The sequence below is a fragment of the Vulpes lagopus genome, chromosome X (genome assembly GCF_018345385.1).
Source record: "Vulpes lagopus strain Blue_001 chromosome X, ASM1834538v1, whole genome shotgun sequence".
Classification (NCBI taxonomy): domain Eukaryota; kingdom Metazoa; phylum Chordata; class Mammalia; order Carnivora; family Canidae; genus Vulpes; species Vulpes lagopus.
Window position 1 is genome coordinate 56,975,539 of NC_054848.1, and position 144,179 is coordinate 57,119,717.

General features: G+C 37.6%; 1 protein-coding gene across 1 annotated transcript; it reads left to right on the forward strand.

The window, feature by feature from the left end:
- Positions 1-30,561: 30,561 nt before the first annotated feature.
- On the forward strand, positions 30,562-95,259 carry CHIC1 (cysteine rich hydrophobic domain 1). The gene is made up of 6 exons (XM_041741386.1): positions 30,562-31,244; positions 46,920-46,974; positions 62,057-62,212; positions 87,057-87,113; positions 87,368-87,427; positions 88,951-95,259. The coding sequence occupies exons 1-6, from the start codon at positions 30,970-30,972 to the stop codon at positions 88,999-89,001; spliced, it is 654 nt and encodes a 217-aa protein (XP_041597320.1). The 5' UTR covers positions 30,562-30,969; the 3' UTR covers positions 89,002-95,259.
- Positions 95,260-144,179: the final 48,920 nt, after the last annotated feature.

Sequence of the window (144,179 nt, forward strand, 5' to 3'; positions counted from 1 at the left end):
TCAAAATATATTAAACAGCATAGAAAAAATACTCCATATTAAAATTCATGACACAAAGTTAAAGCAGTGATGAGGGAAATTCAAGAGCACTAAATGTTACATTATATGAGAAAAATAACAAATCAATAATCTAAGTTTCCACCTCCAGAACCAAGAAAAAGAAAACCAACATAAATCAAAAGCATACAGAAAAAATTAAATAATAATAAAAACAGAAATCAATGAGACTGAAATCACAAAGCAAACAAAGAGTTCACTCTGAAAAATGTCAACAAAATTGACAAACCTCTAAAAACACTGACAAAGAAAAGAGAGAACACACAACTTACTGATACTAGAATGAAACAAGGGACTATCATTGCAGACTCTACAGATATCAAAATAATAAAGATATAATGCAAACAACACTGCACATAGGAATCTAAAAACGTAGATGAAATAGATCAATTCCTCAAAAAATACAAACCATAATTCACCCCAAATGAAACATTATTTGAATAGCTCTATAGGTTTCAACATAAATGAATTCATACTTTGAAATGCTCCCCAAAGGTCTCCAAGCTCAGATAGTTTCACTGGAGAATAATAGCAAGGGTTTAAAGAATTAAAACTAATTCTGCATGATCCCTCCTAGAAAACAGAAAAGGAGATAACACTTTTTAATTTATTTTACAAAGCTAGAATCCTGACAGTCAGACCAAACAGATGACAGAAAAAGAAAAGTATAAAACAATATCCCTATAAATATAAATATAAAAAATCCTTAACAAAATATTAGCAAATAGAATTCAGTAATATATATAAAAAAATCATATATCATGACCAAGTTGGGTTAATTCCAAGGATGCAAGGCTGGTTAAATAAAAATCAATCAGGATGTCACGAACATGACCCAGTCTCCATTCCCCCAACAAAGATCAACAATTAGATAGCTATCCACAAACAAAAATAACTCTGAAGTGGCTCAAGAGTCCACGTAAGAAGCTTCAGCAACCCAGTGAAACAAAAACCTGAACATAACTACATAAAAAGTGTGGAACAAAACCTTTGCATTACCTGCATCATCCCCTTTGCCATGCCAGTGGTGCTCAGCTCCAAGAGGAAACTCTCCCATTTGAAAGAGTACCCCTCGTTGGGAAAGGGAGAGTGGGGTGAGCAACCAGATTTCCCAGCCTTTCAGAGCACTACACAAAGAATCCATTTCATTTTCCCCCCACCCAGAGATTGGCAAAGCTGAGATGTATAGAGATGACCAGGAACAAAGAATGGCTCCAATATCAGTCACACAGCAGGAGTGACTGGTTACCAATGACCTACTTACTCTGCAGACAACCACAACAGTTTTTGCCACTAAAGAAAGCAACAGCCAGCACAGCAAATGTGACACCTTATAGATTTCACTTGTTTTTCTCCCACTGGTATTCAAGTTGATTGCTTTTTCTGGGACTGGATTTTGTCTTATATACTGTCACTGGCCTGCACTATTGGGCTGATCTGAGACCTGCATGCCCCTGGTTCAACCTCCATCACTGGCCTCCTTTGCCATGCACATACCCATGGGGAGAGAGTTTAGCCCAAGTATTGCATACCAACAGCCAGAACTCACCTGAGCCAGAACTCAGCCAGAATGCACCTGGTTTGGGGCCCAGATCTAGCCCTGTCTTCTGCTACTGGCTTGCACCAATGGGCTCATCTAAAGCTAGCCCTTCCAGCTGTGTACCTGTATGCCACCAGCCTGATCCCCATGACCAGCATCCACTGCCATGTACATGCCTGCAGAATGACCATGCATCCACAGGAAAGCATGTTGATGGCCAGGGCCCATGCAACTTCTTGTAGGCCCAGATTTGGACTTATCTCCTGTCACTGGCCAGCACTATTGTGTTCACTTGCAACTATGCCTTCTAATTGTGCACCTGCATGCCCCTGATCTGACTCCCAATTGTCATTGTCAAAAATGTAGACCCCAATGGCCTGAACTAATGAGTCACACCCAGATCTGGAGCTACAAAACTCTCCTGCACTTAGTAATCTGCATCACTAGACCCATGACCACAGCACACATCAGTATGCCATCACCCACAGGTAAAGGTTTGTTCTTACTGAAATTAGTCCATAAAGCCTGGAAGAAGTAACTGCTTCTTCAAATTTGCAGACAACTATACAAGACTACAGGGATCAAGAAAAATCACAGAAACATGACAACACCAAAGAAACAAGGCAAGCTTTCAGGAACTAATCCCAAAGGAGTAGAGATATGTGAAGTGTCAGACAGATAATTCAAAACAATTGTTCTAAAGACTTGCAGAGAATTACAAGAGAATACATATAAAAGAATTTTTAAAAGATTTCATTTATTTATTCATGAGAGACACACAGAGGCAGAGACATAGGCAGAAGGAGAAGCAGGCTCCCACGGGGAGCCTGATGTGGGACCTGATCCCAGGACCTTAACCCAAGTCAGATGCTCAAACACTGAGCTACCCAGGTGTCCCAGAGATAGGAAACATTTAAAAAGCAAAAATTTTATAGCTGAATAATACAATGACTAAAGAATCCAATAGAGAGCTTTAACTGCAGACTAGACCAAGCAGAAGAAAAATCAATGAGCTCAAAGACAGATAATTTGAAACTACTCAGAGGAGCAAAAAGAAAAATAAATAAAAAAAAATGAATGGGAGGAAAGGAAGATAGTAGTGGAATAGGAGGACCTTAGGCTCATCTCCTACGAACACAACTAGATAACTACCAAATCATTCTAAATACCCTAGAAATAAACTGGAAGACTAACAGAACAAACTCCACAACTAAAGGCAAAAAATAGGCCATATCAAAGAAAGTAAGAAGTGCAGACACATGGTTTAGGGGAGAAATGAATCACAGGTATGGTAGAGGGAAGAGAGCCATTGTTGGTGAGAAGAGCAAGAAAGAGAAGGGCACACAGGGAAATGAAAAAGTAGAATGTTTCCCCAAACACACTGGCTTGGAAAATGACAGGGAAACATTAGTTTGTACAACCAGTGAAACTTCAAGCCTGGAGTGAACAGGCTTGGCAGGGTAGAACTAGGATGGCACTGTGCTGCTCCTGGGAAGAAGGCAGGCAAACAACCCAGGGGAAGACAGTGTGAGGAAACAGTGATCTGAAGAACACCTGGTGCACACAGCAAGATTATTCCCTGCTCTTGGACTGAATCCCTGAGAGGCAGTATTCAAGGAGATGTATCTCCAGGAACAAAGGGGCTGGCTTGCATCCTTTTCTCTCCCCAACACTCAACACAAACACAGAGCCACTTGTGGGAAGCAATATAGCACCAACACTGACTGCCTAACTTGCTTACACTAAGCCAAAAACCCCCTATGCTCTGATGGGACTACCCTTTTCAGTCAACCATGCCCCAGTCCCAGTGCAGTTGGCGCCTCTCCCAGCATACCAGGACAAACCATTACTCAAGTCACATCTCCCAACCAGAGAGTTCTACAGGGCCTCATTCTGGTGGAAGTAATGTAGGTCTCATTTAACAAGCAGACCAGAGCACACCTAATTAAAACTAGCCACATTCAGGACAGGGACCAAATACTACCCACAGCAAACAAGGAGTCTCTGCAGACCTGAAGGACAGAGAAGCAAAAACACAACAACAGAATGAATACAACACCAACTAGAGACACTCACTGAAGTGCCAAGCTGTGGGCACTTTCTGACCTCTTCTTTATAGGGCCATTACTTCCAGGAGTGGGAGATATAACTCACTTTTCTAACACAGAGAAGAAGGCAGAGACTTAGACAAAATGCCAAGACAGAGGAATTTCCCCCAAATAAAACAACAAAATAAGGCCACATATAGAGATCTAAGCAAAACAGATATAAATAACATGCCTGATGGAGAATCTAAAGCAAAACTCATAAGGGTAGCCACTGGGCTTGAGAAAAAAATAAAGACATCAGTGAGACCCTTACCACAGACATAGAAGAGTTAAAAAAGAATCAATCAGAGAAGAAGAATGCAATAAATAAGATTGGAAATGGCTTGGTGCAATGCACAGCACACTGGAAGAAGCAGAGAAATGAATTAGTCATGCAGAAGGCAAAATAATGGAATATAATGAAGCTCAACAAAAGAGAGAAAGAATTATGCAACACAAGAATAGACTTAGGGAACTTAGTGACTCAATCAAATGTAATGACATTTGTATTATAGGAGTCACAGAAGAAAAGGAGAGAAAAGGGGTCAGAAAATTTACTTGAAGAAATAATAGCTGAAAACTTCCCTAATCACGGAAAGAAAAAGACAACCAGATCCAGGAAGGACAGTCAATGCCCATCTAAATCAACAAAATCAGGAGCCCCTGGGTGGCTCCATTGTTTAAGCATCAGCTTCCAGCTCAGGTCATGATCCCGGAGTCCTGGGATGGAGCCCCACATCAGGCTCCCTCCCTGCTCAGCAGGGAGCCTGTGTCTTCCTCTTCCTCCCTCTGCTTGTGTTCTCTCTCTCCCTCACACTCTCTCTCAAATAAATATTTAAATAATTAATTAATTAATTAATTAATTAAATAAAAACAGGCCAAAACCAAGACATATTATAATTAAATTTGCAAAATATAATGATAAAGAAAAAGTTGTACAAGCAGTAAGACAAAAGAATTCCTTAACATACAAGGGAAGACCCATAAAGCTAGTTGGGGTTTCTTAACAGAAACTTGGGAAGCCAGAAGTAAATGACATAACATATTCATAGTGCTGAATGGGAAGAATCAGCAACCAAAAATATGCTCTCCAGCAAGGTTATCATTCAGAATAGGAGATAAAGTTTCCCAGACAAACAAAAACTAAAGGAGTTAGTGGCCACTAAACCAGCTCTACAATAAGCATTAAAAGTGACTCTCCCCTACGACCCAGCAATTGCACTATTGGGGATTTACCCCAAAGATTCAGATGCAATGAAACGTCGGGACACCTGTACCCCGATGTTTCTAGCAGCAATGGCCACAATAACCAAACTGTGGAAGGAGCCTCGGTGTCCATCGAAAGATGAATGAATAAAGAAGATGTGGTTTATGTATACAATGGAATATTACTCAGCCATTAGAAACGACAAATACCCACCATTTGCTTCAACGTGGATGGAACTGGAGGGTATTATGCTGAGTGAAGTAAGTCAATCGGAGAAGGACAAACAGTGTATGTTCTCATTCATTTGGGGAATATAAATAATAGTGAAAGGGAATATAAAGGAAGGGAAAAGAAATGTTGGGAAATATCAGGAAGGGAGACAGAACATAAAGACTCCTAACTCTGGGAAATGAACTAGGGGTGGTGGAAGGGGAGGAGGGCGGGTGTTGGAGGGGAATGGATGATGGGCACTGAGGCGGACACTTGACGGGATGAGCACTGGGTGTTTTTCTGTATGTTGGTAAATTGAACACCAATAAAAATTAATTTAAAAAAAAAGTGACTCTCAGTAAAAAGGAGAGACCAAAACCCACAAAGACAAAGGATCAGAGAAATCTCCAGAAACAATGATAAAACAATAAAATGGCACTACATACATATTTATCAATAATTACATTGAATGTAAATAGACTAAATGCTCAAATCAAAAGATATAGGGTGTCAGAAAGGATGAAAAAAATCCCATCTATATGCAGGGTATAAGAGAGTCATTTTAGACTTAAAGACACCTGCAGGTTGAAAGTGAAGGGATAGGGCAGCCCAGGTGGCTCAGTGGTTTAGCGCTGCCTTCAGCCCAGGGCCTGATCCTGGAGACCCGGGATCGAGTCCAACATTGGACTCCCTGCATGGAGCCTGCTTCTCCCTCTGCCTGTGTCTCTGCCTCTCTCTCTCTCTCTCTCTCTCTCTCTCTCTCTGTGTGTCTCTCATGAATAAATAAAATCTTTAAAAAAATTCTGAAAGTGAGGGGATAGAAAAACATTTATCATGCAAATGAATATCCAAAGAAAGCCAGAGTAGCAATATTGATATTGGACAAGCTAGACTTTAAAACAAAGACTATAATAAGAGACAAAGAATGGCACTATACCATAATAAAGGGAGTGATCAAAAGAGAAGATGTAACAATTGTAAAACATTTATTCATCCAACATGGACAATCAAGTATATAAAACAATTAGTAACAAACATGAAGGAATTCATTGAAAATAACACAATAATAGAAGGGGGCATTAACATCCACTTACATGAATAAAAAGATCATCTAAGCAGAAAATCAACCAGGAAACCATGCCTTTGAAGGACACACTGGGCCAGATGGATATAACAGATATATTCAGACCATTTAGTCCTAAAATAGCAGAATACACATTCCTTTCAAGTGTACGTGGGACATTCTAGTGGTTTTTAGCGGAAAGTACATAGCAACACAGGCCTAACTCAAGAGCAAGAAAAATCACAAATAAACAAACAAAGAAAACAATACATGACATCAATGAAAGCAGGACCTAGTTATTTGAAAATATCAACAAAATTGATAAATCTCTACATAGATTCCTTGTAAAAAAATGAGAGACAGAGGACACAAATAAACAATATCACAAATAAGAGGCAAGAAATAACCAACACCCCAGAAATACAAACTCTTATAAGAGGATACTATGAAAAATTATATGCCAACAAATTAGACAAACCTAGAATAAATGGATAAATTCCTAGAAACATATAACCTACCAAAACTGAAGTGGAAATATATAGAAAATAGGAGCAGACTATTTACCAGCAGTGAAATTGAATCAGTAATCAAAAATTTCCCAACAAACAAAAGTCCAGGACCAGATGGTTTCCCAGGGAAATTCTACCAAATATTTAAAGAATAGTTAATACCTATTTTTCCCAAACTACTCCAAGAAATTAAAGAGGAAGGACACTTCCAAATTCATTCTATGCGGTCAGTATCACCCTGGTACCAAAACCAAATAAAGATGCCACAAAATAAATTAAAGAGAGAGAGAGAGCGCTGCAGGCCATATCTCTGATGAACATAGATGCAAAAAATCCTCAAAAGATGACTAGCAAACCAAATCCAAAAATACATTTTAAAAACACAGCAAAATCAAATAGACTTTATTCCAGGGATGCAAAGGTGGTTCAATATGAACATGATACAGCACATTAATAATGAAAAATAAAAACTATGTGATCCTTTCAGTGGCTGCAGAAAGGCATCTGACAGAGTACAATAGCCATTCATAATAAAAATCCCTCAACAAAAGTCTAGAGGGAACATACCTCAATATAATAAAAGTCTTATATGGAAAACCCACAGCCAACATCATATTCAATGGGGAAAACTAAGAGCCTTCCCCCTAAGGTCAGGAACCACACAGGACATCCATTCTCACCATTGTCATTCAACATAGTACTGGAAGTCCTGGCCACAGCTATTAGACAACAAAAAGGAAAAAAAAAGGTGTTAAAATTGGTAAGAAAGAAGTAAAATTCCTGCTATCTGCAAATGATATGATACTCTATATAGAAAACTTGAAAGACTCCACCAAAAACACTACTAAAATTGATAAATGAATTAAGTAAAGTTGCAGCATACAAACTCAATGTACAGAAATCTGTTCCATTCCAATATACTATTAATGAAGAAGCATAAAGTGAAATTAATAAAACAATTCCATTTACAATTGCACCAAAAACAATGAAATACCTAGGAATAAGTTTAACCAAAGAGGTGAAAGATCTGTACTCTGAAAATCATAAGACATTGATGGAATAAATTCAAGATGATGTAGAGAAATAGAAAGTTATTCCATGCTCATGGGTTGGAAGAACAAATATTGTTAAAAAGTCTACACTACCCAAAGCAATATACAGATTTAATGCAATGTGTACCAAAATACCACTAGCATTTTTCATAGAGTTAGAACAATCCTAAAATATGTATGGAACCACAAAAGACCCCAAATACACAAAACAATCTTGAAAAAGACAACAAAAACTGGAGGTATCACAATTCCAGACTTCAGGTGTTATTAAAAAGTTATAGTGAAAAAGACAGTATGGTACTGGTATAAAAATAGACACAGAAATCAATGGAACAGAATAGAAAAGGTAGAAATGAACCCACAACTATATGGTCAACTAATCTTCAACAGAACAGGAAAGAATATCCAATGGGAAAAAGACATTCTCTTTAACAAACAGTGTTGGGAGAACCAGACAGTAACATGCAAAACAATGAAACTGGAACACTTTCTTTCACCATACACAAAAATAAACTCAAAATGTATTAAAGAACTAAATAGTGAAGCCTCAAACAATAAAAATCTTAGAATAGAGCACAGGCAGTAAATTCTCAGGTATCAGTCACAGCAACACCTTTCTAGATATGTCTTCTGATCCAAGGGAAATAAAAGCAGAAATAAACTATTGGGACTACATCAAAATAAAAGGCTTCCACACAGAAAAGGAGACAATTAGCAAAACTAAATGGCAACCTACCGAATGGGAGAAGAAATCGGCAAATGACACATCCAAGAAATGGTTAGTATCCAAAATATATAAAGAACTGATACAACTAAATACCAAAAAAAACCCCACAAATAATCCAATTAAGAAATAGGCAGAAAACATGAGGAGAGATTTCTCCAAAGGAGACATACAGATGGCCAACAGACACAGGAAAAGATGCTCAATATCACTCATTATCAGGAAAATGCAAATCAAAACCACAGTGAGATATTGCCACACATCTGTCAGAATGGCAAAAACCAAAAACACAAGAAACAACAAATGTTAGCAAGGATGTGGGGGGAAAAAAGGAACCCTCTTGCACTGGTGGTGGGAATGCCAAATTGGTGCAGCCACTCTGGAAAACAGTATGGAGGTTCCACAAAAAGTTAAAAACAGAACTACCCTCGGATCCAGTAATCACACTACTGTGTATTTACCCCCCAAAATACAAAAAGCCAACTCAAACGGATACATGCATCCTTATGTGTATAGCAGCATTATTTGCAATAGCCAAAATATGGAAGCAGCCCAAGTGTCCTTTGATTGATTAATGGATAAAGAAGATGAGGTACATGTATTCAATGGAATATTATTCAGCCATGAAATGAATGAAATCTTGTCATTTGCAACAACATGTATGGAGCTAGAGAATATAACAATAAGGAAAATAAGTCAGAGAAAGACAAATACTGTATGACTTCACTCATATGTGGGATTTAAAAAACAAAACAAATGCACAAAAGAAAAAAAAAGAAAACGAGAAGACAAACCAAGAAACAGACTTCTACCTATAGAGAACAAACTGATGTTTACCAGAGGAAAGATGTGTGGGAGGAGGGTTAAATAGGTGATGGAACTAAAGACTGCAGCTGTTGTGATGAGCACCTAGTGATGTATGGAATTGTTGTACACTTGAAACTAATACTTGTATGTTAATAATATTAGAATTAAAATTTTAAAAATAAAAACTATGAGAAAAATTCAATAATAAATAATTTCAGTAAAGTGGCAGGATACAAAATCAATGTATAAAAATCAGCAATTTTTCTATATATACTGACAATAAACTATCTGAAAAAGAAGTGAAGGAATAACATTTACTATAACATCTGAAAGTATAAAACACTGATGAAAGAAATTAAAGACACAAGTAAATGGAAATATATCCTATGTTCATGGATTAAGAAAATTAATATTGTTAATATTTCCACAATACACAAAGTGATAAACAGATTTACTGCAATTCCTATCAAAATCTCAATGACATTTTTAACAAAAATGGAAAAAATCCTAAAATTTATATGGAACCACAATATATCCTGAATAGCCAGAGTAATCTTGAACAAGAGAAAGAAAGTTTCAGCCATTACACTGCTGATTTCAAAATATACTAGATAACTATAGTAATCAAAACAGTATAGTACTGGCAAAAAAAACCCCAGACATATCAATTAATAAAACAGAATAGAGAGCCCAAATATGAATTCATGGATTTCTGGTCATCTGATCTTTAACACAGTTGTTAATGAAATGGGGAAAAGACATGAACAGAAATTTCACCAAAGAAGACATACACATGGCCAACAAGCACATGAGAAAATGCTCTGCATCACTTGCCATCTGGGAAATACAAATCAAAACCACAATGAGATACCACCTCACATCAGTGAGAATGGTGAAAATTAACAAGACAGGAAACCACAAATGTTGGAGAGGATGTGGAGAAAGGGGAACCCTCTTGCACTGTTGGTGGGAATGTGAACTGGTAATAGCCACTCTGTAAAACTGTGTGGAGGTTCCTCAAAGAGTTAAAAATAGATCTGCCCTACAACCCAGCAATTGCACTGCTGGGGATTTACCCCAAAGATGCAGATGCAGTGAAAAGCTGAGACACCTGCACCCCAATGTTTATAGCAGCAATGTCCACAATAGCCAAACTGTGGAAGGAGCCTTGGTGTCCATTGAAAGATGAATGGATAAAGAAGATGTGGTATATATATACAATGGAATATTACTCAGCCATTAGAAATGACAAATACTCACCATTTGCTTCCATGTGGATAGAACTGGAGGGTATTATGCTGAGTCAATCGGAGAAGGACAAACATTATATGGTTTCATTCATTTGGGGAATATAAAAATACTAAAAGGGATTAAACGGGAAAGGAGAGAAAATGAGTGGGAAATATCAGAGAGAGTGACAGAACATGAGAGACTCCTAACTCTGGGAAATGAACAAGGGGTAGTGGAAGGGGAGGTGGGCAGGGGGATGGGGTGACTGGGTGACGGGCACTGAGGGGGGCACTTGATGGGACAAGCACTGGGTGTTATACTACATGTTGGTAAATAGAACTCCAACCAAAAAAATATACAAAAACAATAACACAGTTGTCAAGAACATGGAAACAGCATATTCTCTTTAATAAATGGCATGAAACTGGATAACCACATGACAAAGAATAAAATTATCCCCTTTTCTTATGTCATATACAAAAATTTACTGAAAATGGATTAAGGCTTAAATGTAAGATCCAAAACTATAAAACTCCTAGAAGAAAACATAGGGAAAAAAAAACTTGACATTGATCTGAGCAATGATTTTTTGGATTTGGCCCTATAAGCACAGTAAAAAAAAAAAAAAAGACAAGCCAGGTTGCATCACACTAAAAACCTCTGCACAACCCTGGAAATAATTAACAAAATAGGAATAGCATTTGGAATGGGAGAAATATTTGCAAATCATACATGTGATAAGGGGTTAATATCTAAAATATATAAGAAACTTAAACAATTCCATAGCAAAAAAAACCTCACAGTAACTCAATTAAAAATGGGTAAAGGGTTCATACTACCCAAAGCAATCTACAGTTTCAATGGAATCCCTACCAAAATGCCAATAGCATTTTCTTCACAGCACTATAACAACTAATTTAAAATTTGCCTATAACTGCAAAAGGCCTCAAATAGCCAAAGAAACCTTGAGAAAGGACAAAACTGAATATATCATAATCCCAGATTTCAAGATATACTACAAAGTTATAGTAATCAAAACAGAATGGTATTGGCACAAAAATTAACATAGGAATCAAAAGAACAGGATAAAAAAAAACAGAAATAAACACCTATATGGTGAATTAATATACGACAAAGGAGGCAAGAATACACAATGAGAAAAAACAGTCTCTTTAATAAATGGTGTTGTAAAAACTGGAGAGCTACATGCAAAAGAATGAAACTGGACCACTTTCTTACACCATACACAAAAATAAACTCACAATTTTTTTAAACTCACAATTGATTAAGACCTAAATGTGAGACCTGAAACCATAAAACTCCTAAAAGAAAATATAGGCAGTAATTTCTTGGACATCAGCCTTAGCAACATATTTATGGATATGTTTCCACAGGCAAGGGAAATGAAAGTAAAATTAAACTACTGAAACAAAACAAAAACCCTTCATACAACAAGAAAAGCTATCCACCAAAAAAGGGTAACCTACGGAAAGGGAAAAGATACTTGCAAATGATATATATATATCGTATAAAGGGTTAATATTCAAAACATACACAGAACTTACATAATTCAATACACACAAAAAAACCCAATTTGATTTAAAAATGTGCAGAGTACCTGAATAGACATTTAAAAAAAAAAAAAGACATACAGATGGCCAACAGACACATTAAAAGATATTCAACATCACTTATCACCAGAGAAATGCAAATCAAAACCATAATGACACATCACTTCACACCTTTTAGGATGGCTATTATTAAAAGAACAATGATAAGGTGGTGAGGATGTGGAGAAAGGGGAACCTTCATACACTGTTGGTGGGAATGTAAATTCGTGCAACTATTGTGGAAAGCAGTAAAGAGGTTCCTCAAAAAATTACAAAACAGAAATACCATATGATCCAGCAATTCCACTTCTGGGTATTTTTCCAAAGAAAACAAAAACACCAATCTGAAGAGATATATCCACCCCTTTGTTCATTGCAGCATTATTTACAATAATCAAGAAACAACCAAAGTGCCCATCAATAGATGAAAGGATAAAAGAGATTTGGCATACACACACACACACACACACACACACACACCTCAAATAATGGAATAATACTAAACCATAAAAAAGAATGAAATCTCACCATTTGCAATAACAAGGATGGACCTACAGTGTATTATGCTAAGTGAAATAAATCAGACAGAGAAAAACAAATACCATATGATTTCGCTTACATGTGGAAGGAATCTAAAAACCAAAACAAATGAACAAAGTCTTAAATATAGAGAACAAATTTGTGGTAGCCAGAGGGGTGGGGAGTGCAAAATAGATGAAGGGGATTAAGAGGTACAAACTTCCAGTTATAAAATAAATAAGTCATGAAATTGGAAAGGAATGCATAGGCAATATAGTCAGTAATATTGTAGTGATGTTGTATAATGACAGATGGTGACTACACTTATCTTAGTACTACATAGAATTGTCAAATCAAGACATTATATACTGGAAACTCATATGATACTATATGTTAATTATACTTCAGTAATTTAAAAAATTGGGAAGAATGGGTAAAATAGACAAAAGAGATTAAGAGCACACTTACTGAGCACTGAGAAATGTGTAGAATTGAATCATACTGTATACCTAAAATTAATATAACATTGTGTTAATTATACTTGAATAAAAGTTTTAAAAACATATATACCATTCATATTGTAACCAAAAGAGATTGAAGGTGGCTATACTAATAACAAACAAAATAGGCTCTAAGTCAAACACTGTTGCAACAGACAAAAAAGACATTATTATATATTGCCAGTAGTCAATTTGCCAAGAAGATATAACAATAAAAAACATATGCACCAGGTATCAAGACTCAAAATATATGAGGCAAATATTGATAAAAATCGAAAGAAGAAATACACAGCCCTACAATAATAGCTGGAGACTCTAATGCCCTACATTCAGAATGCACAGAATAATGTATAGACATAGACATATAGACATATAGACATACAATGCATAGACATTGTATAAGTAAGGAAACAGAAGTCTTGGACTGCACAATAAATCTACCAGACCTCGCACATACATTAACAGTCCATGAATCAACAGCAGAACACACATTCTTCTCATGTGCACAACAAACATCCTCTAAGATAGAGGACTCTAAATCTACAAAATAATACTAACACACTTAAGAGGTCTAAAATCATGCAAAGTATTATTCTAGACAGAAAGGAATGATACTAGAAATCAATAGTAAAAAAAAAAAAAAAACCCAGAAAATTCTCTAATACAAGGAAATTAACACTAAAAAAAGCACAAGGAAATTTTTAAAATATTTTGAGAGAATCAAACAAAACACATGACACAAAAGCTTATAGGATGCAGTGAAAGCAGTGTTAAGATGGAAATTAGTAGATCTAAGTGTTTATATTGAAAAAAGAAGAAAGACTTTAAATCAACAACTAAAATTCACATGTTAAGTAACTAGGAAAAAAATAAAACTAAATCCAAACCTAGCAGAATGAAGAAAATGATAATGATTAAAGTGGAAACAAATGAAATAGATAATGGGAAAAAAACGAGTAAATCAACAAAATAAAAAATTGGTTCTTTGAAAAGATCAACAAATTTGACAAACGTTTACCTATGCCAACTAAGTAAAAAGAGAAAAAAATTATCAAATCGACAATGAAGTGGAACCTTACTACTGATTTTAAGAGATAAAAAGATTGTAAAAGAATACTATGAAAAGTTGTCCACCAAGAAACTAGATAACTTAGATGAAATGGACAAGTTTTTAGAAACGCATGATCTGGGTGGGGGGGATGGGGTGACTGGGTGACAGGCACTGAGGGGGGCACTTGACAGGATGAGCACTGGGTGTTATACTCTATGTTGGCAAATCTAACTCCAATTAAAAAAATATACAAAAAAATAGAAACACATGATCTACCAACACTGATTCATGAAGAAACAGAAAATCTGAATAGACCTGTAACTAGTATGAAGATGGACTCAGTAATCAAAAACCTCTCAATAAAGAAAAGCCCTGCATCAGATGGCTTCCTTGAGTAAACTACACCAAATACTTAAAGAATAATTAACATTAAGTCTTCTCAAACTCTTATAAAACATTGAGGAAGAGCAAAGACTTCCTAACTCATTCTATAAGGCTAGCATTATCATGAGACCAAAGGCAGACAAAGGCATTAAATACTATAGAGAGTTCTAAAAAAAAAATCTAAAAATAAAACTATCATGTGACCCAGCAATCTCTCTTCTGGATATATTCTCCCCAAAAATGAAAGCAATACTTTCAAGATAGCATCAAAAAAATGAATACTTAGGAATAAATTTAACCAAGAAAATAAAAAATCTGTACATTAAAAAATACAAGACTTTGCCAAAAGAAATAAAACACACAGAAATGGAAGGGCATCCTGTGTTCATGGATTGCAAGAATTAACATTATTAATTATTTTTAAAGATTTTATTTATTTATTTTAGAGACAGGGAGATAGTGAGAAAGAGCATGAGCATGGGAGAGAGGGAGAAGTAGGCTCCCTGCTGAGCAGGGAGCCCAACCTGGGGTCCAGTCTCAGGACCCTAGGATAATGACCTGAGCCAAAGACAGATGCTTAACTAACTGAGCCACTCAGTTGCCCCGGAAGAGTTATTATTATTATTTTTTCAAGATTTTTTATTTATGTATTCATGAGAGACACAGAGAGAGGCAGAGATATAGCAGAGGGAGAAGCAGGCTCCATACAGGGAGCCCAATGTGGGACTCAATCACGGAACTCCGGGATCATACCCTGAGCTGAAGGCTGAATACGCTTAACCACTGAACCACCCAGGTGTCCAAAGAGTTAATATTATTAAAATGTCCTTGTTACTCAAAGCCATCTATAAATTCAAAACATCTCTATCAAAGTCTCAATTGCATTTTTCAGAGATAGAACAACAATCCTAAAACTTGTAGAACTATAAAAGACCCAAACAGCCAAAGCAATAATGAGAAAGAACAAAATTGGAGGCATCTATACTTCAACTATATATTACAAAGCTATAATAATTAAAATATATGGTACTGGCATAAAAATAGACACATAGATCAATATAACAGAATTAAACCCGTGCATTATTTTATTATTAAAGTAATACTTGATAAGGGAGCTAAGACTATGCAATGTGGAAAAGACAATGTCTTCAACAAATGGTGCTGGAAAAATTGGATAACCACATACAGAAACATGAAATTGGACCCCTATCTCACACCACTCAGAAGAAGTAGCTTGAAATAGATTAAAGACTTAAACATAAACTTGAAACCATAAAACTTCTAGTAAGAAAATATAGGGAAGAATCTCCTTGATATTGGTCTTGGCAATGGTTTTCTTTATATGACACCAAAAGCACAGGCAACAAAAGAAAAATAAACAAGACTAGATCAAACTTAAACAATCAAGAAGATGAAGAAAACAAAAAAACAACAATCAAGAAGATGAAGAAAATACATGGAAAAAACATTTGCCAATTATGTATCAAAAAGTGTGTAAACATCCAAAAATTTTCAAGAACTCATGCAACTCAATAACAAATAAATAAAATTCTAATTAAAGAATGGGCAGAGAAACTACACAGATTTATTTTTCCCAAATAAGACATCCAAAATGTCAACAGGTACATGAAAAAGTACTCAACATTGCTAATCAGGAAAATACAAATCAAAACCATAGTGAGATATTACCTTACACCTGTCAGAAAAATGGTCATCAAGAAGGCTAGAATTAACAAGTGTTGGCAAGGAAGTGGAGAAAAGGGAATCCTTGTACAGTTGGTGAGATTATAAAACTTGTTCAGTCATTATGGAGAATAGTATGGTAATTCCTCAAAAAATTAAAAACATAAATAGCATATGATCCAGTAATCCCTCGTCTGGGTATATATCCAAAGGAAATGAAAGCTGGTTATTAAAGAATATATGCAGTCCCATGTTTATTGTAGTATTTATTATTCAAAATATCCAAAATATGAAAAAAAACATTATCAATGGATAAGTGGATTAAGAAGACATGGTGTATACATAATGAAATACTATTCAACCACGAGAAAAAATGAAATTCTGTCATTTGCTACAACACAGATGGAACTCGAAGAAATTATGCTATATGAGATAAGTCAGAAAAATAAATACTGTATGGTATCCCTTATATGTGAAATCTAAAAAAAAACAACAACAACTTGAAAACACAGAGTGGATTGATGATTATAAGGGGTTGGGGAGTGGGGAAATGGGAGAGATATTGCTTAAGGCCACATGCTTGCAATTGGTAGATAAATAAGACCTAGAGATCTAATACACAGTACAGTGACAAAAATGTAAACATTGAACTTTCTAAGAGACTAGATTTTAATTCTTCCCACCACTAGAAGAAATAACAGTTATGTGGCATGACAGAGGTTTTACCTAATGCCACAGTGGCAATCTTATTGAGATATAAATTTATCAAGTCAATATGTTATAGACCTTAAATTTACACACTGTTATATGTCAATTATTACTCAATAAAAGATTTTTTCATAAAATAAAGTAAAAAAAAACAAAAAGTATGAAGCAAACAGTAACAATAAGAGAGCTGGGGTGTCCATGCTAATATAAAAATATAAACCAACATTATTACTTGAAATAAAGAGGGATATTTCATAGTGGTTAAGAATTAATTCATCAGGAAAATATAAGAATTGTAAACATATCTGTACCTAACAAAGGAGCCCCATACTACACGAAGCAAAAATTAACAGAAATGAATAAAATATGTAAAATCCAACAAAAATAGTTGGAGACTTCAGTGACACATTCTGCATAATGGAGAGGAAAATGAGACAGAATATCAAGAATACAGAAGAAATAAACAGAACTATGAGGTAGACCTAAATACACTAACTCACATTTTTAGAACAATCCAACCAATTACAATATAAATTCCTCTCAAATGTACATAAAACTCTTTTAAAATAAATACTATGGTAAAATAAAATAAATCTCAAAAAATTTTAAAGGATTTTGTATCATACAATTTATGTCCCCAAACCACACTGAAATTAAATTAGAAATCAACAACAGAAGAAAATTTAATTCAAATAGAAATGTTTTAATTCAAAATTAATTTAAATTTTGGAAATCCTTAAGAAAGGAAAAGACAGAGACAAGGGGCTGGGAGCGAGAAGGAGAAGCAAAAAAGAAGAACAGGAGAAGTAGGAGAAAGAGAAAAAAGGAGGGAAGGAAAAGATCTAGATTGGAAAGGAACAGATAAAACTGTTCATCACAGATTACATAAATTTATATGTATAAAACCCTAAGAATTTTACAGATACTGGCACAGACACACATAGACACACACATGCACACACACAGACACACACATTAGAACTACTAAATGTGCTCAGAAAGGGCAAGAGGCTGCACATCAATATACAAAAATAAATTGTACTACCATAAACTAATAATATGCAACCCCAAAATGAAATTCAGTAATTCTATTAACAATAGGTTCAAAAAAAGAGAAAACATGTAGAAATAAGTTTAACAAAAGAACTGCAAGTTTTGTGCACTGACAACTATAAAACATTATTGGAGAAAATTTTAATATTTAAATAAATGGAGAAATATGCCATGTTCAAGATCAGATGACTTAACATTGCTACCTTGGTAATGGTCCCAAATTTATCTATAGATTCAATGTGATTCCTATCAAAATTCCAGCTAGTTTTTTAAAAGAAATTGATGAGATGATCTTAAAATTTATGTAGTAATATGGAAGACTCAGGGAGGTCAAAATAATAATTAAAAAGCAAATTTACTGGACATACATATTCTAATTTAAAAACTTAGTACAAAACAAAAACCTACTACAAAGTTATAATATTCAAGATGGTGTGGTACTGACATGAAGAGAGACCTAGAGACAACTGAATAGAATTAAGAGTCCAGGAACAAATCTCTAAGTTTACAGTTAATTGATTTTCAACAGAGATATCGAGGCAATTCAATTTAGAAAAAGGACAGTCTTCAACAAATGGTGCTGGGACAATTCAACAGCCACATGTAAAAATATGTATTTAGACCCTTATACAAACCACACACAAAAATGAACTCAAAATGGATCACAGACCTAAAAATGTTTTAGAAGTAAACAGAGCAAGTCTTTTTGATATTGTGTTAAGCAAAAATTGCTTAGATACATATTAAAGGCACAAGCAATAAAATTTGATGAGTTGGGTTTTATCAAAATTGAAAACTTTTTCAGTTCAAAAGATGCCATGAACAACATAAAAAGGCAAGCCACAGACTAGTAGAAAATGTCTATCCACCATACATCTGATAAAGGACTTCTATCTAGAACTTCTATCTTCTAAAGGACTTCTAAAGGGCACTTTGTAACTCAACAGGTAGACAACCAATTTTTTTAAAAAAGTTATACACACACAAAGTTATACACAAATGTTCATTGAAATTTTATTTATAAAAGCCAAAATCTAGGGGGGTAAAAGATTTCCTCAGTAGGTGAACTGCTCAACAAACCATTGTATATCTGTACTATAAATACTACACAGCAATAAAAAAGGAATGAATCGTGGATATACCCAGGAATCTAGATGATCCTCAGAAGTACGCTGAGTGGGAGGCGGGGCAAGATGGTGGAAGAGTAGGATCCCCAAGTCACCTGTCCCCACCAACTTACCTAGATAACTTTCAAATCATCCTGAAAACCTATGAATTCGGTCTGAGATTTAAAGAAAGAACAACTGGAATGCTACAGTGAGAAGAGTTCACGCTTCTATCAAGGTAGGAAGACGGGAAAAAAAAGAAAAGGAAAGAAAGAAATGAAAGAAAGAAAAAGAAAGAAAAGAAAGAAAGAAAGAAGAAGAAGAAGAAAGAAAGAAAGAAAGAAAGAAAGAAAGAAAGAAAGAAAGAAAGAGAAAGAAAAAAAGGCATCCAAGGGGGAGGAGCCCCAACGAGGAGCCGGGCTAAGGCCCCGCAGCGAGTGCCCCCAGGACAGTAAAGCGCAGGCCCGGAGAAGCGGAGCTTCACAATCTTCCTGGATGGAAAGGCACTCAGCAGGGAGCTTAGGCAGGATCCCAGGAATGGCGGGGATGCCCTCAGGCTCCCAGGGGCACTGATGGAGGAACTGCGCCCCGGGGGAGAGCACACCACACACTCTGCAGGCCTAGCTCCCTAAAGGGCTGCAGCGCAGGCCGGGGGGGGGGGGGGAGTGGCGTGGGAGCAGCTCAGGCAGTGCTCAGGCTGCAGCTCCGCGTGGAGAGGGCTGTGCGCCCAGGGAGCACGATACCAGCAGCATAGGCACCGGAGCCCACGGCCCTGGGGGACACAGCCCACGATCAGGCGCTCCCCCCGTGCCCCGTGACAGGCAGAGGCTGGGAGGACACAGGACAGCAAGGACGCTCCTGCCACAGTGCAGCCCCAAGCTGTGCAGATCTGCACCCCCTGCCCCTGGAGCATCCAGGCCCCTGTGGACTGGGAGCTGTGGTAGTTACTGCAGGAGATGACTCTAAGGCAGAAGAGCTGGACTCCACAGCCACTGTTGTTCCTTCTGGTGTCACCTTGACCTGGGACTGAACAGGGGCCTCACAGGATAAAGAGCTCCCACTGAGCCGTGCACCTGACAGGGGGCTGGGCAGCTCCCCCAGGTGCACACACCTGAGAATCAGCACAGCAGGTGCCTCCCCCAGAAGACCAGCTAGAAGGACAGAGGAAAAGCAAGTCATTGACCAAGCAAAACTGGAAAGTTCCAGGGGAAGTAAAGGGATCTACAGTATATAGAATTAGAGGATACTCCCCCTTGTTTTCTGTTTTCTGTTTGCTTCCCCCCCCCGCCTTTTTCTTTTTTCTTTTTTCCTTTTTTCTCTCTTTTTCTTTTTCCAGTAAAACGTGTTTTTGGCCACTCTGCACTGAGCAAAATGACTAGAAGGAAAAACTCACCTCAAAAGAATCAGAAACAGTCCTCTCTCCCACAGAGTTCCAAATTTGGATTACAATTCAAAGTCAGAAAGCCAATTCAGAAGCACAATTATAAACCTACTGGTGGCTCTAGAAAAAAGCACAAAGGATTCAAGGGACTTCATAACTGCAGAATTTAGATCTAATCAGGCCGAAATTAAAAATCAATTAAATGAGATGCAATCCAAACTGGAGGTCCTAATGACGAGGGTTAATGAGGTAGAAGAATGAGTGAGTGACACAGAAGACAAGTTGATGGCAAGGAAGGAAACTCAGGACAAAAGAGAAAAACAATTAAAAGATCATGAGGATAGGTTAAGGGAAATAAATGACAGCCTCAGAAGGAAAAAAATCTACATTTAATTGGAGTTCCCTACGGTGCCAAAAGGGACAGAAGTCCAGAGTATGTATTTGAACAAATCATAGCTGAAAACTTTCCTATCCTGGGAAGGGAAACAGGCATTCAGATACAGGAGATAGAGAGATTCCACCCCCTAAAATCAATAAAAACCACTCAACACCTCCACATTTAATAGTGAAACTTGCAGATTCCAAAGACAAAGATAAGATCCTTAAAGCAACAAGAGACAAGAAATACAAAACCTTTATGAGGAAAAAAATTAGGATAACAGCAGACCTCTCCACAGAGACCTGACAGGCCAGAAAGGGCTGGCAAGATATGTTCAGGGTCCTAAATGAGAAGAACCTGCAGCCAAGAATACTTTATCCCAAAAGGCTCTCATTCAGAATAGAAGGAGAGATAAAGAGCTTCCAAGATAGTAAGAAACTGAGAGAATATATGACCACCAAGCCGGCTGTGCAAGAAATATTAAGGGGGACCCTGTAAAAGAAAGAGGAAGTCCAAGGAAACAATCCACAGAAACAGGGACTGAATAGGTATTATGATGACACTAAATGCATATCTTTCAATAGTAACTCTGAACGTGAATGGGCTTAATGACCCCATCAAGCAGTCCAGAGTTTCAGACTGTATAAAAAAGCAAGACCCAGCTATTCGCTGTTTACAAGGGACTCATTTTAAACATAAAGACACCTACAGCCTGAAAATAAAAGGTTGGAGAACCATGTATCATTCAGATGGTCCTCAGAAGAAAGCAGGGGTAGCCATCCTCATATCAGATAAATTAAAGTTTATCCCAAAGACTGTAGTAAGAGATGAAGAAGGACACTATAACATACTTAAAGGATCTATCCAACAAGAGGAGCTAACAATCATGAATATTTATGCCCTAAATGTGGCAGCTGCCAAGTATATCAATCACTTAATTACCAAAGTTAAGATATGCTTTGATAATAATATACTTGGTGACTAGAATGTAGCGCGTTTTACAATCCACAGGTCTTCTAAGCACAACATCTCCAAAGAAACAAGAGCTTTATATGATACACTGGACCAGATGGATTTCAGAGATATTTACAGAACTTTACATCCAAATGCAACTGAATACACATTCTTCTCAAGTGCACATGGAACTTTCTCCAGAATAGACCACATACTGGATCACAAATCAGGTCTTAACCGATACCAAAAGATTGGGATCGTCCCCTGCATATTTTCAGACCATAATGCTTTGAAACAAGAACTCAATCACAAGAAGTTTGGAAGGAGTTAAAACAGGAGGAGGTTAAGGACCATCCTGCTAAAAGATGAAAGGGTCAACCAGGAAATTAGAGTAGAATTAAAAAGATTAATGGAAACTAATGAGAATGAAGATACAACTGTTAAAAATCTTTGGGATACAGCAAAAGCAGTCCTGAGGGGGAAATACATCACAATACAAGCATCCATCCAAAAATTGGAAACAGCCCTAATACAAAAGCTAACCTTGCACCTAAAGGAGATAGAGAAAAAACAGCAAATAGATCCTAAACCCAGCAGAAGAAGAGAATTAATAAAGATTCAAGCAGAACTCAATGAAGTCGAGACCAGAAGAACTGTGGAACAGATCAACAGAACCAGGAGTTGGTTCTTTGAAAGAATTAGTAAGATAGATAAATCATTAGCCAGCCTTATTAAAAAGAAAGGAGAAAAGACTCAAATTCATAAAATCATGAATGAGAAAGGAGAGATCACCACCAATACCAAGGAAATACAAATGATTTTTAAAGCTTATTATGAACAGCTATACGCCAATAAATTAGGCAATCTAGAAGAAATGGACGCATTTCTGGAAAAACACAAACTACTAAATCTGGAACAGGAAAAAATAGAAAGCCTGAATGGGCCAATAACCCGGGACGAAATTAAAGCAGTTATCCCAAACCTCCCAGGACACAAATCCAGGGACAGATGGCTTCCCAGGGGAATTCTATCAAACATTCAAAGAAGAAACCATACCTATTCTACTAAAGCCGTTCCAAAATATAAAAAAAGATGGAGTACTTCCAAACACTTTCTATGAGGCCAGCATCACCTTCATTCCAAAACCAGACAAAGACGCCAGCAAGAGGAGAATTATACACCAATATCCCTGATGAGCTTGGATACAAAAATTCTCAACAAGATACAAGCCAATAGGATCCAACAGTACACTCAGAAGATTATTCACCATGACCAAGTGGGATTTATCCCTGGGATGCAAGACTGGTTCAACATTCGTAAAGCAATCAATGCAATTGATTATATCAGCAAGAGAAAAGACAAGAACCATATGATCCTCTCAATAGATGCAGAGGAAGCATTTGACAAAATACAGCATCCATTCCTGATCAAAACTCTTGAGAGTGTAAGGATAGAGGGAACATTTCTCAGCATCTTAAAAGCCATCTATGAAAAGCCCACAGCCAATATCATTCTCAATGGGGAAACGCTGGGAGCCTTTCCCCTAAGATCAGGAACAAGACAGGGTGTCCACTCTCACCACTGCTATTCAACATAGTACTAGAAGTCCGAGCCTCAGCAATCAGACAACAAAAAGAAATAAAAGGCATTCAAATTGGCAAAGAAGAAGTCAATCTCTCACTCTTTGCAGATGACATGATACTGTACATAGAAAACCCAAAAGACTCCACCCCAAGATTGCTAGAACTCATGCAGCAATTCGGCAGCGTGGCAGGATACAAAATCAAGCCCAGAAAACCGTGGCATTTCTATACACTAACAATGAGACTGAAGAAAGAAAACTTAAGGAGTCAATCCCATTTACAATTGCGCCCAAAAGCATAAGATACCTAGGAATAAACCTAACCAAAGAGGTAATGGATCTATACCCTAAAAACTACAAAACACTTCTGAAAGAAATGGAGGAAGACACAAAGAGATGGGAAAATATTCCATGCTCATGGATTGGAAGAATTAATATTGTGAAAATGTCAATGTTAACCAGGGCAATTTACACATTCAATGCAATCCCTATCAAAATACCATGGACTTTCTTCAGAGAGTTGGAACAAATCATCTTAAGATTTGTGTGGAATCAGAAAGGACCCCGAATAGACAGGGGAATATTAAAAAAGAAAACCATAGCTGGGGGCCTCACAATGCCGGATTTCAGGTTGTACTACAAAGCTATAGTCATCAAGACAGTGTGGTACTGGCACAAAAACAGACACATAGATCAATGGAACAGAATAGAGAATCCCGAAATGGACCCTCAACTTTATGGTCAACTAATATTTGACAAAGCAGTAAAGACTATCTACTGGAAAAAAGACAGTCTCTTCAATAAATGGTGCTGGGAAAATTGGACATCCACCTCCAGAAGAATGAAACTAGACCATTCTCTTACACCATACACAAAGATAAACTCAAAATGGATGAAAGATCTAAATGTGAGACAAGATTCCATCAAAATCCTAGAGGAGAACACAGGCAACACCCTTTTTGAACTCGGTCACAGTAACTTCTTGCAAGATACATCCATGAAGGCAAAAGAAACAAAAGCAAAAATGAACTATTGGGACTTCATCAAGATAAGAAGCTTTTGCACGGCAAAGGATACAGTCAACAAAAGTAAAAGACAACCTACAGAATGGGAGAAGATAATGGGCAGGAGATGAAGACACAGATGAGGCTCCCGCCTACTCAGACTCAGATTGACCAGGGACCTCGGCTAGAACTCTCATTCCCCTACAAAGGCCCTTTTATTTTTTATTTTTTTTTTAGCTCTTAAAAGACCCAATTTTAATTTAGGGCTAGTATCCAAGATCTATAAAGAACTTATTAAACTCAACAGCAAAGAAACAATCCAATCATGAAATGGGCAAAAGACATGAACAGAAATTTCACAGAACAAGACATGGCAACAAGCACATGAGAAAATGTTCTGCATCACTGCCCATCAGGGAAATACAAATCAAAACCACAATGAGATACCACCTCACACCAGTGAGAATGGGGAACATTAACAAGACAGGAAACAACAAATGTTGGAGAGGATGTGGAGAAAGGGGAACCCTCTTACACTGTTGGTGGGAATGTGAACTGGTAATAGCCACTCTGTAAAACTGTGTGGAGGTTCCTCAAAGAGATAAAAATAGGTCTGCCCTACAACCCAGCAATTGCACTGCTGGGGATTTACCCCAAAGATACAGATGCAGTGAAATGCCAGGACACCTGCACCCTGATGTTTATAGCAGCAATGTCCACAATAGCCAAATTGTGGAAGGAGCCTCGGTGTCCATCGAAAAATGAATGGATCAAGAAGATGTGGCATATGTATACACTGGAATATTACTCAGCCATTAGAAACGACAAATACCCACCATTTGCTTCGACGTGGATGGAACTGGAGGTTATTATACTGAGTGAAATAAGTCAGTCGGAAAAGGACAAACATTATATGGTCTCATTCATTTGGGGAATATAAAAATTAGTGAATGGGAATAAAGGGAAAGGAGAGAAAATGAAAATATCAGTGAGGGTGACAAAACATGAGACACCTAATTCTGGGAAATGAACAAAGGGTAGTGGAAGGGGAAGTGGGCGGGGGGTTGGGGTGATGGGGTGATGAGCACTGGGTGTTATGCTATATGTTGGCAAATTGAACTCCAATAAAAAAAGTTAAAAAAAAATTACTGGATGAAATCAGAGACCCAAGTAAATTGAAAGACACTCAAAAAAATAAAATGAAATAAAATAAATATGAAAAAAAATAAGAAGTACGTGAGTGAAAAAGCCAATCCGCAAAGGTTACACACCATGTGACACAATTTACATAACATTCATGAAAATACAAAAATTATAGATGGTAAACAGCTTAAAGGTTGCTGGGGATAGAGGGAGGAATTGTTATAAAAAGATGACAGTCGGAATCCTTGTGGTGATATAACCGTTCTTTATCCTGTCTATGGTAACAGTCATAGGAACCTACGCCTTTGATAAAATTGCATAGAACTAAGTTCACACACAGACACATACACACACATGAATACATGTATGACTGAGGAACTCTGAGTAAGATGGGTAAATTGTACAATGTCAATTTTGTGTACTATGGTGTTCTTTTGTGTATAGATAGTGTACTATAGTTATGCAAGATGTTATCATTGGGAAATACTGAGTAAAAGGTAAACAGGACTTCTCTGTATTAGTTTCTACAATTATATGTGAATCTCTATCTTTAAAAAAGCTTAATTTAAAAAATGGGTAAAATATTTGAATAAACAGTTCATCAAAAAATGTATATAATAAATAAAAACAAGCATGTGAAAAGATGTTCAACCTCATCAGTCATTAGGGAAACATAAAATAAACCTACAATATGATATACTTCATACCCACAAGAATAGCTCTAATAAAAAAATAACAGATGTTGGAGAGAATGTGGAGAAAATGGAACTTTCATACATTGCTGCTGGGAATGCAAACTGATTGATCCACCTCAAAAAACAGTTTGGTAGTTATCTTAAAATCAACAGTCTTACCATATAATCCAGTAATCCACTCATAGATATCTACCCTTGAGAAATTAAAACGCATGTTCACACAAGGACATGTATGTGAATTTTATTTTTTTATTTTTTATTTTTTATTGGAGTTCAATTTGCCAACACATAGCATAACACCCAGTGCTCAACCCATCAAGTGCTCCCCTCAGTGCCCGTCACCCAGTCACCCCCACCCCCCGCCCACCTCCCTTTCCACCACCCTTTGTTCGTTTCCCAGAGTTAGGAGTCTCTCATGTTCTGTCTCCCTTTCTGATATTTCCCACTCATTTTTTCTCCTTTCCCCTTGTATGTGAATTTTAATAGCAGCATCTTCATAATATCCAAAATGTGGAAGCAATCCAAATATCATCAATTAGTGAATGGATAAAATGTGATATATCCTTACAATGACATACTATTTATCAGTTAAAAGGAATGGAGTACTTATATAAGACACAACATGAATAAATCTGAAAAATATTATGCTAAGCAAAAGAAACTAGATAAAAAAGACCACATATTGTATGATCAAATTTATCTGAAATGTCTAGAAAAAGAAATCTATAGAGACAGAAAGTAGACTAATTATTGCCTGGGGCTAGGGGTCAGAATGGGGAATGGTTGAAAACGGAACAGATTTCTTTTGGGTGTGAGAGAAATGTTGTAAAATTAGTTTGTAGTGATAGTTGCAAAACTCTGTAGATGTACTAAAATCACTGAATGTACTAAAAACTCTGTAGATGTACTAAAATCACTGTACACTTAGAAAGAGAGAGAAAAGGATGGAAAGGAGGATGGGAGGGAGGGAGGGAGAACCATCTTAAAAGTTACATTTCTTTTCAGCTGTTCTAAGATTGAAACCCCCTTAGGTGGTTAAACCTGTTACTTCTTGACTCAGGTCCCCATCTATCAGACAGAGTAATTACCCCATGCCCTGCTCAGCTCATCAGACAAAAAGTTACATGGCCTACTTTCTTCTCCACGCACTCCTAGCTTTAGTATTCTTGATAGTTACTAAATTATCATTTAAAAATCAAGTTCCTTGTATTTACTGACAAAATGTGTTTTTCTCAGCTTGCCCAATTCCAAATTCTCCTATATATAGCCAAACAACTTACTTTTGGAATTATATATGCATTTTCAGCACAGGGTATATGCAAGAAAGCAGACCATACTTGTGAGTTTCTCCAAGCGTAGCACTGCTTTGTTCTTTTGAATATGACTAAATGTCAGAGACTGCTTTCCATTTTGACAGTATGATTTCCCCCTCCCACTCCTCCCTTCCCATCCCCCACAGTCATCATTTCTTACCACAGTTCCAACATTTTACTTGCACTTATCACAAAGTCCACCCTTTATACTCCTTTCTCTTTTTCTCCTTCAAATATCTCTTCCTACCCTAATCCTGAATGGTGAAAAGGAGAAGCTACTATTTAAGCAGTAATCGGCAAAATACTTCCATTTAGTCAGTGACTTGGACTTTTATGGATAATACAGCATGTTTGGGAAATGTTTAGTATTGCCTATGACTTTTTTACTTTTTGAAAGGGAAGAACTGGTGTGAAATATTGATTTTATCTTAAGTCTAAAGTATTTTGCTCCCATAAATTACACATGATACATTTTCATTAATCTTCAAGAAAAGCAGATATAGTGTATCTGTCTTATCAGAGGGCTATGGTCAAATATTATTAGACTAGTAAAGTTCTCTATACTACAGAAACTAAAGTGCAGCCACTCTGGAAAACTGTGTGGAGGTTCCTCAAAGAGTTAAAAATAGAACTGTCCTATGACCCAGCAATTGCACTGCTGGGGATTTGCCCCAAAGATACAGATGCAGTGAAACGCCAGGACACCTGCACCCCAATGTTTATAGTAGCAATGTCCACAATAGCCAAACTGTGGAAGGAGCCTCGGTGTCCATGGAAAGATGAATGGACAAAGAAGATGTGGTATATGTATAATGGAATATTACTCAGCCATTAGAAACGACAAATACCCACCATTTGCTTCGACATGGATGGAACTAGAGGGTGTTATGTTGAGTGAAATAAGTCCATCGGAAAAGGACAAACATTATATGGTCTCATTCATTTGGGGAATATAAAAAATAGTGAAAGGGAATAAAGGGGAAAGGAGAAAAAATGAGTGAGATATATCAGAAAGGTAGACAGAACATGAGAGACTCCTAACTCTGGGAAACAAACAAGGGGTGGTAGAAAGGGAGGGGGGCAGGGGGTGGGGTAACTGGTGACTGGGTGCCACTGAGGGGGGCACTTGATCGGATGAGCACTGGGTGTTATTCTATATGTTGGCAAATTGAACACCAATAAAAAAATAAATAAATAAAAAACAAATACAAAAAAAAAAAAAAGAAACGACAAATACCCACCATTTGCTTCAACGTGGATGGAACTGGAGGGTATTATGCTGAGTGAAATAAGTCAATTGGAAAACAACAAACATTATATGGTCTCATTCATTTGGGGGAATATAAGAATTAGTGAAAGGAAAAAAAAAAGAATTAGTGAAAGGGAATAAAGGGAAATGAGAGAAAATGAGTGAAAATATCAGTGAGGGTGACAAAACATGATGGGCACTGAGGGGGGCACTTGGCAGGATGAGCACTGGGTATTATGCTATATGTTGGCAAACTGAACTCCAATAAAAAATTTTAAAAAATAAACTAAATTTTGTTGCTTATTGATAATGTTGCAACATATTTTTAAAGTTCATAAGTAAACAAGGTATGGAGTACAAAACATTTTTTCACCTTAATAACACAAACTTATTGATAATAATAATGGTTTGATCAGCACCTCTTACAAAACTAATTTCTTCCTCCCTCATGCATCTTAAATGCTTTGTTTGTATTGCTATACTGCTAACATAATACTCATCTTAAAGTACACTTATAGGGTGCCTGAGTGGCTCATTTGGTTAATACTCTGACTCTTGGTTAATCCTTTTAGCTAAGGCCATGATCTCATGGGTCCTGGGATTTAGCCCCAAGACAGGGTCTGCACTGGACTTGGAGCATGCTTGAAGTTTCTCTCCCCCTGCCCCTCCTCCAGCTCTCTCTCTCTCTCTCTCTCTCTCTCAAATAAATGAATAAATCTTTTAAAAAATAAAGTGCAGTTATGTCTGTTTCCCCAGTCTCACCATCAAATTTGGATGGAGCTGCAGAGTAGCAGGAAGAGCTGTGAAGCTGATATTAAAATACCTGGATCACAGGATTTGTTTTATTAATTAGCAGCTATGTGACATTACTGTCCTAATGATCCCTGATTTCTGTGCTACTGCTAAGTATTAAATAGTTTGACACATAGTTTGGAAACTCAAAATATGTGATCTCTACAACATTTTAGTGATTGTGGAGAAGATAGGAAAAAATATTTGAAATGGAAAATTTTGGACAAAATGTTACCACAGACCTTAATTACTTAAACTTCATGAGACTCAGTTTTGCCATCTATAAAATAGATATGATTATGCTTACCTCATAGGATTGTTTAAGGGTTAACTGAGATATTGTACATGAAAGAATCTAGCTCAGTGTCTGGAAGATGGATGATGTTCATTAATGTTTCCTTAGGTTGGAATGCTTCCTCCACCTCCTCCATGCCCCTCTCCCCTGTAAAAAGGAAAAAAACAGACAAAAAACTCCAAACTTCAAACATCTTTCAAGAAACAGCCCAAAAGGCACCACTGTACAAAGCCTTTCCAAACAACTTCAGGCAGTGTAGCCCTCTGGTTAAGAATACTGGGCTTTTGAAATCAGAAGAGATTCCCAAGTTTAAAAACAGGTCTGCCATTTAGTAACGCCAGGATCTTGGGCACATTATTTATCCTCCGTGCATCTAGGTCTCCCATCTGCAAAGTGAGATCATCCTGGTACATATCTCATGCAGTTGTGAAGTATTAAATGCGATATTCACAAAGAGTGCTTAGCAAAGTCCCACTTAGTAAATCCTTTATTAAGTATTACACAGTAGAAGTAGTAATAGAAAGTTTCCTCTTCAGTAAAATGTTAATAAAAATACCTCGCAGGGTGGTAAAATTCTGATGCAAAAGTCTTTTAAACTATAATGCTGAACAAACATAAGGGATTGGTATATACCTTGAGATCTCTGGGGCAAAGTTCTAACCTCACGTTTTAGAATATACATTCCCTGCACTGGGTGGGGGTGTGTGGTAAATAATACCCACTACTAATAAATGGGAAATAAAGCCAGAAGATACATCCCAGGGGCCCAAGCAGCAGAAACCCAAAAAGCAATATTAAGCATAGAACCCGCAAACCCGGCCTCGATAATTCCCTGGAGTTCACCTCTAACGCCCCCCTTCCTTTAGAGCCGCGCAAGCGTAGACTGATTTTGTTCCTCTCTCCCTCGGGCCCCCGCCTCCAATTCCTCCCCCCCCCCCCATTCTGCCCCAACACGCAGGCGCATCTCTTCAAATCCTGTCCCTACCCCTAGTTCTTTCTCTTCATTTCGTTCCCCCTCCTCTTCCAGCACTTTGGCAGGTTCAAACTCTTCGTGAGGGTGGCGGCGATCGAGAGATCACGTGATGAGCATCCTGCTGCCCAACATGGCGGAGTTCGACACCATCTCGGAACTGGAGGAGGAGGAAGAAGAAGCGGCAACGTCGTCGTCGTCGTCGCCGTCATCGTCGGTATCGGGGCCAGACGACGACGAGGAAGATGAAGAGGACGAGGAAGAAGAGGAGGACGAGGAAGAAGAGGAAGAGGAGACGCCGCCCCCGCCTCGGGTAGTGAGTGAGGAGCATCTGCGCAGATATGCCCCTGATCCTGTATTAGTGCGGGGCGCCGGCCATATCACTGTGTAAGCAAGAGGGGGCCAGGGGTTTGAAAACGCTGAGATTTGTCGACAGAGGAATAAGAAGGTGATCGAGGGGCCTGTGGGGTGGGGGAGGGCTGATAAGGCATAACAATTAGAAAGGGACACCTGGTCTAAATGGAGAAACCAAGGGAGATAGGTGTAAGGGAAGTGAGGAGAATGCAAATGTGATGCACCAACATCAGGTAAAGAGTGAGTATAGAACGGGAAGATTAGAGGTTTGGGAACCAAAGAAATTGGGAGTAGAGGTGAGTTTCCTTGCTTCTGTGTATGCTGGCAAGTAGTCTTTAAATTGCAGGATGTACCAGAGGATTCTTTGCTGCTAAAATTGGTGTGTTGTGGAACACGGTGACTGCTGTGACCTGTGACAAGACCTAGGCTTGGATTCTTTAAAACAGAAACATGATATGTTTTGTGAATAATATTATAGACTGTCCACCCACCCACATACTCATTCATCTATTCTTCCTATCTAATCCTTATATGAATGAATACAATAATCCTTTCCACGTCTTAATAACTCCTCATTCTGACATTCCTTAATTATCACACAATTAGAGGTTCAGATTAAGAGGCAATTGTAAAAAGTAAAAGAGCAGTAGATTGAGAATGAGGGCTCTTGGAAGTTAGTCCCAGCTTTGCTTCTTACTGGCCCTGTGACCTTGCTCAGGTTACTTCATATTTCTGGGCCTTAATTTCTCCATCTGTAAAATGAGGGGTTGGAGGCAGATGGTTTCTAAAACCTTTCAGCTCTGAGATAATTTAAGATACCTATAGGAGATTTTGTATGCCCAAACACTAAACATGCAGACATTAAATACTTATGGAAATTATTCCCCTAGGAGCTGAGGTTGAGTTTTTTGAAAACTTATACAGAGTGACTTTTTTTAAAATTTAAATCTTTAAATTTAAATTTGAGAAAATATTTCATATTTGAGAAAATAAAAGGAGAGACTTCATAGCCTAGTAGTTGCAAAGCAAAAGAAAATTTTAATAGTTCTCTGGGCTTTGAAGAGTGCTTTTTCTTTTTAATGTGCTTGGGCTATACATGCTTGAAAGTTTGAGTGTGTGTCCTGTTTATCTTCTTAACTATGCGGTCTTTTCCTGCATTTTCCTATTGCTGCCTCTAATTTTGATAATGGCTCACCTAGTCCCTTTGACTTTCAATTGAGTTCATATTATCAGAAATCATGTATTATAATATGCAACACTTCCCTTCCATCATGTTAGCTTTTAATTTTAACATGTTAGATATTTTTATTGTAATACGCTTTTGTGATCTTTGCATGGAATATATTAAGAAAGATTTTGAAATGGTGGATGAGTTTGGGAAGATTTTTAGACCTGCTTTTTGGTTAGGCAATTATTTTAACACAATTTTTCTTGGTCCAAGAATTTTGCAGATAGTCTACAATGATCAGATGCCAACCTACTGCGCTCTTTTACTTTTATTCCTTTCATCACTAGGAAGACAATTTATTACTCTAATTATGATTCTGGCACCAAAGGTTACTTTCATGCAGATTATTTCACATGACTGAACAGAAAAGGAGTTTTTATTCCAGTCTATAATTTTATATTCCCAACATTCCAACCCCCTTCTTATTTTCTAACATTAAGAAAACAGGAGGAGGGATCCCTGGGTGGCGCAGCGGTTTGGCGCCTGCCTTTGGCCCAGGGCGCGATCCTGGAGACCCGGGATCGAATCCCACGTCGGGCTCCCGGTGCATGGAGCCTGCTTCTCCCTCTGCCTGTGTCTCTGCCTCTCTCTCTCTCTGTGACTATCATAAATAAATAATAAAAAAAAAAAGAAAAAGAAAACAGGAGGAGCAAGGAAACAGAATTCAAGTTACCAGAAACTTAATTGTGGTTCTGTTCTTCACACAATCATGGTGAAGTACTTATCAACCTGTTTTCAATTAAAAGTAAAGCACTGGTACTTGCCATATCCGGGGCCTTGTGATAGGTATAAAGTCCCTCCCAGCTTAAAAATTAGGAGTATGAAGCAGTGGTGCTGGAAGTAACCATTGGTATTAATTGAAGCCAAAACCTGAAAAGCAGGAAACTAGTACTTGAACCACTAACGAGTGTATATAGTTTGGAGAATTATCTAGTTGTATTGTACACACTCTCTCAGCTAAAAAGCACATCTGATGTTCAATGTCTGAGATTTGAAAAAAATGAAATGTTTAAGAGAAAGTTTTACTGAATCTGAGGAACTCGCCTTTCTATGGTAGTGAAACTTGCCCTGTATCAGGTAAAGATCCTTATGAAATAGTTAATATAATTTTGAGACATCTAAAATAACCAGCTCTGTTAAAAATTTTTCTGGCATGCGAGTATTAGACTTACCCTCTCTGAATGGAATATTTCTTATTGTCTCCTACCTCTTATTTTTTCCATTCACTATGTAGTCGTCTATTACACAGAGGACTTTGTTTCTTTTCAAAGTTTAAAATTTGAGAACCATTGCTTCAAGAAACTCAGTATATCTTAAGCCATCATTTTCCCACCCCACATGGCTATGCATTCCAGTTGCCCCATTTCTGACCCTGATATCACCACTCCAGTATTTGGGGGTAATATTTCAAATCCTTGAGTCATTTTAACTATTCCTTTTCCTTGACTTGTCCAGTGCCATTCTGTCCCAGAATTATGTCATCAGATCTTTTGAAATGTATATTAGATTTATTTTCTCCATTTCTACTGGTACCATTGTAGTTTAGGTTGCCATCAACTCCTGCTTGAATTATTGCCACAGTCTGCCACCTCTCTCCCCTCCAATCCATTCTGCATGCTTGTGCCAAACTAATTTTCTTAAAACACAGTTTAATCATGTTGCTTTCCTGCTGAAAAACCTGCACTAGATCTTAATTAGGTCTGAGTTCTTATGCTCTCTTCCTCTAGCCTCAGAGGTCACTTCTCCTAAACTTACCACTCCACTTGTGCTTTCTGCACCCTTCTCTTCCAGCCTCCTCCCAAATCTTGCTCCGTCAGGCAGTCTCATCTCTCCAATATTACCTCTCTGCATCAGCCTATGAACATATTTAGTTTCGTTCTTTAAAACAAAATAACACAAAGCCTCCCTAGACCTTTGTTCCCCTTTAGCTACTCTCTTGTCTTTCTTCCTTACCTCTCCAGATTTCTTAAGAGTAGCTACATTCACCATATCTGTGTCCACTTCACCCCTCTGTAACCTGGATTCTGCCATCCTGATCACAGTCTAAGGGGTGGGGGAGAACTAGCCTTGTTAAGATCACCATGACCCTTTTGTTATTACATTAGTGGGCATTTCTCATTCCCTATCTTTCTGGTCCTCTCTGCTGTATATGACACTTATAATGACTCCCTCTTTTTTGGAGGCTTGTATTCCAGGGGTCACAAACACACAGGCCTTCAGAGGTAATACAGGTCACAGAAAGTGGTGTAACATGAGTAACAACGATGGGGCCTTAGTTGAACTGGAAGGTGGTATATATTGTGCTTAAAGATACTCAGATTCTGATTTTGTAAAAACATTTTGCTTGTCAAACAAACCTAGGAATTTCTTGCCACTTCAATCTCCTGGCTCGCCCTGTATTTTTCTGGTGATTCTTTAACTCTCTCATTCATTGGCTTCTCTTATTCTCTTGACCCTTGAATACTAGTTAGTGGTCTTCAAGGTTTTGTTCTCAACCTGCTCCTCTTCTTATTTCCTACTCTGCCTAGATGATCTCATCTCGATTCTCATGGTTTCAATTTTCTGACATCTCCCAAATATTTATCTCTGTACAGACTTTGCTCAGACTTTCATCCAAGCTTCCTCACCTGACAGCTTACAGTCATCCTAAGTTCAGCATATTCAAAACAGAACTCATCCCTCTACACCTCCATCCCAACCCCCCCAAAAGCTCCCCCCTATTTCTGTGTTTTCCATCTCAGTTAAATATTCTTCCACCTATCCCATTATTGATCCTTGGTTCCTCTTTCTCACTTATACTTAGTAACAAGTATTAATAATATATGACCTAAAAAATTCTTCTTTTCCTCCCTGCCAGCACTTCCCTGATTTGAGCCCCTTTCACCACCTTAACCAGTCAACTTGCCTTCATCCTTGTCATCTTCACATCCATTCCCCAGCCTACTACCAGATTGAGATATCCCTTTACTGCTTAAGACTATTCTGTGGTTTTCCCTTTACCCACAGGGTAGAATCTAAGCTCCATTACATGGCATATAGAACTGGATGCTGCCTATCTATCAGCGTAATCTTATGACATTCCCCCTTATGGCTCATGTTTTCCTGTTTGTAGCATGCTGTTTCTTATCTCTTTGCTGCTACTCAAACTGGGACCTCCAACTAGAATTTCAGTACCCACTGCCCTTACCCCAGGTCTCCATATGTCACCATCTCCTACAAGTCTTCTCTACCCTCACTAAATTGTAATCTGCAATATAGCAGGAACAACTTTTAGTTCCCTCTGAATCCTCATTGCCTAGCACAGTGCATGCCCTGAAGTAGGTAGTCAATAAAAGTGAGTTGAAGGAATACAGGTTCACTTTAGTAACACTCAATATTTTTATCATAATGCATGCTATATTTTAGGCCCCCAACAAATACCAGTTACTTGAATCATGCTGGAGAGTGAACTTGTGATTCTGAGGTAGGATCTATAGGGCTACAGTAATATCACCAGTCCCAGTGATGGGGGGTTATGGCATGGCCTTACCTCTGAAATCTTTGTTAAGATGTGAGAATATGCCTATCTGTATTATCTTAATATATTGGCTTTCTAGTTACCTTAACAAGATACTAATCTTTTAACATGGAATTAGTTATAAGTTTTGAAGAAGTAGAATGAGCTAACCACACTAATTGTAATTCTAGTGTTGAGATGATGAGGATGAATGGATATTTGGGGATTTTTTTTCCAAATAAAAAAAATATATGATAAAATTAGCTCCACAGATATGAGTTTATAGAAACAGACATAATAAAATGCCTCTTGGAAATATTAAGTGTTTTAGAAATACTATACATATAATATAATGATATTATAATTATAATTTAGTGTCTATCACCTTCTTGATATTTCTAGGATAAATATTTGGATCCAATGTATTGAAATACAAGGAAAATTATATCTCATGAGATCTTTTATTTATAGGCATTATCACACTCTTTATATTGCTTAAAACATACAGGGGTGCCTGGGTGGCTCAGTCAGTTAAACATCTGCCATCAACTCAGGTCATGATCTCAGGGTCCTGGGATCAAGCCCTGTATCTGGCTCCCTGCTCTGCGGGGAGTCTGCTTCCCCCTCACCCTCTGCCACTCCCCACCACACTACCCCCACCTCTCATGTGCACAAACACTCTCTCTCTCAAATAAATAAATAAAATCTCTTAAAACCAACATAATTTACCCTTGATAGTAGATCTGTATGCAAATTAGTAGAGATGATAGGTTACCAATTCTTATAAAATTGTCTCATTAAAATTAATCTATAAGAGGTAAAGTTATTCCATATAGAATTGAAAAAGATGGCCACATTTTCCAAAAAGTGCATTTCTGTAAAATTTAGACAGCAATTATTAGACTATGGTTAGTGATACTTCTCAAGTCACTTAATGGAATGCCTGTTCTATAAAGTTATCTTTGAGGAATTACAGTGATGCATTGTTAATATGTGTTTGTATAAAGTAAATATTTTATAAGATTTTAGGCTTTCAGGGACGCCTGGGTGGCTGAGCGGTTGAGCGTCTGCTTTTGGCTCAGGGCATGATCCTGGGGTTGAGATCGAGTCCCGCATCGGGCTCCTTGCTGGAGGCCTGCTTCTCCCTCTGTCTGTATGTCTGTCTGTCTCTCTCTCTCTCTCTGTATCTATCATGAATAAGTAAATAAAATTTCCTTTAAAAAAGATTTTAGGCTTTCAGAATATTGAAGTCATGGTAACTTGCCATTTTACAGTGTGGCAAGACGTGATTGTTTTTATATAAAATATTAAAGAGATTTAACTCTAATGTTTCTGAAAATATCTTTGAATTTTATGGCATAGACTTTCCTTTTTCATGGTATAGTAAATAAAGTTCAATGTATACACTTCAGAATCTCTACTATAAGTACATAATTTTCTAGTGAATTCGTGTTTCTTGTTGGCAGAATTTTACTATTTTTATCTGTTTTCTTAAACAACCTGAACACATAAGCTTTAATTTGTAAAGTGTTTTCAAAGACTAGTGTGTAGCCATTTCCAAAGGGATTAAAAACAATGGGGGGGGGGTGTGGGGAGGGAGAGAGGAAGGAAGAGCAACTAAGAGGACCCATCCTTCTTTGCCTCAGTTTCCTTTACTCCAAAGAATCATCCAAGAAACTAAAAACTTAAAGCATTGAAGATACTTGACAAATAAAATACAGTCATTAGGAACCACCAGCTAGGACAGCTTCAAACACATAATAGTCTCTATGTTTAATGAAGCCGATAAAATAGACAGTGTGAGAAGTTCCCAAGTGCCTATTTATCTAATGCTGAAAAACCCCCATATCTTGGCTAATGCCTATCACTAATCAGTAATGGGTAGATGATCTTGTCTAACCTCTGTGGACTCACAGTTCTTAATAGCTTATTTATGAAACAGAGCTGAGGTGTTTATTCAGCAGCAGCCATTTCAACGTTTTCCTAGTAGGTATCAAGTGAAATGTTATGCCTAAGGTTATTTGAGTTAAGTATTCTTTTTAAGTGCTGAGTCTATAATGAAGAAAGATAAGAAAAAAATTCCTGGTAGGCAAGAATAGGATTGCTACTGCCTTTTAGCCAAAATTATGAGAGTGTATCAAGCCTAGTTTGCCTATATACCTTTTGAAATATAGACATGTATATAGCCTCTAAAGAAGTATTTTATTTTATTTTTTTAAGATTTTATTTATTTATTCATGAGAGACACAGAAAGAAAGAGAGGCAGAGACACACAGGCAGAGGGAGAAGCAGGCTCCATGCAGGGAGCCCAATGCAGGACTGGATCCAGGAACTCCAGGATCACACCCTGAGCCGAAGGCAGATGCTTAACTGCTGAGCCACCCAGGCGTCCCTAAAGAAGTATTTTAAAAAGTAAAATGAGACTCTCACCATTTCTAATATAACTTTTATATTTTAGAAAAGACAATCCCTTTTTATATTAAAGAAGAAAATTAGTAATGTTAATATAGCAAGTATAGAGAACTTGTATACTGGCCTAAGCACTATGAAGAATACAGAAAAAAAGCAAAGTACAAGTTGCTTTAAAAAACTAACAGGAAAATTGCCTTTAAGATATTGCTATAGAGTAGCAAAAGATAATGGAAAACATTTTACTAGCTGTTGAATTGTATAGTACAGATTAGAAGCATCTGTGAGCATTCAGAGAAAGAAGGAATCCATAAAAGCTTGAACATTCAAGTCATAACAGCAGGGGTTGGGACTTGACTTGAGCCTCAAAGGTTGCATAGGATTTAAACTAGGGAGGGGAAGCAGGAGGAACCACCTGAGCAAAGACAACAGCCAATATGGCAGTTCCAGTGGAAGGGAAAGAATGAGTATGAGAACGATTTCAGAGAATCAAATCACAGGACTTGGGGCCACCTTAGAGCGAGTAAGGTACAAAAAATAGGAGAGAGGAGGTGCAAAACCAATACCAAGAGAATTAAAGAGAGTCAGTGTACCATTGATAGGGATGAGAAATTTGAAAGGGTACTAGTTTCCAATAAAAAGATAACATTTAATTTTAGACATGTTTTGCTTGAGGTGGTATTGTTTTTAACAAGATATCGAAAAGAAAATTTTCAGTATGTAGTTAGAGACCAAAGAATGTTGGAAAATACAGAAGTAGAGATACAGATTTGATAATCATCAGCATAGAAGTGCTGTCAAACTATAAAATATAGATGAGCTGTTAAAGTTCCTTTTGAAAGACAAGCAGATGACTAAAAGCTAAATTTTGGGGAAAGGCAAGAATGTTAGAGAGTGAAAGGATGGGAGAGAGTGTGTTAGGAAGGGAATGATCAACAGTGTGACAAAGCTGCAAAGTCAAGGAGAAAAGTTCTAGGAAGAGGATATAAAATTAAATAAGACATGATGAACTTGTCTTTCTGAATAAATTTACTCAATAAGATTATTTTCAGTTAAAATGACAGCATCAAAGGGAAATTCTAAATGGGTAAGAAAGGAGAGAATATTAAGGAAGTGGAAACAGAGGAAAGTTCACTTGCTCCGTGATAAATTCAAAGAGAATAGCAAACCTCAGAATTTTTAAAATAATAAAAATATTCTGTATGTTTTGAAGGATAGATCTGTCTATATCTTGTACATATTTGATACATAGTAAAAGAATGGCAGCCTGAAAAATCTATAATAGCAGCAATCTCCAAATGAGGTAGGAACATGGTTTTTTTTATTAAGATATAATTACCATACAATGTTATATTAGTTTCAGGTGTACAATACTGTGGATCAACAAGTGTATACATTCTCAGTACTCCTCAGGATAGGTGTACTCTTAATTCCCTTTATTCATTTTACCCATCCCCCACCCACCTCCCTTCTGGCAACCACCAGTTTCTTCTCTGTATTTAGCAGTCGATTTTTGGTTTGTCTCTTTTTTTTTTTTCGTCATTTGTGATGTTTCTTAAATGCCACATATCAGTGAAATAATGTTGTCTTTCTCTGGCTGACTTATTTCACTTAGCATTAAACCCTCTAGGTCCATCCATGTTGCAAATTACAAGATTTTATCCTTTTTATGGCTGAGTAATTTTCCTGTGTGTGTGTGTGTGTGTGTGTGTGTGTGTGTGTGTGTAGCTTCTATCTTGGCTCTTAAAAATAATGCTACATTAAACACAGGATGCATGTATCTTTTCAAATTAATGGTTTTATTTTCTTTGGTTAAAGACCCAGTAGTGGAATTACTGGGTCACATGGTATTTCTGTTTTTAATTTTATGAGGAACCTCCACACTGTTTTCCACAGTGGCTGTACCAGTTTGCATTCCCACCAACAGTGCATGAGGGTTCCTTTTACTCCACATCCTCACCAACACTTGTTATTTCTTATCACTTTGATTTTGGCCAGACAAGTGTAAAGTAGTATTTCATTATCGTTTTAATTTGCATTTCCCTGAAGATTAGTGATGTTGACCATCTTTTCATGTGTCTGTTGGCCATCTATATGTCTTCTTGGGAAAAATGTTCAAATTCTCTGCCCGTTTTTAATCAGATTGTTTTCCTGGTGTTGAGTTGTATAAGTTCTTACATATTTTGGATATTAACTCTTCATTGCAAATATCTTCTCCCACTCAGTAGGTTGCCTTTTAGTTTTTTGATGATTTCCTTTACTGTGCAAAAAAGCTTGTTATTTTGGTGTAGTCCCAATCATTTAATTTTGCTTATATTTCCCTTACCAGAAGAGACAGACCTAAAAAAATTTATCTATGACCAATGTCAAAGAAATTACTGCTAGTGTTTTCTTCCAGGAATTTTATGGTTTGGGGTCTCACATTTAGGTCTTTAATCCATTTTGATCATATTTTTGTATATAGTGTAAGAAAGTGATCTGGTTTCATTATTTTGCATGTAGCTGTTCAGTTTCCCAGCACCATGTGTTGAATAGTCTTTTTCTCATTGTATATTCTTGCCTCTGTTGTTGGAGATTAATTGACCATAAAATCATGGGTTTACTTCTGTACTCTTATTCTTTTTTTATTTTATTTATTCATGAGAGAGACGGAGAGAAAGAGAGGCAAAGACACAGGGAGAGGGAGAAGCAGGCTCCATGCAGGGAGCCTGATGTGGGACTCGATCCCGGGTCTCCAGGATCACGCCCTGGGCTGAAAGTGGTGCTAAACCGCTGAGCCACCCAGGCTGCCCTGGACTCTTATTCTTAACCTTGATCTATATGTCTATTTTTATGCCAGTACCATACCATTTTGATCAATACAGCTTTGTAGTATATCTTGAAATATGAGACTGTGATGACTCCAGTTTTGTTCTTTTTCAAGATTGCTTTGGCTATTCATGGCCTTTCATGGTTCCATACAAATCTTAAAATTATTTGTTTTAGTTCTGTGGAAAATGTCATTGATATTCTTATAGGAATTGCATTAAATCTGTAGATTGCTTTGAGTAGTATGGACATTCTAACCATATTGGTTCTTCCAAGTTATGAGCATGAAATATATTTCCATTTGTTTATGTCATCTTCAAATTTCTTTCCCCAGTGTATCAATTTTCTGAGTATGGGGCATTCACCTCCTGGGTTAAGTTTATTCCTAGCTATTTTATTTTTCTTTTTGGTGTATAGTAAATGGAATTTTTTTTAATTCTCCTTCTGTTACTTTCATTATTAGTGTACACATGCAACAGATTTCTGCATATTAATTTTGTATCCTGTGACTTTATTGAATTCATTAAGCAGTCCTAGTAGGTTTTTTTTCCTAGTAGGTTTTTGGTGAAGTTTTTAGGTTTTCCTATATATAATATATCATCTGCAAATAGATAAAGTTTTAAGTCTTGTTTATCAATTTGGTGTCTTCTATTTCTTATCTGATTTCTGTGGCTAGAACTTCTAGTTCTAGTTGTATATTGATTAAAGGTGATGAAAGTGGACATCCCTGTCTTGTTCCTGATCTTAGAGGAAAAGCGCTCAGTGTTTTACCACTGAGGATGATGTTTGCTGTGAGTTTTTCATACATGGCCTTTATTGTGTTGAGGTATGTTCCCTCTAAACCTACTTTGTTGCCAATTTTTTTTTTATCATGAGGGGATGTTGTACTTTATCAAATGCTTTTTCTGCATTTATCGAGATAATCATATAGTTTTTATCCTTTCTCTTGCTGATGTGCTACATCACATTGATTGATTTGCAAACATTGAACCACATTTAAACATCACTGGAATAAATCCAAATTGATCATGGTGAATGATTTTTTTTTTAGGTATTGTTGGATTCAGTTTGCTATTATTTTATCAAGGATTTTTGCATCTATGTTCATCAAAGATATTGGCTTGTAGTTTTGTCTCCTTTTTGCAGTGTCTTTATCTGGTTTTGGTATCAGGGTAATACTTGCCTTGCAGAATAAATTTGGAAACTTTCCTTCATCCTCTCTCTTTTATAGTACTTTATGAAAAATAGATATTAACTTTTCTTTAAATTTTTGATATAATTCACCTGTGAATCCATTTAGTCTCAGACTTTTGTGTGTTGAGTTTTTTTTTTTGATTACTGAATCCATTTTGTTGTTAGTAATTTGTTTGCCAAATTTTCTATTTCTTCCTGCTTCAGTTTCAGAAGGTTATATGTTTCTAGGAACTTATCCATTTCTTCTAGCTTGTTCCAACTTGTTGGTAAATAATTTTTCATAATACTCTCTTATAAGCCTTTATATTTCAGTGGTGTCAGTTGTTATTTCTCCTCTTCATTTCTGGTTTTATTTAATTGTGCCTTCTCTCTTCCTATTTCTATGAGTATGGCTAAAGATTTACAAGTTTTCTTGATAAATCTCAATAAATCTGAAACCAACTAACCAATTTTCTTGGTAAACCAAAAAAACAAATTCTGGTTTCAATGATTGCTTCCATTAATTTTTTAGACTCTTTTTTTTTTTTTACTTCTGCTCATAACTGTTTTATTTCCTTCCTTCTATTAGCTTTGAGTTTTGTTCTTATTTTTCCAGATCCTTTAGGTATAAGGTTATATTGCTTATTTGAGATTTTCCTTGCTTCTTGAGGTGGGTCTGTATTGCTATAAACTTCCCTCCTAGAAAAGCTTTTGCTGCATCCCAAAGATTTGGACCACTACATTTTGATTTTCATTTTCTCAGTGTATTTTTTAAATTTTCTCTGATTTCTTGGTTTATCCCTTCAGTGTTTAGTAGCATGTTATTTGGCCTCCATGTATTTGTATTCTTTCCAGATTTTTTTCCTGTGATTGATTTCTAGTTTCATAACCTGTAGTCAGGAAAGATGCATGAGATGACTTTAATCTTTTTTAATTTTTTGAGACTATTCTTTGCCCTAACATGTAATCTATTCTGGAGAATGTTCCATATGCACTTGAAAAGAATGAATATTCCATTGTTATTGGATGGAATGTTCTGAATATTCCATCCAATAACAATGGAATATTCTGAATATATTTGTTAGGTCCATCTGGTCTAATGTGTCATTCAAAGCCACTGTTTCCCTATCGATTCTGTCTGCATGATCTATCCATTAATGTAAGGGGATGTTATAGTACCCCACTCTTGTATCACTGTCAACTTCTTCCTTTGTGTCTGTTGATAGTTGTTGCCTCATGTATTTAGGTGCTCCCACATGAGGTGCACAAATATTTACAGTTGTTATAGCATCTTGTTGCTTTGTTCCCTTTATCATTATGTAGTTTCCTTTTTTGTCTCTTGCTACAGTCTTTGCTTTAATATCTATTTTGTTCAGTATAACTATTGCTATCCCAGCTTTCGTTTCACTTCATTTGCATGATAAAAGTTTTTCCATTCCTCCATTTTCACTCTGCATGTGTCTCTAGGTCTGATGTTTGTCTCTTGTAGGCAGCATATAGATAGGTCTTGCTTTTTTATCCATTTAGTCATCCTTTGTCTTTTGGACATTTACTCAATTGGACATTGGAGCATTTACTCAATTTACATTCAAAGTAATTATTGCTAAATATGTACTTACTGCCATTTTATTACTTGTGTTATTATTGTTTTTGTAGTTCTTCTCTGTTCCTTTCTTGTCTTCCTCTCTTCCCTTGTGGTTTGGTAGCTTTCTTTAGTGATGTGCTTGGATTCTTTTCTCTTTATTTTTTGTGTACCTCTTACAGATATTTAATTTGTGGTTACTCTTAGATTCATTTTTATATGTATATTTTTATTGGAGTTTGATTTGCCAGCATATAGTATAACACCCAGTGCTCATCCTGTCAAGTGCCCCCCTCAGTGCCCATCACCCAGTCACCCCATCCCTCTGCCCACCTCCCCTTCCACTACCCCTTGTTCGTTTCCCAGAGTTAAGAGTCTCTCATGTTTGGTCACCGTCTGATTTTTCCCACTCATTTTCCCCTATAATCCCTTTCACTATTTTTTATATTCCCCATATGAGTGAAACCATATAATGATTGTCCTTCTCCAATTGACTTACTTCACTCAGCATAATACCTTCCAGATCCATCCACATCAAAGCAAATGGTGGGTATTCGTCATTTCTAATGGCTGAGTAATATTCCATTGTGTGTGTATGTGTGTATATATATGTATATATATATATATATACATATATACGTATATATACACCACATCTTCTTTATCCATTCATCATTCGATGGACAACAAGGCACCTTCCACAGTTTGGCTATTGTGGACATAGCTGCTATAAACATTAGGGTGCAGGTGTCTCGGCTTTTCACTGCATCTGTGTCTTTGGGGTACATCCCCAGCAGGGCAATTGCTGGGTCATAGGGTAGCTCTATTTTCAACTCTCTGAGGAACCTCCACACAGATTTCCAGAGTGGCTGTACCAGTTCACATTCCCACCAACAGTGCAAGAGGGTCCCCCTTTCTCCACATCCTCTCCAACATTTGTTGTTTCCTGTCTTGTTAATTTTCCCCATTCCCACTGGTGTGAGGTGGTATCTCATTGTGGTTTTGATTTGTATTTCTCTGATGGCAAGTGATACGGAGCATTTTAACATGCACTTCTTGGCCGTGTGTATGTCTTCTTTGGTGAAATCTCTGTTCATGTCTTTTGCCCATTTCATGATTGGATTGTTTCTTTGCTATTGAGTTTAATAAGTTCTTTATAGATCTTGGATACTAGCCATTTATCTGATATGTCCTTTGCAAATATCTTCTCCCATTCTGTAGGTTGTCTTTTAGGTTTGTTGACTGTTTCTTTTGCTTTGCAGAAGCTTTTTATCTTGATGAAGTCCCAATAATTCATTTTTGCTTTTGTTTCCCTTCCCTTCATAGATGTATCTTGCAAGAAGTTGCTGTGGCCAAGTTCAAAAAGGGTGTTGCCTGTGTTCTCCTCTAGGATTTTGATGGATTATTGTCTCACATTTAGATCTTTCATCCATTCTGAGTTTATCTTTGTGTATGGTGTAAAAGAATGGTCTAGTTTGATTCTTCTGCACATGGCTGTCCAGTTTTCCCAGGACCAATTATTGAAGAGACTGTCCTTTTTCCAGTGGATAGCCTTCCCTGCTTTGTCAAATATTAGTTGACAATAGAGTTGAGGGTCCATTTCTGGGTTCTTTATTCTGTTCCATTGATCTATGTGTCCGTTTTTATGCCAGTACCACACTGTCTCAATTCAGGTTTGTAGTACAACCTGAAATCTGGCATTGTGATGCTCACGGCTCTGGTTTTCTTTTTCAATCTTCCCCTGGCTATTGGGGGTCTTTTCTGATTCCACACAAATCTTAAGAGGATTTGTTCTAACTCTCTGAAGGAAGTCCATGGTATTTTGAGAGGGATTGCAGTGAATGTATAAATTGCCCTGGGTAGCATAGACATTTTCACAATATTGATTCTTCCAATTGATGAGCATGGAATATTTTTCCATCTCTTTGTGTCTTCCTCAATTTCTTTCAGAAGTGTTCTGTAGTTTTTAGGGTATACATCCTTTACCTCTTTGGTTAGGTTTATTCCTAGGAATCTTATGCTTTTGGGTGCAATTGTAAGTGGGATTGATTCCTTAATTTCTCTTTCTTCATAATTACTTTTTGAAAAAAATTTCTGAGTATTAGGTTTCTTATATGTAAGATGGGTTGACTATCATTCTTGCAGGATTGCAAACTTTAGAAGTAATATATTCATCTAGCACAGCGTCTAACCCATAGTAAGTGGATAGTTACTGGTAACTGTTACTATTACTGCCTACATCACCAGGAGTTCTCAATAAATAATCCTATTTTCTTCATTTTTGCTCACCACCTGTCAACCACTATACAATACTACACTATACTATAAAATTATAGTCACTGTGATATATCATCTAAGATGCAGGAAATGGCCTTTACTATCACTACTGAAACCAACAAGTAGGTGAATTGAAGGCTTATGAAATTAATCTTGAGTTCTGAAAACACATGGCAATGAGCTTACTTGAGTCAGAGCTTTCAAGGCTGAGACCTGTTTTCTTGAAACAAGTTGAGTGAAAGCCATTTGTAAAGACCACCTTTGAGTATCTGAATACTAACTGGTGATAAGTGTTCCAGCTACAGTTCCAAAGTTTAAATTAGTTTTATTAGAAAAATTTTCATATATACATTAAAGTAGAAACAATAGTGTCATCCAGTCGTATATACTACCAATCAGTCAGATCTATAGTTATCAACAAAAATGGGTTTTAACAGAAACATTTCAGTCAAAAGTCTTATTTCCAGCTCTGATTTGTGATTATTTAATCCCACATCATTCGTGGATAGCAGTTAGAATCCTACTTTAACATTTGCATCATAAGTTTCTTTGACTGTTAATTCAGATTAATAGTCAAAGATTTTGTTTTCTGTAAAAAAAACATAAAATTATTTTTAGGACATGTTTTTAAATCACCATATCAAAAGAAAAATGCATAGCTTTGTTATTTAAAAAGGGAGAGAAGTAAAGAGTTAAATATGCTGGGTAGTATATATTTTGTTCTTTGTTTTTAAGGTTTGGCTTGAGCAACAAGTTTGATACTGAATTTCCCTCAGTTCTAACAGGGAAGGTAAGTGAGAATTTACTTTGTGCTTTTCAATTCTAAAAGCATTGTTTTATAGCTTTTTCCGTGTTAGGACAAATGCTTTGGCTCCCTGGTAATGTTGGTAATAAGAGACCAGGGTACTTGGAGGCTGTGTCAGTGACTGAAAGCTGTCACCATGACTATGTCACCATGACCAGTTATCTTATTCACTGTCCATGAATGCCAACCACTATTTGCTTATCTGTTCAGATTTTCCAGTGTTGCCTTTATTCTAAGCACTAGTAGCTGTAATTGTTTTCATTTGGGTCAGTAATCCCAATGTTTTTAGAGTTAACAAAAGTTATCATTGTTTGACTTTGTATCACTCTATTATTTTTAAAGTGTCCTGCAATAGAAGTCAAAAGAATCAAATGTTTAGTTAGGAGTTGGTCTGCCTTTTACATAGCTTGAGTTTCTAGAATTGGACTCGCTACTTTTCTATTCCCTGGTTCCTCTACATTCAGTAGTATCTTCAAACTTGAGGTTCAATGTTACCAGACTTCCTAGGATTTGAAACTGTTTGGAAAATCCTCTTATAACAGTAATGCTAACTTCTAAGCCCAAAGGAAAATACTTTGACTAAGACAAAAAGTTATTTACATGTGTTTGTTACTTGAGGAAATATAGAAGAAAGAGAAAAGCCATTATATTACAAAATACTAATTTCCAAATGGTTAATAGCTGAAATGATATTTTGGAGTTAAAAGAAATTAACTTTTTGTATTTTGAAGCCTGTAATTTAATATTGTTCTGTTCAATTTTAGTACTAGAATAATGCTGCTTGTCAGAATGGATTTTGGTTGTATTTTAAAATTATTCCATTCCCTAAAGGGCTTTTATGCAACTTATTGTTAATTTTTCTCATAATGTTAGTAAGAAATGCAAGGTGCAAATCAGTGTCTCTGGTATGTGTAATAAAGGGGAGAAATAAGCACATTAATAATTGTGTAAAGAAGTTGTAGAAGGCTATACATGGAACTAAATAAAAGTGGTTACCTTGATGGGAGAAGGGGAATGAGATAGATGGAGGCAAGGGTAAGGATGACACCATTTTTGGAGTATCTTTTAGTAATGTTTTGATTTTTCAACCATGTCACTATGTTACCAATTCAAACCTTAATTTAATTTGTCCTCTCATTCCAAACTCTGAGAATGGGATAAAATACATCTAATATTGACACTTTTTGGTCATGATATATTTTCCAGCTGCTTGCTTTTCACTTTTGGCCTAATCCCAATCTTCTCCCCAGCCTTATTCAGAGGTGGATGGGGAGAGAAAGATAGCAGAGCTATTTCTTTTCACGAGAATTATCATTAAAATTATAAGAAATTCTATTTGATTTAATCATGAAAGGTATTTTATACTTTATTTGCTTCCTTTACCATCTGAAAAATGGGAGCAAGCAAGAGACACTATAGAGTAGTTAAACTTTGAAATCAGTTCTGGGTTGGATATACAAGGTCTATCACTAACTGGCTTTGTGGCCTGAGCAAGCCTCAATTCTTAAGTGAAAAATAGAGATGAAGATAACAGTACCTCACTTCTTGTAAGTGTTAAATGAAAGAGCATGTATAAAACTAATATATTGTCAGGCACTTATTAGCTTCCCAGTATAAATTTGTGGTTGCTATTGACCACTTTTCACCAGTATATTTCAGTTTCATCCTGATTATTTCTCTAATTTTTTTCTTACAAGTTTTCAATTTTTAGCTGTTTTTGCTTCTTTTACATTGTTTATCTGAGAAACAGTTTATTCACTGGTCCCATCAGTAATTTACCCTTTTAACTGTTGACCTTTTCTCTCTCTCCTAAAGTATAATGTTAAATCATTCCATATAATAAGCAAGGGTAAATACTCCTTGGCTACGTTAACAGAAAATATATGTCCATTTACCTTTTTAGGATACAAAGAGCCCTCATAAAGAGGTTTTGGCCTCACTCTCTACAATGTTCTACCTTCCTATCCTGATTATTTAGAATAATTTGCCAAGTGAAGCAGCAGTTCAAACTTAGATTTGTTTTATATGAATTAATCATAAATGTTTTCTCCAACAGAAAAAAATAGCTGTGGAAAAATCTCTTGAAGAATAATGTGTTGGTGGAAAGGTGACAAATTCAATATTAAATTAAAGAAAATGTGAATTAAAACATCTCCAATAGAAAATATGTTTCCCTGGTACAGCTGCATGTGTTGTCTGGGCAGTTACATTCAGTTTTAATACTGGTTTGTTTTTTAAAAGTTTGAATTTCATGGGATGCCTGAGTGGCTCAGCAGTTGAGCATCTCCTTCAGCTCAGGGCATGACCCTAGAGTCCTGGGATCGAATCCCACATCAGGTTCCTTGCATGGAGCCTGCTTCTCCCTCTGCCTGTGTCTCTGCTGCTCCCTCTCTCTGTCTCTCATGAATAAATAAATAAAATCTTTTTTAAAAAAGTTTGAATTACAAGCCCATAGAATTCTAGAAAATGAATAATCAAAAAGAAAAACTGTTCCCAGGATCCCTGGGTGGCTCAGTGGTTAAGCTTCTGCCTTTGGCTCAGGTCATGACCCTGGGATCTGGGATCGAGTCCCACATCGGGCTCCCTGCATGCAGCCTGCTTCTCCCTCTGCCTATGTCTCTGACTCTCTCTCTTTCTCTCTCTATCTCTCATAAATAAACAAAATATTAAAAAAAAAAAGAAAATCAGTTCCCAAGCACAAAATTTATCCATCTTTGAAATTGGCCAGTTTTATATGCCCAAGAAATATTCAGAATATTCCTTCATACTTCTTCATTTCTTTACAAGCCTTCTAAAACTCAAAACTCCACCACTGCAAAAGATAATACAATTTTTTTTAGAACTAGAATAAGAATATTAAGCTGCTTTTGGTTTGCATTTACAAGACCTAAGTGATCTGAATGTGAGATGTTCTTAAAGATATCCTTTCTTTTCAGGTGACCATTTCTGTAGTACATATCAATGATTGGATATTTATTCTAGTGTGCATTATTTAAAGTGGATGAGAATTCTCATATATTAAATGAGGCACAAATGACGCTATGATATTATCTTAGTTTAGTTTTTAGTGATGAAAACAACACTAAAAGGAATTCTGAAAGTTTGACTTTTAAGTCACATGGTGATAACATTAGTTTTATTCATTTTTCTCTTTAATGAAACAGTTTTTGTCTATTACACACTGTTGTATTTGTATAGGTTACTATGAATTATCAAAATGCTTCTCTGATAACTGGGGGAATGGGCAAGAAGAATTACATTAACCAGGAAAAAAAGGAAGGTCTGAATTCCAAACTTAGCAACCTTTGTGTAAAATATTTAAAAATGAATAAATGCAGTATCTAAAATAGAAAAATATATCTACCTTTTACAAAATCAGTCTTCTGGCATGAATGGGATTCTAAATAGCTTTTATGCCTAACTAAACAGAATTCCACAGAGTTAATTCTGAAAATGTAAAAAGCCATTTTGACAAACTGTGGCTCAGTATTAATCTTGTGCTTCTTATGTGTTGATGTTTCTAATACAAATAAAAAGTTAACCTTTTATATCAAGTGCAGTAAAGATTGTTTCACTAAAGATAAGTCTTCCTATCATGATAGGATATATCAATCAGGTGCATACACACAGATTATGGTGAACAGAAAATGAAAGAACCACAGAACTTTAGAAGAAATAAAAGCTTCCAACCCTCAGCTTGAAACAATTAAATGGTATTATGAGGAGATGGGTGTGCAGTGTTGGAGGAACCCTAAGCCATAAAATCGACCATTACTATTGTGATCCAATATGACAGGTGATTGATAGGGCTGTGTTCCTCATGATTGGAAGAGGCAAACAGTCTTGCTGGGTTTTGCTTATATTTTCTTCTGTCTGCAGAGTCTCTTGTATCCTGCTATAAAATATTATGACCCTTTCCCCTACCTTTATGATGTGGCTTGCTTCTTTCTTTCCAAGAAAGTCAAAAGTAATTAAATTTTTATTTACAACCTGCCATTCAACTAGAAGGTAAAAGGCTCCCATTCAGCTTTCATTACTAAAGATACTGAGTTATGTGGAAGTAAATGAGTAAAACTCTGATTCCACAGTTAACTAAACATTTTTTTCACAATGTTTGAAATTAGGAATTAACCACTTCTCATTTCTAATGCCCTCATCATCTGTTTTATAACTTTTACTGTTATTCAAATACTGATTTTTTTTCCCAAAGACAATCCCGGCCTCCTTTTAAAAAAGGCAAAATGCAGATTTTACTTTATTGTTTGAAGTTCTAGAAGTTTTCCTTCAAATATGTTTATCTTATGACTTCAAAAAACTTGAATTCCCATTTTTAGTAACTTCAGTATTGCAGTTTTTAGTTTTCCCACGGTAATAGAGTACTAATTGACATGATTATGTGTTAAAGGTGGAAAGTATTAGCAGAAAAGAAGGAAAATTGCCACATTCTGTAAAACCGTTGGTTATTTCCAGAAGCATGTAATAAAAGAAAAAAATTATAGCAAATTTTACATACCTTGGTATATATTTTATTAATAATATTTTAACAAAAAACAAGTTTTTACTTTTTAGACTGATTCATTTCTGGCTTTAGCCTCCCTCTTTTATTTATCTGTGCTTATACACTTCCAAATAAATATTCTATGTAAAAATTTTACTTTTTAAATAAAAATTTAAATTTTAATTATAAGCACTTAAATTTGTGAGTGCACAGATTCAGTAATTTTATGATTTATGTGAGTTTATATAAAAATTTACCATATTTTAAAAATGTGTGTGTTTCTGGACACAATTTAAAAAGAATCAATAGTAATGTTATATTACAAATTAGAGCTAAATATATAAATATATTTTCCTTATTTTAATTTCTATTTGGTTGCCAAGTAATTGACTAGGAAAAAAGTTGAATATCACTGTCTGAGAGGTAAATCTTTATTGCAACCTGGCACCTTTTTTTTTTTTTAAGGACATCTCTTTTAAACTCCTCTAAAGAATTGAAGAACTGAAGAGCATTGAATTTGCGTGCAAAATGTAGCTGATTGACCATCATGGGCCATGTCCACATATGTACCTCTCTGAACACTTTCCATTGCCTCCAGGTGCCATTGAACACCTGCCCAGCCAGGTGCCCTTAGGTGCCTTTGCACACTGCACTCAGTTGTGCTCCCCTAGCAGTCCTCCTGCACTGTGCCCAACCAAACACCCTCAGCCACCATTGCACATCATACCCAGCCTTGTGCCCTTGGCCACCCTGGTTGAAGCCCACAGCTGCCACAGTGCTTCGGGGGATCCAGCATAGGACTAGTGATCCAGCACAAATTTTGCTAACACTGTCCCTCTGCTCCCAAGTTCCCCAGTAGACACAGCCTCCCAGAGCTGGACTGCTGGATCCCACAGAGAGTAAGCACAGCCACAACAGGGAAAGAGTCAGCGCAGATGCACTAAAAGGAAAACTGAATCAGATGAAACAGCAGGGCATAACAACACACATAGGATACTCTACTGAAGGCCAGGTTCTGGTAAACAGGGGACACTGCACTCCAGGGCACTCCAGGACCTCTTCTTCATAAAATCACTACTTTCAAGAACAGAAGAAACAACTGACTTTCTTAACACAGGGAGACACAGAGAGGCAGACAAAATGAGGAGACAGAGAAATTTATCTGAAATGAAAAAACAGGACAAGGCCATAACCAGAGACCTAGGACAAACAGATGTAAGTAACATGCCTGATAGAGAACAGTGGTCATAAGGATACTCACTGGGCTTGAGAAAAAAGTGGAGGACATGAGTGAGACCCTTAACACAGAGGTAAAGATTAACATAGAGATAAAGGGCACAATATAAATGAAATGAGAAACACACTTAATGGAATGAACAAAAGATAGAAGAAGCAGAGAAATGAATTAGTGACCTAGAAGACAAAGTAATGAAAATTAATCAAGCTGAATAAAGGAGAAAAGAATTATGCAAAATGAGAATAAACTGAGGGAATTCAGTGACTACATCAAATGTAACAGCATCCATATTATAGGAATCCCAGAAAAACAAGAAGAGAAAAGCAGAAAGTTTATTTGAGGAAATAAGAGCTGAAAGTTTCCCTCATCTGGGGAAAGAAGGAGATATCCAGATCCAGGAGGCACAGAGAACACCCAACATAATCAACAAAAGCAGACCAACCCACAGACACTTTGTAATTAAATTTGCAAAATATTGTGATAAAGAAAAAATTTTAAAAGCAGTAAGACAAAATAAGTCGTCATTAAATTACAAAGGAAAACCCATAAAGGTACCTGCAGATCTCTCCACAGAAACTTTGCAAGCCAGAAGAAATAGCATGATATATTCAAAGTGCTGAATGAGAATCTGCAGCCAACAATACTGTATCCATCTAGGCTATCATTCAGAATACAGGGGGAGAGAAAGAGTTTTCCAGACAAGCAAAAACTAAAGGAGTTCATGACCACTAAATCAGCTCTGTAAGAAATATTAAAGGGACTCTTTGAGTAGAGAAACCAAAAGTGACAGTATAGAGGTAGGAAACACAAAAGCAATAAAAATGAATTTTCCTGCAACATGTCAAGGAACTCACATAAAAGGATATAAAATAAAATAACATATACCTTAAAAGTGGGGAGGAAGAGAAAAGAATGTGTTCAAACTTAAATGACCATCAACAGTATAGATTGCTATATGCAGAAGAGGTTACATACAAACTTAACAGTAACCATATCTCAAAAACCACTAATAGATATGCGAAGAATAAAGAGAAAGAAATCCAAATGTATCACTAAAGAAAATAAACAAAGCATGAAAAAAAACAAGAAAGGATCAGAGAAAATCTTCAGAATCAACCACAAAACAAGTAACAAAATGGCAATAAGCATGTATGTATCAATAATTACGTTGAATGTAAATGGACTAAATGCTGCAAACAGAAGACATAGGATGACACAATGGGTTAAAAAAAAAAAAGGGCCAGGCAGCCTGGGTGGCTCAGCAGTTTAGCGCCGCCTATGGCCCGGGGAGGACATGAACCTGGAGACCTAAGATGGAGTCCCACATCAGGCTCCCTGCATGGAGCCTGCTTCTCCCTCTGACTGTGTCTCTGCCTCTCTCTGTCTGTGTTTCTCATGAATAAATAAATAAAATCTTTTAAAAAAAGAAAAAAGACCTATTTGCTCTCTACGAGAGGCCCATATAAGGGGGCAGGGCAAGATGACAGAGCAGTAGGGTCCCTAAGTCACCTGTCCCCACCAAGTTACCTAGATAACTTTCAAATCATCCTGAAAACCTATGAATTTCACCTGAGATTTAAAGAGAGAACAGGTGGAATGCTACAGAGAGAAGAGTTTTCACTTCTAACATGGTAGGAAGGCAGAAAAAAATTAAAAAGAATCAAGTAGGGGAGGGGCCACTGCAAGGAGCCGATCTAAGGCAGGGAAGCGAAAGCCTTCTGGGACAGGAAAGCCCACTCCCAGAGAAACAGGGAACTATAAAAATCCACACCCGATTCTTCCCGGACAGAAAGGCACTTAGCCGGGAACTCAGGCAGAACTGCAGAAGGGACAGTGGAACCTCCAGTCTCCCAGAGTCACTAACAGAGGAAGTGTGCCCGGGGGAGAGCGTGCCACAGACTGTGGGCCGATCTCGGTAAAAGGCTGGAACGTGCGCCTGGCGGGGCTTCGGAAGAAGCTCAGGCGGCTATGTCCTGCTGCCTTTGGGAGCCCTGGCCCCGGGAGCACAATTCCAGCAGCACAGACCACAGATCCCAGGATGCCCAGTGGACACAGGCCAGGATCCTGTGCTCCCCCCGGGACAGGCAGAGGCGGGGAGGGCACAGGAAAGCAAGGATTCTCCTGCCTCCAGGCACCCCCAAGCTGTGCAGATCAGCACCCCTTGCCCCCGGAGCATCCAGGCTAGTGTGGACTGGGAGAATGTGGTAGTTACTGCGGGAGCTGACTCCAGAGCTGGAGAGCTGGCTGCCGCCAGTGTTTTTCTTCCTGGTGTTACCCTGTGTCTGGGATGGAGTGGGGCCAAGAGGGAACAGGGACCTAACAGGATAAACAGCTCCCACTGAGCCGTGCACCTGGCAGGGGGTGGGGCAGCTCCCCCAGGTGCACACACCTGAGAATCAGCACGTGAGGCCCCTCCCCCAGAAGACCAACTGGAAGGACAGGGGAAGAGCAAGTTCTTGACCAAGCAGCAATGGAAAGCTCCAGGGGAAGTCAAGGGATTTGCAGTATATAGAACCAGAGGATAGCCCTCCTTTATTTTTTCTTCCTTTTTCCAGTACAACTCGTATTTAGCCACTCTGCCCTGAGCAAAATGACTAGAAAGAAGAACTCACCACAAAAGAAAGAATGAGAAACAGTACTCTCTGCCACAGTTACAGAATTTGGAATACAATTCAATGTCAGAAAGCCAATTCAGAAGCACAATTATAAAGCTACTGGTGGCTAGAAAAAAGCATACAGGATTCAAGAGACTTCATGACTGCAGAATTTAGATCTAATCAGGCCGAAATTAAAAATCAATTAAATGAGATGCAATCTCAGGGCGAATTCGTAGGTTTTCAGGATGATTGGATGGTTTTCTAGGTAATTTGCTGAGGACCAGGTGACCTGGAGACCCTACTCCTCCGCCATCTTCTAAATGAGATGCAATCCAAACTGGAGGTCCTAATGACGAGGGTTAATGAGGTAGAAGAAAGAGTGAGTGAAATACAAGAGAAGTTGACGACAAGGAAGGAAGCTGAGGAAAAAAGAGAAAAACAAAAGACCATGAGGAAAGGTGAAGGGAAATAAATGACAGCTTCAGAAGGAAAAATCTACATTTAATTGGGGTTCCAGAGGGGCCGAGAAGAACAGAGGACCAGAAAGCATATGTGAACAAATCATAGCTGAGAACTTCCCTAATTTGGGGAGGGAAACAGGCATTCAGATCCAGGAGATACAGAGGTCCCCCTAAAATCAATAAAAACCGTTCAACACCTTGACAGTTAATAGTGAAACTTGCAAATTCCAAAGATAGAAAATCCTTAAAGCAGGAAGAGACGAGATCCATAACTTATTTGGGGAAAACTATTATATTAAGAGGAGACCTCTCCACAGAGACCTGGCAGGCCTGAAAGGGCTGGCAGGATATATTCAGGGTCCTAAATGAGAAGAATCTGCAGCCAAGAATACTTTATCCAGCAAGGCTCTCATTCAGAATAGAAGGAGAGATAAAGAGCTTCCAAGATAGGCAGAAACTGAAGGAATATGTGACCCCCAAACCAACTCTGCAAGAAATATTAAAGGGGACTCAGTAAAAGAAAGAGGAAGCCCAAAGAAATGTTCCACAAAACAGGGACTGAATAGGTATTATGATGACACTAAATTCATATATTTCAATAGTAACTCTGAATGTGAATGGGCTTAATGATCCCATCAAAAGACGCAGGGTATTGCACTGGATAAAAAAGAAAGACCCATCTATTTGCTATCTACAAGAGATTCATTTTAGACCTAAGGACACCTCCAGCCTGAAAATGAAATGGTGGAGAACCATTTACCATTCAAATGGTCCTCAAAAGAAAGCTGGGGGTAGCAGTCCTTATCTCAGATAAATTAAAGTTTATCCCAAAGACTGTAGTAAGAGATGAAGAGGAACACTATATCATACTTAAAGGATCTATCCAACAAGAGGACCTAACAATCATGAATATTTATGCCCCTAATGTGGGAGCTGCCAATTATATCAATCAATTAATAACCAAAGGAAAGACATACTTAGATAATAATACACTAATACTGGGAGACTTCAACATGGCGTTTTCTGCAAATGACAGATCTTTTAAGCACAACATTTCCAAAGAAACAAGAGCTTTAAATGATACAGTGGACCAGATGGATTTCACAATGGATTTCACAGATGTTTACAGAACTTTACATCCAAACACAACTGAATACACATTCTTCTCAAGTGCACATGGAACTCTCTCCAGAATAGACCACATACCTGGTCATAAATCAGCACTCAAGCAAAAGATTTGGATTGTCCCCTGCATATTTTCAGACCATAATGCTTTGACGCTTGAACTCAATCACAAGAAGAAATTTGGGAAAAAAACACGTTGGAGTTAAAGAGCATCCTGCTAAAAGTTGAATGGGCCAACCAGGAAATTAGAAAAGAATTAAAAAGATTCATGGAAACTAAACTAATGAGAATGAAGATCCAACCATTCAAAATCTTTGGGATACAACAAAAGCAGTCCTAAGGGGGAAGTACATCACAATACAAGCATCCCTCAAAAAATTGGAAAAAAAGTCAAATACACAAGCTAACTTTGCACCTAAAGGAACTGGAGAAAGAACAGCAAATAAAACCTACACCCAGCAGAAGAGAGTTAATAAAGATTCAAGCAGAACTAAATGAAATAGAGACCAGAAGAACTGTGGAACAGATCAACAAAACCAGGAGTTGGTTCTTTGAAAGAATTAATAAGATAGATAAACCATTAGTCTGCCTTATTAAAAACAAAAGAGAAAAGACTCTAAGAATTAAAATTATGAATGGAAAAGGAGAGATCACCACCAATACCAAGGAAATACAAACAATTTTTCAAACATATTATGAGCAGCTATACACCAATAAATTAGGCAATCTAGAAGAAATGGACGCATTTCTGGAAAACCACAAACTACTAAATCTGGAACAGGAAGAAATAGAAAACCTGAACAGGCCGATAACCAGGGAGGAAATTGAAGCAGTCATTCAAAACCTCCCAAGACACAAAAATCCAGGGCCAGGTGGCTTCTCGGGAATTCTATCAAACGTTTAAAGAAGAAACCATACCTATTCTACTAAAGCTGTTCTGAAAGGTAGAAAGGGACAGAATACTTCCAAACTCGTTCTATGAGGCCAGCATCACCTTAATTTCCAAAACCAAAGACCCCACCAAAAAGAATTATAGATCAATATTCCTGATGGACAGAGATGTGGTCTATATATACAATGGAATATTACTCATCCATTAGAAACAACAAATACCCACCATTTGTTTCAACATGGATGGAATTGGAGCGTATTATGCTGAGGAAGTAAGTCAATCGGAGAAGGACAAACATTATATGGTCTCATTCATTGGGGGAATATAAAAAATAGTGAAGGGGAATAAAGGGGAAAGGAGAGAAAATGAGTGGGAAATATCAGCGAGGGTGACAGGACATGAGAGACACCTAACTCCAGGAAACGATCAGGGGGTAGTGGAAGCTGGAGGCGGGCAGGGGGATGGGTGACTGGGTGGCAGGCACTGAGGGGGGCACTTGATGGGATAAGCACTGGGTGTTATGCTATATGTTGGCAAATCGAAGTCCAATAAAAAAATATACCAAAAAATAAAAGGCCCATTTTAGACCTAAGGACACCTACAGATTGAAAGTTAGAGAATGGAGAAACATTTACCATATAGATGGATGTCAAAAGAAAGCCAGAGTAGCAACATTTATATCAGACAAAATAGATTTTAAAACAAAGACTGTAACAAGAGACGAGGAAACTATACAATAATAAATGGGATAATCCAACAAGAAGATATAGAAACTATAAATATGTATGCACCCAATGTAGGAGCGTGCAAATTCATAAAACAGTAACAAACATAAAGGAACTAATCCATAATAATACAATAATAGTAAGGGACTTTAACACCCAGCTTACATCAGTGGACAGATTGTCTAAACAGAACTTCAACAAGGAAACAATGGCTTTGAATGACACATTGGAACAAATACACATTCATGATAGTAACCCTCAACAAAATAAGTTTCGAGGGAACATACCTCGTCATAATAAAGGCCACCGATGAAAAACCCACGGCTAACATCATTAATGAGGAAAAAATGAAAACAAGACAAGGATGCCCACCCTCACCACTTGTATTCAACATAGTACTGTAAGTCCTAGTCACAGCAATCAAACAACAAAAAGAAATAAAATGCATTCAGATCAGCAAGGAAGAAGTAAAAGTTTAACTATTTGCAGATGACATGATACTATATGTAGAAATTCCTAAAGGCTCCACCAAAAAAATTACTACAACTGATAAACAAATTTAGTAAAGTCACAGGAAACAAAATCAGTGTACAGAAATAAGTTGCATTTCTATACACTAAGAATGAAGTAACAGAAAGAGAAATTAAGAAAACAATCCCATTTGTAATCCCATCCAAAATAATAAAGACACCTAAGAATAAACCTAACCAAAGAGGTGAAAGAACTGAACGCTAAAAGATATAAAACACTGATGAAAGAAATTTAAAACAACACAAAGAAATGGAAAGACATTCCATGCTCATGGATTGTAAAAACAAATATTGTTCAAATGTCCATGTTACCCAAAGCAGTCTACAGGCTTAATGCCATCTGCAACAGCATTTTTCACACAGCTAGTACCAACAATCTTAAAATTTGTCTGGAACCACAAAAGACCCAGAATAACCAAAGCAATCTTGAAAAAGAAAAGCAAAGCTGTAGGCATCACAATTCCGACTTCAAATTATACTTCAAAGCCATAGCAACCAAAACAGTATGGTCCTAGCATAAAAAGGATGTGGAGGAAAAGGAACACTCATGTACTGTGGGGAAGGCAAACTCATGCAGCTGCTATGGAAAACAGTATAGAGGTTCCTCAAAAAACTTAAAAATAGAACTACTTTATGTTCCAGCAATATACTACTGGATATTTACCCAAAGAATACTAAAGAGGCATATGCACCTCAATGTTTATAGCATCATTATTTACAATGGGCCAAGGTATGGAAGCAATGTAAGTGTCCGTGGATTGATGAATGGATAAAGAAAATGTGATATACAGTTGTGGATACACATATAGATATATCCATATAATGGAATATTATTCAGCCATAAAGAGTAATGGAATATTGCCATTTGCAACAACATGGATGGAGCTATAAAGTATCATTATATAATGATAAGTGCAATAAGTCAGAGAAAGACAAATACCATATGATTTCACTTGTGTGGAATTTTATATACAAAATAAGCAAAGGGAAAAAAATAAGAGACAAAAAGCAAGAAACAATGTTAATTATAGAGAACAATTGGTTGGGGGTGATGAGTGAAATAGTGATGGGGATTAAGGAGTGTATTTTTTAAGAGCACAGAGTGATGTATGGAATTGTTGAATTACTCTATTTTACACCTGAAACTAATATAACACTGTATATTACCTTACTGGAATTAAAATGAAAAAAAGTGTAGCTAATTATCCTTTTGTTTATAATAGAGGGTATAGAAAGGCTGTGGATTATTAATGGTTACCCTGCCTTCAGGTGAGACTCCATGCAACAGAGAGATTTGCTTTTCTTTCTCCAAATCCAGTCAAGAGAGAAGATTCACTGGCTTCCTTTTTCAAAACATTCTGATTATGAGGTTCTTATTCAGATATGATTTCCATTTCCTGTAAGATATGTAAGACCAAGATTATTATTCTCATTTTATACATGAAAAACTAAAACTCAGAAAAATTTAATGAATTTGTCTATGATTTTTCATAGCTAATAAGTAACTAGAATAAAAAATATTCATTTATTGTCTAATATGCTTAGCCTGTTAGCATTTTCTATTTTTCAGCTATAAGACATGGTTCTCTGAATTTATTTTCATATTTACCCCAGGAACTTAGCCATTTAATTGGAATTCTTTTTACTTAGTGATTGTCTTTAGGTGATATGGCCAACAATTTAGATGGAGAATAGATTAGTTTTTTTGCCCATGTAAAAAAAGTTTTGAGCCTTGCAATTTTACTTGTGTTGTTGGTTAACATATTAGGAATAAAATAAGATTTATGGGTTAAGCAATTAACTTTATTGGATGGCATGAACAATTATAAAGCTAGTATAATTAATGTTTTAATCATGATGGCACTGAATTCTTTGGTCATGTATCTTTATAACATCTGCTAATAGGCATATGGTTTATAGTGTTGATTCTAAGATATGTCCATTAAAAGATAAAAATTCAATAAATTGATTCCTTTAGTGCAATTTTTACTTGGAAGAGTTGTAAAGCTCCATATTTTTTATACCAAACATGTTAATGGGGTTTTTATTTTTATAGCAGCTTATTTTTCTAATATTTTCATAATTTTTACTTGCACAGCCAGATGTTAGAATTTTTTTCCCATAGATTTTATAGTCAAACAGCTTTCTAAAAAAAAGGGAATAATTTTTGTGATCCAGAAATACGATTTCACTGAAAGCAAACTATTTTTAGTATGCCTTTGAATTGTATAACCTTCAAGCAGCATTTCCAGTATAAATATGCCTACCATGCTCTTGCCTTTGAACTAAACTAACTTTGTCATTGTTTACAGAGAGGCACAAGCAGCACTTCCAGGAATGGAGGTCGTAATTTAAAATGTTAAGTTTGTGTATTTAAGGACCTTTCAAAATTCAAAGTTTACAGCAATTTTGAATCTACTTTATGCTGCATATTAAGACCCTTTTTAAAAAATGTAATCACTCCTTACTGTCTTTCTAGTGTAGCTTTTCCCTGCAAACAATAACAAGTGTTAAAATTGTTATGTTGCAACTTTGCCAGGGAGAAAAATTTAAAAATCCAGGAAAAGTTTAAAATCCAGGAATATTACCAAAGTTTAATTTTAATTCCATTTCCTCTGGTAATATTTAGGTTTTAACTGTTACATAACACTTCTAGTCTTACTAGTCATAATGATTGGAGACTGTAATATTCTCTGAATAATGAGAATATTTGGTAGAAAAACTGCTTGATGGGTATTCTTTACCACCAGTTTTATTGTTATTTAATTACTGGTAATTTCAAGATTATGTTGAACATCAGAATAAGTTCTGTAAACATGAAATTATATTGTTTTGCTTTCTAACGTCATCCAAGAGTATGTGATATATATAGGGAGGAAATGTCTTTAGACATGTAATTCCTTAAAATGTTTGTAATAAAATAAACATTTTCTTTAGGTTTAGAGATAAGTGGTGGAAAGCTGCCCACAAACTGTTAAATAAAGATTATGCCCCTGTTACAGGTGGCCCCAGAAGAATTTAAGACCAGCATTGGCCGTGTGAATGCATGTTTGAAAAAGGCTCTCCCAGTCAATGTGAAATGGCTGCTATGTGGTTGTCTCTGCTGCTGTTGCACACTGGGTTGCAGCCTGTGGCCTGTTATTTGTCTCAACAAAAGAGTGAGTAACCATTTTATGTATAACCTTAGAGCTAACATTTATTCAACACTTAAATGTGCCAAGAATGTTACATAATTTTTTAAAAATTCTCTTAACAGTGCTAGCCTCATTCTAGAGACAAGCTTGGGGGAGAGAGATAAAGTGATTTGTCTAGCCTTTATTAATACTGTATCACTTAGTATGAGTTCCCATCATTTTATTTTCTTCTCTTTTTTGACTATTATTTTTTATTAGTTTCAGGGATAGAATGTAGTGATTCATTAGTTGCATATGACACCCAGTCCTCATTACATCAGGTGCCTTCCTTCATGTCCATTACACAGTTATCCCTTCTCCCACTCACCTCCCTTCCAACAACCCTCACTTTATTTCCTGGAGTTCAGCATCTCTTACGCTTTTCCTTCCTCTTTCTTTCTTTCTTTCTTTCTTTCTTTCTTTCTTTCTTTCTTTCTTTCTTTCTTTCTTTCTTCTATTATTTTTATTTTTTATTGAAGTTCAATTTACCAACATATACCATATCACCCAGTGCCTACCCCATCAAGTGCCCCCTCAGTGCCCATCACCCAGTCACCCCAACCCCCTGCCCACCTCCCTTTCCACTACCCCTTGTTCATTTCCCAGAGTTAGGAGTCTCTCATGTTCTGCCATCCTCACTGATATTTTCACTCATTTTCTCTCCTTTCCCCTTTATTCCCTTTCACTATTTTTTTATCTTACTTTATATTTCTTTTCCATCCCCTATGTCCATTTGTTTTGTTTCTTAAGTTCCACATAGGAGTGAAATCATATGGTATCTCTTTTGCTCTGACTTATTTTACTTAGCATAATACCCTCTGGTTCCATCCCTATCATTGCAAATGGCAAGATTTCCATTGTTTATATATACCACATCATTTTTATCCATTCATCTATTAATAGACATCTGGTCTCTTTCTACATTTTTTATATTTATATTATTTTACTATTTAAATTTAGTTTGCCAACATATAGTATAATAACCAGTGCTCATCCTATCAAGTGCCTTCCGCATTGCCCATCACCCAGTTACCCCATCCCCCCACCCACCTCCCCTTAAGCAACCCTTTGTTTGTTTCCCAGAGTTAGGAGTCTCTCATGGTTTGTCTCCCTCTCTAATTTTTCCCGCTCAGTTCCCCTCCTTTCCTTTATAACCCCTTTCACTATTTCTTATATTCCCTGTATGAGTGAAACCATATGATGCTTGTTCTTCTCAGATTGACTTATTTCACTCAGCATAATACCCTCCACTTCCATTCACATCAAAGCAAATGGTGGGTATTCGTCTCTTCTGATAGCTGAGTAATACTCCATTGTGTATGTATGTATATATATATATATATATGTATATATATATATATATATATATATATATATATACACATCTTCTTTATCCATTCATCTGTCAAAGGACATCATGACTTCTTCCACAGTTTGGCAATTCTGGACATTGCTGCTATAAACATTGGGGTGTCCCAGTGTTTCACTACATCAGTATCTTTGGGGTAAATACCCAGTAGTGCAATTGCTGGGTCAAAGGGTACCTCTATTTTTAACTTTTTAAGGAAGCTCCATAGTGCTTTCCAGAATGGCTGTACCAGTTCACAATCCCGCCAACAGTGCAAGAGGGTTCCCCTTTCTCCACATCCTCTCCAACATTTGTTTTTTTCCTGTCTAGTGAATTTTCACCATTCTCACTGTTGTGAGGTAGCATCCTATTGTCATTATGATTTGTATTTCCCTGATACAGAATGATGTTGAGCATTTTCTCATATGTCTGTTGGCCATTTTTATGTCATCTTTGGAAAAATGTCTGTTCATGTTTTCTGCCCATTTCTTGACTGGATTCTGTTTTTTGGGTATTGAGTTTGATAAGTTTTTTATAGATATTGGATACTAGTTCTTCATCTCATAAGATATTTGCAGATATCTTTTCCCATTCTATAGGTTACCTTTTAATTTTGATGATGGTTTCCTTTGCTGTACAGAAGCTTTTTATTTTGATCAAATTCCAGTTGTTCATTTTTGCTTTTGTTTCTCTTGCCTGTGGAGACATGTCTAGCATGTTACAGCCAAGCTGAGAATGATTTCTGCTTGTGTTCTCCTCTAGGATTTTTATGGATTCCTGTCTCACATTTAGGTCTTTCATCCATTTTGAGCTTATTTTTATGTAAGGTGTAAGAAAGTGGTCCAGCTTCACTCTTCTACATGTGGTTGTCCAATTTTCCCAGCACCATTTCTTGAAGAGACTGTCTTTTTTTCCATTGGATATTTTTTCCTACTTTGTCGAAGATTAGTTGACCATAGGGTTGAGGTCCATTTCTGGGTTCTCTATACTGTTCCCACTGACATGTATGTCTGTTTTTGTGCCAGTGCCATACTGTCTTTTAATGGTTACAGCTTTGTAATACATCTTGAAGCCTGGAATTGTGATGCCTCCAGCTTTGGTTTCCTTTTTCAATGTTCCTTTGGCTATGCAGGGTCTTTTCTGTTTCCATACAAACTTTAAGATTGTTTGTTCCAGCTCTGTGAAAAATGCTGCTGGTATTCTGACAGGGACTGCAGTGAATGTGTAGATTGCTCTGGATAGCATAGACAGTTGAACAATATTTGTTCTTCTATTCCATGAGCATGGAATGTTTTTCCATTTCTTTGTGTCTCCCTCAATTTCTTTCATAAGTGTTCTATAGTTTTCAGAGTGCAGATCCTTTACCTCTTTGGTTAGGTTTATTCCTAGGTATCTTATGGTTTTGGTTCAATTGTAAATGGGGTTGATTCCTTGTTTCTCTTTCTTTTGTCTCATTGTTAATGTATAGAACTGCAGCTGACTTCTGTGCATCAATTTTGTATCCTGTGGCTTTGCTGAATTCAAGTATGAACTCTAGCAATTTTTGTATTTGAGTCTTGAGTTTTCTATATACAGTATAATGTTGGCTGCTAAGAATGAAAGATTTATTTCTCTGACTATTGGGATGCATTTTATTTATTTTTGATATCTGATTGCTGAGGCTAGGACTTCCAATACTATGTTGAATAACAGTGGTGAGAGTGGACATCCCTGTTGCTTTCCTGACCTTAAGGGAAAAGCTCTGTTTTTCTCCATTGTGGATGATATTCTCGGTAGGTCCTTCTATGTGGTTTTTATATTATTGAGGTATGTTCCTTCTTTCCCTACACTGCTGACAGTTTTTATCAAGAAGGGGTTGTATTTTGTCAAATGCTTTTTCTGCATGACTTCAGAGGAGTCTGTGGTTCTTGTCCTTTTATTATGTGTTGAATCATATTGATTTACAGATGTTGAACCAACCTTGCAAGCCAGAAATAAATCCCACTTGTTCATGGTGAATAATCCATTAATGGACTATTGGATCCTGTTAGCTAGTATCTTGGTGAGAATTTTGGCATCCTTGTTCATCAGTGATATTGGTCTGTAATTCTCCTTTTTGGTAGGGTCTGGATTTGAATTCCCATCATTTTAACTAAATGAAGTATAAATGGAGTACTGAAGTAAATTTAAATGAAACTAAGCTATTTAATTCTTTTCACAAAATCCAAAGCTGTGACTTAAAGTATTTCTAAGTGGTGTGCCTCGGTGGCTCAGTCGGTTAGGCGTCTGCCTAACTCAGGTCATGATCCTGGGTTCATGGGATGAACCCCTATGTTGGGCACCCTGCTTAGTGGGGTGTCTCCTTCTGCCTCTATCCCTTCCCTCTGCTCATGTGCTCTCTCTCTCTGGCTCTTACTATCTCTAAAAGATGAATAAAATCTTAAAAATTGCAGATTTCTATTTTATGTATATTTTTTATTGGAGTTGAGTTTGCCAACATATAGTATAACACCCAGTGCTCATCGCTTCAAGTGCCCCCCTCAGTGCTCATCACCCAGTCACACCCCCCTGCTCACGTTCCCTTCCACTACCCCTTGTTCATTTCCCAGAGTTAGGAGTCTCTCATGTGTTGTCACCCACTCTGATTTTTCCCATTCATTTTCTCTCCTTTCCCCTATAATCCCTTTCACTATCTTTTATATTCCTCATATGAGTTAAGCCATATGATGATTGTCCTTCTCTGATTCACTTACTTCACTCAGCATAATACCCTCCAGTTCCATCCATATCGAAGCAAATGGTGGGTATTCGTCATTTCTAATGGCTAATATTCCATTGTGTGTGTGTGTGTGTGTGTGTATAAGTATATATATATATACACACATATATATACATACCATATCTTCTTTATCCATTCGTCTGTCGATGGACAACAGGCTCCTTCCACAGTTTGGCTATGGTGGATATTGCTGCTATAAACATTGAGGTACAGGTGTCTCAGTCTTTACTGCATCTGTATCTTTGGGGTAAATCTCCAACAGTGCAATTGCAGGGTTGTAGGGTAGCTCTATTTCTTTTTACAATTATTTAAAAGATTTTATTTATTTATTCATGAGAGACACAGAGAGAGAGGCAGAGACACAGGCGGAGGAAGAAGCAGGCTCCATGCAGGAAGCCCAATGTGGTACTCGATCCTGGGACTCCAGGAGCACATCCTGAGCTAAAGGCAGGCGCCAAACTGCAGAGCCACCCTGGCGCCCCGGGTAGCTCTGTTTTTAACTCTCTGAGGAACCTCCACACAGTTTTTCAGAGTGGCTGCACCAGTGCATATTTCCACCAACAGTACAAGAGGGTTCCCCTTTCTCCACATCCTCTCCAACATTTGTTGTTTCCTGTCATAATTTTCCCCATTCTCACTGGTGTGAGGTGGGATCTCATTGTGGTTTGGATTTGTATTTCCCTGATGACAAGTGATGTGGAGCATTTCCTCATGGGTTTGTTGGCCGTGTGTATGTCTTCTTTGGTGAAATCTCTGTTCATGATTGGATTGCTTGGTTCTTGGGTGTTGAGTTTAATAAGTTCTTTATAGATCTTAGATACTGCCCTTTATTTGGTATGTCATTTGCAAATATCTTCTCCCATTCTGTAGGTTGTCTTTTAGTTTTGTTGACTGTTTCTCATGCTGTGTAGAAGCTTTTTATCTTGATGAAGTCCGAATAGTTCATTTTTGCTTTGTTTCCCTTGCCTTCATAGATGTATCTTGCAAGAAGTTGCTGTGGCCAAGTTCAAAAAATCAAATACACAATGCCTGTGTTCTCATCTAGGATTTTGATGGATTCTTGTCTCATATTTAGATCTTTCATCCATTTGAGTTTACCTTTCTGTATGGTGTAAGAGAATGGTCTAGTTTCATTCTTCTGCATGTGGCTGTGCAATTTTCCCAGCACCATTTATTGAAGAGACTGTCCTTTTTCCAGTGGATAGCCTTCCCTGCTTTGTCAAATATTAGTTAACCATAGAGTGGAGGGCCCATTTCTGGGTTCTCTAGGATTCTGTTCCATTGATCTTTGTGTCTGTTTTTGTGCCAGTACCACACTGTCTTGATGATCAAGCTTTGTAGTACAATTTGAAATTGGGCATTGTGATGCCCCTGGCTCTGGTTTTCTTTTTCAATTTTCCCCTGACCATTTGGGGTCTTTTCTAATTCCACATGAATCTTAATGTGATTTGTTAGAACTCTCTGAAGAAAGTCTATGGTATTTTGATAGGGACTGCATTGATGTGTAAATTGCCCTGGGTAGCATAGACATTTTCACAATATTGATTCTTCCAATCCATGAGCATGGAATATTTTTCCATCTCTTTGTGTCTTCCTCAATTACTTTCAGAAGTGTTTTGTAGTTTTTAGGGTATATATCCTTTACCTCTTTGGTTAGGTTTATTCCTAGGTATCTTATGCTTTTTAGTGCAATTGTAAATGGGATTGACTCCTTCATTTCTCTTTCTTCAGTCTCATTGTTAGTGTATAGAAATGCCATTGATTTCTGGGCATTGATTTTGTATCCTGCCACGCTACCAAATTGCTGTATGAGTTCTAGCAATCTTGGGGTGGACTCTTTTGGATTTTCTCTGTAGAGTATGTCATCTCCAAAGAGGGAGAGTTTTTCTTTGTCAATTTGAATGCCTTTTATATCTTTTTGTTGCCTGATTGCTGAGGCTAGGACTTCTAGTACTATGTTGAATAACAGTGCTGAGAGTGGACATTCCTATCGTGTTCCTGATCTTAGGGGAAAAGATCTCCATGTTTCCCCATTGAGAATGATCATTGCTGTGGGCTTTTCATAGATGGCTTTAAGATGCTGAGGAATGTTCCCTCTATCCCTACAGTCTGAAGAGTTTTGATTAGGAATGGACGCTGTATTTTGTTAAATGCTTTTTCTGCATCTAATGAGAGAATCATATGGTTCTTATTTTCTCTCCTATTGATATGATCTATCACATTGATTGTTTAACGAGTGTTGAACCAACCTTGCATCCCCAAATAAATGCCACTTGGTCATGGTGAATAATCTTCTTAATGTATTGTTGGACCCTATTGGCTAGTATCTTGTTGAGAATTGATGCATCTGTGTTTATCAGGGATATTGGTGTATAATTCTCCTTTTTGGTGTGGTCTTTGTCTGGTTTTGTAATGAAGGTGATGGTGGCCTCATAAAACGAATTTGGAAGTGTTCTGTCTCTTTCTATCCTTTGGATCAGCTTTAGTAGAATCAGTATTATTTATTCTTAAACATTTGATAAAATTCCCCTGAGAAGCCGTCTGGCCCTGGACTTTGTGTCTTGGGAGTTTTTTGATGACTGCTTCAATTTCTTCACTGATTATTGGCTGCTCAGGTTTTCTATTTCTTACTGTTCCAGTTTTGGTAATTTGTGGTTTTCCAGAAATGCATCCATTTCTTCTAGATTACCTAATTTGTTGGTGTAGAGCTGCTCATAATATATTTTTTAAATTGTTTCTATTTCCTTGGTACTGGTTGTGATCTCTCCTCTTTCATTCATGATTTTATTAATTTGAGTCTTTTTTCTTTTTAATAGGATGGCTAATGATTTATCTATCTTATTAATTCTTTCAAAGAACCAACTCCTGGTTTTGTTGATCTATTCCACAGTTCTTCTGGCCCCTATTTCATTGAGTTCTGTTTGAATCATTATTAACTCTCTTCTGCTTGGTGTAGGTTTTATTTGCTGTTCTTTCTCCAGTTCGTCTAGGTGTGAGGTTATCTTGTGTATTTGATTTTTTTCCAGTTTTTTGAGGGAGGCTTGTATTGCAATGTATTTCCCTCTTAGGACTGCTTTTGCTGTATCCCAATGGTTTTGAACGGTTATATCTTCATTCTCATTAGTTTCCATGAATCTTTTTAATTATTCTGTAATTTCCTGGTTGACCCATTCATCTTTTAGTAGATGCTCTTGAACCTCCACGTGTTTAGGTTTCTTCCAAATTTCTTTTCGTGATTGAGTTCAAGTTTCAAAGCATTATGGTCTGAAAATATGCAGGGGACAATCCCAATCTTTTGGTATTGGTTGAGTGCTGATTTATGACCCAATATGTGGTCTATTCTGGAGACAGTTCCATGTGTACATGAGAAGAATGTGTATTCAGTTGCGTTCAGATGGAAAGTTCTATAAATATCTGTGAAATCTATCTGATCCAGTGTATCATTTAAGGCCCTTGTTTCTTTGGTAATGTCCTGCTTAGGAAATCTGTCATTTGCAGAAAGTGCCATGTTGAAGTCTCCTACTATTAGTGTATAATTATGTAAGTATCTCTTTACTTTGGTTATTAATTGATCGATATACTTGGCAGCTCCCACATTAGGAGCATAAATATTCATGATTCTTAGGTCTTCTTGTTAGATAGACCCTTTAAGTATGATATAATGTCCCTCTTCATCTCTTATTACAGTCTTTGGGATAGACCTTAATTTATCTGAGATGAGGATTGCTAGCCCAGCTCCTTTTGAGGACCATTTTAATGGTAAATGTTTCTCCACCCTTTCATTTTCAGGCTGGAGGTGACCTTCGGTCTACAATGAGTCCTTTTTAGACAGCAAATCGAGATGTCTTGCTTTTATATCCAGTGCGATACCCTGCGTCTTTTGATGCGATCATTCAGCCCATTCACATTCAGAGTAACTTGAAAGATAACGAATGTAGTGTAATCATAATGCCTGTTCAGTCCCTGTTTCTGCAGATTATTTCTTTGGGCTTCCTCTTTCTTTTGCAGCGTCCTCCTTAACATTTCCTGCAGAGCTGGTTTGGTGGTCACATATTCTCCCAGTTTCTGCGTATTTTGGAAACTCTATATCTCTCCTTCTATTCTGAAAGAGAGCTTTGTGGGATAAAGTATTGGCTGCATATTGTTCTCACTTAGTACCCTGAGTACATCCTGCCGGTCCTACCTAGCCTGCCAGGTCTGTGGAGAGGTCTGCTGTTAATCTGATATTTCTCCCCATATAAGTTAAGAGTCTTGTCTCTCACCGCTTTAAGGATTTTCTCTTTTCTTTAGCATCTGCAGGTTTCACTATTTTTTTTTTTTTTTGCAGGTTTCACTATTAAATGTCATGGTGTTGAATGGTTTTTATTGATTTGGGGGGAGATCTCTATCTCCTGCATCTTAATTCCCGTTTCCCTCCTGAAATTAGGGAAGTTCTCAGCTATGAATTGTTCAAATATGCTTTCTGGTCCTCTGTCCCTCTCGGCACCCTCTGGAACCCCAATTAAACGTAGATTTTTCCTTTTGAGGCTGTCATTTATTTCCCTTAACCTTTCCTCGTGGTCATTTAATTGCTTTTCTCTTTTTTCCTCAGCTTCTTTCCTTGCCATCAAGTTGTCTTCTATGTCACTCACTCTTTCTTCTACCTCATTAGCCCTCATCGTTAGGACAATGCGGTTCTCAGCTCTCATTTGTTCAAATATACTTTCTGTCTCTTTCTCCCTCTTGGCATCTTCTGGAACCCCAATTATTCGTAGATTGTTCCTTCTCAGGCAATCATTTAATTCTCTTAGCCTTTCTTCATGGGCTGTTAATTGTTTTTCTTTGTTTTCCTCAGCTTCCTTCCTCACCATCAACTTGTTTTCTATGTTGCTCTTTCTTCTACCACATTAATCCTAGCGTTAGGACCTGCGGTTTGGATTGCATCTCATTTAATTTATTTTTAATTTTGGCCTGATTAGATCTAAATTCTGTAGTAACAATATCTCTAGAGTCCTTTATGCTTTTTTCCAGAGCCACCAGTAGTTTTATAATTGTGCTTCTGAAGTAGTTTTCTGACATTGAATTCTAATCCATATTCTGTAACTCTGTGGCAGAGAGTACTGTTTCTGATTGTTTCGTGGTGAATTCTTCCTTCTATTCATTTTGTTCAGTGCAGAGTGGGTGTATGAGCAGGGGGAGGCAAGAATATCAACCACAAACTAAGTAAATTTCACCCTATATGGTTTTTACGAGGTCAGAGACCAGAAAATGAAAAAGAAGATCAGAACAAAATAACACCAAAGGACCACTAATGTGAAAAACAAATTTTAAAACAAAGTAGAAAAAAATAAATGGCCAAAAATCCCAAAGAAGAAAAAAAAAAACAAAAGTAAAGTGGAAAAAAATTTTAAAAGTTGGGGGACTGGGAGATGGTGAAGAAGTTGTAGTGGAGGGATAATGAAGTCTATATGAAAAAAACTACTGGAAATTTTTAATGTCATATAAAATGAGTTTTAATTGAAAAGGAAAAAACTTTTAAAATGGGGGGACCCTCTACTTCTATATATTATATTCCTTTGATTTTCCCTTCGTCCTGGAGCTTTGCTGAGCTGCTTTGTCAATAACTTGCTCTTCCCCTGTCCTTCCAGCTGGTCTCCTGGGGGAGGGGTCTGCTGTGCTGATTCTCAGGTGTGTATGCCTTGGGAAGATGCCCCGCCCCCTACCAGGTGCTGGGCTCAGTGTGAGCTGTTTATGCTGTGAGGCCTTTGTTCCCTGGCGGCCCCTCCCCTCCCAGGCATAAGGTGAAGCAAGAAGGAAAAACACAATCGTGGCGGCCAGATTTCCAGTTCTAGAGTCAGCTCCCCTCTAGTAACTAATGCAGTCTCCCAGTCCGCATGCTCTAGATGCTCCCGGGGCTGGCACAGGTGCACTGATCTGCACAGCTTATGGGACACCCAGCGGCAGGAGAGTTCTCACTGTCCTGTGCCTGCCCTGGTTCCACCTGTCCCAGGGAGAATGCAGGATTGCTGGCTTTGTCCGCTCGGGTGCCCTGTTATCTGGGGCCCTGTGCTGCTAGAATTGCGCTCCCAGGGCCCACCTCTCCCAAAGGCAATGGGGCACAGCCACCTCCGGCCAGAGCTGACTGGCTTCCCCCAAATGCCCCAAGGGGTGCGCGCTCCAGCCCTTTACTGAGATGGGTCCACGGTTTGTGGTGCGCTTCCCCCTTTCCCCCAAGCGCACTTCCTCTGTTAGTGACTCAGGAAACTGGAGGCTTCACTGACCCTCCTGCGATTCTGCCCGATTTCCCTGCTAAGCACTTTTCTGTCAGGGAAAAATCTGGTGCCGATTTTTACAGTTCCCACTTGTCCAGGGCTGCTGAGCTTTGGTGTCCTGGAGGCTTTCACTGCTGGGTTTTAGCCTGGCTCCTCATAGTGCCCCCCCCCCCACTTTTTTCTTTCTTTCTTTTTCTTTCTTTCTTGTTCTTTCTTTCTTTCTTTATTTCTCTTTCTTTCTTCCTTTCTTTTCTTTCTTCTTTCTCATTTATATATTTATCTCACCTTCCTACCTTGCTAGAAGTGAAAACTTTTCTCTCTGTAGCATTCCAGCCATTGTTTCTAAATCTGAAGTCAAATTCATAGGTGTTCAGGATGTTTTGAAAGTTACCTAGGTAAGTTGGTGGGACACGTGAGTTGAGGACTCCTACTCTTCTGCCATCTACTGCACTGCAGCCTGTTTAAAGGGATTATTGATATAGTTGGATTAATATATACCATGCTCGTTAACTATTTTCTCTTCATTGCTCGTGTTCTTTGTTCCTGTTTTTGTCTCCTAGTCTTTTTCTGTCTTGTATGATTTAATTGAGTATTTTGTATGATATCATTTTTTAACTTCCCTTAGCATATCAAAAAGGATTTATAATCTTTATAATCCTTTTTGGGAGGGGGTTGCCAACTAGAGTTTGTAGTATATATATATACAACCAATTCAAGACCAGTTTCATATAACACAATACCACTTCCCAGGTCGTGGAAGTACCTTATTTACATAGTATTTCCAGTTCCTTCTTTCCATCCCTTATAACATTGCTGCTATTTGTTTTACTTATCCATAAGCTATAATCATTAAATACATTATTATTATTTTGAAAAAATTGTTACCTCCTAGATCAATTAAGAATAAGAGAAATACCCCCAATTTAACCCTCAAATTGAAAAACACGAACACTTTTATTTAAAAAAAGGAATAACAGAAATAAACTTTTATTTTATCTTCATTTTTTTCCTTCTATAACCCTTCTTGAAGATCTAATTGTCTTAAATATAGCATTTTCCTTTTCTCTGAAGAACTTCTTTTAACATTTCTTACAAGGTAATTCTACTGGTGACAAGTTCCCTTAATTTTTTGTCTGAGAAAGTCTGTATTTCTTTGCTAGATAATGGAATTCCAGGTTGGTGATACATTTTAACATGTTAAATATTTCATTCCACTCTTCTTATCTCACATGGTTTCTAAAGAGATGTCTGATGTAACTGTTATTTTGCTCCTTTATATGTAAGGCATTTTTCTCTTCTGGCTTTGTTCAAGATTTTTCCTTGATTTTCTGCAGTTTAAATAGGAGAGGACTAGGTATAGATTTTTGAGTATCTAGCTTTATACTCTCTGAACTTCCTCAACCTATGGTTTGATGCCTTTCATTAATTTTGGGAAATTATCTTGTCACTGTAACTTGAAATATTTTCCTCTGTTCCTTTCTCTCTTTACCTTCTGACATTTCTGTTAGGTGTCTATTGATCCTTTTATAATTGGCCCCTAGTTTTGGAATATTCTATGTATTTTTTCTTTTATTTTAGTTTTGAAACTTTCTGCTGATATATCTTCAACCTTCACTGATACTTACCTCAGCCATGTCCAGTCTATTGATAGAGCTGATCAAAGACATTCTTTCTGTTATAGTATTTTGGCTTTCTGCAATTTCCTTTTGATTTTTTCTTATACTTGCCATTTCTCTGCTAACATTACTGTTCTTTCATGTTGTCCACTTTTTGCATTACATGTGGCATATTAATTTTGGTTGATTGATATTCCCAGTCTGATCATTTCAGCATCTCTGCCATTTCTGTGCCTGGTTCTGATGCTTGCAGTGTCTTTTAGTATGACTTCTACTTTTTGTTTGAAAGCCACACGTATGTACTAGGTGAAAGAAACTGAGGTAAATAGGGCTTTAAATAAAATTTTAACTTCTTTTAACATTTCTTTTTTTTTTTTTTTTTTTTTTTTTTTTTTTTTTTTTCTTTTAACATTTCTTACAAGGCAATTTAAGGTGAGGCATTTGGCTGTATTTACTGTTTGCGGTAGTTGGCACTGTTGAAGGCTAAACTTTCCCCAGTGGGTCCTTGTGTTTGTCTGGCCTGTTTTCTTTAGATTTCCCTAGAGATTTTTTTTTTGCTTTTTAATCTAATATAACTATTTAATAAATTCTCTAGTGTAGGGTACTGCAGGTAAATTATCTTCACTTTTTGCCTATTTTTATTTTTTGTCGTTTGAAGTATACTTGTCATATAATGATATATTAGTTTCAAGTGTACAACATAGTGATTCAGCAATTCTCTACATTGCATAGTGCTTATTAACACAATAAATATAGTTACCATGTGTCATCTTACTAAATTATTACAATATTATTGACTATATTCCCTATGCTATACTTTTTATCCATATGATTTATTTTTTATATTGTCTGAGATGCATGATTCCTTCAGTTGTATTCCCATATTATAAGACACCTTATTGATGAAGTGGTATGGTGTTGGAAGACTGAAAGTATTCTGTAGTACTATGATTTGGCCAGTTTTTTAGTGCCCCTGTGCCCCGGAGCTGTGCTCTTTTAAGTGCTTCCCAGTTTGTTTCATTCTGTATTATTTTCCCCTTTCAGTGGGACAGGAAGGCTAGAGGGTGCTGGAGTTGTGTATTTCCCTTCCCCAAGATTGGCTAGGCTCTGGTACAATAGTTTCTCTTAAAAACAATCTTTAGAACAGAATGTTCTGGGCATATTTAAAAATGGCTGTTCTTCAGGCCAATAACCAGGAAGAAATTGAAGCAGTCATCAAAAACCTCCCAAGACACAAGAGTCCAGGGCCAGATGGCTTCCCAGGGGAATTCTATCAAACGTTTAAAGAAGAAATCATACCTATTCTACTTGGCTGTTTGGAAAGATAGAAAGAGATGGAGTACTTCCAAATTCATTCTATGAGGCCAGCATCACCTTAATTCCGAAACCAGACAAAGACCCCATCAAAAAGGAGAATTACAGACCAATATCCGTGATGAACATGGATGCAAAAATTCTCAACAAGATACTAGCCAATAGGATCCAACAACACATTAGGAAAATTATTCACCATGACCAAGTAGGATTTATCTCCGGGACACAAGGCTGGTTCAACACTCGTAAAACCATCAGTGTGATTCATCAAATCAGCAAGAGAAAAACCAAGAACCATATGATACTCTCATTAGATGCAGAGAAAGCATTTGACAAAATACAGCATCCATTCCTGATCAAAACACTTCAGAGTGTTGGGATAGAGGGAACTTTCCTTGACATCTAAAAAGCCATTTACAAAAAGCCCACAGCAAATATCATTCTCAATGGGGAAGCACTGGGAGCCTTTCCCCTAAGATCAGGAACAAGACAGGGATGTCCACTCTCACCACTGCTGTTCAACATAGTTCTGGAAGTCCTCGCCTCAACAATCAGACAACAAAAAGACATTAAAGGCATTCAAATTGGCAAAGAAGAAGTCAAACTCTCCCTCTTCGCCGATGACATGATACTCTACATAGAAAACCCAAAAGCCTCCACCCCAAGATTGCTAGAACTCATACAGCAATTTGGTAGCGTGGCAGGATACAAAATCAATGCCCAGAAATCAATGGCATTTCTATACACTAACAATGAGACTGAAGAAAGAGTAATTAAGGAGTCAATCCCATTTACAGTTGCACCCCAAAGCATAAGATACCTCGGAATAAACCTAACCAAAGAGGTAAAGGATCTATACCCTAAAAACTATAGAACAGGGATCCCTGGGTGGCGCAACGGTTTGGCGCCTGCCTTTGGCCCAGGGCGTGATCCTGGAGACCCGGGATCGAATCCCACATCGGGCTCCCGGTGCATGGAGCCTGCTTCTTCCTCAGCCTGTGTCTCTGCCTCTCTTGTTCTTCCAAAAATGTTGTGTACAAACAAACAAACAAACAAAAAAAAAACTATAGAACACTCCTGAAAGAAATTGAGGAAGACACAAAGAGGTGAATAATTTTCTTAATGTGTTGTTGGATCCACATTGCTGGATAAAGTATTCTTGGTTGCATGTTCTTCTCATTTAGGACCCTGAATATATCCTGCCAGCCCTTTCTGGCCTGCCAGGTCTCTGTGGAGAGGTCTGCTGTTACCCTAATACTCCTCCCCATAAAAGTCAGGGACTTTTTGTCTCTTGCTGCTTTAAGGATCTTCTCCTTATCTTTGGAATTTGCAAGCTTCACTATTAAATGTGGAGGTGTTGAACGGTTTTTATTGATTTTAGGGGGGGGGGATCTCTCTATTTCCTGGATCTGAATGTCTGTTTCCCTTACCAGATTAGGAATGTTTTCAGCTAGGATTTGTTCAAATACATATTCTGGCCCTCTGGCCCTTTCGGCGCCCTCGGGAACCCCTATTAAACGTAGGTTTTTCTTCCTCAGGCTGTCATTTATTTCCCTTAATCTGTCTTCACGGTCTCTTAATTGTTTGTCTCTTTTTTCCTTAGTTTCCCTCTTTGCCATCAACTTGTCTTCTATGTCACTCACTCATTCTTCCCCCTCGTTAACCCTCGTTGTTAGGACTTCTAGTTTGGATTGCATCTCATTCAATTGATTTTTAATTTCTGCCTGATTGGATCTAAATTCTGCAGTCATAAAGTCTCTTGAGTCCTTTATGCTTTTTTCTAGAGCCACCAGTAGCTTTATAATAGCACTTCTGAATTGGCTTTCTGACACTGAATTATAATCCAGATTTTGTAACTCTGTGGGAGAGAGGACTGTTTCTGATTCTTTCTTTTGAGGTGAGGTTTTCCTTCTAGTCATTTTGCTCAGTGCAGAGTTGCCAAAAACAAGTTGTATTGGGAAAAGGAGAAAAAGAGTGTTGGACCCTGGCTCACGGGTGCCAACGTGTCCCGGTGGACGCCCCAGAGACTCAGACCCCAGACAGGCAGATGCAACAAGCAAGAGGGTTTATTGGACGTTTGCGCAAACGGGCTCTCCGCCTCAGAGGTGGCAGAGCGCCGATTAGCAATTACAGGCATCTTTTAAAGGCAAAAAACCGCGAGAGTAGCATAGCATTCGGGTTATGACATGATTGATTTCTTTGAAGGTCAACACGACCATGTTCAGGGACTTTTCCAGTCAGGGCGAGCGGGGGGATAGTTTTCTTATCTCGGAAAAACAGAATGTTTTTGTTGCTTGAATTCATGGGAGGCGCCTGGATGGGCTGCCTCTGGGTTAGGCCTGGTCCCACTCACGGGGGCGGGGGTGTGGGGTTTCTTCAAGAGAAGGAAAGAAAAGAGAAAAAGAAAAAAGAGAAAGAAGAAAAAAAGGGAAAAAAGAGAAGAAAAAGAGAAAGAAAAAGAAAGAAAGGTGAAAAAAAGGGGTGGGGGAAGCAATCAGAAATCAAAAAGAAAGAAAAACACAAAACAAAACAAAAAAAAACAAAAAACACGGGGGAGTATCTTTTGATTATACTTTAAGTCCCTTGACTTCCTCTGGAACTGGTCCGTCTAGCTGGTCTTCTGGGGAAGGGGCCTGTTGTGCTGATTTTCAGGTGTTAGCACTTGGGGGAGCTGCTCTGCCCCCTGCCTGGTGCAGGGCTCAGTGGGGGTTGTTTACCCCGTGAGGCCCCAGGAGGAACAGCCACAGTGGCGGGGGCAGCTCTGGAAATCTGGATGCAGCCCCCGCAGTAACTCCGGGGCTCTCCGTCTGCAGGGCCTGGAGGCTCCGGGGCGGGACCGCTGATCTGCTCAGCCCCGGGCAGGAGTGTCCATGCTGTCCTGGGCCCTCCCGGCCTCTGCCTGTCCCGGGGGGAGGCTGGATCCTGGGCTGTGTCCCGGTGCCCTGTGCTTGGGGGCCTGCGCTGTTGGATTCGCGCTCTGGCGGCGCAGCCCCCTCCGCACGGAGCTTCTTCCTCTGCCCCAGCTGCCGCCGAGCTGCTCCCGGAGCCGCGCAGCCCCCTCCGCGCAGAGCTGCCGCCCGAGCCCCTCCGAGCTCCTCCGGGTCCCGCCTTGCGCGCTGCAGCCCTTAGGGAGCTCGGCGCACTCTCCTGCGCGCGCCACAGGTGCCTGTTAGTGTCCCAGGGAGCCTGAGGGCATCCCCGCCCTCCTGGGTCCTGCTCCAACTCCCTGCGAGCCCCTTTCCACCCGGGAAGGTTGGTGCAGCTCCTGCTTCTCCGGGTCGGGGCTCTCTTGTCCTGGGGACACTCGCCCCGGCCTTAGCCTGGCTCCTCGCGGGGCCCCTCCCCCTTGGAGGCCTTTTGTTTCTTTATTTCTTTTTCCCTGTCTTCCTACCTTGATAGAAGCGCGAACTCTTCTCACTGTAGCATTTCAGCTGGTCTCTCTTTAAATCTCAGGCCGAATTCGTAGATTTTCAGGATGATTTGAAGGTTATCTAGGTAATTTGTTGGGGACAGGTGATTTGGGGACCCTACTCTTCCGCCATCTTGCCCCTCCTCCTACCTTAATTTTCTAAAGTTAATTTTGATGCATATGGATTTCTTGGTTGACAATCTTTTTTTCTTTCATCACTTTCAATTTTTTATCCTACTGTCTTCTGTCCTATATTGTTTCTTTTTTAAAAGGTTTTATTTATTTACTCATGAGAGACACAGAGAGAGAAGCAGAGACATAGGCAGAGGGAGAAGCAGACTCCCTGCAAGGATCCCAATATGGGACTAGATCCTGGGTCTCCAGGATCAGGTCCTGGGCTGAAGGCAGGCTCTAAACCTCTGAGCCACCCAGGCTGCCCCCATCCTTTTCAAGCTTGTTCATGCCCTGAGCCAAAGGCAGACGCTCAACCATTGAGCCACCCAGGTGCCCCCTTACATTGTTTCTAATCAGACATCAGCTATTTATCCTACTGTAGTTTCCTTGTAAGTAATGAGTCATTTTATCTTGCTACTTTCATGATTTTCTGTTTTCTGTTTTTCAATATATACTGTTATGTATCTGCTCTGGATCTCCTTGTGGTTTATTCCTGCTTGGAGCTCTTTAGCTTCCTAGAAATATAAGTGTTTTTCACTAAATGTAGAAATTTTCACATTATTTCTTTAAGTATTTCTTCTGTTTTGTTTTCGTATTTTTCTGATACTCCCAATATATGTATGTTAGTGCCTTTAATGATGTCTGACATTTCTCTGAGGCTGTTTTCATTTTCCTTCATTCTATTTTTCTGTGCTTTGAGATTACATATTATCTTCTGATCTGTCTTCAAGTTCACTGATTATTCTTCAGCTCAAACTTATTTTCTCTTCTTTTATATCAGTTTTGTACTTCTCAACTCCAGAATTCCATTTGATTTTTAATAATTTGTCTCCTTGTAGATATTAATGAGCCATTGACAACATAATTTCTTTTTTAAATTTCTGGTCATGGCATGGCATATTATATTCCTTTATTATAAGAATCTTAATTTCTGGGTAGCCCAGGTGGCTCAGCGGTTTAGTGCTGCCTTCAGCCCAGGGCGTGATCCTGGAGACCCGGGATTGAGTCCCACGTCAGGCTCCCAGCATGAAGCCTGCTTCTCCATCTGCCTGTGTCTCTGCCTCTGTGTGTGTGTGTGTGTGTCTCTCATGAATAAATAAAGAAAATCTGAAAAAAAAAGAATCTTAATTTCTTTTGGGTGCATATGTCCTCCTTGCTGTGCACATTTAAAGTTACTTTAAATTCATCTTTACTTCTTTTTCAGGCTTCTATACCTTCATACCAAGATGTCTGCAGTCAGGCTATAATTTTTTAGAGTTCAGTTTTTCATTTAAGGATGGGGTCATCTATATTGTACAGAAATTACTTATATTTTGGTCAGCTAATGATATCTTTTTTTTTTTTTTTTTGGTTTCTACTGTGCTTACTGGATTTTTCTGAAAATGTGTTATAGTGGTAAAATACACATAACATTTACCATTTTAAGGATTTAGTGGCATTAATTACATTCACAATGTAAGTACTATTACCTATTTCCAAATCTTTTTCATGACTTTTTAGCAGAAACTCTGTAGACATTAAGTAATAACTCCTCATTCCCCTTCCCCTCAGACCCTGATAACCTCTAATCTACTTTCTATATCTACAAATTTGCGTATCCTGGATACCTCATATAAATAGAGTAATTCCATATTTGTCTTGGCATTAAATCACTTAGCTTATTTCTCTTAGCATAATGTCTTCAAGGTTCATCCATGTCATAGCATGTTTTAGAACTTCATTCCTTTATTTGGCTGAATAACAGTCCATTCTATATATATTCCACATTGTTTATCCACTCATCAGTTGATGGACACCTGAATTCTTTCTACCTTTTGTCTATTATGAATAATACTGCATTTAACATTGCCATACAAATATCTGGTCAAGTCCTGCTTTCAGTTCTTTTGGGAACTATACATAGGAGTAGAATTGCTGGATCACATGGCAATTATTTAACTTTTTGAGAAACTGCCAAACTTCCATTGGAGCTACACCATTTTACATTCCCATCAGTAACGCACAAAGATTCCAATTTCTGCAGATCTTCACCAACATTAGCTATTTTCCATTGTATTGGTAATAGCCACTCAGATAGGTGTGAAGTGTTGTTTTACTGTGATTATGATTTGCATTTCTCTGACTAGGGTTGAGCATTTTTACATGTGCTATTGGCCATTTCTAGTATTAGGTATTTTGTTCATTTTGCATCTAAGCTGTTTTTTGTTGTTGAGTTGGGGCAGTTTTTATATATTCTGGTTTATATATAAAATAAAATCGTTTATATTCTGGTATATATATATATATGTTTATAGTTATAGTTTTCACTCTTATGTTTGGTTCTTTAGTCCATTTTGAGTTAATTTTTGTATATGGTGTAAATGTAGGGTCCAGCTTAATATTTTTTGCATGTTGATATCCAGTTTTCCTTGCAGCATTTATTGAAGACTATTCCTTTTCCCCCATTGGATGGTTGGCACTCTTGTCAAAAAACAGTTGAAGTTGACCGTATACATTCAAAGGTTTATTTCTGGGCTCTACTCTATTCCATTAGTCTATATATCTATCTTTATTCCAGTACCATGTTTGTTTGTTTGTGTTTTGGTTACTATTGCTGTGTAATAAGTTATGGAATCAGGAAATGTGAGTCTTTCATATTTGTTCATTTTCAAGATTGCTGCCTAATAGTGGTCTCTTGATTCCATATGAATTTTAGGATGTTTTTCTATTTCTACAAAAAAGTCACTGGGATTCCAATAAGGATTCCATTGAATCTATAGATCATTTTGGACAACACTGTCATCTTAGCAATATTAAGTCATGTAGCCCATGAACATAGGATGCCTTTACATTTATTTAGGTTTTTAAATTCTTTTAACAATGTTTTGTAGTTTTCTGTGTTACCAGTCTTTCACCTCTTTAAGTTTATTATTAAGTATTTTATTTTTTTTGGTGCTATTGTAAATGTAATTATTTTCTTAATTTCTTTTTTGAATTATTATTGTGTAGAAATGCAACTGAATTTTGCATGTTGATTTTGTATCATGAAATATTGCTGAATTTGTTAGCGCTAACAGATTTTTTGTATTTTTTTTTTTTTTGGATTTTCTACACATAAGATAATATCACCTGCCAACAGAGATAATTTTACTTCTTCCTTTCCAATTTAAATGTCTTTGCTTTTCTTGCCTAACTGACCTGTCTAGAATTTCCAGTAGTGTCTTGAATAGAAGTGGCAAACATGGGCATCATTGTCTTTTTCCTGTCCTAGAAGAAAAACTTTCAGTCTTTGGTATAATTTTGGGACTTATGATTTTTTTCTTATTTGGTATGATATTAGCTGTGGGTTTTTTTAGCCCAGAGCCAGAGGGTGTGATCTGCTAATATTCACCATCTTTCAAATCTACCCAGAATATGTCTGCCCTTGGAAGATGGGAACTGCCACTTAGTGGTCTAGCCAAGTAAATCAGTTTTCCCACAATATGGATATGTGCCAAAAAGAGGGACTGCTCTCTTCACCAACTGTTTTGCCAATTTTGCAAAGTTGACAGTAGGGAAGTGGATGTTCCCCTGCTGCCACAACCCATGCAATGTAGACTTTCTGCAACACAGAGTTGTTGCCGTGCCGAAACTACCCAGCAAAGCAGTTCCACTCCAGGGAGCTAGGAGCTTTGGGGAACCACCTGGCACTCAGCTCCCAACCTTGTTAAAATAGTGTTTCCACAAGGTAGAGCAATGGAGATATGGGTGTATTGCCTAGCATCATTACCAAGGCCTCCCAGTATTCTTAGCTATTATCTATAACTTTGTTGAATAAATACTTCTCAATCTATTGTAATCCCTTTGATCAGTCTCTGGAACATTTGATTGAGTATCCTTGCTAATACTGATCAGTTTAATAGTTGTCTCTACAAGGAAGAGATTTTCCTAAGATCCTCACATGGCCATTCTGGAAGGACTCTCACTTTCTTGATATCTTTGACACACAAAAATTTTAAATTTTGATTAGGTCATATTTAAATTTTTCTTGCTTGTGCTTTTTGCATCATATCTAAAAGGGCTTTGCCTAACTCAAGATCACAAAGATTTACTCCTATATTATAGTTTTAAAATTTTACCTCTTATGGTTAGGTCTTTGATCCATTTTGAATTCATTTTTGTGCATGGTGTGAGATAGGTATCTGAGTTTATAATTTTTCTTTTGGATATCCAATTGTTCCAGCATCATTGTTGTGAATGCTATTCCATGAGTCTTCTGATTCATGAACATAGGATATCTCTCCATTTATTTACCTCTTCTTTAGGGTATTTTAGGAGAGTTTTTTTTTGTTTTTCAATTTATAAGTCTTATACTTCCTTTATCAAATTTATTTCTAAATACTTTATTCTTAATATATTGTAAAAGGTCTGTTACTCTCCTTTTCAGATTGTTCATTACTAGTGTATACAAATACAATTGATTTTTATAGGTTGATCCTTATATTTTTCTATCTAGTGTAACAAACTTAATGGCTTAGAACAATTCCTTTTATTATTTCATAGAAGTCTGAGCGTGTGGGCAGCCCAGGTGTCTCAGCAGTTCAGCACCGCCTTCGGCCCAGGGCGTGATCCTGGAGACCCAGGATCAAGTCTGGCATCAGGCTCCCTGCATGGAGCCTGCTTCTCCTCCCTCTGCCTGTGTCTCTGCCTCTCTCTCTCTCTCTCTCTCTCTCTCTCTCTCTCTCTCCCTCTCTCCCTCTCTCCCTCTCTCTCTCTGTCTCTCATGGGTAAATAAATCTTAAAAAAAAAGTCTGAGCGTGGCTGAATTGAGTTCTCATATTAGGATCTCACAAGTTCAAAATCAAGGTGCTGGCAGGGCTGTATTTCTTTCTAGAGATTCAGGGAAAGAATTTGCTTACAAACTCACTCAGATTTTGGCAGAAATCATTTCCTTCTTATATGGCCCTTTCTGTCTTAAAGCTAGCAATGGTGGTTTGAATTCTTCTTATGCTTCAAATCCCTCTGATTGTCCTTCCATGTGCCAGAAAAAGTTCTCTGCTCTTTTTTAAAGATTTTATTTATTCATGAGAGACACAGACAGAGAGGCAGAGACATAGGCTGAGGGAGAAGCAGACTCCCTGCAGAGAGTCCGATGTGGGACTCCATCCCAAGACCCCAGGATTACAACCTGTGCCAAAGGCATACACTCAACCACTGAGCCACTCAGGTGCCCCAAAAGTTCTCTACTTTTAAGAGCTTTTAAGATTACATCAGGTCCACTATAGTAATCCAGGATAATCTCTCCCTATTTTAAAGCCAAATAGTAACTTTAATTACATCTTCAGTATCCCTTTTGCAATGTAGTGTAACATATTCACAGCTATAACTCCAGGAGGTGAAGATCATGGAGGCCAGAATTCTACCTATCAACATCTCATTTCCTGCAAACTTAAATTTACTTATTCAGGTAATGTTTTAGTGAATTTGTAACCTAACAACTAAAGTGTTCACTCCTTGGTGAGTTACAAACAGGTGAAGTTGTCACACAAAGAAAACTTTACTTCAACAAATAAGGAAATCATGAGAAATAGCTTCCAAAGCCATGACTCCTGAGTGGAGATAAATGGATTTCTTTTATTTAGGGATAGGATGAATATTCAGAAAAGTTGGGGAGGGATTTGTCGTTGCATGTAGAGGTTTATCATATACGCGTATTTAGGAAATAGGCCTTTACATGCATTGTATGTTATGCTAATGAGGTTTGTATTCCTTCTTGGGCAGAGATTATAATGAAGTAGAAGTTACTGTCAGACATTCCATGGTCCATCTGCACAAGTGTGAGTCTGTGGTCAAGCTCAAACTAGTCTAAGCCTACCCAAGCTCTTCCTGTTGTTTGCCTCTAAAAGATAAGGATAACATTCTTGTGAAGAAGGAGTAGTCACTGAGGGTCTTGCTGGTGACCGTTTTAACTTCATTAACCCTATGGAGCATAGTTTCAAATCCCTTAGGGTTTTCTCTATGCAGGATCATGTCTACAAATGAAGATGATTTCACTTTTTTTTTCCAATCTGGATACCTTTTATTTCTTACTTTCATCTAATTGCCCACACTATACTTTCTAGTACAATGTTTAATAAAAGTAGTGAGAAGAGACATTCTTGTCTTTTTCCTGAACTTTTTTTTAAAGATTTTATGTATTGGTTCATAAGAGACACAGAGAGAGAGGCAGAGGGAGAAGCATGCTACCTGCAGGGAGCCTAATGTGGGACTCCACCCCAGGACCCTTGGATCATGACCTGAGCCAAAGGCAGATGCTCAACCATTGAACGACCCAGGCATCCCTTTTTCCTGATCTAAAGAGGAAAACAATCTCTCTCCATTAAGTATATTAGCTGCAGTTTTTTCATAGATGACCTTTATCAAGTTGAGGAAGTTTAAATTTATTCCTAGTTTTTGTAGGATTTTTATCATGAATAGATACTGGCTTTTGTCCAGGGCTTTTTCTAAAACTATGAAGATGATCATGTCATTTTTTCCTTTATTAATATTGTACCAATTTATTTTTGTGTTCCTCAAATAAATTCCACTTGGTCATAATATATAATCTTTTTCATACGTTGTTAGATTCAGTTTGCTAGTATTTTGTTGAGTTTGTGTTTGTATTCATGGCACTATTTCCTCTTTAACTGTTTGGTAGAACTCATCATTGAAACCATCTGGACCTGGGTTTTTCTTTGCAAAAAGATTTATAATTATTAATTCAGTCTCTTTGTTACCCATCTGATTTTGTTTACAGGGATTCTATCAAGTACAGTAGCCCTAAGGTATACTCTAGCTGGCATTGTTGCTGATCTGGCCCACTGTGAATGAGCTGAATACAATTGCCATTGATTGTTAGCTTACATAATTAAACAAATAGAGTAGTTTCTTATGTTGGTGCTTTGGAAATCATTATAGATACAAGTTTGTATGTCATTTAATTTTAAGTAGTTTTAAAATTTGGGTAGCCCGGGTGGCTCAGCGGTTTAGCACCACCTTCAGCCCAGGGCCTGATCCTGGAGACCCAGGATCGAGTCCCACGTCAGGCTCCCTGCATGGAGCTGCTTCTCCCTCTGCCTGTGTCTCTGCCTCTCTCTCTCTCTCTCTCTCTCTTTCTCTCTCTCTCTCTGTGTGTGTGTGTGTCTCATGAATAAATAAATAAAATCTTTAAAAAAAGTAACAATGACTTCTTTATCAGAAACCAGCTCTTCCAAATAAGAGTTGAAAATGTATAATCTTTTATTTTAATTTTTTGAAGGTTTTGCAAACTTTTCTTCCTCCCTACAAAATATGTGCACTCCAAATAGAGAAATTCACCCTCTGTCCCCTTGTTTAGGACTGTGCTGCTTCTCATTGATATTTTTCCTTTAAATACAATTTTTCTGATTAGCTGTTTTTAACATGTTCTTTTCAGTGGAAATTCTGATATATGTTGGCTTGCTTCATTCAGTTTGTATACTTTGCCTCGAGTGACTACTATATGCCAGGCATTGTGCTAGGACCTCATGAGAAAGCTTTCTGTGAGGATTCAGATTAACTTGGCATATTACATGTATATAGAAAAAGTAACCCTATGGAAAGGTATGTGAAAGTCAAGATTAAGTCCATAAATGGACTACTAGTGGTATCGGTAATGATTTCACAATAATCTGATGAATGCATAACACAGAACAATTTGTACATATTTCATTTTGAAAAGCATATACTAAAATCTCATATATATAGGTGTGGGTGTATGAAGAGAGGGAGAGAGAGATCTTATATTAACAGTATAATAATTGCTCATAATATTACTCCTCTTTTGGAAGTTTCTGTGAGTTACATTGCTTTTTTCTGATTTCTAAAGGAAAAACAAGAAGAGAAAATAATTGGATTTTACAAATAAGCAGAAAAATATAGATACACATAATTTACAAAGTTCTTCATTTCATCTTGTAACAAAGTCTTGATTCTTTCTCTTAGACCAGAAGATCAATTCAGAAGTTATTAGAATGGGAAAATAACAGATTATATCACAAGGTAAGAAAGTTTAAGCAAGTAAATGCCCCATTTATATATTTGCATTATTATATTTAAAAAATGGGAATTTTTCAGGCCACAAAAGAATGGATTAAAGAACTAATATTCAATTTTAATGTATATTCTTTACAAGTTGTTTTTAAATGTTATATTATGTATCTTATGCTTATTCCTGGATGGCTCTCAGTGATTTATTCTAATGTTATAGGTAATAATATAAGTTGATATTAAAATTCTTAACTGTACTTTCTTAGCTTGCTTTGCACTGGAAGTTGACTAAAAGGAAATGCGAAACTAGCAATATGATGGAATATGTAAGTATGCTGTTGTTTCTAATTACTTTTTTTGGATTCCATTCTAAATGTTACATTTTGCCATGCTTATTTATCATTTGTCAGTTCTTCTTTCTACCTTTTCTCTACTCAGCCTAAACTTTTGTCATTTGGAACATAGAGATTTCCTTCCATCTTCCTTAGATTTATAGCCAACATAAAATATCTTGAAGGCTAGTAATTACTTAGATCCGAGAAAAATCTCAGGTAGTATTCTCCAATGAAAACATGGTACAACCTTAATCTTTTCATATAGGTATAGACCATCACATATGGTAATGGGCACAGCTGCTGTTGAACAAAGTATTTCTAAATGCGATCTTGACAAAACTTGCATAAAATAGTAATTGAATTCTGAATTCATGTTCCTGGTTTTTGTCTTAGCTAACATTTAATTTTTAATAAAGAAATCATAGGCTTTTTTTTACTGAAATCTATACAATCTTAATCACAAAACACAACATATAGCCAATATGGTAACTTCAGCATCATAAACATTCAAAAGAGAGTCACCTGGGTGGCTCGGCAGTTGAGCGTCTGTCTGCCTTTGGCTCAGGGCCTGATCCCAGAGTCCCAGAAATGAGTCCGTCATCAGGCTTCCTGCATGGAGCCTGCTTCTCCCTCTGCCTGTGTCTCTGCCTCTCTCTCTCTCTCTCTCTCTGTCTCTCATGAATAAATAAATAAAATATTTAAAAAAATAAAAAAACATTCAGAATAATATGAAATTTATCTAAGCTTCAAGTTGTTGGCATATAGTATATATTTACTGTATAAACATCCCATTTCCATATCATAAATAAGGATTATCATGTTAGTTTTCTCCACTTTGAATAGCTAGGGAAAAAATGTGCAAATGACCACAAATCGAAAATCCACTATAGATAAATACTTTATATAATGTATTATAAGTTTATACATTAAATTTATAAATAAAATATTAAATATAAATTTAATGTATAAATTTATGTTTATAAATACCTTAGGTTCTTATTATATTTCTAGCCTTTCTTTAATTAAAATGTTTTAATCAATCCATTTGGATACTTTATTATTTTTGCAAACAACTTGTAAAAGGTAGTAATAACCATTATCACTGCTTTAATTGAAAAATATATAGATGTAATATACATAAAGATATTTTTTCAAATCTGTATAAAACAGTTTTAATCCCTTCTACTTTGTTAGAAAAAAAGGGGAGGGGGGGAGGTGTAGAAGGAGATGATAATGTAAGAGGGTTTACTTTTCTGCACCTAAACAAATAACTATTGTAAATTAGGTCATAGAAACTTAGCTACAATAAATAGTTATATTTGCCAGTTTAATTGCTAATCTAATGATAACTTGTAGTAAATTGTTTCTATAACCATTTTATATATTTCACTTGCTTTATACAGAGGACCAAAGTATAATCCTGTGAAAAATGATTATAGACTTCTTGGGTTATATATGTTCTAGTAAATGAAAATTATTTTGTCAATATATTCTTATTTGTTTTTATTTTACAGGTAATACTAATAGAATTCTTACCAAAATATCCCATATTCCGGCCTGACTGAGGAATTTGATTCAGTCACTTCTGTGTTACTTGTCATTTCCTACCCTTAGTGCCTTGTAGATGATTTTGGAATGAAGATGGTCTCCTTTACTGTGTTCAACTTATTCTTTATTATTATTATTATTATTATTATTATTTCTTCTTCTTCTTCTTCTTCTTCTTCTTCTTCTTCTTCCTTAGAATATTCTCCTTTACTCTTTTATTTGTGTTGGTTTAAGAAGAAAATTTGCACATCTTTTTTTTTGTTAAATGAAGCTTGTGTTTTGCACTCTCAGTTTTTAAATAAATACACACACAGAGACGTATATGTATATATATAGTTGCCACTAAAGATAAAACATCAGTGCTGGTGTTTAAAAAACAAAAACAAAAATTTGTTCTGAGCATGCTGCCTTATAATTTTCATACTCACTGTTTCTAAATATGCATCAGTTTTCTAGGCTACTTAATGCTCTGTAATCCCTTACTGGACATAAGTAAATTAGCTTTTGGTAGCTTTTAGAAATGGTTTTACTCTTACTTGCTTTTAAAGGACATGCAATTAATAGCACTGGTTTTGTCCTGCACTTTGCTAAATTATCACTTATGTTAGTGGATAAAATATTTAAACTCTTAAAAAACTTGTAAATACTGTCTCTTTGCATAACATAAAATGTGATATGCCATGGTTTACAGAATGTAATATTACTCTTACTGTATTGCCAACAAATCTGCATAGGTTTTAATATGAATGAAGTTTGCAAGCATCCTCTTGAATGTATAGACTGTTAACATGCTGTTTTATGGCAGAGCCATAATGAGTTTGTTAAAAATTTCAGGTGTAGGGCAGGATTACCCTTTGTTAACGAGTGGATTAAAATTAAAATCATTGTCTGATATATTCTGCATTGCACCTGAAACCAAGAACCTTAGTTTTTCCATTTAATCCAGTAATTCCCATTTTTTCCTCCACTCCCACCCCCCAAAAATTCATTTGACATCTGACACATTTCATAGCCTCACTGTCCTTATTTATTTCCCATTATGTATCCTTTCCCTCATTTGAAAATATACACAATTATGATCTTAAAGGAGTGTTTTCAAGATTTCAGATGTCCTGGGAGGTGTCTAGATCCTCACTCAAAGCCACTGCTAATCCCTTTTTGGAGTTCTGATATTTTGTTTTGGGAAAGAGAAGGCTAATTGAGAAGCTGTATCTAAAGAATACTTCGTGGCTGATTCATAATTGATAAAAATATTATTTTTTGAACATCTTTTTTAAACATTTGGATATTATTAATGAGGAAAGATAGGTACTTAGACAAAAGTATTTTCGTTTATAAATTCACCACACATGTAGCCTTTTTATTGATATGTACCTATTTTTCTTTTTCTCTTCACAAGATGAATGAGAACACCACACTTAGTTTGATTTTTTAACATAATTAAAGCTTTATATTGTGTTAATTCAACTACAAATGTATGCCTGTATATAGGCATTATTTGTAATTCCTGTTGCTAAAAATAAGTTAAAAGTATCTGAGATTCAGTAATATCCTATTTGTCATCTTAACTCTTACTTAGTACATTCAGTAAAAATTTTTAGGTAAACATTTATCCCAGTGAAGAGAACAGTCATTTTTTCATACAAGTTCAAGTCTTTTAAAGTCACTTTTAAAATTCATGCCTAATTTGAAATCCATAGTCCTGGACCAGTAAAAGAAGAGGGAAAAAAGAGACACTATTTGATATGACTCTAATTGTTTGCACACTTTTTCACCTCCCACTGTAGAGCGCCATTACCCCTGTGCTACCAAGCCACCCAGAATTTCTAACTTGTAATATGTGTGCCTGCAAATATCATTTGTCTGTCTGCTGCAAAATTAAATATGTATTTTTATAGACAAGGTGGAAACCTCTGAAAATGCATACCAAATGTCTTGTTTTATAGCTAAGGTCAGGGAATAATTTTATCTGTGGTTTATGCTCCAGCTAATATCATCAGGTTTATGCTTCAAACTGTGACTAATACCAAAATTGTTTTCCAGAACAGTATGAAATTTCTAATTAGCAATGATAGAATAATTTTGAGTGTCAATCCTTAAAATCTCATTTTCTTCTGTACATTTAGAATTTGGTCATAGTAACTTTTTCTGCCATGTATAAATCACACTTGGTTTGCTCAAAGAACAGCAAGAAGTGGTGAATTGTTTCCATGAAACAAATATCGAGACAGAAATAGAGTGCATCTGAAGGTGACAGAATATAACTCAAGTTACAGTAATATTTGTCATAAAAATAATTTGCCAGTGTTTGTAAACTTAATTTTTAAACCTACTCTAATTGTTTTTAAATTTATTGTTTTATTGCTCATTATGCTGGTTGGCTTATCTTACTTATTTGAACTACTCAGAAAATACCCAATTTTCTTTTTTCTTTCTTATATGATTGTTTTTTCAAACTATTTTCCTATGTAGGGGGCTAATTAGCAGTTGAGTATTTTGGACTGCTTTGGAGGGGGATGTTTTCAATGAAATTGGCAGCAATGAATTCACCATTGTCGAAGTATAATGATGAAGTACACTGTGTGATCATTAATTCTTCCCCCATTGGCCTTTTTTTCTTTTATCCTCAGGATAAAACATACTTGGATATTTCCATCAAGTTAGTAGAATATTCTTATGAAAGCTGTTTTTAGGTTGAAGAAAGTTGAATTTCTTTGTTACATGATATTCTTTTATGAAACCTGCTGTGGTAGGTTCCAGAGAAAATAACATCTATTTGCCAAAGTACATAGATCTCACAAAGCTTTGAAATTACAAGTTAAAACTGTTCCTTCTCTAACATTCCGTTGCACATCTCCATTCTCAATGCCCCTTTAAACACCTAAATTATGTATAAAAAGAAATTAAGGCCTAACCTTTTCCAACTACTTTTTGTTCCCTCCTACCCACTATATTAATTTAAGAAAGAGACCATTGTAGTCAGATGTTAGAATTAGATGGAGAAGTGCCTTGTCTTTTTTCAACAAAGATAACGTTTTATTTTGAAGGAAACAGAATGGATAAATTGACAGATCATGAAATTTAAAACCATCTTTTTCAAATATACCAATATTTCATTAGCATATTATATTTCTTCTATTACTTAAAGCCTATTTCCTTGTTTTCCCCTAATCATATATGTTAGTAATAAAATATTACAGAACTGGACTATCAATCACTTATAAAACTGGTATAATTCTAATGCTAGCAAATATGTAATTTAATATGGTTCTAGAAGAACAGTGGTCTTGGATTGAAGCCCTACCAAAATCCACTTAAGTATTTAATGTACATACTATTTATATTATTATCTATAAACACTAATATGTGATCAATTAATCTGTGTTAATATTTAGCACCCTACCATTTTTAATGAAATTTATTCTTATTTTTTCATAATTTGAATGAAGTTCCATACACATCCTTACAAATGTTCCATAACAACATTTGTAAGGCTTAGAACAACTAGGGTTTTTCCAGATGTATTAGAGCTTTTAAAAATTATTAGCATTTTAATTTTGTTTACAAATAAACCACCACTTAAAATCAAACCTCAGTACTTGAACATAAAACCCCAAACAGTATTTCATCAGAATTAACTATGTTGACCTAGAAGGATATAAAAATTATATATACTCATTTGAGCAGTTTCACATATGGAAATATGTTTTGCTAATTTGATTATAACATCCCCAAATTCATTGAAGTTAAGTCCTCTTATGCCTATTAAAATTCTGCATTAAAAAATTCATTTTGCATTTTGTGCCAATTGACAAATTGTTGGAATTCCTTTAAATGGTAAACTATTGGAAAATTTTCACAGAAAAGGAATAGATTTTATTAATAATACTTGTTTATGTAACATGAGGACTAAAAAAAAGAAAAGATATGTATATCCATATCTTGCCCCAAATTTCTCTTTTTTGATTCTGAGCCAGCTTTTCATTTTCATTTTGATGATGGCAACCTGAGAATATATTCATTTTCTGTGGACTTTGTCAGGTTCTTACTAAGTGAGGAAATGATCTAATATCATGGGCTTTGGGCAAGTCACTTAAATTACATATCCGTCTATTCATCTGTAAAAGCATGGGGTTGAACCTAGAGCTGGACAGAAAATTAGAGATAACCTAACATGCTTTGATTCTAGGAATCCTTAGGAAATTTTTCTCTACAGAATCCCAGAATGATTTTTCTCAGATCTTCTACCCTTGGTGGAAATTCTCACAGTGCCTTGCACACAGTAAATGTTTGATTTGCCAACTGGCTCCTAGCTGATATGTGTTCATGTCACACAGACTCAAAGAACCTGATACCTGCTAGACATCAGCCCTTCTGTGGTAATAAAAATAAATTTAATTTCCCTAAGAACTAAAGATTTAGGTCTGTGAGCTGTGCATATGTGGAATCTATGTTTTTGGTATCCAGGCAAGAATTATAACTGTGACAACAATGGAGATATGGGAGGATCCACTTTGAAATTGATGTGAAAAATTTAATATCCAATATCTGCTTCAGTGTCTTACTAAGTTCCATATCCTCAAAAGGATCTGTTGGAACAAATTGCTATTAGACGGAAAGAGAAGTAGTATGGAATTCAAACCCAAGTCACTTCTGGTTTAATTCTTAGCTCTGCTGCTTAATTCCTCTGTACCTCATGTCCTCATTGTGGAAGTGGGGACAATAATCTGGACCTACCTCACAGGGGAATTGAGGATTTTTTCACATATTAATGTGCTTTTGAAGTTGACTGAAAGATATATACTGGATATCATAATTTTGTAATTTATAAATAGATTCCTTTAAGTCTTTATGTTTTCTTTCTCAGTCAAACCCTACAGAATGAGTGTTGCAGTTAATCTGTTTTATCAGTAGTAAATTTTGTTATTAATCCCCTATATGTTAACATGAGTAATTGTGTTATGTTAATACTTGACTTAGGAAGGAAAAGCAGGTGGATGTAAATCAGTGGTTCCCAACTTGGGACAGATAAAGATAGCAGTGAGGGCATCCTTGAACCTTTTTTAATACTTCAAAAAGCATACTAGAAATCATACATTTACCCATAAGATTTCTACTGCATAAGCCAACTAAAACATTGAATTTCCATGCATTTTGCTTAGATTTTTTAAATCCTGCCTAACATAATACTGGTTATCACACACGGATCAGAAGTTGTGAATGACAGTTCTGCTTTTGATTAATAAAAGAATGAAAAAGCCTGCTATTACATACAGTTTAGTAAATAAAATTCTTCAAAACATGGGGAAGGAATAATAAAGGGATCCTTATGGTGAAAATGTTGGAGGCCACTTTTGTAAAGGAACTAAGATTATTTTTTTTTGGAACTAAGATTATTTGACCCTCTCAACGAGTTACTTAAACCAGTCCCTAAATAATGAAATGCTGAATTGTGGTGTGTGTGTGTGTGTGTGTGTGTGTTTTGGCTAGACTGGGCTATATAACTTCAGATTAGAATCTGCCTTCTGTTCTCTTCTGTTCCAGGATAATTGAGTTGATTGAGTGTGTATTTGTAAATTATACATACACACATAGGATTGCAAATGTGGAAACTGTTATATGTTCTAGCATTGGACTAAATATCAATTTCTGAGTCTCAAAGTAGTTCTGTGTATAAACTCATTATGAGCAATAATTTCTCAAATGTCCCTTTTTGTCCTGCTTATTTTGTTGCTTTTTACTTCACTTAATTTTCTTAATTTTCCATTTTTCTAGTAAGTATATAGTGTAAAATTATTTTAATGCCTGAACTTTGAACACATTACAGATGTTTGAAATTATATAATCAACAAGCTAGTTTGCCCTCCTTGGACTAACCACATACAAATATGAATCTCAGCTACAAAAACAGGAAATGCTGGTAGCTGGAAAATGGGCATTGATCAAAATATCCGTTTGAAAAGCCTACTTCTACTTTTTGGCAGAGGATTCCTACTGGGACAGCTTTACCAGAAAAGAATAAAAATGGATATGTCCATTCAAACCAAGAATATTCATGCATCTTGTATTGTTACATACCTTGTGGAATGAATTTATTTTTCTCCCTAGTTTGAGAGTCACTCCCCTGAAAGAACTCAACCTATTTACAGCTGTGCCAAAATGAAGGACACTTGCCTCTCTGAAACTTTCACTGCTGCTTCTTTTGTTCACTTGTCAGATATAAAATTTTATTATCTCAGGATGCAAAATTACAATAAAGTGCAAATCTATGTTAATGAATTGTGTGTCCTTTGGTACATCTCCCTTTCTTCCTTCTCTTCTATGTTTTCATCATTCTAAGTTGGTTACTTAAGGATTCCTTTTAAAAATTGTATTATACATATTGCATATCTTCGTGCACTTGCTAATGTTATATCTAAACCTGTAAGTAATTCACACTATATATTCACCTTGGAGGCCTTTGTTGTGCCCAGTGTTTGGTATTTGCCTAAGTAAGAATTTGTTTCTAAACTACTTTGCATGCCCACCTGTGAACTATAAAATTAAAAGTCAAGTCATATGGCATTCCACCTTACTTAAGCATAACTTTTTAGTGAAGGAAATGTTAAAATATGAAGCTACATGGTAAAAGTTTTGACTCTCTTGTCAACAGTTATAAATTCAAATGTTAATATCTACCTGATTTGCTACTCAAGCTGATTAGCATGCAATATTAGATTTTTTTAAACTTATGTCAAACTTTTGCAAATTCAGCAAAGCAGGAAAATGTAATATAACAAAAATTCAATTCTTCCCATCATCTTTGATAATTATAATTATCTCAAGGTCCTGGAATTCAGCTCCACATGGGGCTCCTCACTCAGCAGGGAGCCCTCTTCTCCCTCTCCTTCTGACCCTTGTCTCAGATCATGCTCTCTAGCTCTCGCTCTGCTCTCTCTCAAAATCTTAAAAATAAATAAAATTATTTTTTGAAACTTTACCATATGGATATGTAAAAATCTATACTTTTTATTGATAATTTCTTGGGTGTGGAGTAGGATCTGCTATGTGGGAAATACTTTTACATTACATTTTCTATTATTGAGGGCTGATGCCAGCTGCCTTTATATCTGTGATTAAAAAATATTTAACACAGAATGGGATACTTACCTACTTCAGTGTAGGAAATTCTTTGGGGGATACTAGAATTCTCCAGTTGTAATTACCATAAATCTGAATTGTGATCCCTGTTCTGTTGCCTGAGTGACTTCTAGCAAAAATCAGAACACTCAGCTTGATTTTATCCATCATCCCCAGGAAGGAGGCTAAGTTATATCAGAGTTGCAAACTAAGATACAGCCAGTCCTCCAACAGACATGTCTTTGACCTACAGACTTTTTTTTCACACATTTTGAGATAGTTGCCAGCACTTAAGAGACTTCACATAAAAATCCAGATTTCTCACTTCTTTTGAGAAATTTCACATGTGAACAATTAGCTAGAGCTGAATGGCAGCCTGCCCTTTTAGGAGGGAGCATTTATTGTTTTGCCACAGTCGTTACTATTTACTCTTGTCTCCCTGAAACTCATGTTATGTTGTTTTCTTATGATATAGGTAAAAAGCAAAATATTTCTTGAATTCATGTCTCAAAATTAAGGAAAAAATATGAACCATGGTAACTACATATATTCTTTTTAAAAATTTGGTGAGTGGGTGGTGGTGATGGAAAGAGTGTTTGGGGTTTTAGGTGTTTGTTTTGTTTTTGTGGTGGAGGGAACTCTTTTCTTAACAAATGACCTACTGATTTCATAATTCCTGAGTTAGACACTCTCTAGAGCCTCAATTAATTCTGACAGTTTAAGTTTCCATGAGATGATTCTATAACATTGGCGTATTTCAAATTGTATGCCTCTGAAGGTCTGTGTATGATAAATGGATAGTGTTTATGCAGCTAGTCAAGCTTACAAATAGAATAGTGGCATCAAAGACCACCTAGTGAAACACAGCCACAAGCAGGGAAGACAAACACATTATTTTAGAACTAATCTTTATACCTTTGCAACAAAAGTTTGGCCAAACACCCAAAGCAGCAGCTACCTTGTTATCTCCGCAGAGTAATATTGCCCAAGGTGACACTTCCATGATAAGAATTCTAGGTATGAATCATAAAATCTATCCTATCTTTTGTTATTTATATTGGACTGCTAATTGTTTCTCTTTTATCACAATATGTTGTGATATTAATATTATTTAGATATTAATCTAAAAGAAAATTTAAACATTTCAAAATAGGCTGTTTAGGGCAGAGGAATAGGGTCCCCAAGTCACCTATCCTCACCAACTTACCTAGGTAAACTTCAAATCATCCTGAAAACCAATGAATTCAATCTGAGATTTATTTTTTTAATGTTTCTCCTTCTCTGATTGACTTATTTCACTCAGCATAATACCCTCCAGTTCCATCCACGTCAAAGCAAATGGTGGGTATTTGTCGTTTCTACTGGCTGAGTAATATTCCATTGTATACATATACCACAGCTTCTTTATCCATTCATCTTTCAATGGACACCGAGGCTCTTGCCACAGTTTACGACCTGAGATTTAAAGACAAAATGAGGGATCCCTGGGTGGCACAGCGGTTTGGCGCCTGCCTTTGGCCCAGGGAGCGATCCTGGAGACCCGGGATCGAATCCCTCGGGCTCCCGGTGCATGGAGCCTGCTTCTCCCTCTGCCTTTATCTCTGCCTTGTCTCTGCCTCTCTATATATATATGACTATCATAAATAAATAATAAAAAAAATTAAAAAAAAATAAAGACAAAACGACTGGAACATTACAGAGAGATGAGTTTTCGCTTCTAACAAAACAACTCATTTTTAGCCACTCTGCACTGAGCAAAATGACTAAAAGGAAGAACTCACCACAAAAAAAAAAAAAAGAATCAGAAACAGTACTTGCTACCACAGAGTTACAGAATGTAGATTACAATTCAATGTCAGAAAGCCAATTCAGAAGCACAATTCTAAAGCTACTGGTGGCTCAGGAAAAAAGCATGAAGTATTCAAGAGATTTCATGACTGCACAATTTAGATCTAATCATGCCGAAATTAAAAATCATTAAATGAGACGCAATACAAACTGGAGGTCCTTACAACAAGGGTTAATGAGGCAGAAGAGTGAGTGATACAAGTTGATGGCAAGGAAGGAAGATGAGAAAAAAAAAAGAATAAAAGACCATGAGGAAATAAATGACACCCTCAGAACGAAAAATTCACATTTAATTGGGGTTCCAGAAGGCACCAAGAGGGACAGAGGGCCAGAAAGCATATTTGAACAAATAATACCTGAGAACTTCCCTAATTTGGGGAGGGAAACAGGCATTCAGATCGAGGAGATAGGGCCCCCCCTAAAATAAAAAACTGTTCAGGGACGCCTGGGTGGCTCAGCGGTTGGGCACCTGCCTTTGGCTCAGGTCGTGATCCCTGGATCCAGGATCGAGTCCCACATCGGGCTCCCTGTGAGGAGCCTGCTTCTCCCTCTGCCTATGTCTCTGCCTCTCCTCTCAATCTGGGTCTCTCATGAATAAATAAATAAATCTTTAAAAAAAAACCATTCAGCACCTGGACATTTAATAGCAAAACTTGCAAATTCCAAAGATAAAGAGAAAATCCTTAAAGCAGCAAGAGACAAGAGATCCCAAATTTATATGTGGAGAACTATTACATTCACAGCAGACCTCTCCACAGAGACCTGGCAGGCCAGAAAGGTCTGGCAGGATATATTCAGGGTTCTAAATGAGAAGAACATGCAGGGAGTTGCTGGCGATGGCAAAAGAGTAGGGACCCCAAGTCACCTGTCCCCACCAAACTACCTAGATAACCTTCAAATCATCCTGAAGACCTACGAATTCAGCCTGAGACTTAAAGAGAAAACAGCTGGAATGCTACAGTGAGAAGAGTCTGCACTTCTATCAAGGTAGGAAGATGGAAAAAAAATAATAAAGAAATAAAAAAACATCCAAGGGAGAGGGGCCCACACGAGGAGGCGGGCTAAGGACCTGCGGCAAGTGCCCCCAGGACAGGAAAGCCCAGTCCTGGAGAAGCAGGAGCTTTACCAATCTTCCCCGAGGGAAAGGCGCTCAAAGGGGGTTCAAGCAGGATCCCAGGAGGGGCAGGGATGCCGTCAGGTTCCCAGGGGCACTAACAGAGGAACTGCGCCCCAGGGGAGAGCGCACCACACACTGCAGCCAAGATCCCTAAAGGGCTGCAGAGCCCGCCGGGCTGAGCCCAGGAGCAGCTCGGAGGCAGCTCCGGCAGAGGCTCCCCGAAGAGGATGCTGTGTGGCCAAGAGCACGATTCCAGCGGTGCAGGCCCTGGAGCCCAGGGCGCTGCAGGACAAGCCCAAGATCCAGCCCAGATCTCCCGGGGCAGGCAGAGGCAGGGAGGTCCCAAGACAGCAAGGATGCTCCTGCCGCCAGGCAGCCCAAGCTGTGCAGATATGTGCCCCACCGCCCCGGAGTATCCAGGCCCCAGTGGACTCGACCTGTGGTGGTTACTGCAGGAGCTGACTCCAGGGCTGGAGAGCTGGCCCCCTCCACTGCTGTTGTTCCTCCTGGTGTCACCTTGTACCTGGGACTGAGCAGGGGCCTCACAGGAAAAACAGCTCCCATTGAGCCGTGCACCTGGCAGGGGGCTGGGCAGCTACCCCAGGTGCACACACCTGATTTTCAGCACAGCAGGCCCCTCCCCCAGAAGACCACCTGGAAGAACAGGGGAAGAGCAAGTTATTGACCAAGCAGCGCTGGAAAGTTCCAGGGGAAGTCGAGGGATTTACAGTATATATTATCAGAAGATACTCCCCCTTGTTTTTTCTTTTCTGTTTGTTTCCTCTCCCCTCCTTTCTTTCTTTTTTTTTTTTCTTTTTTTTTTTTCCTCTCTTTTTCTCCTTTTTACAGCACAACTTGTTTTTGGCCACTTTGCACTGAGCAAAAGGACTAGAAAGAAAAACTCACCTCAAAAGAAAGAATCAGAAACAGTCCTCTCTCCCACAGAGTTACAAAATCTGGATTAAAATTCAATGTCAGAAAGCCAATTCAGAAGCACAATTATAAAGCTACTGGTGGCTCTACAAAAAAGCATAAAGGATTCAAGAGACTTCATGACTGCAGAATTTAGATCTAATCAAGCCAAATTAAAAAGCAATTAAATGAGATGGAATCCAAACTGGAGGTCCTAATACCGAGGGTTAAAGAGGTAGAAGAACAAGTGAGTGACTTAGAAGACAAGCTGATGGCAAGGAGGAAAACTGAGGGAAAAGAGAAAAACAATTAAAAGATCATGAAGATAGGTGAAGGGAAATAAATGACAGCCTCGGAAGGAAAAATCTACATTTAATTGGGGTTCCCGAGGGCGCCGAGAGGGACAGAGGTCCAGAATATGTATTTGAACAAATCGTAGCTGAGAACTTCTCTAACTTGGGAAGGGAAACAGGCATTCAGATCCAGGAGATAGACAGATTCCCCCCTAAAATAAAAAAAAACCACTGAACACCTCGACATTTAATAGTGAAACTTGCAAATTCCAAAGATAAAGAGAAGATCCTTAAAGCAGCAAGAGACAAGAAATCTCTAACTTTTATGGGGAGAAGCATTAGGATAACAGCAGACCTCTCCACAGAGACCTGACAGGCCAAAAGGGCTGGCAGGATATATTCAGGGTCCTAAATGAGAAGAATATGCAGCCAAGAATACTTTATCCCAAAAAGCTCTCATTCAGAATCGAAGGAGAGATAATGAGCTTCCAAGATGGGCAGAAACTGAAAGAATATGTGACCACCACACCATCTCTGCAAGAAATATTAAGGGGGACTATGTAAAAGAAAGAGGAAGCCCCAAAAACAATGCACAAAAACAGTGACTGAATAGGTATCATGTTGAAACTAAATTCATATCTTTAAATAGAAATTGTGAATGTGAATGGGCTTAATGACCCCATCAAAAGGGGCAGAGTTATAGACTGGATTAAAAAAAGCAAGACCCATCTATTTGCTGTCTACAAGAGACTCATTTTAGACAGAAGGACACCTACAGCCTGAAAATAAAAGGTTGGAGAACCATTTACCATTCAAATGGTCCTCAAAAGAAAGCAGGGGTAGCCATCCTTTCATCAGATAAATTAAACTTTATCCCAAAGACTGTAGTAAGAGATGAAGAGGGACACTATCATATTTAAAGGATCTATCCAACAAGAGGACCTAACAATCATGAATATTTATGCCCCAAATGTGGGAGCAGCAGAGTATATCAATCAATTAATAACCAAAGTTAAGACATACTTAGATAATAACACACTTATTCTTGGTGACTTGAATGTAGCGCTTTCTACAATTGACAGATATTCTAAGCACAACATCTCCAAAGAAACAAGAGCTTTAAATGATACACTGGACCAGATGGATTTCACAGATATCTACAGAACTTTACAACCAAACTCAACTGAATACACATTCTTCTCAAGTGCACATGGAACTTTCCCCAGAATAGACCACATACTGGGTCACAAATCAAGTATTAACTTATACCAATAGATTGGGATCGTCCCCTGCATATTTTCAGACCATAATGCTTTGAAACTAGAACTCAATCACAAGAAGAATTTTGAAAGGATTTCAAACACATGGAGGTTAAGGACCATCTTGCTTAAAGATGATAGGGTCAACCAGGAAAAGGGAAAATTAAAAAGATTCATGGAAACTAATGAGAATGAAGATACAACCGTTCAAAATCTTTGGGATACAGCAAAAGGAGTCCTGAGGGGGAAATACATCGCAATACAACCATCCCTCAAAAAACTGGAAAAACTCAAATACCCAAGCTAACGATGCACCTAAAGGAACTGGACGAAGAACAGCAAATAAGACCTATACTCAGAAGAAGAAGATAGTTAATAATGGTTCAAACAAAACTCAATGAAATAGAGAACAGAACTGTAGAACAGATAAACAAAACCAGGAGATGGTTCTTTGAAAGAATTAAAAAGAAAAAAAAAAGAAAGAATTAAAAAGATAGATAAACCACTGGCCAACCTTATTAAAAAACAAGACAGAAAAGACTCAATAAAATCATGAATGAGAAAGGAGAGATCACTACCAACACCAAGGAAAAACAAGTGATTTTAAAAACATATTATGAGCAGCTATACACCAATAAATTAGGCAATCTGGTAGAAATGGACGCATTTCTGGAAAACCACAAACTACCAAACCTGGAACAGAAAGAAATAGAAAACCTAAACAGGCCAATAACCAGCAAGGAAATTGAAGCAGTCATCAAAAACCTCCCAAGACACAAAAGTCCAGGGCCAGATGGTTTCCCAGGGAAATTCTAACAAACATTCAAAGAAGAAACCATACCTATTCTACTAAAGCTGTTTGGAAAGATAGAAAGAAATGGAATACTTCTAAACTCATTCTATGAGGCCACGATCACCTTACTTCCAAAACCAAAGACCCCACCAAAAAGGAGAATTTTAGACCAATATCCCTGATGGAACATGGATGCAAAAATTCTCAACAAGATACTAGCCCATAGGATCCAACAATACATTAAGAAGATTATTCACCATGACCAAGTGGGAATTATCCCTGGGATGCAAGGCTGGTTCAACACACATAAAGCAATCAACGTGATAGATCATATCAACAAGAGAAAAAACAAGAACCATATGATCCTCTCAATAGATGCAGAGGAAGCATTTGACAAAATACAGCATCCATTCCTGATCAAAACTCTTCAGAGTGTAGGGATAGAGTGAACATTCCTCGACATCTTAAAAGCCATCTATGAAAAGCCCACAGGCAATATCATCCTCAATGGGGAAACACTGGAAGCCTTTCCCCTAAGATCAGGTACACGACAGGGATGTCCACTTTCAGCACTGCTATTCAACATAGTATATGAGTCAGGCAACCAAAACAAATAAAAGGCATTCAAATTGGCAAAGAAGAAGTCAAGCTCTCCCTCTTTGCAGATGACATGATACTATACGTAGAAAACCCAAAAGAATCCACCCCAAGATTGCAAGAACTCATACAGCAATTCAGCAATGTGGCAGGATACAAAATCAATGCCCAGAAAACAGTGGCATTTCTATACACTAACAATGAGACTGAAGAAATTTAAATGAACAAGTCAATCCATTTACAATTGCACCCAAAAGCATAAGATACCTAGGAATAAACCTAACCAAAGAGGTAAAGGATCTATACCCTAAAAACTACAGAACAGTTTTGAAAGAAATGGAGGAAGACACAAAGTGATGGAAAAATATTCCATGCTCATGGATTGGAAGAATTAATATTGTGAAAATGTCAATGTTACCCAGGGCAATGTACACATTTAATGCAGTCCCAATCAAACTAACATGGACTTTCTTCAGAGAGTTGGAACAAATAATCTTTTTTTTTTTAACAAATCATCTTAAGATTTGTGTGGAAGTGGAAAAGACCCTGGATAGCCAGGGGAATATTAAAAAGAAAACCATAGCCAGGGGCATCAGAATCCCAGATTTCAAGTTGTACTACAAAGCTCTGATCATTAAGATAGCGTGGTACTGGCACAAAAACAGACAACTAGAGTACTGGAACAGAACAGAGAACCCAGAAATGGGCCCTCAGCTCCATGGTCAATTAATATTCGACAGAGCAGGAAAGCCTATCCACTGGAAAAAGGAAAGTCTCTTCAATAAATGGTGCTGGGAAAATTGGACAGCCACATGCAGAAGAATGAAACTAGACCATTCTCTTACACCATACACAAAGATAAACTCAAAATGGATGAAAGATCTAAATATGACACAATCCATCAAAATCCTGGAGGAGAACACAGGCAACACCCATTTTTAACTTGGCCACAGCAACTTCTTGCAAGGTACATCTATGAAGGCAAGGGAAACAAAAGCAAAAATGAATTATTGGGACTTCATCAAGATAAAATGCTTCTGTACAGCAAAAGAAACAGTCAACAAAACTAAAAGACCACCTACAGAATGGGAGAATATATTTGCAAATGACATATCAGATAAAGGGCTAGTATCCATGATCTATAAAGAACTTATCAAACTCAGCACCCAAGAAACAAAAAAATCCAATTATGAAATGGGCAAAAGACATAAACAAAAGTTACACCAAAGAAGACATACACACGGCCAACAAGCCCATGAGGAAATGCTCTGCATCACTTGTCATCAGGGAAATACAAATCCAAACCACAATGAGATACCACCTCACACCAGTGAGAATGGGGAACATTAACAAGGCAGGAAACAACAAATGTTGGAGAGGATGCAGAGAAAGGGGAACCCTCTTGCACTGTTGGTGGGAATGTGAACTGGTACAGCCACTCTGGAAAACTGTGTGGAGGTTCCTCAAAGACTTAAAAATAGATCTGCCCTACGACCCAGCAATTGCACTGCTGGGGATTTACCCCAAAGATACAGATGCAGTGAATCACCAAGACATCTGCACCCCAATGTTTATAGCAGCAATGTCCACAATAGCTAAACTGTGGAAGGAGCCTCGGTGTCCATCAAAAGATGGATAAAGAAGATGTGGTCTATGTATACAATGGAATATTACTCAGCCATTAGAAATGACAAGTACCCACCATTTGCTTCGACATGGATGGAACTGGAGGGTATTATGCTGAGTGAAGTAAGTCAATTGGAGAAGGCCAAACATTATATGGTCTCATTCATTTGGGGAATATAAAAAATAGTGAAAGGGAATGAAGGGGAAAGGATAGAAAATGAGTAGGAAATATCAGTGAAGGTGACAGAACATGAGGGACACCTAACTCTGGGAAACAATCAAGGTGTAGTGGAAAGGGAGGTGGGTGGGGGGATGGGATGACTGGGTGATGAGCACTGATGGGGGCACTTGATGGGATGGGCACTGGGTGTTATACTATATGTTGGCAATTCAAACTCCAATTAAAAATATACAAAAAAATTTTTTAATTAGTCTATTTTTTTCCTTCTGTAAAAAAGGACCCAATAAATAGGCTAATATTATTTCACTCATAAATCGAATCTAAAAAAGCAAATAAATAAAAACAATCAGATCTATAAATACAGAGAACAAACTGATGGTTGCCAGAGCAAAGGGGATTAGAGGAGTGTGCAAAATGGGTGAAGGAGAGTGGGAGATACAGGCTTCCAGTTATGGAATGAACAAGTCACCTGAATAAAAGGCATTACATAGAGAATATAGTAAATAATATTGAAATACTTTTGTATGGTAACAGATGGTATATACACTTGTGGTAAGCATAGCATACCCTTTTTCAGGGATACAAGAGAATCTGTATATTGTACACCTGAAACTAATGTAATATTGTGTGTCAACTATACTCAAAACATTTTTGAAAAATAGGTTTAGATACTACAACCAGAACTAAGTTTTTCTTTTAATAGCACCTGTATTATGGTCTAATGGATGAAAAGTTTGGTAATTAAGATAATTTTCCCTTATAAAAATATTGGCTTCTACTATAAAATATGGTGAGTATGAAGAAGAAATAAGTTTCCCATAACCCCATCATCTACAACCATTTTAATGTCTTAAATGTTACAGCATAACATTTTTATATGTATGTGTAATGCATTTTTTAAAAGTTTTAATTATATTGTATATTGTATGCTGCATTTACAGTTTCATATTTTCCCATATCAGCATGTGATCTTTGAAATGAAATTATGGTTATATAGAAGTACAGTGTTTGAATATGACATAACTTTCCACAGTTTGGTATTCAGTCTGTTTTCAGTGTTTTGCTACTATAAACAATGACTTCTTGAGCATTTTCATACATAAATCTTTACCTGAATCTGGTAATTTCCTTCAGAAAGATTCCTATAAATTATTAGGTGAAAGGATATGAAGTCTTTATAGCTCTTGATGTATATTCCAAAATTGCTTTAAGAGAGGCATGGGAGATGCAACACTCAGTATTTCTGTCTTCCTCTGGATAGACAGGGAGAATTAAGGGTAAGAATTAATAGACACACTATTTAGAGGTGCTAATTGGGTGGGGTATTGGCAAAAATTGGAAGGATCAAACTGGCATCCCCAGCATCCAAAAATAGAACAGAAAATCATTGTTCCTCCATTGAGGGGCCTGAGTACACTATCCTCTGCCCTGCAGATCTGTCCTTAAAAGTCAGTGCTAGATACTTCAACCCTTAAAAACACTGACTCAAATTCTATGATTTACAGATCTCTGATAGTTAGTAAAAAAAAAAAAAACCAGCAAACATAATTTGTGTCTATAATTACCCTCCCATCTTTCAGCAATCAGATATACTGCTTCCCTTGATAGCTTTTAAAATTTCACCTTATGAAAGAGGCCCTTCCTAACATATTATTTGCCATATTCTGTGTCCCTACAGGATTATTTCTCACTCTTCTAAAACGGCTACCTCTTACCTGCTTTCCCAATTCTTCAAAGGCAGCCATGATTCAGGGAAAGAAGCACAGTATCTATATTACATTTACTGTAAATTGTTTTATGCTTCCTGCCTGCTATTCCCCTCTAGACAATCTTGAGAAAGCAGTTTTCCTCTTAGCCTTTGCTTCTTCCGTAAAATAGAAATAATTACATCTAACAGAATAGTTAGGATTAAGAAGGTAGCATGTGAAAGGACTGGGAAGATATCAAGTCACAGTACTTTTGTTCCTATGGAAGAGCAATTTCACAATGTATGCCTTCTGATAGGTGAATAAATTAATCCAATTCTTTCATCAAGATTATCTACTGCTGCTTATGTTTTAAAAAATGTTGATCATTCAAAACTCTGCCAAGGTAGAAGTAGTGGGTCCTTTCTCAGTTCTTTTTACTTGAGGTCACTCTTCAAGTTCTTTTGGCATTCTTTGTACACCCATCATGTGCATGGACCCTGCTATGTTTCATTGTGTTTTCTGAGAAAACATCCTGAAATACAGTTGACCTTTAACACAGGGGTTAGGAGCTCCAACCAGCCACCACCATCACCCATGAAGTCAAAGCTCCATGTATAAATTTGACTCCCCAAAACCTTAACTACTAGCCTACTGCTGACTGAAAGCCTTATTAATAACATAAACAGTCAACACATATTTTGTAGGTTACATGTATTATATACTATATTCTTATAAACTAGAGAAAAGGTTATTAAGAAAATCATAAGGAAAATATATTTATAGTACTGTACTATTTTAAAAATCTATATATAAGCAGACCCGCACAGTTCAAACCCATGTTGTTCAAGGACCAACTGTACTTACAGTTTGGTCAGGGTTCTCACAGATGAAAACTGGGCAACAATGCAGATATTCAGAGTGACATAGATAATGATCAGAATGAAAGGCAGAGGAAGAGACTTCCAAATGCTTTCAAAATTGAAGTCCCCAAGGATTAGTGAAATTAGATAGAATGTACATTAAAGGGGCCAAAGAGCAAGAGTAATGAATTATAAACAATGATTTTCCACTTTTGGATGTTGAAGAAATTTTCTGGGACCCTTTTTCCTCCAGCTGATTATTTGAAGTGACTAGAGAAGGAGAAAGTTCAAATATACCAACCTTGAGGGGGAGGGGCAAGATGGCGGCGGAGTAGGGTCTCCAGGTCACCTGGTCCTCAGCAAATTACCTAGAAAACCATCCAATCATCCTGAAAACCTACGAATTCGGCCTGAGATTTAAAGAGAGACCAGCTGGAACGCTCCAGTGAGAAGAGTTCGCGCTTCTATCAAGGTAGGAAGACGGGGAAAAAGAAATAAAGACACAAAAGGCCTCCAAGGGGGAGGGGCCCCGCGAGGAGCCGGGCTGAGGCCGGGGCGAGTGTCCCCAGGACAGGAGAGCCCCGTCCCGGAGGAGCAGGAGCTGCACCGACCTTCCCCGCGGAAAGGGGCTCCCCGGGAATTGGAGCAGGATCCCCAGAAAGGCGGGGACGCCCTCGGGCTCCCTGGGACAGTAACAGAGGAACCGCGCCCCGGAGAGTGCGCCGAGCTCCCTAAGGGCTGCAGCGCTCGGCGGGACCCGGAGTAGCTCGGAGGGGCTCGGGCGGTGGCTCCGCGGAGGGGGCTGCGCGGCTCCGGGAACAGCTCAGCGGCGGCGGCTCGGGCGGAGGAAGAAGCTCCGCGCGGAGGGGGCTGCGCGGCTCCGGGAACAGCTCGGAGGGGCTCGGGCGGCGGCTCCGCGGAGGGGGCTGCGCGGCTCCGGGAACAGCTCAGCGGCGGCGGCTCGCGCAGAGGAAGAAGCTCCGCGCGGAGGGGGCTGCGCGGCTCCGGGAACAGCTCGGAGAGGCTCGGGCGGCGGCTCCGCGGAGGGGGCTGCACCGCCGGGAGCGCGAATCCACCAGCGCAGGCCCCGGAGCACAGGGCGCCGGAACACAGCCCAGGATCCGGCCTCCCCCGGGACAGGCAGAGGCCGGGAGGGCCCAGGACAGCAAGGACGCTCCTGCCTGGAACTGAGCAGATCAGCGGCCCCGCCCGGGAGCCCCCAGGCCCTGCAGACGGAGAGCCCCGGAGCTACTGCGGGAGCTGACTCCAGGGTCCCAGAGCTGCCCCCGCCACTGTGGCTTCCTCCCGGGGCCTCACGGGGTGAACGACCCCCACTGAGCCCTGCACCAGGCAGGGGCAGAGCAGCTCCCCCAAGTGCCAACACCTGAGAATCAGCACAGCAGGCCCCTCCCCCAGAAGACCAGCGAGACGGACCAGTTCCAAGGGAAGTCAAGGGACTTAAACTACACAGAATCGGAAGATACTCCCCCGTGGTTTTTTTTTGTTTTTTGTTTTTTTGTTTTTGTTTTTGTTTTTTTTGTTTTGTTTTGTTTTGCGCTTTTTTTTTCTCTCTTTCTTCTTGATTTCTGATTGCTTCCCCCACCCCCCCTTTTTTCTTTTTTTCTCCTTTCTTTCTTTTTCTTTCTTTTTCTTCTTTTTCCCCTATTTTTTTCTTCTTTCTCTTTTTTCTTTTTCTCTTTTCTTTCCTTCTCTCTCTTTTTCTCCTTTTCCCAATACAACTTGTTTTTGGCCACTCTGCACTGAGCAAAATGACTAGAAGGAAAACCCCTCAAAAAAAAGAATCAGAAACAGCCCACTCTCCCACAGAGTTACAAAATATGGATTACAATTCAATGTCAGAAAGCCAATTCAGAAGCACTATTTTACAGCTACTGGTGGCTCTAGAAAAAACCATAAAGGACTCAAGAGACTTCATGACTGCAGAATTTAGATCTAATCAGGCAGAAATTAAAAATCAATTAAATGAGATGCAATCCAAGCTAGAAGTCCTAACGACGAGGCTTGACGAGGTGGAAGAACGAGTGAGTGACATAGAAGACAAGTTGATGGCAAAGAGGGAAACTGAGGAAAAAAGAGACAGGCAATTAAAAGACCATGAGGATAGATTAAGGGAAATAAATGATAGCCTGAGGAAGAAAAACCTACGTTTAATTGGGGTTCCCGAGGGCGCGGAAAGGGACAGAGGGCCAGAATATGTATTTGAACAAATCCTAGCTGAAAACTTTCCGAATCTGGGAAGGGAAACAGGCATTCAGATCCAGGAAATAGAGAGATCCCCCCCTAAAATCAACAAAAACCGTTCAACACCTCGACATTTAATAGTGAAGCTTGCAAATTCCAAAGATAAGGAGAAGATCCTTAAAGCAGCAAGAGAAAAAAAGTCCCTGACTTTTATGGGGAGGAATATTAGGGTAACAGCAGACCTCTCCACAGAGACCTGGCAGGCCAGAAAGGGCTGGCAGGATATATTCAGGGTCCTAAGTGAAAAGAACATGCAACCAAGAATACTTTACCCCGCAAGGCTTTCATTCAAAATGGAAGGAGAGATAAAGAGCTTCCAAGACAGGCAGGAACTGAAAGAATATGTAACCTCCAAACCAGCTCTGCAAGAAATTTTAAGGGGGACTCTTAAAATTCCCCTTTAAGAAGAAGTTCAGTGGAACAATCCACAAAAACAAGGACTGAATAGATATGATAACACTAAACTCATATCTATCAATAGTAACTCTGAATGTGAACGGGCTTAATGACCCCATCAAAAGGCGCAGGGTTTCAGACTGGATAAAAAAGCAGGACCCATCTATTTGCTGTCTACAAGAGACTCATTTTAGACAGAAGGACACCTACAACCTGAAAATAAAAGGTTGGAGAACCATTTACCATTCAAATGGTCCTCAAAAGAAAGCAGGGGTTGCCATCCTTATATCAGATAAATTAAAATTTACCCCGAAGACTATAGTGAGAGATGAAGAGGGACACTATCTCATACTCAAAGGATCTATCCAACAAGAGGACTTAACACTCCTCAATATATATGCCCCGAATGTGGGAGCTGCCAAATATTTAAACCAATTAATAACCAAACTCAAGAAATACCTTGATAATAATACACTTATACTTGGTGACTTCAATCTAGCTCTTTCTACCCTGGATAGGTCTTCTAAGCATAATATCTCCAAAGAAACGAGAGCTTTAAATGATACACTGGACCAGATGGATTTCACAGATATCTACAGAACTTTACATCCAAACTCAACTGAATACACATTCTTCTCAAGTGCACATGGAACTTTCTCCAGAATAGACCACATACTGGGTCACAAATCGGGTCTGAACCGATACCAAAAGATCGGGATAGTCCCCTGTATATTCTCAGACCATAATGCCTTGAAATTAGAACTTAATCACAACAAGAAATATGGAAGGACCACAAACACGTGGAGGTTAAGGACCATCCTGCTAAAAGATGAAAAGGTCAACCAGGAAATTAAGGAAGAATTAAAAAGATTCATGGAAACTAATGAAAATGAAGATACAACCGTTCAAAATCTTTGGGATGCAGCAAAAGCAGTCCTGAGGGGGAAATACATCGCTTGGCATGCTTGGCAATACAAGCATACATTCAAAAACTGGAAAGATCTCAAATTCAAAAGCTCACCTTACACATAAAGGAACTAGAGAAAAAGCAACAAATAGACCCCACCCCCAGCAGAAGAAGAGAGTTAATTAAAATTCGAGCAGAACTGTTGGGGATTTACCCCAAAGATTCAGATGCAATGAAACGTCGGGACACCTGCACCCCGATGTTTCTATCAGCAATGGCCACAATAGCCAAACTGTGGAAGGAGCCTCGGTGTCCATCGAAAGATGAATGGATAAAGAAGATGTGGTTTATGTATACAATGGAATATTACTCAGCAATTAGAAACGACAAATACCCACCATTTGCTTCAACGTGGATGGAACTGGAGGGTATTATGCTGAGTGAAATAAGTCAATCGGAGAAGGACAAACAGTGTATGTTCTCATTCATTTGGGGAATATGAATAATAGTGAAAGGGAATATAAAGGAAGGGAAAAGAAATGTTGGGAAATATCAGGAAGGGAGACAGAACATAAAGACTCCTAACTCGGGGAAACGAACTAGGGGTGGTGGAAGGGGAGGAGGGCGGGTGTTGGAGGGGAATGGGTGACGGGCACTGAGGTGGACACTTGACGGGATGAGCACTGGGTGTTTTTCTGTATGTTGGTAAATTAAACACCAATAAAAGTTAATTAAAAAAAAATAAAAAATAAAAAAAAAATAAAATTCGAGCAGAACTCAATGATATCGAGACCAAAAGAACTGTGGAACAGATCAACAGAACCAGGAGTTGGTTCTTTGAAAGAATTAATAAGATAGATAAACCATTAGCCAACCTTATTAAAAAGAAGAGAGAGAAGACTCAAATTAATAAAATCATGAATGAGAAAGGGGACATCACTACCAACACCAAGGAAATACAAACGATTTTAAAAACATATTATGAACAGCTGTACGCCAATAAATTAGGAAATCTAGAAGAAATGGACGCATTCCTGGAAAGCCACAAACTACCAAAACTGGAGCAGGAAGAAATAGAAAACCTGAACAGGCCAATAACCAGGGAGGAAATTGAAGCAGTCATCAAAAACCTCCCAAGACACAAGAGTCCAGGGCCAGATGGCTTCCCAGGGGAATTCTATCAAACGTTTAAAGAAGAAATCATACCTATTCTACTAAAGCTGTTTGGAAAGATAGAAAGAGATGGAGTACTTCCAAATTCGTTCTATGAGGCCAGCATCACCTTAATTCCGAAACCAGACAAAGACCCCACCAAAAAGGAGAATTACAGACCAATATCCCTGATGAACATGGATGCAAAAATTCTCAACAAGATACTAGCCAATAGGATCCAACAACACATTAAGAAAATTATTCACCATGACCAAGTAGGATTTATCCCTGGGACACAAGGCTGGTTCAACACTCGTAAAACCATCAATGTGATTCATCATATCAGCAAGAGAAAAACCAAGAACCATATGATACTCTCATTAGATGCAGAGAAAGCATTTGACAAAATACAGCATCCATTCCTGATCAAAACCCTTCAGAGTGTTGGGATAGAGGGAACTTTCCTCGACATCTTAAAAGCCATCTACGAAAAGCCCACAGCAAATATCATTCTCAATGGGGAAGCACTGGGAGCCTTTCCCCTAAGATCAGGAACAAGACAGGGATGTCCACTCTCACCACTGCTGTTCAACATAGTTCTGGAAGTCCTCGCCTCAGCAATCAGACAACAAAAAGACATTAAAGGCATTCAAATTGGCAAAGAAGAAGTCAAACTCTCCCTCTTCGCCGATGACATGATACTCTACATAGAAAACCCAAAAGCCTCCACCCCCAGATTGCTAGAACTCATACAGCAATTTGGTAGCGTGGCAGGATACAAAATCAATGCCCAGAAATCAATGGCATTTCTATACACTAACAATGAGACTGAAGAAAGAGAAATTAAGGAGTCAATCCCATTTACAATTGCACCCAAAAGCATAAGATACCTAGGAATAAACCTAACCAAAGAGGTAAAAGATCTATACCCTAAAAACTATAGAACACTTCTGAAAGAAATTGAGGAAGACACAAAGAGATGGAAAAATATTCCATGCTCATGGATTGGCAGAATTAATATTGTAAAAATGTCAATGTTACCCAGGGCAATTTATACGTTTAATGCAATCCCTATCAAAATACCATGGACTTTCTTCAGAGAGTTAGAACAAATTATTTTAAGATTTGTGTGGAATCAGAAAAGACCCCGAATAGCCAGAGGAATTTTAAAAAAGAAAACCTTAGCTGGGGGCATCACAATGCCAGATTTCAGGTTGTATTACAAAGCTGTGGTCATCAAGACAGTGTGGTACTGGCACAAAAACAGACACATAGATCAATGGAACAGAATAGAGAACCCAGAAGTGGACCCTGAAATGTACGGCCATCTAATATTCGATAAAGGAGGAAAGACTATCCATTGGAAGAAAGACAGTCTCTTCAATAAATGGTGCTGGGAAAACTGGACATCCACATGCAGAAGAATGAAACTGGACCACTCTCTTTCACCATACACAAAGATAAACTCAAAATGGATGAGAGATCTAAATGTGAGACAAGAGTCCATCAAAATCCTAGAGGAGAACACAGGCAACACCCTTTTTGAACTTGGCCACAGTAACTTCTTGCAAGATACATCCACGAAGGCAAAAGAAACAAAAGCAAAAATGAACTATTGGGACTTCATCAAGATAAGAAGCTTTTGCACAGCAAAGGATACAGTCAACAAAACTAAAAGACAACCTACAGAATGGGAGAAGATATTTGCAAATGACATATCAGATAAAGGGCTAGTTTCCAAAATCTATAAAGAACTTATTAAACTCAACACCAAAGAAACAAACAATCCAATCATGAAATGGGCAAAAGACATGAAGAGAAATCTCACAGAGGAAGACATGGACATGGCCAACATGCACATGAGAAAATGCTCTGCATCACTTGCCATCAGGGAAATACAAATCAAAACCACAATGAGATACCACCTCACACCAGTGAGAATGGGGAAAATTAACAAGGCAGGAAACAACAAATGTTGGAGAGGATGCGGAGAAAAGGGAACCCTCTTACACTGTTGGTGGGAATGTGAACTGGTGCAGCCACTCTGGAAAACTGTGTGGAGGTTCCTCAAAGAGTTAAAAATAGACCTGCCCTACGACCCAGCAATTGCACTGTTGGGGATTTACCCCAAAGATTCAGATGCAATGAAACGTCGGGACACCTGCACCCCGATGTTTCTATCAGCAATGGCCACAATAGCCAAACTGTGGAAGGAGCCTCGGTGTCCATCGAAAGATGAATGGATAAAGAAGATGTGGTTTATGTATACAATGGAATATTACTCAGCAATTAGAAACGACAAATACCCACCATTTGCTTCAACGTGGATGGAACTGGAGGGTGTTATGCTGAGTGAAGTAAGTCAATCGGAGAAGGACAAACAGTGTATGTTCTCATTCATTTGGGGAATATGAATAATAGTGAAAGGGAATATAAAGGAAGGGAAAAGAAATGTTGGGAAAAAGAAAAAAAAAAAAAAAGAAATGTTGGGAAATATCAGGAAGGGAGACAGAACATAAAGACTCCTAACTCGGGGAAACGAACTAGGGGTGGTGGAAGGGGAGGAGGGCGGGTGTTGGAGGGGAATGGGTGACGGGCACTGAGGTGGACACTTGACGGGATGAGCACTGGGTGTTTTTCTGTATGTTGGTAAATTAAACACCAATAAAAGTTAATTAAAAAAAAAATAAAATAAAATATAATCTAAAAAAAAAAAAAATATACCAACCTTTCAACTAACTGGATGCTCTTAACATCCATATTTGATGGGGATTATCTCTGCATTCACATCCCCATTTTCTATGATATCTCTAATATCAGTCTGCTACTCTATAAAGAGCTTAATGAGTAATCAATTATAATACTGTTCTATAATTCTTAATTTTATTTGTCATTCAGTTTGGCTTTTATCTCAACCTTGGCTTTTATTCATAAATCTGTGCTCACAAATGAGAATGGGAACTCCACTGGCCAACCTATTGAGTTCATCTGACTCATGTTAGTGTTGGCTTGGCCTCTAAGAACAATGAACTTTGATATATTTCGGGCACCAAGTCAGAATTAAGTCTCAATTGGGAGGAATGAGTACCTGGTTCAAAGATACCATAAGATTAAGAGAAATGGTTTGATCACTAAGAGCAGACCTATGCTGACTCCAGAAGTTGTAATGAAGAGAAATGAGATCAAGACCTACCATAACGGGACACCTGCACCCCAATGTTTATAGCAGCAATGTCCACAATAGCCCAACTGTGGAAGGAGCCTCGGTGTCCATCGAAAGATGAATGGATAAAGAAGATGTGGTTTATGTATACAATGGAATATTACTCAGCCATTAGAAATGACAAATACCCACCATTTGCTTTGACGTGGATGGAACTGGAGGGTATTATGCTGAGTGAAATAAGTCAATTGGAGAAGGACAAACATTATATGGTCTCATTCATTTGGGGAATACAAAGATTAGTGAAAGGGAATAGAGGGGAAGGGAGAAGAAATGGGTAGGAAATATCAGAAAGGGAGACAGAACATGGAAGACTCCTAACTCTGGGAAATGAACTAGGGGTGGTGGAAGGGGAGGAAGGTGGGGGGTGGGGGTGACTGGGTGGCGGGCACTGAGGGGGGCACTTGACAGGATGAGCACTGGGTGTTATTCTGTATGTTGGCAAATTGAACACCAATAAAAAATAAATTTATTATTTTAAAAAAAGACCCTACCATAAAGAACAGAGCAACTAGAGGGATATATGATGTTGCATCCAAAGAAAAGTGGCTACTGTCACCCAAATATTATGTTCCAGTTTTTCCTCAGATCAGTAATAGCTGACAGAGATAATTTATGCTCATATTGTCTAGTTGTTTAATAGAAAAGGTTGGTAATGGGACATGGCTTGGAAAGAGGTTTTAAGATGTTCTTTCTTGGGGAAAAAATGAATTGTAACTTGTAAAAATGAATAGTTCCTCAAGACATGCCAGCAACTAAGCCTACAACACACTCACAATCTACTTTAAAATCTCTCTTTTCTAGGTATGCAATGCATCTTTCCCACGTTCTAGTCTGTTGATCTACAACAGAATGGAAAACAAAACTAAAGATTAAAAGAGATCATAGACTAGTGAGTAGAAAAAGAAAGAATAGGCAGCCTTTGGAGACTGCTCTGAGACCTAGCACCTGAAGTAAGTAAAAGTGGTCTTGTGGAAGGAGCACTGAACTTGGAATCAGATTATTTGGATTCAAATGCTGGCCCTACATTTTTCTAGCTTTGAGATAACGTAAAATCTATGATATACTTATGAAATGGTGAGAATATAATGATTCTTGCTTCATAGGGTTATTGTGAGGATCAAATGAGATCGTAGATATGAAAGAGCTATCAAAACTGCAAGTGAAGGAAAGTATTGCTGTTGTCCAGGACATCTCCACACATACTAGCTACCAGAGCACAGATGAAAAAGAAAGGATCCTCCCCCTTAGGGAAGCTGTGGCCAGTGAACTCCTATAGCAGTCAGCCTCTTATTTATCCCCTTGAGATAATTCAAAGTTTGTGAAAACTAAGTGGCATATAGTACTAAAAATTACTAATTAATCTTTCCATTTGCTTTTCGCTTCAACATAGACTCTTAAAGATGCTTTGCTTCCTTTCTTCCTTTTAAATCTTTTTAACTAATTCCAACACCTGACATAATAGTTTTAAGATTAAAACACCATAGTTTTAAACTATTAAAGCATAATAGTTTTATCTTCCTCATGTTCAGGTAACATTACCTTGGTACTTTTTACACTAGTTTTGAAAATGTAGTACAGATACTCTTGTTCAGGCCTCTCCATAACCAGTAGCACATATTTGTGAGACTACTTGCTATGATGGAGGAAGTAATCTATGATAAAGTAAGGGGATCTAAACTTATTGACTTGGCCTCATGAACATGATGTTTGAACAACTCACATTTGCATTTAAATTTTAAACTTCCAGGGAACATTATAGAATGACAGTGTTAGATGTGGAAGATCTTTGAGGGCATCTTCTCCAATACAAATAAGAAAGAGTCCTGATGTGGACAGAGACTTGCTTTTAACAGCAGAGTTGGAATTGAAGCTAAGTTTGCCTGACTCTCATTGCAGTACTATTTATTTTCTTTTATTTGTCTTTACATTGCTAACAACAGGACCACCTGCTTTCTCTCCCCTCCCCTATCTCTAGATACATGATCTCTGAATCAGGCAAATGATCTAGGCATCATGATGCAAATTTCAATAATTAGTGGTATCAGACAGCTGTCAAGGAATGGGCCTAAAAATATGATTTTTCATTAGATTTTTTTCTTTTTTTAAGATTTTATGTTTTATTTATTTATTTATTTATTTATTTATTTATTTATTGAAAGAGAGGGAGAGGGCAAGGGATGGCAGAGAGACAGGGAGAGAGAGAATATCAAGCAGACTCTACACTGAGTGCAGAGCTGGACACAGGGCTCAATCCCACAACCCCAAGATCATGACGTAAACTGAAATCAAGGCAGACCCTTAACATACTGAGTCACTCAGGCACCCCTTCACTGGCTTTTTTCTTACACTATTCATTACATTTTCATAGGAGGCTATGATTACAATATTCTATTTATATCTTTTCCTATATTTTATGGTCTTTATCATGTTTGATGGCTATAGAAGTCATTCCAGTTGATATTAGAGTTTACTTCCATTGCTTCATCTGAAAAACAAGGTGGGGTGATTTTTTAAAAATATCAGAAAGGGAGACAGAACATAAAGACTCCTAACTCTGGGAAACGAACTAGGGGTGGTGGAAGGGGAGGAGGGCGGGGGGTGGGGGTGAGTAGGTGACGGGCACTGAGGGGGACACTTGATGGGATGAGCACTGGGTGTTATTCTGTATGTTGGTAAATTGAACACCAATAAAAAATTAATTTATTAAAAAAAAGTTGCAAGCTTAATTGGCTGAGCCACCCAGGTGCCCCTTTTGTCACATTTTGATTTGCAAACTCTGCAAGTAAAAGTGCTGGGTTTAGAATAATAACAAATAGTTCAGTTACATATGTAGAGCACTACCCTGAGAAACTACTTTGAAAGGTGGCCTGGTTGATAAAACTCTCCGACATTTTATCCTTGATCTTCTTTCTTTTTTTCATTGAATGATACAGTATTTGCAAACTAACATACTTTTTACTGTTAGAAATTGCAGATATACTTTGATCTATTATTGTAGATATACTATACATTTGAATTTACATTTAAGACCAAATGTCTCTTTTGTTACCTTTGATATTACTTTGGTAATTATTACAATGATTCTTTCTATGATTATACATAACATGTGGAACAATTATGTCAGAACTTTTTTCAATTCAATTAATTTTCTGTGTCCTATCTTTATTTGGCTTTTCAAAACTTTAAAGATGAATAGCCTGTGTTTATATAACTTTTATAAATAATAATTATAATTTATGGCCGAGTCAATATAGTAAAACATCCTTTTACTCATAAAAAAAAATAGCATTTGGAAAAAATGACCTCAAAGATTCTGGTTTCAGCATTCTATGATTTTAGAATTTAAACATTTCCCCATTGGGGACTTTTGGAAAATTCCCCCATTTTCCACTAATAGAATATCAGTGGTATTGCACAAATATCTTTTAACTTATTCGTAATATTTCCCTAGGACACATCCTGGAAATGGAATTTCTAGGTTAAAGAGCAGACTGACTTTCTTACAACTCTTGATGCATAATACCAGATTGCTCTCTATAAAGATTTACAAGGACAAAATATGTCACTATCAGCAATGCATAAATGTACCTAATTCTTGGCAACCTCTTTAGCATTGAGTTCTAGTAGTAGTAGTAGTAGTAGTAGTAGTAGTAGTAGTATCTTAAGAGGAGTAAAATGTTCCTAACAATTCAGTTTGCATTTATTTCTAGTGAGGCTGAGCATCTTTCAAGTAGGGCTTATTATTTGTAATACAGAGTAGCATAATTATATAGATAACAGGCTTCAGTGCTTGAAAGAACTACATTAAACCACCTAGTAACTCTTTGTCTTAGGGCAAATTACTTAACTTCTCAAGGCCTCAGTTTCTTTATTAATATCACCATATTAAAAGTAACAGATTCTGAGTGTTCTTGTGCAGATTCAGTGACAAAATACATGTAAAGTACTTAACCCAGAGTCTGGCAAAAAGCAAAATTTCAATAAATGTGAAACATTCTTATATGATTTATGGGTGACAGCATAGTATGATGGAGAAAACACCGGACTAGGTATTTTTTTAAGCCAAGATTCTAGTCTTGTTTTGCCATTTACTATAAGATCTTGGGCAATCTGGGCTTCAGTGTCTCTGCTATCAAATAAGGGATTTCAAGGATCTATATTCCAGTTCTAAAATATTATGCCAATATTGTTTTAATCATGTACATTGTAGGACCACCCCATGCATCTTTGCAAGTTCTTTATGTGAAACTTTCATTTGTCATTTATCATGAATAAATTTATTCTATGAGGTAGAAAAATATCCTGGATCTTTTTTTATTGAACTTATCTCAAATCTCCCACTGTATAGCTGTCAATTCCATAGAAAAAAATAGATCTCTGTAAATACAGGGATAATTCTTGGGGCATGAGCCAGGAATCAAACTGAGAAATGAAGTTTTACTGATCTTAGTAGGCTACAATCTGACAGGATCTGGCATTCTGATTCATCTATGCAAATTGTAGATATCTGTAAATTAATATATTTCTGTACAAGTTGATATATTTCCTGGCATGTCCATATCCCCTTCGTTAGCTGGGGCTTTGCTTGCATTCCATCTGATAGCTACCCCTTGATGTAGTTATCCTAAGACAAGGCCCAAAGGATGATTTGCTGCTCAGGGTAAAATGGAGTCAGATCAATTTTGAGCTATGTGGACTTGGGTTTGTTACTTAGGCCACACCAGAAATTTGTTCAGTTGTGATATCAACAGATGCCCAATACTGTATTGCCTCCAATATGAAACAATTGCTATTCTGAGAATCACTATGTTCATGTTTAGAATGCCCTCTCCCTCCTTTTCATAAACTTATACATCTTGCCTCCTCAGTGAAAACTTTCTTGACCACGCTGTGTCAAAAAAACATCCTCCATGTAGCACTCTTTCTCAGTCCTTTCACACTGAACTAGTATATAAAATATGAAAAAAAAATATGCTATTTCTCCATCTGTGTGTATTGCCTATTGTAACCAAACATCCTGAATCCTTTATTACAGTACAGATTTTAAAAAGTTGGGATCCCTGGGTGGCGCAGTGGTTTGGTGCCTGCCTTTGGCCCAGGGCGCGATCCTGGAGACCCAGGATCGAATCCCACATTGGGCTCCAGGTGCATGGAGCCTGCTTCTCCCTCTGCCTGTGTCTCTCTCTCTCTCTCTGTCTCTCTCTCTCTCTCTCTCTCACTATCATAAATAAATAAAAAATTTTTTAAAAAGATGTTAAAAAGTTGTTCCAATGTCTCTAGAGGAACATATGTACTTACACCACAAATCAAAAATTTTGATATGGAAAATAGGAATAGTATTACACAGTTAAACATGATGTCATCAAGGGAAGAAGGAACATTTGAGAGCTTGAAATTCTTCTATCTCCCTCAAGGGGGCCTAGTACAAAATTGGGCATACAATAGACATTAGATAAGGAAGGTTGATCAACAGTTGGGTCAGTATGGGCCAATCAAATGTATACATTTCCTGGAAATAAGCAGACTCCAAGATGTTGGATATGCTAAAATGTCCTTGAATCCAAGAATGCTTCTACAGATGACGTGTATATAGGTTTTAAACAGTGGATACACAAATACTGCAAGATGCCCTGCAATCCCATTTGCTTTCACTCCTTCCTTTCACTAAACTGATCTAACTAGTACTATATATCTAACCATCACTTTCATATCTAAAGGACTTTTAACACTTTTACAGAATTTTCACTTCTCTCAAATTACTTCTTTTAATAAATTTCTATTCTCTCAATTCTCACCAAAAAAAAATCTGCTAAGTAAGTAAATCAGACATTATTTCCACCTTAAAGTTAAGAAAATCAGGACATGGAGGATCGCAACTGAGTAGGAGGGCCCTGGTCTCATCTCATCTCACAAACACAACTAGGTAACTAGAAGATCATCCTAAATAGCCCAGAAATTACCTGAAACTGACATAACAAACTCAGCAAAGAAAGGGAAAGAAGAGGCAACAACAAAGAAGACAGGAAGGGCAGAGATGTTGTATAGGGAAAAACATATCACAGATGCTATGGAGGGGGGATGCTCTGGTTGCAGAGAAGGGTGAAAAAGAGAGGAACACAGGGGAATGCAAAATGAGAAGGTTTCCCCAAAGCCTTGGGTTGGAAAATGAGAGGGGCTGAATTTTGTGAGTTCTTGCAACCAACAAGACTTAAAAACTGGAGTTTTAAAGGTCAGCAGGCAGGACACCTGGATGGCTCAGAGGTTGACCATCTGCCTTCGGTTCAGGATGTGATCCTGGGTCCAGGGGTCGAGTCCCACATTGGGTTCCCTGTGGGGAGTCTGCTTCGCCCTCTGCCTATGTCTCTACCTCTCTCTGTGTCTCTGATGAATAAATAAAAATCTTAAAAAAATAAAATAAAGATCAGCGGGCTTGGCTGGAATAGAGCCACTGACATTGGCTGTCTACCTTACTTACACCAAGCCCCAACCCCATGCCCTCTGGTGGGACTACCCTTCTTAGTCAAGTTTGCCTCTGTCTGAGCATGTCAGGCGCATCCCTCAGAAGACCAACACAGCCCCTGCCCACACAGTATCTTCCAACCAGAGAGTTCTGCAACAAAGTAGTGTCAGGTCTCATTTCCCAAGCAGACTAGAGCACACCCAGTTAAAACTTGCCATATTCAGGCCACAGACCAAACATTGCCCAGTGTAGGCAAGGAGAGCCACAGCAGAAAACTGTCCCGACAATCATTATATAGTCTCATTCATATGGGGAATATAAAAAATAGTGACAGGGAATAAAGGGGAAAGGAGAGAAAATGAGTGGGAAATATCAGAGAGGGAGACAGAACATGAGAGACTCCTAACTCTGGGAAACGAACAAGGGGTGGTGGAAAGGGAGGTGGGTGTGGGGTGGGAGTGACTGAGTGATGGGCACGGAGGGGAGCACTTGATAGGATGAGCACTGGGTGTTATGCTATATGTTGGAAAAATGAACTCCAATAAATAAATAAATAAGAAAAAGAAAAAAAAAACTGTCCTGAAAGATAGGGCAGCCAAAAGACAACATCAGAGGGCATGCAATACACAATAGAGACATTCCATGAAGTGCCAGGCCTTGGTCACAACATGACCTCTTCTTCAAAAGCCCATTGCTTTCAGGAGGAGGAGACATAAATGGCTTTTCTGACACCCCCCAAAAAAGCAGAGACTGGGGGAAAAAAGCCAATATGGAGGAATTTATCCCAAGTGAAAGAACAAGATAAAGCTACAGCCAGAGATCTAAGGGGAAAAGATATGACAAGCATGCCCAATGGAGTATTTAAAGCAACAATCATAAGGATACCCACTGGGGATCCCTGGGTGGCGCAGCGGTTTGGCGCCTGCCTTTGGCCCAGGGCGCGATCCTGGAGATCCGGGATCGAATCCCACGTCGGGCTTCCGGTGCATGGAGCCTGCTTCTCCCTCTGCCTCTCTCTCTCTCTCTGTGACTATCATAAATAAATAAAAATTTAAAAAAATTTTTTAAAAATAAAAAATAAGGATACCCACTGGACTTGAGAAAAGCATGGAAGACATCAATGAGACACTTACTACAGAGATAAAGGAGCTAAAAATAATTCATCAGAGATGAAGAATGAAGAATACACAAGGTTAGAAGCAGGCTTGAAGCAAATAACAGTAGAATGGAAGAAACAGAAGAATGATTTAGTGACATAGAAGACAAAATAATGTAAAAAATAAAGCTAAACAAAAAGGAGAAAGAATTATACAAGAAAAGAACAGACATAGGGGACTCTGTGACTCCATCAAATGTAATAGTATTTTTATCATAGAAGTCCCAGAAGAAGAGATAGAAAAGGAGGCAGAGAATTTATTTGAGGAAATCATAACTGAAAATTTCCCTAATCTGGGGAAGGAAACAGATATCCAAATCCAGGAAACACTGAGAACTCACATCAAAATCAACAAAATCAGGGGTGCCTAGGTGATTGGTTTTTTTTAATTTTTAAAGATTTTTAATTTATTTATTCATGAGAGACATAAAGAGAGAGAGAGTGGCAGAGGGAGAAGCAGGCTACATGCAGGGAGCCTGATGTGGGACTCGATCCTGGGTCCCCAGGATCAGGCCTTGGGCTAAGGCAGCACTAAACCGATGAGCCACCCAGGCTGCCCAGGATTCTGTTGGTTAAGCGTCTGACTCTTGATTTTGGCTCAGATCATGAACTTAGGGTTGTGAGATGGAGCCCCAAATCAGGCTCACACACTGAGTATGGAGCCTACTTGGAATTCTCTCCGCCTCTCTCTCTCTCTTTAAAAATCATAGTAATAATAATAATGATAATAATAAAAATCAACAAAATCAAGCCAATGCTCAGACACATTGTAATTAAATTTGCAAAATATAGTGATAAGAAAAAAAACTTAAAGTCAGTAAGACAAAAGAAGTCCTTAATTTAAGACAAGACCTACAGGGCTAGCTGGGGATTTCTTAACAAAAATTTGGTGACTCAGAAGGGAATGGCATGATATTCAATGTGCTATATGGGAAAAATCTACAGACAAGAATATTCTCTCCAGCAAACCTATCATTCAGAATAGAAAGAGAGATCATTTTGCAGAAAATAAAAACTAAAGGAGTTCATGACCACTAAATAGCCCTGCAAGAAATATTAAAGGAAACTCTCTGAGTGTGAAGGAGACACCAAAATTGACAAAGACAAAAAAATAAAAATAAAAATCTCCAGAAACAACAACAACAACAACAAAACAAGTAATACAATGGCACTACATACGTATCTATCAATAATTACATTGAATATAAATGGACTAAATACTCCAGTCAAAAGACATAGGGTGTCAGAATGGATTAAAAAAAAAAAGAGCCACCTGTATACTGCTTACAAGAGATTGATATTAAACCTAAAAACAACTACAGACAAAGTGAGGGGATGGAGTAATATTTCTCATACAAATGAATGTCAAAAGAAAAGCAGAATATGAATACTTATATCAGACAAATGAGATTTTAAAACAAAAAATAAAAAGAGACAAAAAAGGCACTATATGACCACAAAAGTGACAAGCAACAAAAAAAATATTAAAATTGTGGGCCGCTCCGGAAGAGGAGGAGAACGAGGTGGAGGAGCTCCTTTCCTCTTCTCAGACCCTGGAGTGTTGGGACGCAGAGCCTGGAACCTGGAACCTGCAATGGCCCCAGAGGAGGCAATGTGGCAGAAGAGTAGGTCCCTCATTTCATCTGGTCCCCCAAATTTAGATAGATAAATTTCAAACCATCCTAAACACCTATGAATTCAACCTAAGATGTAAAAAAAGAACGGCTGGAATACTAAAGAGAGAAAAGTGATCACTTCTTACAAGCCATTCTACCCTGGACAAAATGAATAGATGGAAGAGTTCACCACAAGAGAAAGAACCAGAATTAATACTCTCAGCCACAGATCTAATGGATATGGATTTAATTAACATGTCACAGATACAATTCAGGAGTACAATTATAAAATTACTAGTGGATCTTGGGAAAAGTATAAAACACTGTATAGAAATTCTCTTACTGTAGAATTCAGGTCTAATCAGGCCAAAATTAAAAATACCTTAGTGAGATACAGTCCAAACTGGATGCTCTAACAGCTAGGGTTAATGAAGCAGAAGAGAGAATGAGTGATATAGAAGACAAGTTGATGGAAAGGAAGGAAGCTGAGGAAAGAAGAGAAAAACAAGAGCCCACAAGGAGAGATGATGAGAATTAAGTAATATTTTGGGAAGGAGTAATATTCCTCTTATTGGGATTCCAGAGGATATGGGAGAGAGAGGACTAGAAAGTTTGTTTGAACAAATCATAGCTGAGAACTTCCCTGATCTGGGGAAAGAAACGGGGATTCGTATCCAAGAGATAGAGAGGACCCCTGGAAGAAAAAAAAAAACAATCGATAACATCTCAACATATAATAGTGAAGCTTGCAATTTCAGAGATAAAGAGAAAATCCTAAATGCAGCTTGAAATAAGAGATTCCTAACTTATATGAGGAGAAAATTCAGATTAACAGCAGACCTATGCACAGAGACTTGGCAGGCCAGTAAGGGCTGGCATGCTATATTCAGGGTACAAAAGTAGAAAAACATGAAGCCAAAAATAATTTTTCCAGCTAGGTTGTCATTCAGAATATAAGGAGATGTAAAAAGCTTCCAGGATAGAGAGAAACTGAAAGAATATGTGACCACCAAACCAGCCCTGCAAAAAAGACTAAGGGGGACCCTGTAATTGAAGAGGGAGCCCAAAGAAACAATCTGCAGAAACAGGGACTGTATAGGTAATACTATGACACTAAATTCATATCTTTCAGTAGTTACTCTGAATGTTAATGGGCTTAAATGATCCAGTCAAAAGACACAAGACATAAGAATAGATTTTAAAAAGCAAGATCCATCTATATGCTGTCTACAAAAGACTCATTTTAGACCTAAGGACACCTCCAGACTGAAAATGAGGGGGCAGAGAACCATTTACCATTCAAAAGGTCCTCAAAAGAAAGCTGAGGTAGCAATCCTCATGTCAGATAAGTTAGATTTTAAATGAAAGACTGTAATAACAGATGAAGAGGGACACTATATCATACTTAAAGGGTCGATCCAAAAAGAAGACCTAACAATTACAAATATTTATGCCCCTAATGTGGTAACAGCCAATTATATCAACCAATAAATAACCAAAGGAAGGAAATACTTAGATAATGATACATTAATAGTAGGAGACATCAACATGACACTCTAAGCAAAAGAGAGATATTCTAAGCATAAGATCACCAAGGAAACAAAGGCCTTGAATGACACACAGGACCAAATGGATTTCACATATATATAAATAACAACAGAATACACATTCTCCTCAACTGCACATGGAACTTTCCCCAGAATAGACCACATACTGGGTCACAAATCCGGTCTCAACTGATACCAAAATATTGGAATTACTTCCTGCACACCACAATGCTTTTGAAACTAGAACTCAATCACAAGAAGAAATTTGGAAGGAACTGACACACTTGGAGGTTCAAGAGCATCCTACTAAAAGATGAATGGGTCAACCAGGAAATTAAAGAAGAATTAAAAAGATTTGTGGAAACTAAAACAACGAAAGCAAAACTGTTCAAAATCTTTGGGATACAGCAAAGGTAGTCCTAAGAGGGAAATACATCGCAATACAAGCCTCCCTCAAAAAAGCGGAAAAATCTCAAATACACAAGATAACCGTACACCTACCTGGAACTGGAGAAAGAACAGCAAGTAAAACCTAAACCAAACAGAAAGGAAATAATAAAAATGAGAGCAGAACTCAATGAAATAGAGACCTGAAGAACTGCAGAACAGATTTACAAAACAAGGAGCTGGTTCTTTGAAAGAATTGATACATAAACCCATAGCCAGACTTATTAAAAAGAAAAAAAGAGTCAAATTAATAAAATCAGGAATGAAAGTGGAGAGAGATAAACACAGTAGAAAGACAAAAAAATGTTAAGAATATATTATGAGCAATGATAGACCAACAAATTAGGCAACCTGGAAGAAGTGGATGTATTCCTGGAAACCTACAATTTACCAAAACTGACACAGGAAGAAATAGAAAACCTAAGCAGGCCAACAACCAGTGAGGATATTGAAAGAGTAACCAAAAACCTCACAAGAAACAAAAGTCCAGGGCCAGATGACTTCCCAGGGGAATTCTACCAAACTTTGAAAAGAAATACCAATTCTACTAAAGCTGTTTCAAAGGATAGAAATGGAAGGAATATTTCCAAACTTATTCTATGAGGCCAGCATTACCTTGATTCCAAAACCAGACAAAGACCCTACCAGAAAGGAGAAATAGAATGCCTGAACAGGCTGATAACCAGGGAGGAAATTTAAGCAGTCATCAAAAACCTCCCAAGACACAAAAGTCCAGGGCCAGATGGCTTCCCAGGGGATTTCTATCAAATATTTAAAGAAGAAACAATACCTATCCTACTAAAGCTGTTCTGAAAGATATAAAGGGATGGAATACTTCCAAACTCATTCTATGAGGCAAGCATCACCTTAATTCCAAAACCAGACAAAACCCCACCAAAAAGGAGAATTACAGACCAATATTCCTGATGAACATGGATGCAAGAATTCTCACCAAGATACTAGCCAATAGGATCCAATAGTACATTAAGAGGGTTATTCACCACAAATAAATGGGACTTATCCATGGGATGTAAGGGTGGTTCAACATTCATAAAACAATCAATGTGACAGATTACATCAATAAAAAAATACAAGAACCATATGATCCTTCCAATAGATGCAGAGAAAACATTTGACAAAATACAACATCCATTCCTGATTAAAACTCTTTCAAAGGGTAGAGATAGAAAGAACATATCTCATTATTACAAAAGCCATCTATGAAAAGTCCACAGTGAATATCTTTCTCAATGGAGAAAAATTTACAGCTTTTCCCCTAAGGTCAGAAACATGACAGGGATGCACACTCTCAACACTGTTGTTCAACATAATACTAGAAGTCCTAGCCTCAGCAATCAGACAAGAAAAAGAAATAAAAGGCATTCAAATTGGCAAGGAAGAAGTCAAACTCTCCCTCTTTGCAGATGACATGATATCATATGTAAAAAACCCAAAAGACTAAACCCCCAGATAGCTAGAACTCATACAGCAATTCAGCAATGTGGCAGGATACAAAAGCAATGCACAGAAATCAGTGCCATTTCTATACACTAACAATGAACTGAAGAAAGAGAAATTAAGGATTCAATCCCATTTACAATCACACCCAAAAGCATAAGAATATCTAGGAATAAACGTAACCAAAGTAAAGGATCTATACTCTAAAAACTACAGAACACTTCTGAAAGAAATCAAGAAAGACACAAGAGATGGAAAAATATTCCATGCTCATGGATTGGAAGAATAAATATTGTGAAAATCTCTATGCTACCCAAGGCAATTTATATATTCAATCCAATCCCTATCAAAAAACCATGGACTTTCTTCACACGCTTGGAACAAATAATCTTAAGATTTCTATGGAACCAGAAAAGAACCCAAAACCAGAAGAATATTGAAAAACAAAACCAAAGTTGAGGTCACAATATCTGACTTTAAGCTATATTTCAAGGCAGTGATCATCAAGACAGTATGGCACTGGCACAAAAACAGACACATAGATCAATGGAACAGAATAGAGAATCCAGAAGTGGCCCCTCAACTCTATGGTAAATATTCGACAGAGCAAGAAAGACTATCCACTGGAAAAGGGACAGTCTCTTCAATTAATGGTGCTGGGAAAATTGGACAGACACATGCAGAAGAATGAAAGTGGACTATACTCTTACACCACACACAAAGATAAAACGGGTGAAAAATCTAAACGTGAGACAAGAATCCATCAAAATCCTAGAGAAGAACACAGGCAACACCCTTTTTGAACTTGGCCACAGAAAATTCTTGCAAGGTACATCTATGAAGGCAAAGAAAACAAAAGCAAAAAATGAATTATGGGGGACTCAAGATAAAAAAACCTTCTGCACAGCAAAAGAAACAGTCAAAACAGCTAAAAGACAACCTACAGAATGGGAGAAGATATTTGCAATTGACATATCAGATAAAGAGCTAGTATCCAAGATTTACAAAGAACTTATCAAACTCAACAGCCAAGAAACGAACAATCCAATCTTAAAAAGGGCAAAAAATCATGAACTAAAACTTCACCAAAGAAGACATAGACATGGCCAACAAGCACATGAGGAAATGCTCTACATCACTTGCCATCAGGAAAATACAAATCAAAACCACAATGAGATACCACCTCACACCAGTGAGAATGGTGAAAATTAATAAGGCAGGAAACAACAAATGTTGGAGAGGATGTGGAGAAAGGGTAACCCTCTTGCACTGTTGGTGGGAATGTGAACCGGTACAGCCACTCTGGAAAACTGTGTGGAGGTTCCTCAAAGAGTTAAAAATAGATCTACCCTATGACCCAGCAATTGCACTGCTGGGGATTTACCCCAAAGATACAGATGCAGTGAAAAGCCGAGACACCTGCACCCCAATGTTTATAGCAGCAATGTCCACAATAGCCAAACTGTGGAAAGAGCCTCAGTGTCCATTGAAAGATGAATGGATAAAGAAGATGTGGTATAAGTATACAATGGAATACTACTCAGCCATTAGAAATGACAAATACCCACCATTTGCTTCGACGTGAATGGAACTGGAGGGTATTATGCTGAGTGAAGTAAGTCAACCAGGGGACAATCATCATATGGTTTTTTTTTCAGTCATACAGGGAATATAAAAAATAGTGAAAGTGGGAAAAATTAGAGAGAGTTTAAAACATGAGAGACTCCTAACTCTGGAAAACAAACAAAGGGTAGTGGAAGGAGAGGCAGGTGGGAGAATGGGTTAACTGGGTAATAGGTATTGAGAAGGGCACTTGATGGGATAAGCACTGGGTCTTATACTATATGTTGGCCAATCAAACTTCAATAAAAAGTAAAAAATAAAAATAAAAATAAATGTTTGGTACAGTTCTCTGGTAAAGACCTTTATTTGCTGGGAAGATTTGATTACCAGTTGAATCCTATGCTTTTAATTGGGGGCAGGAGTGATTACTATTTCAATTTCCTCCTTAATTATATGTCTATTCAGATTTTGTATTTTTCATAATCTTGATAGGTTGTATATTTCTAGGAACTTATCCACTTTGTCTAGATTACCAATTTGTTGCTGTGTAATTGTTCACTGTAGTCACTTTTAACACTCTATATTAGTTTGGCTTCAGTTGTAATGTTTACTCTTCCAGCAATTTCTGACTTTATTTCAAAATTTTAAAATTTCTCTTGAAACATTTGATCAACTTATTTAGAGATATGTAATCTAGTTTCCGAGTATTTAGCATATTCCAGGTGTCTTTCACTTAGTGATATTTAAATTAATTCCATTGTGGTTTCAGAGCCTACTTTTTAATTTTTTAATTATTTGTAATTGTTATTTTTTATGTATAGTGGACATACAATATTATGTTAGTTTCAGGTGCACAATATAGTGACTAAACGCATACATGATATGCAGTGCTCACCACAATAACTGTAGTTACCATTTGTCATCATACAAAATTATTAAAATATTATTTACTATATTCTCTATGCTGTATTTTTCATAACCAAGAATTATTCATTTTATTATTTTTAAAAGATTTATTTATTTATTTATTCATGAGAGACAGAGAGAGAGAAGCAGAGACATGGGCAGAGGGAGAAGGAGGCTCCCTGTGTGAAGCCTGATGTGGAACTCAATCCCAGAACCCTGGGATCACAACCTGAGTCAAAGACAGTCACTCAACCACTGAGCCACCCAGGTGCCCCTTATTATTTTTATTGCTCCTCCTCTTATTCTTTATTTAATTCTAGTACAGTTAACATAGTGTTATATTAACTTCAATTGCACAATTTAGTGATTCAACAATTCCACACATCACCCAGTAGTGCTCATCACAAAGGCACTCCTTAATACCCATTTCCTATCTCACCCATCCCAACCTACTCAACCTCCCCGCTGGTAACCATCTGTTTGTTTTCTATAGTTGAGTCTGTTTTTTGGGTATTCTCTTCCTTACCTCCACCCCTTTGTTTTTTTTCTTGAGTTCCATATAAGAATGAAATCACATGGTCTTTGTCTTCCCTGACTTATCTCATTTAGCATTATACTCTTTAGCTCCATCCATATCATTGCAAATAGAAAGATTTCATTCTTTGACTGAGTAATATGTATATGCCACATCTTCTTTATCATTCATCATTTGATGGACACTTGCGGAGCTATAATATCTTGGCCATTGTAAATAATGCTGCTACAAACTTAGGTGTACAGCTATTCCTTAAAATTAGCATTTTGTATTTTTGGGTAAACACCCAGTAGTGTGATTACTGGATGGTAGTGTAGTTCCATTTTTAACATTTTGAGGAGACTCCATACTATTTTCCAGAGTGGTACCAATTTGCATTCCCACCAAAAGTGCAAGAGCGTTCCCTTTTCTCCGCATCATCATCATAAACACCTGTTGTTTCTTGTATTCTTGATTTTAGCCATTCTGACTAGTGTGAGGTGACAGCTCACTGTAGTTTTGATTTGTAGTTCCCTGATGATGAGTGATGTTGAGCATCTTTTCATGTGTCTGTTGGCCATCTGTATGACTTCTTTGGAGAAATGTCTGTTCATGTCTCCTTCCTATTTTTTAATTGGATTGTTTGGGTTTTGGGTTTGAGTTTTACAAGTTCTTTAGATACTTTGGATAGTGACCCTTTACCAGATATGTCATTCGTAAATATCATCTCCCATCCCTTAGGTTCTCTTTTACTTTTGTTTGATTGCTTCCTTCACTGTGAAGAGCTTTTAATTTTGATGAGATCTCAGTGGTTCAATCTTACTTTTATTTCCCCTGCCTCAGGAGACATATCCAGAAAAATGTTGATATGGCTGATATCACAGACATTACTGCCTCTGTTCTCCTCTATGATTTTTATGATTACAGGTCTCACATTTAGGTCTTTCATCCATTTTGAATTTACTTTTTTTGTATGGTGTAAAACAGTGGTCCAGTTTTATTCTTTGCATGTGACTGTCGAGTTTTTCCAACACCATTTGTTAAAGAGAGTCTTTTTTCTATCAGATATTCTTTCTTTCTTTGTTGAAGATTAACTGACCATAAAATTGTGTATATCTTTCTGGATGTTCTATAATGTTTTGTTGATCCATGTGTCTGTTTTTGTGCCAGTACCATTCTCTCTTGATCACTACAGCTTTGTAATGCAAATTGAAGTCTAGAATTGTGATACCTCCAACTTTGTTTCTCTTTTTCAAGTTTGCTTTGGATAATGGGATTTTTCTGGTTCCATACAAATTTAGGATTCTTTATTTTAGCTCTGTGAAAAAGGTTACTAGTGTTTTGCTAGAGATGACATTAGATGTGTAGATTGTTTTGAGTAATATAGACATTTTAAAAATATTTCTTCATCTAATCCGTGAGAATGGAATGTCCTTCCATTTTTTTGTCATCTTCAATTTCTTTCATCAGGGTTTTTTAGTTTTCAGATTACATTTCTTTCACCTGATTGGATAGGTTTATTCCTAGGTATCTTACTATTTTGAATGCAACTGAAAAAGGAATTGTTTCCTTAAATTCTCTTTCTGTTGTTTCATTATTAGTGCATAGAAATTCAACAGATTTCTGAACACTGATTTTGTATTCTGCAACTATATTGAATTCCTTTATCAGTTCTAGAACTTCAGTGGTCTTTTGGATTTTCTATATATATTATTATGTCACGTACAAATAGAGAAACTTTTACTTCATCCTGACCAATTTGCATGCCTTTTATTTCTTTTGGTTTTCTGCTTTCTCTGACTAGGACTTTCAAAGCTGTTTTATTTTATTTTATTTCATTTTACTTTTTCTGGAATGAGATGTTTATTATTTTATTTTTTATTGGAGTTCAATTTGAAACCATATAGAATAACACCCAGTGTTCATCCTGCCAAATGCCCACCTCAGTGCCCATCACCCAGTAACCGCAACATTCCGCCCACCCCCCTTTCCATTACCCCTTGTTCATTTCCCAGACTTAGGGGTCTCTCATGTTTTGTCACCCTCACTGATATTTTCACTCATGTTATCTACTTTCTCTTTATTCGCTTACATTATTTTTTATATTCCCCAAATGAATGAGAACATATGATGTTTGCCCTTTTCCGATTACTTATTTCACTAAGCATAATACCCTTCAGTTCTATCCACGTCAAAGCAAATGGTGGGTATTTGTCATTTCTAATGGCTAAGTAATATTCCATTGTATACATAGACCACATCTTCTAGATCCATTTGTCTTTCGATGGACACCGAGGCTCCGTCCACAGTTTGGCTATTGTGGACATTGCTGCTATAAACATCAGGGTACAGGAGTCCCAGTGTTTCACTGTATATGTATCTTTGGGGTAAATCCCCAGCAGTGCAACTGCTGAGTCATAGAGCAGTTCTATTTTTAACTCTTTGAGGAACCTCCACACAATTTTCCACAGTGGCTGCACCAGTTCACATTCCCACCAACAGTGTAAGAGGGTTCCCCTTTCTGCACATCCTCCCCAACATTTGTGGTTTCCTGCCTTGTTAATTTTCCCCATTATCACTAGTGTGAGGTGGTATCTCATTGTGGTTTTGATTTGTATTTCCCTGATGGCAAGTGATGCGGAGCATTTTCTCATGTGCATGTTGGCCATGTCTATGTCTTCCTCTGTGAGATTTCTGTTCATGTCTTTTGCCCATTTCATGATTGGATTGTTTGTTTCTTTGCTGTTGAGTTTCATAAGTTCTTTATAGAACTTGGAAACTATCCCTTTATCTGCTACGTCATTTGCAAATATCTTCTCCCATTCTATAGGTTGTCTTTTAGTTTTGTTGACTGTATCCTTTGCTGTGCAAAAGCTTCTTATCTTGATGAAGTCCCAATAGTTCATTTATGCTTTTGTTTCTTTTGCCTTCATGGATGTATCTTGCAAGAAGTCACTGTGACTGAGTTCAAAAAGGGTGTTGCCTGTGTTCTCCTCTAGGATTTTCGTGGAATCGTGTCTCACATTTAGATCTTTCATCTATTTTGAATTTATCTTTGTGTATGGTGAAAGAGAGTGGTCTAGTTTCATTCTTCTGCATGTGGATGTCCAATTTTCCCAGCACCATTTATTGAAGAGACTATCTTTCTTCCAGTGGATACTCTTTCCTCCTTTATCGAATATGAGTTGACCACAAAGTTCAGGGTGCACTTCTGGATTCTTTATTCTGTACCATTGATCTATGTGTCTCCTTTTGTGCCAGTACCACACTGTCTTGATGACCACAGCTTTGTAGTACAACCTGAAATCTGGCATTGTGATACCCCCAGCATCCTTCCTTTTTTAAAATTCCCCTGGCTATTCGGGGTCTTTTCTGATTCCACACAAATCTTAAAATAATTTGTTCTAACTCTCTGAAGAAAGTCCATGGTATTTTGATAGGGATTGCATTAAACGCGTAAATTGCCCTGGGTAACATGGACATTTTCACAATATTAATTCTGCCAATCCATGAGCATGGAATATTTTTCCATCTCTTTGTGTCTTCTTCAATTTCTTTCAGAACTGTTCTATAGTTTTTACGGTATAGATCCTTTACCTCTTTGGTTAGTTTATTCCTAGGTATTTTATGCTTTTGGGTGCAATTGTAAATGGGATTTGACTCCTTAATTTTTTTTTTTGATTCTCATTGTTAGTATAGAGAAATGCCAATGATTTCTGGGTATTGATTTTGTATCCTGACACACTGCCAAATTGCTGGATGAGTTCTAGCAATCTTGGGGTGGAGGCTTTTGGGTTTTCTACGTACAGTATCATGTCATCTGCAAAGAGAGAGAGCTTGACTTCTTTGCCAATTTGAATGCCTTTGATTTCTTTTTCTTGTCTTACTGCTGAGGCTAGGACTTCTAGTCCTATGTTGAATAGCAGTGATGAGAGTGGACATCCCTGTCTTGTTCCTGATCTTAGGGAAAAGGCTCCCAGTATTTCCCCATTGAGAATAATAATTGCTGTGGGCTTTTCATGGATGGCTTTAAGATGCTGAGGAATGTTCCCTCTATCACTATACTCTGAAGAGTTTTGATCAGGAATGGATGCTGTATTTTTGTCAAATGATTCCTCTGCATCTATTGAGAGGATCATATGGTACTTGTTTTCTCTCTTGCTGATATGATCAGTCATATTGATTGCTTAATGAGTGTTTAACCAGCCTTGCATCCCGGGGATAAATCCCACTTGGTCATGGTGAATAATCTTCTTAATGTATTGGTGGATCCCATTGGCTTGTATCTTGTTGAGAATTTTTGCATCCATGTTCCATCAGGGATATTGGACTGTAATTCTCCTTTTTGGTGGGGTCTTTGGTTTTGGAATTAAGGTGATGCTTGCCTCATAGAATGAGTTTGGAAGTACTCCATCTCTTTCTATCTTTCTGAATAGTTTTAGTAGAATACATATGGTTTCTTCTTTAAATATTTGATAGAATTCCCCTGGGAAGCCATCTGGCCCTGGACTTTTGTGTCTTGGGAGGTTTTTGATGACTGCTTCAATTTCCTTGCTGGTTATTGGCCTATTCAGGTTTTCTATTTCTTCCTGTTCCAGGTTTGGTGGTTTGTGGTTTTCCAGAAATGCATCCATTTCTTCTAGATTGCCTAGTTTATTGGCATATAACTCTCATAATAAGTTTCTAAAATCGTTTGTATTTCCTTGGTATTGGTGATGATCTCTGCGTTCTCAATCATTATTTTATTAACTTGACTCTTTTCTCTCTTCTTTTTAATAAGGCTGGCTAATGGTTTATCTATCTTATTAATTCTTTCAAAGAACCAACTCCTAGTTCTGTTGATCTGTTCTATAGTTCTTCTGGTCTCTAATTCATTGAGTTCTGCTCGAATCTTTATTCTTTTCTTTTGCTGGGTGAAGGATCTATTTGCTGTTTTTTCTCCAACTCCTTTAGGAGCAAGGTAGACTTTTCTATTTGAGTTCTTTCCAGTTTTTGGATGGATGCTTGTATTGCGATGTATTTCCCCCTCAGGACTCCTTTTGCTGTATCCCAAAGATTTTGAACGGTTGTATCTTCATTCTCATTAGTTTCCATGAATCTTTTTAATTCTTCGCTAATTTCCTGGTTGACCCTTTCATCTTTTAGCAAGATGATCCTTAACCTCCACGTGTTTGAAATCCTTCCAAAATTCTTCTTGTGATTGAGTTCTAGTTTTAAAGCATTATTGTCTGAAAATATGCAGGGGGCTATCACAATCTTTTGGTATCGGTTAAGGCCTGATTTGTGTCCCAGTATGTGGTCTATTTTGGAGAAAGTTCCATGTGCACTTCAGAAGAATGTGTATTCAGCTGCGTTTGGATGTAAAGTTCTGTAAATATCTGTGATATCTCCCTGGTACAGTGTATCATTTAAAGCTCTTGTTTCTTTGGAGAGGTTGTGCTTAGAATATCTGTCGATTGTAGAAAGCGCTACATTCAAGTCAACGAGAATAAGTGTATTATTATCTAAGTATGTCTTAACTTTAGTTATTAATTGATATACTTGGCAGCTCCCACATTCGGGGCATAAATATTGATGATTGTTAGGTCCTCTTGTTGGATAGATCCTTTAAGTATGATATAGTGTCCCTCTTCATCTCTTCCTACAGTCGTTGGGATAAAGTTTAATTTATCTGATGAAAAGATGGCTACCCCTGCTTTCTTTTGAGGACCATTTGAATGGTACATGGTTCTCCAACCTTTTATTTTCAGGCTCTAGGTGTCCTTATGTCTATAATGAGTCTCTTGTACACAGCAAATAGGTTCTTCCTCTTTTATTCAGTCTAAAACCCTGTGCGTTTTGATGGGGTCATTAAGCCCATTCACGTTCAGAGTTACTATTGAGAGATATGAATTTAGTGTCATCATGATACCTCTTCAGTCCCTGTTTTTGTGGATTGTTTCCTTGGACTTCCTCTTTTACAGAATCCCCCTTAGTATTTCTTGCAGAGCCGGCCTGCTGGTCACATATCTTTCAGTTTGTGCCTATCTTGGAAGCTCTTTATCTCTCCTTCTATTCTGAATGAGAGCTTTGCTGGATAAAGTATTCTTGGCTGAATGTTCTTCTCATTTAGGACCCTGAATATATCCTGACAGCCCATTCTGGCCTGCCAGGTCTCTGTGGAGAGGTCAGCTGTTAACCTAATACTTGTCCCATAAAGATTAGAAATCTCTTGTTTCTTGCTGCTTTAAGGATCTTCTCTTTATCTTTGGAATTTGCAAGCTTCACTATTAAATGTCGAGGTGTTGAACGGTTTTTTTTTATTTTAGGGGGGAGATCTCTCTATCTCTTGGATCTGAATGCCTGTTTCCCTTCCCAAGTTAGGGAAGTTCTCTGCTATTATCTGTTCAAATACACTTTCTGGTCGTCTGTCTCTTTCAGCACCCTCTGCAACCCCAATTAAATGTAGATTTTTTCCTTCTGAGGCTGTCATTTATTTCCCTTAACCTATCCTCATGATCTTTTAATTGCTTTTCTCTTTTTTCCTCAGCTTCCTTCCTTGCCATCAACTTGTCTTCTATGTCACTCACTCGTTCTTCTACCTCTTTAACTCTCATGGTTAGGACCTCCAGTTTGGACTGCATCTCATTTAATTTTTATTTTATTTTTTTTAATTTATTTATTTATTGATTTATGTATGATAGTCACACAGAGAGAGAGAGGCAGAGACACAGGCAGAGGGAGAAGCAGGCTCCATGCACCAGGAGCCCGATGTGGGAATCGATCCCGGGTCTCCAGGATCGCGCCCTGGGCCAAAGGCAGGCGCTAAACCGCTGCGCCACCCAGGGATCCCCCTCATTTAATTTTTAATTTGGCCTGATTAGACCTGAAATCTGCAGTCATGCAGTCTCTTGATTCCTTTATGCTTTTTTGTAGAGCCACCAGTAGCTTTATAATAGTGCTTCTGAATTGGCTTTCTGACATTGAATTGTAATCCAAATTTTGTAACTCTGGGAGAGAGGACTGTATCTGTTTCTTTCTTTTGAGGTGAGTTTTTCCTTCTAGTCATTTTGCTCAGTGCAGAGTGGCCAAAAACAAGTTGTACTGGAAAAAGGATAAAGAGAGAGAAAAAAGGGGTGGGGGACAAACAGGAAAAAAGGGGGGGGGGAGTATCCTCTGATTCTATATACTGTGAATCCCTCGACTTCCCCTGGAACTTTCCAGAGTGCTTTGTCAACAACTTGATCTTGCCCTATCCTTCCAGCTGGTCTTTTGTGGAAGGGGCCTGCTGTGGTGATTCTCAGGTGTGTGCACCTGGGGGAGCTGCCCAGTCCCCTGCCAGGTGCACGGCTCAGTGGGAGGTGTTTATCCTCTGAGGCCCCTGCTCAATCCCAGTTACCAGGTGACACCAGGAGGAACTATAACAGTGGCGGCGGCCAGCTCTCCAGCCCTAGAGCCAGCTCCCGCAGTATCCAGCACAGCTCTCAGTCTGCAGGGGCCTGGATCCAGGGGGTGGCATTGATCTGCAGTGCTCAGGGCCACCCTGTGGCAGGAGCGTTCTTGCTGCACTGTGTCCTCCCCGCCTCTATCTGTCCCGGGGAAGCATGCCGGATCTATGCTGTGTCCCCCGGCACCCTGTGCCCCGGGTCCTGCACTGCAGGAATCATGCTTACGGGCCACACAGCCCCCTGTGTGCAGAGTCGCTGTCGGAGCTGCTGGCTGATCTGCTCCCGGGTCCCACTGGGCAGGCTCCAGCCCTTTAGGGAGCTCTGCCCAGGGTGTGTGATGCACTCTCCCCTGGGGCGCCATTCCTCTGTTAGTGCCCCTAGGAGCCTGAGTGAATCCCTGCCCCTCCACGGACCCTCCCTGAGCTCCCTGCAAGCGCCTTTCCATCCAACGCCTTTCTGTTCAGGAAGGTTGGTAAAGTTTCTGCTTCTCTGGTACTGGGCTCTCCTATCCTGGGGACACTCGCCGCAGGCCTTAGCCCAGCTCCTCGCACAGGCCCCTCTCCCTTGGATGCTTTTTTATTTATTTTTTTCTGTCTTCCTACTTTGATAGAAGCACAAACTCTTCTCACTGTAGCATTCCAGCTGTTCTCTCCTTAAATCTCAGGCCACATTCGTAGGTTTTCAGGATGATTTGCAAATTATCTAGGTAAGTTAGTGGGCCAAGTGACTTAGGGACCCTACTCTTCTGCCATCTTTCCTGGAGTTTCAATGCTATTTTAAATGAAATTGGTGACATCCTTGTCTTTTTCCTATACGTAGGGGAAAACTCTCCTTTTTTTCCCCATTGAATGTGATGTTCACTGTGGGTTTTTCATATATGGCTTTTATAGTGTTGAAGTATGTTCCCTTTAAAGCTACTTTGTTGGGACGCCTGGGTGGCTCAGTGATTGAGCACTTGCGTTTGGCCCAGGGCATGATTCTGGAGTCCCAGGATCCAGTCCCACATCAGGCTTCCTGCATGGACCCTGATCCTCTCTCTGCCTATGTCTCTGCCTCTCTCTCTCTCTGTCTGTCTGTGTGTGTGTGAGTGTGTGTCTCATGAATAAATAAATAAAATCTTTTAAAAAATAAAAAAATAAGGCTACTTTGTTGAGGGCTTTTATCATGAATGGATGTGGTACTTAGCAAATGCTTTTTCTACATCTATTGAAATGACCATAAAATTTTTAGCCTTTCTCTTATTGATGTAATATCATTGATTGATTTGTGAATATTGAACCATCCTAGAGTATATGTTTTATTATATCTATTCTTTCAAATTTGTTATGGTGGATTTTAGTACCCAAAGTGTGGCATATCTTGCAGAATATTTTGTGTGAACTTGAGAAGAATGTGTATTCTGCTGTTGTTGGATGACAGTCTATACATGGAAATTAGATTTAGTTGATTGGTGAGGTTGCTCAGTTCAACTGTATTCTTATTAATTTTTCTGCCTGCTAGTTCAGTTCATTAATAAATGTGGAGTGCTGATATCTCCAACTTTAATAGTGGATTTGTCTCCTTCAACATGCAGTTTCATCAGATTTGCCTCAAATATTTTGGTGCTCTGTTTTTAGATGTGTACACATTAAGAACTGTTACGGTTTCGTGGAGAATTGATCCCCTTTATCATAATGCCCCTCATAATCTTTGATAATTATTCTTGCTCTGAAGACTGCTTTACCTCAAATTAACATAGCTACTCCAGTTACGTTTTCATTAGTGTTAGCATAGCATATTTTCCTTTATCCTTTTTGCATTTAACCCATGTCTTTATTTAAGTTGTTTTCTTGTCAACAACATATATTTGGTTCTTCAGGATTTTTCCCATTTTCATTTGTCTGAGAAAGTTATTCTTTCTCCTTTACCTATGAAAGTTGCTTTTGCTGGATATATAATTCTTTTATAATTTTTTTATTTCAATTCCTTAAAATATCGTACTGAACTTTCCTCTTGTTTGCATGGTTTCTGAAGAGAACTACAATGTAATTTATTTCCTTGCTGTTCCATACCTAAGGAGTTTGTTCCTCTAAATTTTTCAATACTTTTCTTCCTCTTTATTTTTTCCACTTTGAATATGATATCCTAAGGTGTAGAAGTTTTGTGCTATTGTCAGCTAAGATTCCTTGATCTGTGGATTGGTGCCTATCATTAATTTTGGGAATTTATCAGTTATAATTATTTTTCTTTCCTTAAAGCTTTTATTTAAATTCCAGTTAGTTAACATACAATGTTATATTATTTTCAGAGATACAATATAGAGATTCAACACTTCCATACATCACACAGTGTTCATCACAAGTGTGCTCCTTAATCTTCATCACATATTTAAACCATCCTCCACTCACCTCCCCTTTGGTAACCATCAGTTTGTTCTCTATTGTCAAGAATCTGTTTCTTCGCCGGGATGCCTGCATCCCGATGTTTATAGCAGCAATGTCCACAATAGCCAAACTGTGGCAGGAGCCTCGATGTCCATCAAAATATGAATGGATAAAGAAGATGTGGTTTATGTATACAATGGAATATTACTCAGCCATTAGAAACGACAAATACCCACCATTTGCTTCGATGTGGATGGAACTGGAGGATATTATGCTGAGTGAAATAAGTCAATCGGAGAAGGACAAACATTATATGTTCTCATTAATTTGGGGAATATAAAAAATAGTGACAGGGAATAAAGGGGAACGGAGAAAAATGAGTGGGAAATATCAGAAAGGGAGACAGAACATGAGAGACTCCTAACTCTGGGAAACGAACTCGGGGTGAGGGGAGGGGAGGTGGGCAAGGGGTGGGGGTAACTGGGTGACGGGCACTGAGGGGGGCACTTGATGGAATGAGCACTGGGTGTTATTCTATATGTTGGCAAATTGAACACCAATAAAAATAAATTTACAAAAAAAAAGAATCTGTTTCTTGGTTTGCCTCTCTCTCTTTTTTTTATTATTTTGTTTCTTAAATTCCACATGAGTAAAGTCATATGATATTTGTCATTCTCAGACTGACTTATTTTGCTTAGCATTATATTCTTTATCTCCATCCTTGTCATTACAAATGGCAAAATTTCATTCTTTTTATGGCTGAATAATATTCCATTGTATATATATGCCACATCTTCTTTATCCATTCATTAGTTGATGGAAACTAGGGCTGCTTTTATATCTTGACTATTGTAAATGATTCATGTTTTACAATTCCTTCATAAATACCCAGTAGTGTGACTGCTAGATCGGAGGGTGGTTCCATTTTTTAACATTTTGAGGAAACTCCATAGTCTTTTCCAGGGTGGCAGCACCAGCTTGCATTACCACCAACAAGTGGCAAGAGGGTTCCTTTTTCTTCACATCATTGCCAACAACTGTTGTTTCTCCTGTTGTTGATTTTAGCCATTCTGACTGATGTGAGGTAATATCTCATTGTAGGTTTGATTTCCACTTCCATGATGATGAGTAATGATGGGCATCTTTTCATGTTTCTGTTGGCCATCTGTATGTCTTCATTGGAGAAATGTCTGTTCATGTCTTCTCAACTTTAATTAGATTATTTTGGTATTAGGTGATGAGATGTATCAGTTCTTTATATATTTGGATATTAATTTTTTACTGAACATGTCATTTGCAAATACCGTCTCCCATACCATAGGTTGCCTTTTAGCTTTATTCATAGTTTCCTTCACTGTGAAGCAGCTTTTTATTTTGATGAAGTCCAATAGTTTGTTTTTCCTTTTGTTTCCATTGCCTCGGGATACATATCTAGAAAAATGTTCCTATGGCTGTTGTCAGACAGGATCCTTCCTGTGCTCTCTTCTAGGACTTTTATGTTTTCAGGTCTCACATTTAGGTCTTTCATCCATGTTGAATTTATTTTTGTGTATGGTATAAGTGGTCCAGTTTCATTCTTTTGCATGTTGCTCTCCAGTTTTCCCAGTAACGTTTGTTGAGGAGACTTTCTTTTTCACATTGTATATTCTTTCCTTCTTTGTCAAAAATAAACTGACCATATAGTTGTGGGTTCATACTGGATTTTCTATTCTGTTCTCTTAATCTATGTGTCTGTTTTTGTACCAGTACCATACTGTCTAGATGATTACAGCATTGTAATACAACTGGAAGTCTCGAATTGTGATACCTCCAGTTTTGTTCTTCTTCCTCAAGATTCCTTCGGCGATTTGGGGTCTTTTGTGGTTCCATAGAAACTTTAGGATTGTGTGTTTTAGTGCTATGAAAAATGCTGATGGAATTTTGGTAGGGATTGCATTAAATATGTAGATTGTTTGGGTAGTATAGACATTTTAACAATATTTGTTCTTCCAATCCATGAGCATTGAATGTCTTTCCATTTGTTGGTGGCATCTTCAATTTCTTCCATCTCCGTTTTATACTTTCCAGAGTACAATTTTTTCACCCCTTTGGTTTGGTGTATTCCTAGGTATCTTATTATTTTTGGTGCAGTTGAAATGGGATTGTTTCCTTAATCTCTTTTTCTGCTGATTCATTACTGGTGTATAGAAATGCAGCAGATTTCTATACACTTTTTTTTTATTCTGCAACTATACTGAATTCATTTATGAGTTCTAGCAATTTTAGGGGAGAGTCAGGTTTTCTATATAAAATGTCATGTCAGGATCCCTGGGTGGTGCAGCGGTTTAGCGCCTGCCTTTGGCCCAGGGTGCGATCCTGGAGACCCGGGATCAAATCCCACGTCGGGCTCCCGGTGCACGGAGCCTGCTTCTCCCTCTGCCTGTGTCTCTGCCTCTCTCTCTCTGTCTCTCGCTCTCTCTCTGTGTGTGTGACTATCATAAATAAATAAAAATTAAAAAAAATAAAATGTCATGTCCTCTGCAAATAGTGAAAATTTTACTTCTTCCTTATCAATATGCATGCATTTTATTTATTTTTGTTATCTGATTGCTCTGGCTAGTTTTTACAGTACTATGTTGGATAAAACTGGTGACAGTAGACATCTTGTCTAGTTCCTGACCGTAGGGGAAAAGCTCTGTTTTTCCCCATTCAATATAATGTTCAGTGTGGATTTCTCATATATGGCGTTTATTATGATGAATCTTTCCTCTAAACCCGTTTTGTTGAAGGTTTTTTTTTTTTTAATCATGAGTGGATTTTGTACTTTATCAATACTTTTTCTGCATCTGTTGAAATGAGCCACTGCTTCATAATTGATTTTTAGATAATCTGTCCACTGATCCATTGATATAAGTGGGGTATTAACGTCTCCAACTATTATTGTATTATTACTGATTAGTTCCTTATGTTTGTTATTAACTGTTTTATGTATTTGAGTGCTCCATGCTGGGTGCATAAATATTTAGTTATTGTAACTTTTTTGATTGTCCCCTTTATGATTATATAATGCCCTTCTTTATCTCTTGTGAGCCTTTTTTTTAAGTCTAGCTTGTCTGACTTAAGTATTGCTACTGTGGTTTTCTTTTGACATCCATTTGTATGATAAATGTTATTCCACCCCCTCACTTTCAATCTGTAGATGTCTTTAGGTCTGAAATGAGTCTCTTGTAGGTAGCATATAGATTGGTCTTGTTTTTTATGCATTCTGTCACCATATATCTTTTGATTATTACATTTAGTTCATTTACATCCAAAGTAACTATTGATAGATATATATTTGTTGCCAGTTAATTACTTTTTCATTATCTTTCCCTCTTTCTGGGTTTTCTGCATTTCTTTAGTGATATATTTGGATTTTTTCACTTTATAGTTTGCATATTTATTAGTGGTTTTTGATTTGTGGTTATCATTAGGTTTGTATATAACATCATCTACATATGGCAGTATGTATTAAGTTGATAAT

Coding starts and splice junctions, on each gene's coding strand:
- CHIC1 (XM_041741386.1), top strand. CDS start 30,970: ATGAGCATCCTGCTGCCCAACATGGCGGAGTTCGACACCATCTCGGAA. Junction 62,213..87,056: donor TTATTTGTCTCAACAAAAGA/GTGAGTAACCAT, acceptor TCTTTCTCTTAG/ACCAGAAGATCAATTCAGAA. Junction 87,428..88,950: donor CTAGCAATATGATGGAATAT/GTAAGTATGCTG, acceptor TTTATTTTACAG/GTAATACTAATAGAATTCTT.